Source organism: Carcharodon carcharias, chromosome 7 (assembly GCF_017639515.1).
Source record: "Carcharodon carcharias isolate sCarCar2 chromosome 7, sCarCar2.pri, whole genome shotgun sequence".
Taxonomy (NCBI): Eukaryota; Metazoa; Chordata; class Chondrichthyes; order Lamniformes; family Lamnidae; genus Carcharodon; species Carcharodon carcharias.
Window position 1 is genome coordinate 10,015,631 of NC_054473.1, and position 144,179 is coordinate 10,159,809.

General features: G+C 44.2%; 3 protein-coding genes across 7 annotated transcripts in view; 1 reads left to right on the forward strand and 2 right to left on the reverse strand.

The window, feature by feature from the left end:
- Positions 1-884: 884 nt before the first annotated feature.
- On the reverse strand, positions 885-61,828 carry podxl2 (podocalyxin-like 2). Of its 5 annotated transcripts, none has more exons than XM_041192141.1 (9): positions 61,571-61,828; positions 61,195-61,445; positions 33,599-33,871; positions 22,568-23,187; positions 16,062-16,136; positions 11,298-11,454; positions 7,643-7,704; positions 7,108-7,287; positions 885-1,583 (listed from the first exon to the last, which is right to left on the reverse strand). In XM_041192141.1, the coding sequence occupies exons 1-9, from the start codon at positions 61,588-61,590 to the stop codon at positions 1,377-1,379; spliced, it is 1,845 nt and encodes a 614-aa protein (XP_041048075.1). In that variant the 5' UTR covers positions 61,591-61,828; the 3' UTR covers positions 885-1,376. The 5 variants fall into 5 exon arrangements, with proteins under 5 accessions (XP_041048075.1, XP_041048074.1, XP_041048079.1 ...); XM_041192140.1 differs by having other exon boundaries at positions 16,062-16,139; XM_041192142.1 differs by having other exon boundaries at positions 1,424-1,583; positions 7,083-7,287; positions 16,062-16,139.
- A 20,880-nt stretch (positions 61,829-82,708) lies between these two features.
- On the reverse strand, positions 82,709-114,930 carry mcm2 (minichromosome maintenance complex component 2). The gene is made up of 17 exons (XM_041192523.1): positions 114,765-114,930; positions 111,367-111,554; positions 110,339-110,511; positions 108,939-109,027; positions 108,231-108,405; positions 107,527-107,746; positions 104,054-104,261; positions 101,644-101,778; positions 100,668-100,859; positions 99,158-99,251; positions 98,111-98,361; positions 96,299-96,425; positions 93,434-93,546; positions 90,990-91,232; positions 87,191-87,373; positions 84,603-84,758; positions 82,709-83,318 (listed from the first exon to the last, which is right to left on the reverse strand). The coding sequence occupies exons 1-17, from the start codon at positions 114,768-114,770 to the stop codon at positions 83,208-83,210; spliced, it is 2,664 nt and encodes an 887-aa protein (XP_041048457.1). The 5' UTR covers positions 114,771-114,930; the 3' UTR covers positions 82,709-83,207.
- Positions 114,931-125,156: 10,226 nt separating this feature from the next.
- Positions 125,157-144,179, forward strand: part of tpra1 (transmembrane protein, adipocyte asscociated 1) — a 56,112-nt gene continuing 37,089 nt past the window's right edge. Inside the window, exons 1-2 of the mRNA XM_041191865.1 lie at positions 125,157-125,355; positions 139,229-139,449. Of these exons, the coding sequence (XP_041047799.1) occupies positions 139,241-139,449 (209 nt within the window). The 5' untranslated portion in view covers positions 125,157-125,355; positions 139,229-139,240. The remainder of the gene's footprint in view (positions 125,356-139,228; positions 139,450-144,179) is intronic.

Here is a 144,179-nt window from a genome sequence, read left to right on the forward strand (position 1 = left end):
AGCGGTTCAAGAAGGCAGCTCACCGCCACCTTCTCATGGGCAATTAGGGATGGGCAACTTACAACCTGTGAACGAATAAATAAAAAAAAAAGGTTGACTGGAGCAGCTATGTGATGACTCTTCCTCTAACCCACCCTGGGGGAGAATATCTGGCTTCTGCTCTGGAATTTCCCAGAGTGATGTGCTAAGATTGGGAGATGCCCAAAAAGCCATGTCAAACCAGTCTGTTTCACCAGGCAATGCTGCTCCATCCATCCCACCATTTAAGGCTAAGTCAGATTCATATTTCAGACCATATAAGGCAGTTGCTTACACCATAAAAGCTAAACTTTAATGAACTCTGCAAACTACAGTGCGTTGTTATTTTAAGCCCACTAAATGCTGTTTATTGGCTTCCGTATGTATTCTATCCTACTGGTGTTATAAATCTCTCAGTTATACTACCTCTGTTAAAAGGCAAAGAGGAATCCTGAATCCAATTCAATATGTACGTACTTTATAATCATGCATGGCTCCTGAGGAGATTACTACAATGACTTTGCAGTTTCCTTTTTGTTCTTATGTGGTGAGTATTGTGTTTGCTAAGGAGAGAAATGGAGAATGGGATGATTTCCCATTGTAAGAAAGCACTGCCAACTGAAAACTTTCCCATGGTCGGGTACCACTCAAGGAAGCAGACTGGACCTCTTTGAATACTGCCTGACAATGACTTAAGCCTATCAATTTGTCATGTCACCAATAAACCATTCACCTTGACGGGTTACAATGGGAAAACCCAGGCCAATGTGTCTTAACCTCAACTTCAGTAAAAGTAGTCCCACCTTCCCCACCCCCCACTCCCCCCACCCTCCCCCCCACCACCCCCTCCACCCCCTACCCCCAAACTGATGCTTCATGAATTCTGGCAGTTCCAGCCATCGTTGTAGCCTTTGTATAGACCAGTGATTCACAGCCAGCAATTCTGCACTGTGCATTAGGAAAGAACTGCTCATGATGTTATGCCTAGGAGCCTTACATCTCATTAATGGTCTGGACTCAAACTTGGGCCACAGAAATAAAGGAATCATGTCTTTGATTGACTGTGCCAGCTCATTCTCATATCGAAAGTGAGCAGTTACTAGGTGAACCAGCAACCTTTATTTTCAGATGGTTCTACTCAAGGTATGCACCAAACAATTCCACTGGCCCACTTTTAGTGCACATTTGGTGTTTTTTTTTTGTTTTGTTGAACCACAGACTGATGGTGCCACAAAGCAAAGGGGTATTGTAGCTTTAGAACGCAGCATTAGATCATTCAGCAATGATGCCTCTGTGCAAAGTACAGGGGTCCATCAAAAAATATATCTTCTATACTAAATCGGAAGTGGTGGAGGCGCTTAAAGGTGGGTGTCTTCTTCAAAACTGTCAGGTTCGTCTTTTGATCCTTTGGTGATGAGTGCGTTCCAGCCTCCAGAACATTCCACTGCATCGCCGTTCACACTAGGCTTCTTCTCCTGCATCTCCGACGTGCTGTCTATGGTTATGTCCAAGGTCGGGTTGTCGTGGCATCCATTCTCAACAAAGTGGAGTTCCTCGCCATGGGACTGGTGGGAAGAAAATTAAATAATCAACATAGTAAGAATAAAACTTGAAGCATTCAAAATTAATAGTAAAAATTTCTAAAATATATTTTATATCTTTTTATTCTCTTCTCTCCTAATCCTGTCAGCCTCTCCACTCCTGAAGGTTCTGGCTGCACTGAGGCTAAGTTTTATCTGCACAGACTACCTGCTGGTACCTCAACCCAAGTGACCACTCTTCACCAGCGAGCCAAGAAAGTGAATGTCAGCAGGCCATTTGCTATTCTATGTTAAAGATGCTACATAAATATAAGAAATTGTTGTTGCTTATGTACGTTCAGACTTTGCCGCGCCTTTTTGTCATGATTTAGTAACACTTCTGTGATATGGGGAGGACCACTGTCTTAAAATTAATTTTAACTGCAATTCCTGCTATTCGGTCTTCCCACCACTAGTGGCAGTGTGGGGTCAGTCACTAATCATTTTATTCTACCTCAATGAGCTCAGCTAAAAGAAATAAATAGCTTTTCTTCCGATTAAACAAGAGCAAAGCCATGGGAAAGTTCCTGGTTTATGGAAGTTACCATTACTTCAACAATTTGGAAAGCTAGGGGAAGGGGACTGGCCCAACTTGTAGGGCACAACCAAAGCTAAAAAAGCAACTGAATTAAGGCCAAGTTAAACTGATTAACAGTAATGAAGTGAAAGAAAAACCTTGAGCTGAATTTTACAGGGCAGCGTTTTGATCGCCAGCCCCGGGAGGAAAGTCAGTCTTTTAAAAAGGCCACCGTGCAATACGCTGGGGGGCAGCGTAAACAAACTGAGGGTCACACATTCACCCCCTCAGTGAGAGGAAACCCGCCCTCAGGAGTTACCGGCCAATTTAATTGGCCGGCAGCTCGAGCGGTACCAGCAGCGCCAGAACTCAGTAGTGGACACCGCCAGGACTGCAAGCAGCACCCCTGCACCCCACGCCCACCCCCTTCCCCCATAACCCACCCACGCACCCAACCACCCCTCGGAGAACTTCAATGGATCGCAGAGCCAGGTAGGTCCTGAGCTTTTAGAGTTGGCAGGGATCGGCACCCTAGGAAGAGGGGCAAGGGGGGGTGGGAGGGGGGGGGGGTGGGCGTGGGGGCTGGTTTTGGAGGCCGGAAGTGGGGAGGGGCAGGGGGGGTTGCACTCAATGTGCACAAGCAGGCCCCACCATCCTCCCAAAAGGGGTACCTCCTTTCTTCCTGCAATGTAAATACAAATTATGAGTAGGCCATTCACGCTTCAAGCCTACTCCAACACCTAAGAGGCGGCATTAGCATAGGGGTATTGTCATTGAACTAGTAATACAGAGACCCAGGGTAATGTCCTGGGGACCTAGGTTCAAATCCCACCACGGCAGATGGCGAAATTTGAATTCAATAAATGCCTGGAATTAAAAGTTGAATAACAGCCATGAAACCATTGTTGGAAGTACTATCCCATTCACTAATATCCTTTAGGGAAAGAAATCTGCTGCCATTACTTAGTCTGGCCTATATGTGACTCCAGACCCACAGCAATGTGGTCGACTCTGAAATGGCCCAGCAAGTCAGTCAGTTTTATTAAGTCCTTAAAAGGAATGAAGCCAAACGGACCACCCAGCATTGTCCTAGGCCACCGAAAATGACAACAGCAAACTCAGCCCTGTCAACCCTGCAAAGTCCTCCTTACTAACATCTGGGGGCTGGTGCCAAAATTGGGAGAGCTGTCTCACAGACTAGTCAAGTAACAGCCTGACACAGTCATTCACACGGAATCATACCTTACAGATAATATCCCAGTCATCACCATCCCTGGGTGTGTCCTGTCCCAATGGCAGGCCAGACCCAGCAGAGGTGGCAGCACAGTGGTGTACAGTCCGGAATGTGTCCTCAACATCGACTCCCGACCCCATGAAGTCTCATGCAATCAGGTCAAACGTGGGCAAGGAAACCTCCTGCTGATTACCATATACTGCCACAACCACCCCCCTCAGCTGATGAATCAGTGCTCTTCCATGTTGAACACTTTGGAGGAAGCACTGAGGGTGGAAATGGTGCAGAATGTACTCTGCGTGGGGGATTTCAATGTCCTTCAGCAAAAGTGACTCGGTAGCATCACCACAGACCGAGCTGGCCAAGTCCTAAAGGACGTAGCTGCTAGATTGGGTGTGTGGCAGGTGGTGAGGGAAAAACATACTTGACCTCACCCTCACCAACCTGCCTGCCACAGATGCATCTGTCCGTGACAGTATTGGTAGGAGTGACCACCACACAGTCCTTGTGGAGACGAAGTCCCATCTTCACACTGAGGATACCCTCCACCGTATTGTGTGGCATTACCACCGTGCTAAATGGGATAGATTTTGAAAGTATCTAGAAACTCAAGACTGGACAACCATGAGGCGCTATGGGCCATTAGTAGATTGTACTCGAACACAATCTGTAACCTCATGGCCCGGTATATCCCCCACTCTACCATTACCATCAAGCCTGGGGATCAACCCTGGTTCAATGAAGAGTGCAAGAAGGTATGCCAGGAGCAGCACCAGGCATACCTAAAAATGAAATAACGACCTGGTGAAGCTATAACACAGGACTACTTGCATGTCAAACAGCATAACCATCAAGTGATAAGACAGAGCTCAGCGATTCCACACCAATGAATCAAATCTATGCTCTGCAGTCACCCTACATCCAGTCATGAATGGTGGTGGACAATTAAACAACTCACTGGAGGAGGAGGCTGCACAAATATCCCCATCCTCAATGATGGAGGAGCCCAGCACATCAGTGCAAAGGATAAGGCTGAAGCATTTGCTACAATCTTCAGCCAGAAGTGCCAAGCCGGAGGTCCCCAGCATCATTCAATCAATTTGATTCACTCCACGTGATACTAAGAAGTGGCTGAAGGCACTGGATACTGCAAAGGCTATGGGCCCTGACAATATTCCAGCAATAGTACTGAAGACATGTGCTCCAGAACTTGCTGCGCCCCTAGCCAAACTGTTCCAGTACAACCAGCATCAACTCGGTGTTGTGGAAAATTGCCCCAGGTATGTCCTGTACATAAAAAACAGGACAAATCCAATCCAGCCAATTACCGCCCCATCAGTCTATCATCAGTAAAGTGATTGAAGGGTCATCAACAGTGCTATCAAGCGGCACTTGCTTAGTGATAACCTGCTCAGTGACGCCCAGTTTGGGTTCCGCCAGGGCCACTCAGTTCCTGACCTCATTACAGCCTTGGTTCAAACATGAACAAAAGAGCTGAACTCATGAGTTGAGGTGAGAGTGACTGCCCTTGACCAAGTGCGTTGGTGTTGAGGAGCCCTAGCAAAATTGGAGTGATTCGGAATTAGGGGGAAAGCTTGCCATTGGTTGGAGTCATATCTAGCACAAAGGAAGATGGTTGTGGTTGTTGGGAGGTCAATCATCTCAGTTCCAGGGCATCACTGCAGGACTTCCTCAGGGTATTGTCCTCAGCCCAACCATCAAAAGTGGGGATGCTCACTGAGGATTGCACAGTGTTCTGCACCATTTGCAACTCCTCAGATACTGAAACAGATGCAGCAAGACCCGGACAATATCCAGGTTTGGGCTGACAAGTGGCAAGTAACATTCACGCCACACAAGAGCCAGGGAATGACCATCTCCAACAAGAGAGAATCTAACCATCGCCCTTCGAAATTCAGCAGCATTACCTTCACTGAATCCCCCACTATCAACATCCTGGGGGTTACCATTGACCAGAAACTGCACTGGACCAGCCATATAAATACTGTGGCTACAAGAGCTGGTCAGAGGCTAGGAATCGTGCGACGAGTAACTCACCTCCAGACTCTTAAAGCCTGTCCATCATCTACAAGGCACAGGTCAGCAGTGTGATGGAATACGCTCCACGTGCCTGGACAACTGCAGCTCCAACAACACCCAAGAAGCTTGACACTGTCCAGGACAAAGCAGCCCGCTTGATTGGCACCCTAGCTACAAACATTCACTCCCTCCACCACCAACGCACAGTAGCAGCAGTGTGTGCCATCTACAAGATGCACTGCAGTAACTCACCAAGCCTCCTTAGACAGCACCTGCAAACCCATGACCGCTACCATTTAGAACGACACAGGCAGCAGACACATGGGAACACCACCACCTGGAAATTTCCCTTCAAGTCACTCACCATCCTGACTTGGAAATATATCGCAGTTCCTTCACTGTCACTGAATCAAAATCCTGGAACTCCCTCCCTAACAGCACTGTGGGTGTACCTACACCACTGGACTGCAGCGGTTCAAGAAGGCAGCTCACCATCACCTTCTCAAGGGCAAATAGGGGTGGGCAATAAATGCTGGCCCAGCCAACGAAGCCCACATCTCATAAATGAATAAAAATGAACAAGTTGGTTGAGAAGAGGCCTTCCCACTGTTGCCCACCTTCCCAGTGTATTGTGGCAGTGGAAGGGGATTGAGGACCTTGATTGGGTAATAACTGGGCACTTATGGGTCTCAATAAGCCTAAGGCCAGGCGGGAACTTTACCCACCTCCTATATTATGGGGACTGGGTCAAGGGTGGTGTGGGGGGAGGTTGGTGAGCTAGCCACCTGATATATTTTACGTGCTAATCCCCACTGCCCCGAAAACACGCTCAGCGAGGGGGTGGGGAGGTGGGGGGGCTGTAAAATCCAGCCCCTAGTCTTTATATGGTGCCTTTCACCATGTCACGATGTCCCAGGGTGCTTTACACCCAAGTAAGTACTTTGAAGTGTGGTCACTGTTGTAATGTAAGAACCATGGCAGCCAAATTCTGCACAGCAAGCTCCCACAAACAGCAATGTAATAAATGGCCAGATTCTCTGTGTTTTGGCATTATTTGAAGGATAAACACTGGCCAAGACACCAAGAGAATGGCCTAGCTCTTTAAATAGTACCACAGGACCTTCTGCGTCCACCTGGAGGCATCACCCTAAGTTACATGCTCAAGTCTCTGGAGTGGCGCTTGAACCCACAACCCTCTTTTATTGATACACTAAAAGTGAATATCACTGGCAAGGCTATCATTTGCTGCCCCAGGACATCTCAGGGGGCAGTTAAGAGTCAACCACATTGCTAAGGGTCTGGAGTCACATGTAGGCCAGACAGGGTGTGGACAACAGATTTCCTTCCCTGAAGGACATTCGTGAACCAAAATCCAATAGTTTCATGGCCACTGTTACTGAAGCCAGCTTTTTATTCCAGATTCAAGTAATTAGCTATATTTATATTTCCCAGTTACAACTGTGGGATTTGAACTCATGTCCCTGGATCATTAGTCTCTCCCTCTAGGTTACTAGCCCAGTAACATTACCAATATGCTACGTTCTGAGCATCATCAAGTTTAGGATTTCAAAGCCTGAAGAAGTCTTTTTGAGCTGGTCACCTCAAAGCCTCTTCCCCAAACAAGAGAGAACTTGACTTTCCCCTCAACCTTTCCTCATAGCTTGGATTCGTAGCATCTGCTACCATTTACTACCATGAGGTTTTGGCACAGCGCTGACCATGTTCTTCAACTTTGGAAGCCGTCGCTGCCAGCAGATATAGACAAGGCCCGAGACGATGATCACGGCACAGATTGAACCAATGATAACGAGCACGATGAAGAGCTTCCCGTAATCTCCACGGGGTTGGCTGGGTCTCCCTTGGCAACCTGTGGCAGATGTGACGTTGTGGATACCAATCTGCAAAGAGACCATCATTAGGAACATAGGAACACAATAAATAGGCCAATCAACCCCTCGAGCCTATTCTGCCAGCATATAGAATTACATTGAATGTACAGCACAGTAACAGGCCATTTGGCCCAACTGGTCTATACTGGTGTTTATGTTGTACATGAACCTCCTCCCATCCTTTCTCATCTAACCCTAGGAACATAATCTACTCATTTCTCCTTTTCCGTTCATCTAGTTTTCTCTGAAAAAAGTCTATGTAATTTGCCTCAGCTACTTCCTGCAGTAGCAAGTCCCACAGTCTTGAATTAAGAAATGTCTCTTTATTTCCCTATTGGAGGCAGTTGAGTATGTGAAGCCTTACCTCTTTCAAGTTTTCTTTCACATCTCCTAGCATCGCAAGGACCTCCTTTGCTGGTATTGTACCTGGATTAACAAAATAAGGATGTATTATTTAGAACAAGAATATTATATAGAAGAATCACCTAGATTTTACAGCACAGAAACAGGCCATTCAGCCCAACTGGTCGATGTTGGTGATTATGCTCCACTTGAGCTCTTGAGCTTCTTCCTATCTCTCTTCTGCTTAGACCACCAATATATCTTTTATTCCTTTCTCTTCCCCTGAAATGCAACTATATACAGTTCACCTCCATGTGATAGCAAGTTCCACATTCTCATCACTCTGGTCAGGAAGTTTCTCCTGACTACCTTATCAGATTTATCTTGGCCATTTTATATTTGTGGCCCCTGGTTTTGGACTCTCCGACAAGTGAAGACATTTTCTCTATGTTTGCCCTATCAAACCCCCTTATAATTTTAAAGACCTCCATCAGGTTCCCCACCCCACCCCAACCCCTCAGTCTTAAAGAGTTCCAGCCTGCTCAGCCTTTGCTGATCATTACAACCTTCAGTTCCGATATCAGCCTTATAAATCTTTGCGGCACTTACTCGAGTGCCTCTGCAGCTTTTCTTGTGAGGTAGAGACCATAATGGTGCACAGTACGCCAAGTGGAGACAAGGTTGACAGAGCATTTTGAATTTTCTCCCCGTGTGCCTCCCCTGAGAGTGATGAGGGAGTTGATTTTAAACGATCAGGGGAGAGGGGGAGGTTAGGCTGTGCACAGCATTATTGGATCATGGAATGTTATGCGACAGGGAGTGGTTAAGGGAAAATTTGATACATATTTGAAGTAGTGAAAAACACAGAGAGACAGGGATAAAGTGCAGCAACGGAATTCATTTTGCATTCTCCGGCAAAGAACTGCCAGAGATACGACGGAGCCAATGGCCTCTTCCTGTGCTGTAACTATATATAACCCTTCTCCTGTGAAGCAAACAGGCTCCCAGTCCCTCATTGTTAACTTTGGCGACGTCTGCTGTGATGACTGTCACTCACTTTAAGATCAGTTCAATGGAGTAGGGGTCACGTGATTTGTTCAACCAATGTGTGGCTAGCACGGGGTGGGGGAGAGGGGGGGAATAAATTCTTGGGAGGGGGTTTCCTAGGAAAAAATTGGCTGTCTGGATACAAGCAGCCATGGGAGCTCACGTGTAAATAAAGTTTGTTTTGTTTGACTAAGAAGCTCTCCCAGAGCGTGTTTCTACACCTGCAACCTGACTTTAGCAAGTCTATCTTATTCTTAAATGGTCACTCGAGAGAATTGCTTTAAGCTTCCAATCTCTAGCAGTCAGTCACAAGCCACCCCACAGCCAGTGGGAACGAGTACGATGGTGTAATGGTTAATGCACTGGACCAGCAATCCATTGGTTGGGAGTTCAAATCAAGCTACATCTTGGGAAGTGGGTGTTCCTGGCAAGGCTGGCATTTATTGCCCATCCCTGGTTGTCCTGAGTGATTTTCTAGATCACTTCAGATCCAACCAGGTGTAGATTTGAAGTCACGTATAGACCAGACCTTATTATGACAGCCAGTCTCTATTCTTTGTTATGAACCGGTTAGGGACCATTTACATTTAAGGAGAAATCCGAATACCTCGTTTTACCCCAATAGAACTATGCCACAGGATTCTACTCTCTTTTAACCAAGCACAAACTTTATTGTATGTAGAACAAATTAAACAAAGCAAATGCTAATAAATTAACACTATAGCTTATAACTAGGAATGTTATGTACTCAGGTTTACTTCTGACTTCCCCCAAGCATTCTCTTATATGACACTTCGATCTTAATTACTTACTTCTGTTGGGACCATCCATAAGTGCCACAGTCCTCTGGAGAATTCTCCTCTGCTCCAGCTATTCTCTGAGGTAAAACTTTCATTTCCCATTCCTTGACTGTGGCTGCCTCAGTCCCTTGTTCTGGTTAATTTTCAATACTTCCAAGCTAATCTGCTTGTTGCTTTCTTTGGCACAAGACTCTGTGGAGACCACTGTAGATGCTTCCACTAGCTTCAAACTAGGCAATCTTCCAGCTTCTGTTCCCTCAAAAGATTCAAACTGAGATTAAGCCTCATCCGCTTTCCACACGGTGAATGATGAAGTTAGTTTTTTTATACTCTGCTTACAGTGCAAGTCTATCTAAGTGTCATTCTCTCAGTGAGCTGCATGCTACACACACCCGAACCAAGCTGCAACTAACTTTTCCAGCAAACACCCTGATAAATTGAAACCTGAGAACCTTCCTAAGCTCCACCCACATCCATGACAATGTAGCCTACTCTGGGCTGCCCTCAAACTGATCTTTAGATTAATTATACCTCATTTACAATTTCTTCTTTGATCTGGTGAAGTAAATGGGTTTTACAATTGTTTAGGGTTTACTGAATGCTTTCAAACTAATTAAGCTCTACCTTGCAAAACAAAAACATCTTTCTGAACAGCTCTTCTTGCAAGTTTTGCAGACATCAAGTCTCCAGCTCTTTAGCTAAGTAAGCCCACCTGCTGCATACAGCTTTATCTCTTCTACTCTGTTTTTATTAAACAAACATGGGTCACCTTTTGAACTGCCATTTCTTGAGTTGTTTTGGCAATCTCTAAAGCCCAGCGCTTTAACTAACTTACCTTTAGTCTTCCTAGAACTAAAAATGACATCTACAATATTAACATGAACCATTAACCAGATATTCACAACACCTTGAAGAACCAGTTGAGTTTTTACGATAATTCACTAGCTTTATGATCACTTTTACTCCTGTCAGATTTTAACAATGTTAACAGATCCTTCAAAAAAGAATTCTAGGATCCGCCAAAGGTTAATCGGTTCTTCCTTGGGCCATACTCAATCTGTGTACCAAGTTTCATTGAGATCTATCCACTGGTTTTTGAGATATGTTGTTCACAGACAAACAGAGTAACGGGATGAAAATATTAACTCCACCCAACTTCACTGGTGAAGGTAATAAGCGGAAATGTCAAAGAAATTATTTAAAAAACACACAATTTTTTTTTTTTTATAAATGTCCCGATCATTTTTCTCCCAGGGTTTTGCTCACAACTGTACACCCTCGACATCAATCTTCAACTCCAGGAGACTCCAAGGCAACCCTGAAGGGTTGGCAATCTTGGGGGAAGCTGGTGGTTCCAGGGTGAGGGATTGCAGATACACTGCAGGATGAACTGGGGAAGCTGGAGCTGTCCTCCTTACAACAGAGGAGATTTGACAGGGAATGTTCAAAATCGTGAATATTTTACGTAAAGTAAATAAACAAAGAGTTTCCAATGGCTGAAGGGTCAGTGGCCAGAGGACACAGATTTAAGGTGCTTGGCAAAAGAAGCAGCAGTGACATGAGGGAAATCTATTTTGTAAAATGAGCGGTTAGGATTTGGAACGCGCTGCCTGATAGGCTGGAGGATACGATTCAATCGTAGCTTTCAAAAGGGAATTGGCCAAATATTTGAAGATGGAAAGAGCTAAGCAGGGAGGGGGACAGGATTGCTGAACCTCAAAAGGGTTGACACAGGCTCGATGGGCTGAACGGCCTTCTCCTGGGTTGTACCCTCCTATGATTCTCCTGCGCCAGCAATCAATGGGGTTGGGAACGTCACTGGACAATCACCTCGATCACTTGCCAGCATCATCAGGAGGTGTTTATCGTCCTCGCTGGGTTTGCTTAGAGCCATCAGCCATGAATCAGTGGGAGTGCTCAGTTTCCTGGAGAAAGACTCTGCCACCAGTTTCAGCAGTTTTAATCCTTTGAGAGAGCGAAACACTTCCTGAAATACACATTTAAAAAAAAAACAGAGGAAAATCAGTTTCGATCTGCAGTCTCCTTGGGCAAAGTTGCATTGATATAGCACCTTTAACATAGAAAAACATCCAAAGGGGACATCACAAAGCCAAGGGAGAATGGACGCCAATGTTTAAAAAGAAAGAAAAATCAAGGAAGACTTGCATTTATGTAGCATTTATATTTTCACCACCACTGCACATCTCAAAGAAATACCTCATCCAAAAGATAGCACCTTTGACACCCTCAATGCTGCACCAGCCTTGACTTTGGTACTCAAGTTCTGGAGAGGGGCTTGGGTCCAGAACTTGGTGACTCAGAGCCAAGAACAGCTGATACAGGCAAGGAAGAGCGACAAGGACTAGAGAGCAGATTCTCAGTCAAAGAGGTGAGTTCTAAACGAGGAATGGAAGCTGGAGAGATGGAGGGGTTTAGGGAATTTAAGAGTTGGGGTGTAGACGCTTGAAGGAAGATTCGCCAATGGAGGGTGGTGAGGAGGATGTGCAAGAGGCTGCAGTCAGAGGCACAGAGAGCTTTTTTTTTAAATTCATTCAAAGGATGTGGGCTTTGCAGGCTAGGCCAGCATTTATTGCCCTTGAGAAGGCGGTGGTGAGCTGCCTTCTTGAACCAAATGGTGTAGTTTGTGGGAGTTATGGGTGTAGTTACAAGAAGTGAAGTGAGAAGAGAGATTTAAATGCAAGGAAAAGAATTTGAAATGGGAGGTGTTCAAGAATGAGGAGGCAATGCAGGGTAATAAGAACAGGCAGGATGAATGATAGTGTGAGTATTAACATGGAAGTGGAAACCACAAAAAGTGCCTTATGTGGGTCAGTGTCTAATTTTGATAAATAACATCCCTGTGAAATGCTTTGGGATTATTTAGTACGTTAAAGGCATTATATAGCTATATGCTGTTGTTGTTATTCTTGTGTATCCAGGTTGCAGTACTGCTGAAGACCTGCTGGTGGCGCTGCGCATCAGCATGGCTGCTAATGCCAAAGACACCCCCCGTGGGTGATTAATGGGACTGCAGCTCTTAACAACAACAACAACAACTTATATTTATAGCGCCCACAGCATAACAAATCATCTAAGACACTTCACGAGACCTTCATAAAATAAAGCAAGACACTGAGCCACATTGGGAGACATTAGATCTTATGACCAAAAGCTTGATCAAAGGGTAGATTTTAAGGCGAGTCTTCTCAGGTAGAGGTGAAGAGGTGTAGCCAGGGCCTGTGAAGGAGTGTTAGGTGTCCCAGGTGAACTTTCAGCCTTGCACCACTCTCCCCCCACCACCCAAAAAATTAACTTTTGAAAATGAATGTTGTGCATTGTATGAATACAAACTCTGCATTTATAATTTTACAGATGTATCTGATGTGAAAAAGGAGACTATTATGATACTGATTGTACATTCTCATCGTTCAACACTTTTCACGGGATACACGTCCTAGAAGGAATGCACGTTATAATGTGTGATATGGCTCACATGATGTAATGCTGTGCATTCCCGCAACCATTACCAGATGATTTTATGCACAATTTACACAATCAACAATCATTACAGAGTTGACTAGATTAAACTACATTCTTTGAGATTATTTGCCGATTTGCAGTTTTGGAATAATCATGTAAATGTACAAATCTGTAAAACTGTCACATGAAAAGGAAGAGAAATATACTATGAAATTGTGGGAAAGACCACAATGTAAATACATGGAAATCGATATATATGTCAGTATGTGTGGAGGTATAATCAGTAGATTTTGACTTTTCATTCCCATTGTTGAAGCCTGTTTGTTTACTTATGTCGTTTCATGAATTAGTTCACTCGGTTTTTCACTGCGTCGCCCCAAATTTTCCACTCTCGGCCACTGCCTCGTTTGCCTCGTGATTGCACCAGGCCTGGGTGGAGGGAAGGAATTCCAAAACTTGGGGCCCAGGCACCTGAAGGTGGGGGTCACCAATGGTGGAGAAATTAAAATTGGGGGGATGCACAAGGGGCCAGAATTAGAGGAGTGCAGAATATCCCACAGAGCTGTGTGGGGCTGGACGAGATTATGGAGGTAGGAGGGGTGAGGCCGCGGAGGATGAGAATTTTAAAATTGAGGCTTAACCGGGACCCAATATAGATCAGTGAACAAAGGGGTGATAGGTGAATGGGGTTTAAGACATGGGCAGAAGAGCTTTGGATGACCTCAAGTTTATGGAGGGTAGAATGTGCGCCACCAACCAGGAGTGCATTGGAATAGTCAAGTCTGGAGGTAACAAAGGCATGAATGAGGATTTCTGCAGCAGACGAACGGAGACAGGGGTAAATTAAGTGATATCATGGAGATGGAGAGAGGCACTCTTAGCGATGGTGGGAATATGTGGTCCAATGCTCATCTTGGGGTCAATGGGATAATGGAGTTGAAGCCCAAGATCAGCCACGATCGTACTGAATGGCAGAGCAGGCTCAATGGGCCGTGGGGTCTGCTCCTGCTCCTATTTCTTGTGTTCGGCGGAGTCGGTAGCTGGGGAACAGAATTTGGATCTGCGGTCAAAAAAATGAATTCAGTCTTCCCAAAATTGAACTGGAGAAAATTTCTGCTCCATTCTGGTACTGGATTTTGCTTCAGCAGTCTGATAATTTTACCAACAGTGGAGGAGACGAGAGAGGTAGAGCTGGGTGTCATCTGCGTGCATTGGAAAACTAACGCTGTGCTTTCAAGAGGCAGCGTGGAGATGAGAAATAGGTGGACCGGGGGGGTTGACACAATGAACCTGATAATGACAGTAAAATTGGTAAAAGAATTCAGAGAATGTGAATTCAAACATCAGCGGTGTGTACGCTAACAATGAAGAGTAAATGTTGCTTCAGGGTGCTGCAAGAATAGGGCCTGAGAACGTTCCCTTGGTATGGCCACTAGTTACCACAACAACCATGGCAACCGTTGAGTAAGTCAGGCAGCTGAATTCAACATCTGGTGACATTCAATCGCCGACTTTCAAAATCCTTCCCAAATCCTTTTCTTTGACAGTGTCTTTCACCAGCAACCATATCCACTTCTCCTCATTCAATATTTATCCCTCAAATAATATCACTGAAATATGCGATATAGCATTTTTCACAACCTCAGGACATCCCAATGTGCTTCACAGCCAATGAAGCACTTTTTGGAAACAAAAATAAAAATACCTGGAAAAACTCAGCAGGTCTGGCAGCATCTGCGGAGCGGAACACAGTTAACGTTTCGATTCGGTATGACTCTTCATCAGAACCAAGTAAAAATAGAAAAGAGGTGAAATATAAGCTGGTTTAAGGCGGGGTGGGACAGGTAGAGCTGGATAGAGGGTCAGTGATAGGTGGAGATAGCCAAAAGATGTCATAAACAAAAGGACAAAGAGGTGTTGAAGGTGGTGATATTATCTAAAGAATGTGCTAATTAAGGGTAGAAAGCAGGACAAGCAAGGTACAGATAGCCCTAGTGGGGGTGGGGTGGGGGGAAGGGATCGAAATAGTTTAGAAGGTAGAGATGAAACAATGGATGGAAATACATTTAAAAATAATGGAAATAGGTGGGAAAAGAAAAATTTATATAAATTATTGGAAAAAAGGGGGGATCGGAAAGGGGGTGGAGATGGAGGAGAGAGTTCATGATCTAAAATTGTTGAACTCAATATTACGTCCGGAAGACTGTAAAGTGCCTAGTCGGAAGATGAGGTGCTGTTCCTCCAGTTTGCGTTGAGCTTCACTGGAACAATGCAGCAGGCCAAGGACAGACATATGGGCATTACAGCAGGGTGTCCTCTTTGTCCTTTTGTCTATGACATCTTTTGGTTATCTCCACCTATCACTAGCCCTCTATCCAGCTCTACCACCGCCTCCCACCCCCCTTAAACCAGCTTATATTTCATCTCTTTTCTATTTTTACTTAGTTCTGTTGAAGAGTCATACAGACTTGAAACGTTAACTATGTTCCTCTCCGCAGATGCTGTCAGACCTGCTGAGTTTTTCCAGGTATTTTTATTTTTGTTTTGGATTTCCAGCATCCGCAGTTTTTTGCTTTTATCTGAGTACTTTTTGGATTGTAGTCTGTTTTAACGTGGGTAACATGGCAGCTCATTTGCATAGATCAAACTCCCACTAGTGCCAATGAGACGATGACCAGTGAGCCACTTTAGTGTTGTGCACTGAGGGGTGAACATTGGCCAGGGTTCCAGGGAGAATCCCCTGATTTTCTTCAAAATAGTGGCCTTGGGACCCATTATATGCACCCGAGAGAGCAGACAGGCATCTCATCTGAAAGATGGCACTTCTGACACTTCAGTGCTCCCTCGGTTCTGCACCTGGAGTGTCAAGCTTAGATCTTGCGCTAAGTTTCTGGAGTGGGGCTTGAACCCTTAAAGCCTTCTGACTCAGAGGGGAATACGCTACCTATCGAGCCATGGCTGACCCATTACTCTCAGTAATGCCACACGAGATCCCCTAGTATATTATAGGAAGCCGCTAATTACAGGGAGCTGAGCAGCAATAGGAAAGAAAGGCGCTGGAGTGTTAAATCGATTACATAGAGCAAGAGGTTGTGTTAGATGTTTCATACTCACACATTCAGTGTTTTCAGTCATGTTCAGGATGACGTAACTCTTTCCGGCTAATTTGCTCCAATCTCTGCAGATAACCTGCTGAGGGCAAGCACAAGAACCTTATCAGTTGTAACTGAGTGGGAGAGTGCGCGAGAGCTCTGTATTCACTAGAGGGGCACAGCTTTGAAAAAAAATTGTACAACAGGTCAGAATGTCACTTGACTCATTCCTAGGATGAATGTGAAGCAAGGTTGAGCAGGTTGGGCCTATACCATTGGAATCTAGATGAATGAGAGGTGATCTTATTGAAACATATAAGATCCTGAGGGGGACTTGAAAGGGTGGATACTGGGAGGATGTTTTCACTTACGGGGGAGTCTAGAACTGCAGGACACAGTTTAAAAATAAGAGGTCTTCCTTTTTAAGACAGGGATGAGGGGAAATCTTTTCTCTCAGAGGGTCGTTAGTCTGTGGAATTCTTTTTCCAGGAAGCAGTGGAGGCTGGGTCACTGAATTTATTCAAGGCTGAAACAAAAACAGAATTACCTGGAAAAACTCAGCAGGTCTGGCAGCATCGGCGGAGAAGAAAAGAGTTGACGTTTCGAGTCCTCATGACCCTTCGACAGAACTAGTTCTGTCGAAGGGTCATGAGGACTCGAAACGTCAACTCTTTTCTTCTCCGCCGATGCTGCCAGACCTGCTGAGTTTTTCCAGGTAATTCTGTTTTTGTTTTGGATTTCCAGCATCCGCAGTTTTTTTGTTTTTATCTCTTTATTCAAGGCTGAGTTAGACAGATTTTTGATAGACCGGGGAGTCAAGGGTTACAGGGGTGGCAGACAGGAGAGTGGAACTGAGATCAGCCGTGATCTTATCGAATAACAGAGCAGGCTCGAAGGATCAAAAGGCCTGCTCCTGCTCCTATATCCTTTGTCCCTATGACCAAGGCAAAGTGACACAGCTTCAAGAAACCTTTCAAAAAAAATTAAGGCCATATCAGGATTGACTCGCACCCGGAGGTGGAAAGGGGAGGGAAACAGTTTGTGAGGTGAAAACAGAAAATGCTAGAAGCACTCGTCAGCACCAGCAGCATCTGACAGGGGGAAACAGAGTTAATGTTTCAGGTTGGTGACTTTTCACCAGAACTGGAAGATGTTAGAGGTGCAAAGGTTTGAGCAAGAATGGAAGCAGAGAAAAGGGGAAAAGGGGAAAGGATGTAAAGGAAAGGTCTGGGATGAGCAGGAGGACAGGAGCAATTAAATTACAAAAGGGATGACAGTGCAAGCAAAGCAGCATAAGAGATAGGAGCAGGAGTGGGCTGGTTGCCCCTCCCCACCATCCAAACCCCAACCCCCTCCCTCCACCCACATCCCAACCATCCCCTCCACCCACACCCAGCCACACCCCTCCACCCACACCCCAAACCCCCAGCCACTCACACCCCAACCACCCCCTCCACCCACACCCCTACCCCCTCCCGCCACCCACATCCCTACCCCTCCCCTCCACCCACACCCCAACCCCCCCCACCATTCACACCCCAACCACCCCCTCCACCCACACCCAGCCACACCCCTCCACCCACACCCCAACCCTGCCCACCCACACCCCAACCCCCCACCACCCAAGCCCCAACCCCCTCCCGCCACCCACATCCCAACCACCCCTTCCACCCACACCCCAACCCCCCCCACCATCCACATCCCTACCCCTCCCCTCCACCCACACCCCAACCCCCCCCACCATCCACATCCCTACCCCTCCCCTCCACCCACACCCCAACCCTGCCCACCATCCACACCCCTACCCCTCCCCTCCACCCACACCCAGCCACACCCCTCCACCCACACCCCAACCCCCCCCACCATCCACACCCCTACCCCTCCCCTCCACCCACACCCAGCCACACCCCAACGCCCTCCCTCCACCCACACCCCAAACCCCCCTCCACCCACACCCCAACCCCCTCCCTCCATCCACACCCCAAACCTCCCTCCACCCACACCCCAACCCCCCACCATCCACACCCCAAACCCCCCTCCACCCACACCCCAACCCCCCACCATCCACACCCCAAACCCCCCTCCACCCACACCCCAACCACCCCCTCCACCCACACCCCAACCACCCCTCCACCCACACCCCAACCACCCCCTCCACCCATACCCCAACCACCCCCTCCACCCATACCCCATCCACCCATACCCCAACCACCCCCTCCACCCATACCCCAACCACCCCCTCCACCCATACCCCAACCACCCCCTCCACCCACACCCCAACCGCCCCCTCCACCCATACCCCAACCACCCCCTCCACCCATACCCCAACCGCCCCCTCCACCCATACCCCAACCACCCCCTCCACCCATACCCCAACCACCCCCTCCACCCATACCCCAACCACCCCCTCCACCCATACCCCAACCACCCCCTCCACCCATACCCCAACCACCCCCTCCACCCATACCCCATCCACCCATACCCCAACCACCCCCTCCACCCATACCCCAACCACCCCCTCCACCCATACCCCAACCACCCCCTCCACCCATACCCCAACCACCCCCTCCAACCATACCCCAACCACCCCCTCCAACCATACCCCAACCACCCCCTCCACCCACACCCCAACTGCCCCCTCCACCCACACCCCAACCACCCCCTCCACCCACACCCCAACCACCCCCTCCACCCACATCCCTACCCCCCGCCTCCCACATCCCAACCATCCCCACCCACACCCCAACCCCCCCCCGCCTCCCACACCCCAACCACCCCCTCCGCCCACACCCAAACCCCCCTCCACCTACACCCCAATCCTCCCTCCGCCCACACCCCAATCCCCACCCACCCACACCCCAACCCCCTACCATCACGCACATCCCAACCCCACCCACCCACATCCAACTCCCCCCCTCCACCCACACCCCAACCCCCCCTCCACCCACTCTCCAACCCCCCCTCCACCCATACGCCAACCCCACCCACCCACACCCAACCCCCCTCCCACCCACACCCCAACCAACCCTCCACCCACTCCCAAACCCCCCCGCCACCCATACCCCAACCCCACCCATCCACACCCAACCCTCCCCTCCACCCACTCCCCAACCCCCCCACCATCCATACCCCAACCCCACCCACCCACACCCAACCCCTCCTCCACCCACACCCCAACCAACCCTCCACCCACTCCCCAAACCCCCGCCATCCATACCCCAACCCCACCCACCCACACCCAACCCCTCTTCCACCCACACCCCAACCAACCCTCCACCCACTCCCCAACCTCCCACCACCCATACCCAAACCCCACCCACCCACACCCCAACCCCCACCTGCCACCCACACCCCAAACCCCCTCCTGCCACCCACCACCTAACCCGAGTCCCCAGAGAAGTAGCTTTCGTCTCTTGGTTACTAGCCCAGTGACATTTTTGGTAGCCATCACCCCCTCGCAAAACTGGGGCTGTTCTCCTTGGAGCAGAAAAGATTGAGAGGACCTTAGACAGAGGTGTTCAAAACTGCGAATTGTTATGAGAGAATAAATAACAAGAAACTGTTCCCAGTGGCCAGGGGATCGATAGGCAAAGGGCACGGGTTTAAGGTGATTGGTAAAGGAACCAGAGGTGACATGAGGAAACATTTTTTATACAGACAGTTGTTGCGATCTGGAACGTACCACCTGAAAGGGTGATGGAAGCAGATTCAAGAACTTTCAAAAGAGAACTGGATAAAAGCGCGAGAGGAAAAAGAATGCAGGACTGTGTGGAAAGAGAAGGAAGTGAATCTAATTGGATAGCTCTTCCAAAGAGCCAGCACAGACATGATGGGCCAAATGGCCCACCTCTGTGTTGCATGTATGATTGTATAACAGTGAGTTTCCCACGGAGAGAGAGGAGAAAAGAATAAATTCCCTGCTCAAAACAGAAGTGGTATTAAAATGATAAGCGGGTTTGGAGGATGTGACTAAATTGAGAGCTCTTTCAGAGGGGGCAATAATTTGAACGGCCTCCTCCAATACAGCACAACGCTGTGGGGGAAACTTTAAAGCAAAGTTGGGCAGGAGCAGAGGGGTAACTCTTTCGAGTACAAACACATTTCCATCTGTTCCTATTCAGATGAAATTACATTGTTTCATAGTTTGCCATTGTGAGATTTGAACTCTTGATCTTGGGGTTATAAGCCCAGTACCATAACCACTTGGCTATCGTACCAGAACAAGGAGCAGAGGGGGTAGATGCACTGCCGACCAAGATGGGACAATGAGGTTGGTGGGCAGGAGCAAGGTTTCAGGTGAGTTTCAGGACTCGATTGAACAGGAGCCTGGGACAACGCAAGACACTTGAGGGGAACTTCTGCCTCTTCTGCAGAGCACCTTTTGCCCTGGTTTCTGTTCCCGGCAAGTTTGACCTCCTACGAAAGCCACAAGGATTTCCCCGACACAGGCCCGGGGATTTTAATCCCAGTTGGCAGAATCTAGGGTAGCAACAATTAAGTCTCACACTTGGTTTTAACTTCGCTTGCCCACCCCTGGAGAGTTTCTGCCAAGTTTGTGGGTTGCAACCCCATCCCTACCACATGTCTGAAAAGGAGGAATTTCCAGGGCTACGGGAAAAGTGTGTGTTGGGGGGGGGGGTGCGGCTGGTACCTGGGAGAGTGGGGTTTGCAGAGGTGGGACTAGTTGGAGGTGGGACAGCGAAGGTTGAGAGGGGACCTGATAGAGGTGTATAAGATTATGAGGGGCATAGATACAGTGGATAGGAAGACACTTTTTCCATTAGTGGAGGGGTCAATAACTGGGGGGGGGGGGGGCATAGATTTAAGGTAAGAGGTAGGAGGCTAAGAGGGAAGTTGAGGAGAAATGTTTTCACCCAGAGGGTGGAACTCACTGCCTGAAAGGGTGGTTGAGTCAGAAACTCTCGTAACATTTAAGAAGTATTTAGATATTCACTTGCGTTGCCATAGCCTCCAGGGCTGTGTGGACAAGGGCTGGAAAATGGGATGAGTGCAGTCAGATCTTTTGTTGACCGGCACAGGCGGGATGGGCCGAATGGCCTCGTCCCTGTGTTGTAACCGTCTGTGGGTCTAACTGGATGACCCTTTTAAAGAGCTGGGACTGGCGCCATGGGCTGAACGGCCTCCTCTTGTTCGGCACAGTTCTATCATTCAATCCGGTGGACAGGCAGCTTCGAGCGCATCGCTAGCCAACCTGAAGAGGTGGTCGGGCTGAAAAGCCAGCACAAGATTAACCTCCCCGTCAACATAGCAGAACGGATGGTAGTAACCATGGCAACAGCCTCAGCCTCCACTGCCCTGGAGCAAGTACCGCAGCAGGTGGTAGTGGGTGGGGATCTTAAATGAAGTAGGATTTTGAAAAAAAAAAAGGTAAGTAATTAAATCGCGGTCCCGCAACCCGTAAGCAGGACCTCATCGTGACAGAAGCAAATCAAAACGATGCCATCACGTCTCCGATAAGAGGGGGGGAGGTCAACTCAGAAAATTGGCCACCTCCGAAAGGCATCAAGTCCCAGCCGTGTTCAGACGATACAGCGGCCGGCTTTGATTATTGTTGTGAGAGCCTGCAACACACAGAGAGAGAGAGAGAGAGAGAGAGAGAGAAAAAAAAACCCACAAAGACAAACGCTGACGGCTCAGGAGGACATTCACTGTATCTGTGGTCCAGTCATAAATAGATCTTTCAGGAAACGAAGGCCCTGTTCATTAACATGAGTCAGGCAGAGATGTGGCCTGGCATTGCCAACCCTCCAAGATTGCCCTTGAATGGCCAGGAATTGAAGATTAATTTCCAGGGCACTTTCACGATGCTAAAACCTTTGGGAGGGGAAGGGGCGCTTTAAAAAAAGATAGCGATTCTTTTTTTTCCACTTTCTTTGAACTTTTGTTAATTATAAAAGAAATAATTGGAGATTAGGGATAAGAGGACGGTCAAAATTTTGACAGTGAGGCTGACAGTCAAAAATCATCCTTAGAGCAGAGAAGTTTTAGGGAGATTCACTAAGAAAGGGTCCAGAGATGCAGCACTTCAGTTTTGCAAGAGAGAACTGGGGTTATTTTCAGTGGAGCAGAAGTTAAGGGGAGGTTTGGTAGAGGTGTTCAGAATCATGAATAATTTCGGTACAGTCAATAAGGGGAAACTGTTTCCAGTGACAGGAGGCACTGATTTTACCAGAGGCGTAGATTTAAGACGACTGGCAAGAGAATCAGAGTGGGGGGGACTTGAGCAGGAACTTTGTGACGGAGCGACTTGTGATCTGGAACGCGCTGCCTGAAAGGGCAGGGGAAGCAGGTTCAATGGCAACCTTCAAAACGGGAATTGGATAAACACTCCATTGGATAAAAGCAAAGAAGTTGCAGGTCTATGGGGAAAGACCAGGGAGCAGCGGGACTAAATGGATAGCTCTCTCAATGAGCCGGCACAGGTACAATGGGCTGAATGGCCTCCTTCTGTGCTGTAGGATTCTACGATTCAATGAAGTGTGACGGTTCAGCGTTAAAATTCATTACCTGTGTGGTCTCCTGAGGCTCCTCTCTGGCCGCGGTGGGTTTCGTACCACTGGAGTCTTGGGGAATGAACCCGGGCTCCACCATCTTTGATGTCGCTTCCAGTGAATACACGTGGTCCGGATCTGTCATGGTGAAACCCATCCCCTTCCTGCCAGTGATTGGCAGACCTTGAGAGGTGACAGCGTTGCTGCCTGTGCTGGCCGTAGCAACAGCTCCGGTGAGCACCGTGTTCTCCGGGAGGAGCTGAGGCGGCTGTGGCGATGAGTAGGAGGTTGTGGGAAAATCAGAGGCATCGGATTCACCCGCCGAGCTTGTTCCAGGCGGCAAAGCATCCAGTCCATCCCGTCGATCGCCAGAGTCAGATCCCGTTGTCGTGGCGATGTCATCCAAAACCCCAAGGGTCTCCCCACGTGGGCTGACTGTAGCCAAAGTGGTTCTCGTGAACGTGGCACTTGTCGGTGACGTGGCTGGCACTGCCTGCTCTTCCCCCCGGCTTAATGGCCTGGACTCGGTGCCTGGGGAATCCCATGCCTGTGGCAAGGAGGCGAATGCACCTGATTCACTGGTTACAGTAACGGACCACGGAGCTGACGGCACCAAAGGAGCAGGAGAATTGGCGTCTGCAACGAGAGGTTAGACAACACTTACATTGATTCTCGTAGAGGAGAAGGGGGCCTTGCAGCCTGTCAAGCTAATGCCAGCTCTTTGAAAGAGCTATCCAATTAGTCCCAGCTTCCTGGATTTTCCCCATTACCCCGCAAATAAGTCCTCTTCAAGTACTTATCCTTTTGGAACTTCCTATGGAATCTGATTCCATCACCCTGTCCATTGTGTTCCAGATCATAATAACTCTGTGTGAAATAATTTCTCCTCAACTCACATTGAGATACACATTTATATACATAATATTTATATGTATATATAGAAAGATGAGCATTTATTTCTAAAGCACCTTCCATGAACTCCAGGTGTTCCGAAGTGCTTTACAGCCAATGAAATGCTTTTGAAGTTCATTCACCGCTGTAATGCCAGGAACACGGCAATCAATTTGTGAACAGCAAGCTCCCACAAACAGCAGTGTGCTAATGACCAGGCCATTTCTCTATTTAGTGGCGTTCATTGAGCGAGAAATGCTGACCAGAACAAAACTCAATTCTTCTTTTCAATAGTTCCATGGACAGTGCAGCACTCTTTCACGACTGCATTAACATAGAATCACAGAACATTTAATGCACAGAGGAGACTGTATATCTGCGCTAGCCAAAAAAAGCCTAATCCCACCTTGTTACCCTTGGTCCAAAGCTCTGTACGTTATGGCACTTCAAATGCATATCCAAATGTTTCTTAAATGTGATGAAGATTTCTGCCCTTCCCATCCTTTCAGTTCATGAGCTCCAGACCCCCACAATCCTCTGGATGAAAAAAATTTGTCAACTCCCCTGTCATCCTTCTGTCAATTATTTTAAACCAATGCCATCTGGTTATTGTCCCCTGTTATGGGAAATTGGCCCTTCATATTCACTCTATTTAGGTCCCTCATGATTTTATACCCCTCAATTTAAACTCCCCTCAGCCTCCTCTGTTATAAAGAAAACAACCTCAACCTGTCCAATCTTTCCTTGGCTAAAATTTTCCATTCCAGGCAACATCCTCATAACTCCCTGTACCCTCTCTCGTGTAATCGCATCCTTCCTGTAATGTGGTGATCAGAACCCAATGGTGGTGTGGTCTAACAAGCGTTTTATTCAGTTCTAGCATAACCTCCCTGCTCTTGTATTCTATGCCTTGGCTAATAAGGAAAGGTACCCCATATGGCTTCAAAACCACTTATCTACCTGAAGCTTCCAGCTTCACCTGCTCCACCCACACCCCCCACCCCCCTTTAAACAGTATAAATTTCATCACATTTTTACTTCTCGTTAGCTTTGAAGAAGAGTCATACGGACTCAAAACGTTAACTCTGTCTTTCTCTCCACAGATGCTGTTAGACCTGCTGAGTTTATCCAGCATTTTCTGTTATTGTTGTGATAGCCTCATTCATTCTTTGTATTACCTCATTAAAGAATTCAATCTAGTTTTTTTTAATTCATTCATGGGATGTGGGCTTCGCTGGCTGGGCCAGCATTTATTGCCCATCCCTAATTGCCCTTGAGAAGGTGGTGGTAAGCTGCCTTCTTGAACCGCTGCAGTCCATGTGGTGTAGGTACACCCACAGTGCTTTTAGGAAGGGAGTTCCAGGATTTTGACCCAGTGACAGTGAAGGAACAGTGAAATATTTCCAAATCAGGATGCTGAGTGGCTTGGAGGGGAACTTTCAGGTAGTGATGTTCCCATATGTCTGCTGCCCTTGTCCTTCTAGATGGTAGTGATCATGGGTTTGGAAGGTGCTGTCTTAGGAGCCTCAGTGAATTCCTGCAGTGCATCTTGTAGATGGTACACACTGCTGCCACTGTGAATTGGTGATGGAGGGAGTGAATGTTTGTGGACGTGGTGCCAATCAAGCCAACTGCTTTGTCCTGGACAGTGTTCAGCTTCTTCAGTGTTGTGGGAGCTGCACTCGTCCAGGTAATGGGGAGTATTCCATCACACTCCTGACTTCGCCTTGTAGATGGTGGACAGGCTTTAAAGAGTCAGGAGGTGAGTTACTCATCGCACGATTCTTAGCCTCTGACTTGCTCTTGTAGCCACAATATTTATATGGCTTGTCCAGTTCAGTTTCTGGTCAATGTTAACCTCCCAGGATGTTGATAGAAGGGGATTCAGTAATGGTAATGCCATTGAATGTCATGGGGCGATGGTTGGATTCTCTCTGTTTGGAGATTGTGTGGCATGAATGTTACTTGCCACTTGTCAGCCCAAGCCTGGATATTGTCCAGGTCTTGCTGCATTTGGACATGGACTGCTTCAGTATCTGAGGAGTCACAAATGGTGCTGAACATTATGGAATCATCAGCGAACATCCCCACTTCTGACCTTACGATGGAAGGAAGGTCATTGATGAAGCAGCTGAAGATGGTTGGGCCTAGGACATTACCCTAAGGAACTCCTGCAGTGAGGTCCTGGAGCTGAGATGACTGACCTCCAATATCCACAACCATCTTCCTTTGTGCTAGGTATGACTCCAATCAGCAGAGAGTTTTCCCCCTGATTCCCATTGACTCCCATTTTGCTAGGGCTCCTTGATGCTATACTCTGTCAAATGCTGCCTTGATGTCAAGGGCAGTTACTCTCAGCTCACCTCGGAAGTTCAGCTCTTTTGTCCATGTTTGAACCAAGGCTGTAATGAGGTCAGGAACTGAGTGGCCCTGGCGGAACCCAAACTGGACGTCAGTAAGCAGGTTATCATTAGTTATCATCAAGTGCTACTTGATAGCACTGTTGATGACCCCTTCCATTACTTTACTGATGATTCAGAGTAGACTGATCGGGCGATAATTGGCCGGGTTGGATTTGTCCTACTTTTTGTGTACAGTACATACCTGGGCAATTTTCCATATAGCCGGGTAGATGCCAGTGTTGTAGCTGCACTAGAACAGCTTGGCTAGGGCCCTTCAACACGGCCCTTCCTTAACAAATCCGTGCTGACTGTCCTCAATTAATCGTGCCTTTCTAAATGACGATTTATACTGTCCCTCAGAACTTTATCCAACAATTTGCTCATCACCTGAGGGTAAGCTGAGTGGCCTATATTCGGCCAACCCCTTTCTCCCTTTTTAAACAACGATACAACATAAGCAGTCCTCCGTTCTTCTGACACCACTCCCGTGGCAAATTGGAAAATGATGATCAGAACCTCCTTTATTTCTTCATTTGCTCCTCTAAGCAGACTGAAGTATATTCCATTGAGCCTAGTGATCTATCCATTTTCAAGAATGTTAAGCAGCTCAATATTCCCTGTCTCACTATGTTTATCACATCCAAAATCTCTCACTCCTCCTCCTCAACTAAAATGTCTTATTTTGTCCCTTTCTTTTGTGAAAACAGATGCAAGGCATTCATTAAGAACCAGGCCCATATCTTCCGCCTCCGCACACAAGTTACCTTTCTCATCGCTAATTGGCCTTACTCTTTCCTTAGTTATCCTTTTGCCTCTTTATGCATTTATAAAACATCTTTGGGTTTTCCTCGATTTTACCAGCCAACATTTTCCAATGCCTTTTCTTCGCTTTCCTAATTTCCTTTTTAATTTCACCCCTGAACTTTCCATACCCCTCCAAGTTTACCACAATATTGAGGTTTAGGATAAGCATATTTGTTTTGCCTTATCCTTCCCATTCTCTGTGCTCTCTAATATCAAGGAGGGGTCTAGATTTGGGAGTCCTACCCTTTTCCTTTGTGGGAACATATTTGTTCTGAACCCTCCCTATATCTTACCTGAATGCCTCGCACAGCTCTGACACTCAGTGACCTTCGAGTAGTTGTTTCCAGAACACTTTTGCAAAATCACATCTTAGCTTAGTAAAATTGGCCTTTCCCCAATTTAGAACCTTACCCTATTTCTTATCCCTTACCATAACTACATTAAATGTAACTGAATTTGATCACCACCACCTGAAATGCTCTCCCACTGATACCCTCGCCACCTGCTCAGTCTCATTCCCTAAAACTGTTTTGTTGTGTGGTCAGGGTCTAGCCGGGGGTTTCGGGGTTTGTCTATTCTCCCAGAGTATGGCGCTGAAGCCAAGGGACCCAGGCTATTGCTCTGTAAACATGGGTTCAAATCCCACACTGCAGCTGGTGGAATTTGAATTCAGTTAATAAAATATGGAATATAAAGCTGGTTTCTCAAAACCGTTACTCTTTCTTTACAGCAAGTATTTACACATTTGGACCCCTACATGGGGTTGGAGCTTCTCCTCCTTCCGGGTCTCTCTTACTTTCCAGCCATGTGATCCGACATCATTACTACGTCAGCATCATGTATGCTTTTGATATTAACCCTTTACTTTACAAATTCGAACTCCAGAACTGCTCCTCCCCCTCGTGGGCTTGCCATGTATTGGCTAAAGTAAAGTCCTCAATTTTAAAAATGCTGTGCTCTTTCACACTGACTTTAGCCCAGTTAACACAACAATGGTTGAAATCCCCTATGAAATCCCCTCTATTGCTTCTGCACTTAGTCTTTCTATTTCCCTCTGAATGTTTGGAGGTCTACAGCAGACAACCAGCGGTGTGATCGCTCCTTTTTGTTCCTTGGTACTGTAATGGTAACGTTGTTAGACTAATAATCCAGAGAAGCAAGGTTAATGCTCAGGGTCATGGGTTCAAACCCCAGCATGGCGGTCGGTGCAATTTGGAATTCAGTTAATAAAACCTGGAATATAAAGATAATGGTGACCATGAAACTATATGCATTGCCACAAAAAAAAAGTTCACCAATGCCCCTTAGGGAAGGAAATCTGCCGCCCTTATCCAGTCTGACCTACATGTGACTCCAGACCCACAGCAATGCAGCTGTCTCTTAACTGCCCCTCTGAAACGGCCGACCAAGCCACTCAAGTTCAAGGGCAGTTAGGGATGGGCAACAAATGCTGGCCTTGCCAACAATGCCCACGTTGCATGAAAGAATAAATTTAAGATCCACATGGCCTTATTCGATGATGTTTCTGATATATCATTTCTCCTCACGGCTGTGATTGTTTCTACACCAGCATTGTGACTCCTTTTTTTTTAAATCTCTCCCTCGATCCCATCAGAAAATGCTTTTACCAGGAAGGCTGCGTTTATTGAGGCCATGATACTAGGGGGGAGTACTTTCCAAACGTGTGCGGATGCGATCAGCGACATCATCGTCAACAACAGCTGTCTGCATGAAAAATGGCCTCCACCTTCACCGAGACCTGCCAGGCCAGCACACAGGAGCTGGGAGGACTCAGCGGATGGCTCTTGATGCACCCTCTTCAACAGATGGAGGCTGCCTCCCACTCGCTGCCCTTTGTAGCCACCTCCTTACTGCCTTGCTCGATGAGAGGGGCGCCAGAGGGGTCAGGAGGGAGGTCAACAGACAATGGGCGCACAATGACACCAGTAGTGGGAACAGACAGAGCGGGTGCCAAGTTCTTGTGCGGCTGGATTTCACAGCCCCATCAACGGGTGTGTTTTTGGGGTGTGGTGGGGGGGAGGGGGGAGGGCAGGTAAAACATAAGGGGTGCTTTTATCCCACCACCTTCCCATCCACCCCCAATCCGGTCCCAATAAAACGGTGGATGAGAAAATGGCAGAGTGCCGACCTCAGCAGCCCACCTACCATTTTTAAAGAAATAATTAACGGGCAACTGATCTTGTTACCAAGCCAATTGACCTGTATTTCATGCTGCCCATGCCATAAAACAATTGGCCTGGGTGGGGGTGAGGAGCCTGATTTTGAAGAAAAATCTTTGTAAAGGTGGGAAGGAAGGAGGCAGAGCATTCTGGGAGTGCATCAGGAGCAACCCCCCATCATTTCATTGCCCCTTTGTTCTTCCCCACTTGGCCAACAAACCCCACACACCCCCTCCCCCTCCCTCTCCCCCTCCCTGGACTCTCTGATCCACCCTGCCCAGAAAAACCCAACTTGCCTGGCTCTGGCATCCATCTTCTCTCCTTCACGGAGATGAACCCACTACTAAGTTCTGGCGCTGATGGAAGAGCTACTGGCCAATCAGGTGGGTTTGCAGCTCCCAATAGAGGGTCTTAAGGTCAGTTCTTCCTCCCACTGAAGGGCAGAAGTCCCACTCTCGGATTCTTTAGCCTGCCTGCCGCACATTATATATGCAACCCCCCCGTGAAATTCAGCCTGTGGTATCAAGAGTTACAGTGAACCAGGAATATTGGAGTCAGACTTGAACCCACAAGCTTCTGATCCAGAGCCAAGAGTGCTACCCACAGAGCCATAACTGATATATGGCATTAATATAGTGAAATATTTCATGTAGTTCATACAATGAGTTACTTTGAAATGATTGTTGCAGGCCTTGGAAATTTAACTGGACGAGCCATATAAACACTGTGGCTATAAGAGCAGATCAGAGGCTAAGAATTCTGCTGAGGGTAACTTGCCCTCTGACTCACCAAAACCTGTCCATCATCTACAAGGCACAAATCAGGAGTGTGATGGAATACTCTCCACTTGCCTGGATGAATGCAGCTCTGATCACACTCAAGAAGCTCGACACCATCCAGGACAAAGCCACCCGCTTGATTTGCACCCCTACATCACAATAAATATTTACTCCCTTCACCACCGACGTACAGTAGCAGCAGTGTGTACCATCTACAAGATGCACTGCGGCAATTCACCAAGGCTCCTCTGACAGCACCTTCCAAATCCACGACCTCTACCATCTAGAAGGACAAGGGCAGCAGATGCATGGGAACACCACCAAGCCACACACCATCCTGACTTGGAATGATATCACCATTCCGTCACTGGGTCAAAATTCTGACACTCCCTCCCTAACAGCACTGTTAGGTACTCACTGTTGAGTGTACCTTAACCACTTGGACTGCAGTGGTTCAAGGAGGCAGCTCATCACCATTTTCTCATGGTCAATTAGGGACAGTTAATAATTGCTGGCCTAGCCAGTGATGCTCACATCTCAAGAACAAATAAAAAAAAATCTACAAAAAATATTTAATTATGGAGCAGTCTCTGAGGATCATGAAAACCAAATTCTTAAGCTTCCAATTGGTTGCACAGAGGTTCCAGTATATAAATGTAGGCCAGTTGTTATTAGTCGTGACTGGGCAGTTCAATGCTTTTCTTTGATCACAGCATCTAGTTGTTGTGCTAAACACAGGGGCTCAGGTAAAGATTAGATGCTAGCTGGGATTTTTTTTTAAAGTAGCTTATCTGAGCTACAGAAACTGGAAGCCAGAGTAATGCTAAATTGCTGTCCACGATTGGTAGAGAGAGAAGTTCCCAGGAATAATCCGATAAGCCAAGGAATCTTCAGCCTCAAAGAGAGACATTTCAGCCCAAAGAAAGAAAACCTGAAACAATACTTTGACATACACTAAGGCAGATGCTAGGTACAGGATCCTGAAGGCCAAGTCCAGGGCTAAGGAATACTGCTTTGCACAGGAGGTGGGGCACTACATAAAGGCCTGTCCGCCATCTACAAGGCACAAGTCGGGAGAGTGATGGGATACTCTCCACTTGCCTGGATGAGTGTGGCTCCAACAACACTCAAGGAGCTCACCACCATCCAGTTCAAAGCAGCCCACTTGACTGACATCCCATCCACCACCTTCAACATTCACTCCCTCCTCTTACATGTTCTGCATTCGCATTTGCCATGAGAATGGGTCAGTGTTGAAAGACTATCATTTTTATGATCTGCACTTGGAACGTGGGCATCGCTGGACACTGGGCCCATTTAAAAAAACAAAGCCTGCATTGCCAACACTTCCCAACAAAACATCCTCACCCTCCCAGTCCCTCGAGGTCGGAGCAGGGTTGCCAGCTCTGGTTGGACATATTCCTAGAGGTTTCATGACTTGACCTCTCACCACTAATTGCCCCGCCTCCCCCCAACACTCTTGCCATCACTGTCCAACATGTCAGTCCTCATGGACTTCCGAGTTCATTCCCTTCCTGTGGGACATGAGCAGCAGCAGAATTATACACTACCATAATCTGTAATCTCATGGCATATCCCCCACTCTACTACAAGCTACTCAGCAGATTCAATGAGCAGTGTCAGAGGGCATGCTACAAGCAGCATCAGGCAAAGCTAAAAATAATATACCAAACTGGTGAAGCTACAACACTGGATTATAGTGGGAGCAGCAAGCTTTGGACAGAGCTAAGCGGTTCCACAACCAACGGATTAGATCTAAGCTCTGCACTCCTGCCACGTACACTCATGGATGGTGATGGACAATTAAACAACTCACTGGAGGAGGAGGCTCCCCAAATAGCCCTATCCTCAAAGATAGGGGAGCCCAGCACATCAGTGCACAAGGCAAGGCTGAAGCATTTGCAACCATTTTAGTTGATCCATCTCAGCCTTTTCCTGATGTCCCCTGTATCACAGATTCGCAACTCAAATCACTCCATGTGATAGCAGGAAATGGCAGAGTGCATTGTCGACAGCAACAGCAATGGCCCCAGCAACTTCCTGAATGTAGTACTGAAGACTTGTACTCCAGAACTTGCACTCCAAAATTTGCTTCTAGCCAAGCTATTCCAGTCCAGCTGCAACACTAATATCTATCTGATAACATGGAATATTACACACAGACAGAAAATGCTGAAAAAACTCAGCAGGTCTGACAGCATCAGTGGAGAGAAAGACAGAGTTAACTTTTCGAGTCCATTTGACTCTTGTTCAGAGCTAAAGAGAAGTAAAAATGTGATTACATTTATACTGTTTAAGGGGGGGCGGTGTTGTGTGGAGCAAGAGCAGGGTGGAACTTCCAGCATCACCTTAAACAGTATAAATTTCATCACATTTTTACTTCTCTTTAGCTCTGAACAAGAGTAATATGGACTTGAAAAGTTAATTCTGTCTTTCCCTCCACAGATGCTGTCAGACCTGCTGAGTTTTTCCAGCATTTTCTGTTTTTGTTTCAGATTTCCAGCATCCGCAGTATTTTGCTTTTAACATGGAATATTACCCAGTTATGTCCTGTTAATTCAATCAATTACTGCCCCATCAGTCTACTATCAATCATCAGCACAGTGGTGGAAGGTGTTGTTGATAGTGCTGTCAAACGGCATTTACTCAGCCACAAACAGCTCTGTCTGTGTCACTCGGATCGAGACCTGATTACAGCCTTGCTCCAAACATGGACCAAGAGCTGAATTCCAGTGGTGAGGTGAGAGTGACTGCCCTCGGCGTCAAGGGCAGCATTTGACAGAGTGTGGCATCAAGGAGCCCTAGCAAAATTGAAGTCAATGAGAATCGGGGAAAAACTCTCTGCTGTCTGGAGTCATACCTGGCACAAAGTAAGATGGCTGCAACTGTAAGAAGCCAATCATCTCAGTTCCAGGACATCATTGCAGGAGTTCCTTAGGACAGTGTCCTACACCCATCCATCATCAATGACCTTCCCTCCGTCATAAGGTTAGAAGTGGAGATGTGCGCTGATGTTTGCACAGTGTTTAGTTCCATTCGCAACATCTTTGATAGCAAAGGGCAACAAAGCAAGACTTGGACAACATTCAGGCTTGGGCTGAGAACTGGCCATTAAAGTTTGCATCACACAAGTGCGAAGCAATGAACGTCTCCAACAGAGAGAATCTAACCACTTCTCATTGACACTCAATACCATTACCATTGCTGAATAGCTGATTTTCAACATCCTGGGAGTCACTAATGACCAGAAACTTAACTGGCTACAAGAACAGGTCAGAGATTGGGAATTCTGCAATGAGTGATTCATCTTCTCCTCCCCCAAACCTGTTCACCATCTACAAGGCACAAGTCAGGAGTGTGATGGAATACTCTCCACTTGCCTGGAAGAGTGCAGCTCCAGCAACACTCAGGAAGCTCGACACCATCCAGGACAAAGCAGCTTGCTTGACTGGCACCACATCCACCACTTTAAATATTCACTCCACCACCAACACACAGTAGCACCAGTGCGCACTGCTTACAAGATGCACTGCAGGAACTCACCAAGGATCTTTAGGCAGCACCTTCCAAACCCGCGACCTCTACCACCTGGAAAGACAAGGGCAGATAGGTAGGAACACCACCACCTGGAAGTTCCCCTCCAAGCCACACACCCTCCTGACTTGGAAATGTATCGCCGTTCCTTCACTGTCGCTGGGTCAAAATCCTGGAACTCCCTCCCTAACAGCACTGTGGGTGTACCTACACCACATGGACTGCAGTGGTTCAACTGCAGGTGGCTCACCACCACCTTCTCAAGGGCAATTAGGATTGGGCAACAAATGCTGGCCTAGCCAGCAATCCCCACACCCCCGGAACAAATAATAACATTTATAGTCTTTCAGCCGCCTTGCTATTCTCGTGGTGCAAATGAATACAGAACATGTAAAAGCCTCACTCTCTGTAATACTGATGCCACTGGCAGACAAACCTGAGGACAGCCCTCGGTCTTCATGAACTCCTGAATTCCAGGATGGTGAGCTGTTAAATTCTTCCTGAATACTTTCCGCCGTCAGTGACATTTCAACCACTGATCTGTCTGCCATTTCTTCCTCTGCCCATAACGTATCTGTTTCCACTTCTGCTGATGGGAGGTCCAAGTTAGACACTGTGGTGAGATCCCTCTGTGGAGCAGCCACGAAAATGCCGGTGACTGACTCTCCAGCCATTGCAAGAGAAAAGCACAATGAACCTAAACAAAGAACTGGGATAAAATTCAATAAAATTATCAGCAGTTTATGAAAACAACCAACCGTATGCAACCTATGATCTCCTTCTACAGGCCAAAGTACAATCTACCTTTCAATGGACTCTACCTAAGCCAATGAGCCTCATGTGGAAAGAATCTGCATAGATTTTACCTGAATACCATCTCCCAGAGAAATCGTAAGAAACTGGAGCAGGGGTCGACAATTTGGCCCCTCGTACCTGCTCCACCCTTCAATAAGATCGCGGCTAAACTTAGACCATAAGACCGTAAGACATAGGAGCAGAAATTAGACCATTCGGCCCATCGAGTCTGCTCCGCCATTCAATCATGGCTGATAAGTTTCTCAACCCCATTCTCCAGCCTTCTCCCCGTAACCTTTGATCCCCTTACCAATCAAGAACCTATCTATCCCCGTCTTAAATACACTCAATGACCTGGCCTCCACAGCTCTCCGTGGCAATGAATTCCATAGATTCACCACTCTCTGGCTAAAGAAGTTTCTCCTCATCTCTGTTCTAAAAGGTCTTCCCTTTACTCTGAGGCTGTGCCCTCGGGTCCTAGTCTCTCCTACTAATGGAAACATCTTCCCCACGTCCACTCTATCCAGGCCTTTCAGTATTCTGTAAGTTTCAATCAGATCCCCCCTTATCCTTCTAAACTCCATTGAGTATAGACCCAGAGTCCTCAAATGTTCCTCATATGTTAAGCCTTTCATTCCTGGGATCTTTCTCGTGAACCTACTCTGGACCCTCTCCAGGGCCAGCACATCCTTCCTGAGATACGGGGCCCAAAATTGCTCACAATATTCTAAATGTGGTCTGATCAGAGCCTTATAAAGCCTCAGCAGTACATCCCTGCTTTTATATTCTAGTCCTCTCGAAATAAATGCCAACATTGCATTTGCCTTCCTAACTACCGACTCAACCTGCAAGTTAACTTTAAGAGCATCCTGGACTAGGACTCCCAAGTCCCTTTGCACTCCAGATTTCTGAATTCTCTCCCCATTTAGAAAACAGTCTATGCCTCTATTCTTCCTAGCAAAGTGCATGACCTCACACATCCCCACGTTGTATTCCATCTGCCACTTCTTTGCCCATTCTCCTAACCTGTCCAAATCCTTCTGCAGCCTCCCTGCTTCCTCAATACTATTTGTCCCTCCACCTAACTTCTACATCAACTCCACTTTCCTACCTGCTCCCCACATCCTGTGATTCCTTGAGGGATCAAGAACGAACCAATCCCAGCCTTGAATATAATCAACAGTGGAGCATCCACATCCCTCTGGGAGGAGAGAATTCCAAATATTCAGAGTCTGCTGAGGTAAAAAAAACTTCTCTAGCCTCAGCCATAAAAGATCGGCCCCTTATCCTGAGACCATGCCCCTGTGTTCTAGATTCCCCAGACAGCGGAAACAATCTCTCAGCGTCCCCCAGTGTCTATCCCGTCAAGCCTCTTCAGAATCTTGTATGTTTCAAGGCGGTCAACTCTCAGGCCGGGATTTTCCACAGGCAGGAACAGTCGCTGGGCCGGAGGCGGTGGGGGGTGGGGGTGGGGGTGGAGGGGGTGGAGGTTGTGGGGGGAGAGTGTTGGGGGTGGGGGATTAAAAAATCTGGCGAGGCAGGATTGGAAAATTCCAGACTTATTCCTCCAAACCTCAGAAAGTAAAGGTCAAATTTACTCATCCTCATTACCGAGGGATCTGGGTGTTCTTGTGCATGAAACACAAAAAGTTAGCATGCTCATGCAGCAAGTAATTAAGAAGGCAAATGGAATTTTGGCCTGTATTGCTAGGGGGTTGGAGCTTAAAAATAGGGAAGTCTTGTTACAACTGTACAGGGTGTTGGTGAGGCCGCAACTGCAGTACTGTTTACAGTTTTGGTCCCCGTATTTAAGAAAGGATATATTGGCACTGGAGGCAGTTCGAAAGAGGATTCACTAGGCTGGGATTCATCCTGGGATGAAGGGGTTGACTTATCAAGAACAGCTAAAAGGTTAGGCCTTTATTCATTAGAGTTTCAATGAATGAGGGGTGATCTTATTGAAACATACAAGATTCTGAGGGGGCTTGACGGGGTAGATATTGAGAAGATGTTTCCACTAGTGGGGGAATCTCGAACTAGTTGCAGAATAAGGGGACACTCATTTAAAACTGAGATGTGAAGGAATTTCTTCTCTCAGAAGGTAGTGAATGTCCAGAATTCTCTATCCCAGAGAGTTGTGGAGGCCAGGTCACTGAAAGTATTTAAAGAGGAGGTAGATAGGTTTTTGAAATATCGGGGAGTCGAGGGTTATGAGGAGCTGGCGCAAACGAGGAGTTGAGCCCTGGGGCAGCTCAGCCATGATCTAATTGAATGGTGGGGCAGACTTGAGGGGCCGAATGGTACCCTGCTCCTATTTAAGTTATGTTCTTATGTTATGTTATGTAATTGGACAGCTCTCTCATCTCTCTTCAATCCTTCTCAAACAGTAAAATTGACAGAATGACCCTATATTATGTCCTGTACCACTTCCCTTCCTGGGCATAACACTTGCATGAGCTCATTTACTCAGAGAATATCATATTTTAATCAACACTCAAAAAACAAATTGTCAAAGGGCTTCAGGAGATAAAATGAACCTGTGTGTGATCAAAGTAGGACTGAAAGCTGGGCAGAGGTGACGTTATATTACTAACTGGAAAGCATTCCATTGTACCCATTCAATTCAAAGCAGAATATTTTTTAAAAGGTGAGAAACTTGTAAGTGCTCATGCTCAGAGAATTGGTTGTGCTTCTACATGGAATGCAGAGAGTTACCAGTAGGAAGTCAAATGGCATGTTGTCCTTTATTGCAAGGGGATTGGAGTACAAGAATAAAGAAGTCTTGAGACAGTTGTACAGGATTTTGATGAGACTACATCTCGAATACTGTGTACAGTTTTGGTCTCCACATTTAAGGAAGGATATACTTGCATTGGAGGCAGTACAGCGAATGTTCGCTAAATTGGTCCGTGGGATGAGGGGGTTGTCCTATGATGAGGGGCTTAGTAAATTGGGCTTATATTCTCTGGAGTTTAGACGAATGGCAGGAGATCTTACTGAAACCTACAAAATTCTGAAGGGGCTTGATAAGGTAGATGCAGAGAGATTGTTTCCACTGGTCAGGGAACCTAAAACATGGGGGCACAGTCTCAGGATAAGGGCCAATCATTTAGGACTGAGATGAGGAGAATTTTTTTCACTGTGAATCAACCTCAGAGGGCTGTAGATGCTCCATCGTTGAATACACTTAAGGCTGGGATAGACAGATTTCTCAGAAAATTAAGGGATATGGGGAGTGGGAGGGAAAATGAAGATCAGCCATGATTGTATTGAATGGCAGAGCAGGCTCGATGGGCCATGTGGTCTCCTCCTCCTCCCATTTCTTATGTTCTAACCCTTTGGCAAAGCATTTTAACATAGTTAAGCCTCAAATCTCCAACCCTATCAGATTTCTTCAAATATTAAACAAGCTCAATGCAGCAGGTTTCTCTTTACAACTTAAATGTTCTCCCGAAGTAAATATAGAGTCCAAATGGGTTAGTTTGTTCCTAGTTAAAGGTTGACTCTTTAGTTGGAAGGTGTTCCTAACAGACACACATCTGTAAAGTGTACAGAGGGCTGCTATAGCCAGTACTTACAATGGCGATGTTGGATCCACCTTACGGAGACTTACATAAAAGTTATGCAAAAACAAGCCGTTTGACCCAACTGGTGTTTATGAGCCTCCTCCCATCCTACTTCACCTCACCACAGCAGCACATCCTTCTACCCCTTTCTCCCTTATGTGCTTCACTAGCTTCCCCTTAAATGCATTGATGTTATTCACCTCAACCACCTCCTGTGGTATCGATTCCCTGTTCGGGGTAGAGAAGTCTCTCCTGATTTCATAATAGGATTTATTAGCGACTATCATAATTATGGATATGATTTTTTTAACCCGCCCCTCACCCACGTTACAACAGGTGGATACATCTGCTCTGCCTCAACATAAATATATAAGTATATAATATTTAAGCATAAATAAAAATTTTAACACCTATTTTACACTCTTCCGTGTCCAAGGTGAGGCATTACATGCTACAGGTGAGAAGGTTCTAATTCTGATTTATTGTGAAGTAAATGGCTTCGGCTGTCATGGCAGGGGTTACAATTAGCCTCAGAGCTCTGGGCCAGGCAAGGGAGGGGGTGGTGGGGGAGTTGGGGCACAGGGTTAATGGAGATAAAATAACTAAATAGTGTACCAGCCCCTAATCAGATCCTGCTGGAAAGCATGCGTGAGTGGTAATCAGGTGAGGACACAATTGGACTCGGCTGTGATGGAATTGGATGGGAAGTCCACTGGCAATGTGCTCATTATTTCCCGAGATGGACTCCAAAGGGAAATGTCATCTGGCCTCAAACACCAAAGAGCAAGGTACAATATGGCTGCTGTAGCCTTGGAGACAAACATCAAGGGCAGAATTTTGCCGTCGGCGAGCAGGGGGTGGGGCCGGCTCGCTGATGCGTAAACCGACGCGGAATGTCGCTGGGCGGAACCCCCGACCTCATCCCGCCCCATTTAAATTTTCAGGAAGGCGGGGACACAGCAAAATCAGCTGCCCGCCCTGCCGACCTGTCGATGGCCAACTGAGGCCATTGACAGGATCATTGAAACAATTAAAGGACCTGCCCGTCCAACCTTAAGGTTGGTGGGAAGGCCGGGACCCCCAGCGGGCAATAGCAAAAACATGAAACCTCATCCAGCAGCAGGATGAAGTTTCATGCAGGGTTTTAAAAAGTTTAATTAAGTTATAATGTAAATTATGAACATGCCCCATCTCATGTGACATTGTCACATGAAGGGGACATGTTAGGTAATTTTTTTTTTCTATTTTTAATCTTTTTCAAAGTGGAAGCGATCTCCCTGAGGCTGCAGTTAGCCTCAGGGAGATGTGCGCTCTTTTGTGCTCCGGGGGTAGCACTCTCGCCTCTGAGTCAGTTGGTTGTGGGTTCACGTCCCACTCCAAAGACTTGAGCAAAAAAATCTTGTCAGACACTCCCTGCGGAGTAGTGAGGGAGTGCTGCCCTGTCAGGGGTATTGCCTTTTGGATGAAATGCCCTCAAGGACCTGTTTGTCCTCCCAGGTAAGATGTAAAAGATCGTAGGGTACCTTTTGAAGAAGAGCGAAAGAGCGCACTCTTGCATTTGGAGAATCCCCCCACCTGCACAGAGATCGCACAGCGCTTCCCACCAGACATCACACTGGCCCACCCACATAAAATGGCAGCAGGGCCCGCTTCTCAGGCGGGGATCGGCTCCACACCCGCCGGATATTGGGTCGGGCCCGTCCGCCCGACAGACAGGAAATTCTACGCCAAGAGAACCTTCAGCGGAGATGGGGAGAAAGGAAGAACTTGCATTTATACAGCCCCTTTCACAACCACAGGACAGTTGCATCCAAAGTAGAACTTTTGAAGCGTAGTCACTGTTGTGATATAGGAAATGCAGCGACCACTTGAGCACCGCAAGCTCCCACAAACAGCAATAGAATAACGACCAGATGCTTTGTTTTAGTGATGTTGGTTGAAGGATAAACATTTGAGGAACTACCCCCCCAATGCTCTTCTTCAAACGGTACCCTACGATCTTTTACATCTCACCTGGGAGGACAAACGGGTCCTTGAGGGCATCTCATCCAAAAGGCAATACCCGTGACAGGGCAGCACTCCCTCAAGAGTATTTTGCTCAAGTCTTTGGAGTGAGACGTGAACCCACACCCAACTGATTCAAGGGGCGAGATTGCTACCCCCGGAGCTGATATCAAACTGTCGATGGAAAATCTAAAAAAAATTATCTTTTTGAAGATGCATTGATAGGGTTGTAGAGCTGCAGTGTGTGGGTAGAATCCTATAATGTGGGCATGCTGGAAGGTCAACTCAATGTGACTGCCTGTTTTGTTTGCCTGCACATGAGTAACACTGTGGGTGTTTGAGAATCACACAGACAGGGCCCAACATGCATCTCCTCTGTAAAGCGGCGGCTGGGAGGAGCCGCCACTGTTTGCTTCCTCAAATCAATCCTCAAACGGCCAACATTAATCATCAAAAAAACAGAGCTTGAATAAAAATGTGACAAACTGGAAGATTCAACTTGTAAAACAGAAAGGCTGTAAAAGTGTTTTCTCGGCCGCATCTTGATTTGCCTTCCTTCTTGGGGTAACTAATGGGGAACTGCAAAACCTCTCAGCAATAATTAAAGGGACAGTGCCACACTTCTTAGGGGTAATTAAAGGGACAGTGTCACACTTCTCAGGGTTAATTAAAGGGACAGTGTCACACTTCTCAGGGTTAATTAAAGGGACAGTGTCACACTTCTCAGGGGTAATAAAAAGGACAGTGCCACACTTCTCAGGGGTAATTAAAGGGGCAGTGCCACACTTGGCGTGGCTCCTTGGGCTCAATCCTAGGATCTGCCAGACTCCGAGTTGGTCCATCCAAATTATCCACCCGGACAGGCATTGAGCAACAGTTTGAGCTATCAGATCAAGAAACCTCTGCTGTGTTTCAAAGCATCAGCGTTCTTACATTGAAAATAAATATTTTAATATATATTATATATCAAGGTTAGTTAAAGGGGCAGTGCTATTTTCTTAGGTTAAATTATTATCTCCACAGCCACAGGACACAGATTTAGGATAATTGGCTGTCGAACCAGATGGGAGGGAGACAAGGCAATTTCTTTTATGTTGAGTTGTTATAATTTGCATAAAATTTATAGAACGGTGGACATGGTGGATTTTGGGAGGTTGTTTCGCCTGGCTGGAGAGTCTAAAATTAGGGGACATAGTCTCAGGATAAGAGGTCAATCATTTGGGACTGAGATGAGGAGAAATTTGAATCTTTGGAACTCTCTGCCCCCGGGGCTGTGGATGGTCAGTTGTTGGGCACATTCAAGTCCGAGTTTGTAAATTTTTAGATGTTGCAGGAATTGAAGGATACGGGGATGTTCCTGCTCCTATTTCTTAGTTTCTTTTGAGCAGAGCAGTAAGATTTTCCCTTATTCTTTCATGGGATGTGGCCATCGCTGGCAAGGCCAGCATTTGTTTCCCAACCCTAATCACCCTTGACAACTGAGTGCCTTGCTAGGCCATTTCAGAGGGCAGTTAAGAGTCAACCACATTGCTGTGTGTCTGGAGCTACACGTAGGCCAGACTGGGTAAGGGAGGCAGATTTCCTTCCCTAAAGGACATTAGTAAACCAGATAGGTTTTTCCAACAATAAATGATAGCTTCATGATCACCATTACTGAGACTAGCTTTATATTCCAGACTTATTAATTAATTGAATTTAAATTCCACCAGCTGCCATAGTGGGATTTGAACCCGTGTCTCCCAAGCATTAGCCTGGGCCTCTGGTTTATGAGACCTGTGACATTACCATGACATCACCGTCTCCCCTAATTGGATAGCCCCTGCGAAGAGCCAGAAGAGTCACGTTGGGCTAAATTACCTCCTTCTGTGGCAGGATGCCTCTGTGATGTTAAAGTTGAGAGACACTTTACCATGGCAACAACATCCCTTTTCAATATTCAGTGCAGAAAATAAAAGCTGACCGATTGACAACCTCTTCCTGGAAATCACTGAATGTTTCAGGAATCTATTTACTTGTGTGTCAAATATCTTTTCTTTGCATGTGTGGATTGTTCACATTCCCATTTTATCTTATATCCTTCACCTCCATTTGTGTCCAAGTCTTGAGTGTATCCATCACACCGCTGGTGTCAGAGTCTACATGTTACAATTTGTACCAAACATCAACTAGGCCAACAAGTACAAAAGTGTACAAAAAGGGAAAGAAATCCAATTATTTCCTCTAGTTCTTCTGAAATTCAGATAACCTGGAGGAGCCGCACAGCTGCCAATTTAGAGAAATTTACAATAATTAACCTCTAACTGACCCCGTGGGGAATAGCCAAGTAGCGCTCTTAATGGGACAGGTCATGCTTGCAGTTAAGTGATGTCGGTGAGCTCAGGCCAAGGACTAATTGCCAACAAACAAACAGGAAGTCAGTTCATGTCTTCCAATCTCATGGATAAATAGGGCAGAATGTAATTAAGAACATAAGAAGTAGGAGCTGGGGTAGGAGAATTGGCCCTTTGAGCCTGCTCCTTCATTCAACAAGGTCACGGCTAATCTTCTATCTCAACTTTACCTTCCCACACCATCCCCATATCCCTTTTGGAACCCAAAAGTCTATTGACTTCAGTCTTAAATATACTCCAACCACTGAGTATCCACAGTTCTATGATAGTGAACATTTTGAGTGAAGACATTTCTATTTTTTTAAAAGATGAAATTAACTCTGTGGAGTTGAGCATAACAAGGTTACACTTCCAAGAGAATTAAATCAAGCAGTGTATTTTTCATGTGTAACCCTAATCTGAGATGGAATATTCCATTGTGACTAGGCATATCCAGGAGAACATTGACTTTGGGTGATAAATGGTTGACATTCATTCGGCTGCCCATTATACATCTCTCCCGGTTTCACCTTCATTGACTTCAAAATGCACATTTCCATTGTCAATTTCCATTCCATTCAAAGTCAGGATTACTTTCACTGCGTCTTGATTCTAATGCATTGAGAATACAGGGAGCAGGAAGAAGAACATGGAGGATAGCATCATGTAATTATACCTCCTGGCTAGTCTCATCTACCCTCATGCTCTTTTCATCTTCAGTGGTGTTTTCAAACTGTTGTTCTTCACCAAGATTTCCCAAGTCTCACAAGCGTATGTGTTGGGGCCCCAATTATTCACCAGTGCTTCCCAACAAATTGGATGATGGGACAGAAAGCCACATATCCAAATTTGCTGATGACACAAAGATAGGCAGCATTGTAAGCAGTTTAGGTAAGAACATCAACTTTCGAAGGTACTAATAGGTTAAGTGAATGGGCAAAACTGCAGCAAATGGATTTCACTGTTGGCAATGTGAGGTCATCCACCTTGGACCTCAAAAGGATAAAACAGGGGACTTTCAAAATAGGGAAAATCTAGAAACAGTGGGGGTCCAAAGAGGCTTTGGTGGGGGTGGGGTGACGGGGAGGGCATGCAGGTACACAAAATGTCATGAAAATAATCAAAAAGGCTAATGGAATGCTGGTCTTTATATCTCAACGAATAAATACAAGGGTGTAGAAGTCATGCTTCAGCTAAACAGAGACAAGTTAGGCTGCACATGGAGTTACTTGTGAGTGGTTCCAGGCATCACACCTTAGGAAGGATATAATATGACATTGGAGGGAGTTTAGTGTAGATTTACCATGGTGAATCCTGAACTCCAAGGGTTAAATTACGAAGAGAGATTACAGAGAGATTACAGGGTTGTCTGCTCTGAAATTTAGAGGGTGAAGCGATGATTCGATCAAAGTTTTCAAGATATTAAAGGGGACAGGTAGGGCAGACAGAGAGAAACTATTTCTGCTGGTTGGGGAGTCAAGGACTAGAGAAGATCATCTAAGAATAAGAACCAGACCTGTCAGGAGTGAAATGAGGAAATATTTCTACACACAAACGGCAATTGAAGTGAGATCAATTGTAAAATTTCAAACTGAGACCGATAGATTTTTGTTAACCAAAAGAATTAAGGAATACGGGGCAAAGGCTGGTATACAGAGTTAGGTTGCAGTTCAGTCATGATCTCATTGAATGGTGGAATAGGCTCGAGGCTGAAAGGTCCACCTTGTTTCTTATGTTCCCATAACTCAGATGAAAGGTTACTGGAGTTCACTGGTGAGGGGCTGTCAACAATTTACCTCAGCATCAATAGCGGCCTCTGGATTAAGTCTACTTAGACCAGGCTAAGAGTCTCATCATAATCCCTGGCATCACGGTTCTCTGGATCTGGCAGCACTGAGGTGCCTGTTGTATTGGGTCGAACAAAGAAAGACTGGCCTCTTTGTGGCTGGTACAGACATTTTTTCTCCTCCGCGCCCCCAAGTCACTTAGCATTTGAGAAGGATTGAAAGAAAAGCAGAATCACATCATCCTCAACATTTTCCTTTCGTGAATTAGCTGAAATTACCCAATTGTCTCTCTCTAAATTTCCTGCCATCCCCCCTCAGTATTGCAGGGTTAACTCATTAACAGCAGCATTTATATAGCGCCTGCAGTTAAATATCTCAAAACCGCTTCACAGGAGCAATTTATCAAACACAGTTCGAAACCAGCCTCATCAGGAGATATTAGGGGAGGTTATCGAAAGCTTGGTCAAAGTGGTAGGTTTTAAGGAACATCTTAAAGGATCTTAAAGCCTTAAGGCGGAGAAGGTTATGGAGGAAATTTTAGAGCTTAGGGACCAGGCAATCAGGCCAGAGTTGGAGGAGCACAGAAATCCTGGAGGATTGTAGGCTGGAGGTTGCAGAGGTAGTGAGGGGGCGAGGCCACGGAGTGATTCGAAGACAAGGATGAGAATTTTTAAGATGAGCGTTGGCTGGAGCCAAGCGTAGCCAAAATTTTCAAGCTTTGTTCCATCATGCTGGTCTTAGGAGTGCAAGCAGGCCAAGCACGGACTTCACACAGGCACGCGAGTGAGCGCTACATAATCTCCCTGATGCATGGAGCTGCCACAGGGAAAAGAGATATTTTTTAAAAATAAGGGAAATAAAAATGTGATAAAACGCATCCCCTCATGCAACTCTGCTTTTATTTCATTTTTATTTGATCTCGGAAACCTCATCTTCGTTTCCAAAAAAATGCAAAGGCCACTTGGCCTTTTCGCCTGCCTGCCAACCGTTAAATTTTATGCTACATTAGAACCTACGTTAATTGATTACTTAATGGCCTTAAGAGGCTTTTTAATTGTCGGCGGGCACTCTGCCAGCTCCGGCATGCACCCTCTGACCGAACTATCGCACGACTGCACGTTGACATCGGCACACCCGGCTGACATCAACGCGCATCATTTCACGCTCAAGCGGGTCAGGCACGCACCAGCCCGCCTGTTGCGTGAAAATTTCCACCTTTAATTGTAGATGCCAGCAATTTCAGGCCAACTGGTCCATAATCCACCTTTCTGAAATAGCAGACTGACATGCGTAATTTTCACCCGTTCATCCACTCGCCCATTCACTAGCCCACCACCAAAGACTGGACCTTTAAACTCATCAGACAAAATATGACAGCTGTCGCGGTAAAATTGGGCCATGTCCCTGTCTTCCCCCAACTCTACCATGCTCCGAGAGAGTTCCCCAGGGAACGCTGCGATGCGCATCTCCGTGACAGCAGGGATCAGAAGATCCCGGAAGAAATGTGCAGCAGCATAGGGTCGGGATAACCTTGGCGTGCAGCGGCAATGCGCTCAGCATTCTTTGGTTTCCCCCTTTTTCACCTTTCCTAAATAGCAGACTGACGTGTAATTTTCACCCATTCATCCACTCATCCATTCATTAGCCCACAATCTAAAGGGATGGTACCCAAATTCCAACTTGTATTTTCCTCTCTCTTTCTCTTTCTTTCTCTCCCCACCCCCTCTCCTTTCTCAGTTTCACTCCTCTCTACAATTTGACCCAAGTCATGTGGACTCGACACTCAGTCTCTCTCACCACAGATGCTGCCAGACCTGCTGAGTTTTTCCAGCATTTTCTGTTTTCATTACGGTAAAGAAAGTGCTCGGATACTGAACAACGCTGGAGTCTCCTGATGGTGGAACCTTAAGCCGAAATCTTTCTGCTGACACAATGAAGAAAGGTTGAGCTACCAATGGCTGTGAGCAAAAAAGTAGGAACAAAAATCATAAAGGCATTAAAAAAATTTGTGCTTTTTCTTCATTTTCTTTTAACAGGGTAGTTTACTAGTCATAAAAAAATACAATATTATAGGTGGCATAGAAAGGCTGTTTGTCCAGGTGGGGAGGTTTGAGGTGGGAGGGCGGGTGATGAAACCTTCAGAAGTATATCCAATCAGAGTTGGCAACTGCTACGAAGAGAGGGGAGAGGAAGGGGAAGGGGGAGGGAAAGGGGGAGGGGGGGTGGAAGAAATCATTTGCTCTTCCAGGGCAGAGTTGGACAAAACTCAGATGAATGTGGAACAAAAACAGAATTATCTGGAAAAACTCAGTAGGTCTGGCAGCATCGGCGGAGAAGAAAAGAGTTGACGTTTCGAATCCGCCGATGCTGCCAGACCTACTGAGTTTTTCCAGGTAACTCTGTTTTTGTTTTGGATTTCCAGCATCCACGGTTTTTTTGTTTTTATCAGATGAATGTGGAGCTGTCTGAATTATTGCATTATAGTAGAGGGGACATAGGTCAGATCCCATCATCTGGCCTAGACTCCCCAACCAGGGGGAAACATCTTACCTGCATCTACCCTGTCTATTTCTTAAAATGTTTTGTAGGTTTCAATGAGGTCACCTCTCATTCTTCAAAACTCTGGAGAATACAGGCCCAATTTCCCCAATCCCTCTTCATAAGACAGTCCCACCATCCCCGGAACAAGTCTGGTGAACCTCCGTCACACACCCATGTCAATAAAAACCTTCCTAAGATAAGGAAACCAAAACTGCACACAGTATTCCAGGTGCAGCCTAACCAATGTTCTGTGCAATTGACGCAAGTGTTCACTACTCCTGTACTCAAATCCTCTTGTGATAAAGGCTAACATTCCATTAGCCTTCCTAACTGCCTGCTACACCTACATGTTAGCTTTCAGTGACTTATTGACAAGCACACCCAGATCTCTTTTTACACCTACACTTTCTAATCTCACCATTTAAGAGATAGTCTGCGCATCTGTTCCTCCTACCAAAGTGGATAACTTCACTTGTTTTCCACATTGGATTCCATCTGTCATGTTCTTGCCCATTCACTAAGTCTGTGCCTGTAGCCACTTTGCATCTTCCCCACAACACACTTTCCTGCCTAGCTTTGCATCATCCACGAACTTGGAAATATTACATTTGGTCCCCACATCCGAATCATTGATATATATTGTGAACAGCTGGGCCCAAGTGCTGATCCTTGCCGTACCCCACTACTCTCTGTTTACTGCCTGTTAGCTAATCCTTAATCCATGCCAGTAAATTGACTCCTATCCCATGTGCTCTTATTTTGCTAATCAACCTCCTGTGGGGGACTTATCAAGAGCCTTCTGAAAATCCAAGTACACTACGTCCACCAACTCCCCTTTATCAAGTCCGTTAGTATAAATCCTCAGACAAACTCCATCAGGTTCGTCAAACATGATTTCCTATTCATAAATCCATGTTGACTATGCCCAATCAGATCATGATTATCCAAGTGTTAGTTTATCACCTCCTTTAGAATGGATTCTAACACTTTCCATACTGATGTCTGTAGTTTTCTATTTTCTCTCTCCCTCCCTTCTATATAGTGGGGTGACATTTGCTACCTTCCAGTCTGCAGGAACCCTTCCAGAATCTATAGAATTTTGGAAGATGAACACCAATGCATCCACTATCTCCATAGCAACCTCTTTCAACATTCTGGGGTGTGGAATATCAGGACCTGGGGACTTAACAACCTTCAGTCCCATTCATTTCTCTAATACAACCTCCTTACTAATACTGATTTCCTTCAATTCCTCATTCTCCCTAGTCACTTGGATCTCTAATTCTGGGAGATTTCTTGTATCTTCCTCTGAAGACAGACACAAAGTAATCATTGAGCTTCTCTGCCTTTTCTCTAATCCCCGTTGTGAATTCTCCTGACTCTGCCTGTAATGGACCCACAATTGTTTTAACCAAACATTTCCTTTTTACATACCTATTGAAACTTTTACAGTCTGTTTTTGTTTTTTGTGAGTTTACATTCATAATCTATACTCCCTTTCTTTATCAGATTCTTGGCCCTCCTTTGCTGCATTCTAAAATGCTCCTAGTCCTTGGGGATACTACTATTTCTGGCAACTTTATAAGCCTTTTCTTTTAATCTTATACAATCCTTAACTTCCTTTGTCAGTCATGGATGACTGACTTTTCTTTTTGGATTTTTGTGCCTTAAAGGAATGTATAATTGCTGTAAACGATGTAATAATTTTTAAAGACTATCTATTGCACTGTGCACTGTCATACCTTTTAATGTATTTTCCCAGCCCACCTCAGCCAGTTTGACCCTCACACCTTCATAATTTCCTTTGTTCAAATTTAACACCCTGGCTTCAGATTGAACTACCTCACTTTCAAACATCAAGTAAAATTCTATCATATTATGGTCACTCATCCCTAAAGGTTCTTTTACAAAATTAATTAGCCCTTTTTTGTTACATAATTCTCGATCTAAAATAATCTGTTCTCTAGTCAGTTCCACAACACACTGCTCTAGAAAACCACTCCTAACACACTCCAGAAACTCACCCTCCACAGCATTAGTGCTCATTAAGTTTACCCAGTCAATAAACAAAGTGAAGTCACCCATGATTACTTTATCACCCATGTTACGTGCTTCATTAATCTCCCGATTAATACCATCCCCCACATTACCACTACAGTTTGGTTTCTTGTAACCAACTCCTACAAATGTTTGCTGCCCCTTGCTGTTTCTTAGCTCCACCTAAACAGATTCCACACATTGTTCTTCCAATCTGAGATCCTCCCTTACTAATGCACTGATTCCATCCTTTATTATCAGCGCAACACCACCTTCTTTTCCTTTTTAAACAGAATTACCTGGAAAAACTCAGCAGTCTGGCAGCATCGGCAGAGAAGAAAAGAGTTTACGTTTCGAGTCCTCATGACCCTTCAACAGAACTGAATTCTGTTCAACTCAGTTCTGTGGAAGAGTCATGAGGACTCAAAACGTCAACTCTTTTCTTCTCCGCCGATGCTGCCAGACCTGCTGAGTTTTTCCAGGTAATTCTGTTTTTGTTTTGGATTTCCAGCATCCGCAGTTTTTTGTTTTTATCCTTTTCCTTTTTGGCTGTCCTTCCTAAATGTCGGATATCCTTGAATATTCAGTTCTCAGTCTTGGTCACGCTGCAGCCATGTTTCCATAATGGCAATTAGATCATACCCATTTACCTCTGTTTGTGCCTTTTTGGGCCCAATGGCTTGTTTCTGTGCTGTAGGTTCTCTGTAAAAAAGGGACTTGCATATTTAAAGCACTTTTCATGGCCTCAGGACACTCCAAAGCACTTTGCAGCCAATAAATTATTTTTTGAAGTCACTGTTGTTAGTCATGCCTCAACCATGCCTTTGTTAGCACTAGGCTTGACTACTCCAAGCTACTCTTTGGCCAGCCTCCCACAATCTATTCTTTGTAAACTTGAGGTCCCCGTACCAAGTTCTATTCACCTATCACCCCTGTGCTTGCTAACCTGCATTGGCTCCCAGTCAAGCAACACTTCGATTTTAAAATTCTCATCTTTGATTCCAAACTCCTCCAAGGCCTTATCCCTCCCAATCTCTGTAATCTATTCCACAACCTCGAAATCTCCACGCTCTTTCATTGAGATTTTAATCAGTCACCATTGGTGGCTGTGCCTTCAGCTACCTAGCCCCTAAGCTCTGAAATTCCCTCCGCAAACATCTTACCTTTCTGCCTCTCCTCTCTTTTAAGATGTTCCTTAAAACCTACCTCTTTGACCGAGTTTTTGGTAATCTGTCCTAATATCGCTTTATAAGGTTCGGCATCTAATTTTGCCTTGCAACGCCCTATTTAGACGCCTTGGGCACTTTCATTATGTTAAAGACCTTATGTAAATGTAAACTGTTGTTGTAACATGGAGCAGAATTTTACCCTAGGTTAGCAGGTGGACCCCACTGGCTTGGCAGCAGACGGGCAGCTGAACTCCGCCTCCGAAACAGGCCCTGCCGCCATTTTAAGTGGGCGGGCCAATGAAGGCCCACCCAGCGGCCTGCCCGACGGGAAGCGCTATGCACTTCCTGTGTGGGGGGGGGGTGTGGATTCTTTCGCACAGGCGCATGAAATAGCGCCCATCTCCCTGAGATTAAGTGCTGTCTCAGGGAGATCAGTGAAAGTTTTACAGACTTAAAAAATAGAAAAATAAATAAATCATTAACATGTCCCCCTCCTGTGACAATGTCACACCGCATGGGACATGTTAATAAACATCACATAAAATTTATTAAACATTTTTAAAGCGGACATGAAACGTCACCCCGCCGGTGGATGAGGTTTTATGTTTTTTCTATTGCTCCTGGCCTGCAACACCAACCTTAAGGTTGGACGGGCAGGGCCCTTAACTACCTTAGTTATCCTGCCGATGGCCTTAATTGGCCATTGACTGGTCGGCGGGCAGACAGCTGATTTCGCTGTCCACCCGCCTTCCTAAAAAATTAAATGGACCGGGATACCGTCAGGGGCTCCTCCAGACATCGTCCCATGTCATTTTCCTGTCGGCGTGTGGGCCCCGCCCCCAAATCGCCGACAGGAAAATCCAGGCCATGGGAAAATCTGGCAGCCAATTAGTGCACAGCATGATCCCACAAAGAGCAAAGTGATAATAATAATCAGAGAGTCTGTTCTGGTCGGGATAAGTATTGGCCTGGGCACCGGAGAAAACTTCCCTGCTTCATATTAGTGCTAAGGGATCTTTCGCAGCCACCAGAAAGCGCAGGGAGGCCCTCAGTTTAACATCTCAACCAAAAGATGGCACCTCTGATCGTGCAGCATTCTCCTAGTACTGCACAGGAAGTGTCAGCATCAATTTTTATATTCATGTTTCTGGAGTGGGGCTTGAATCCATAACCTTCTGGCCTCAGAGGAGAGAGTGTTACCCGCTGAGCCATGGCTCACGCCTATAATTGCTATATCTGCTGTGCAACAAAGGCAACTTGCGGAAAGAGAAGCAAGCTGACCAGGGGTGTACAAGCCCTGGGCTACACAACAGCAGAAATGACAGCGTATTCCAGACTGTTTTGGAAACATCGCATCCATGCCAGCATTGGAGAGCAACTCTTTTACCACATCTCAGCCTCCCCACAACTCCAACTCTGAATGGAAACCATTGATGTGATAAGACTGTGTATTGTTCACCAGCAGAATAGGCCTTCCACTTTCTCCATTCTATCGAGGGGGGAACACAATCCATTGCTTCTTCCCTGTTACTTGGTTACATTGAGAAGCGAGATAATGCCACAAATGGGTTGAGTTGCAAACAGCCACTGAACTCTCTGACACGGAGCAGAGAAGTACAGAAATCTTCTCACGCACCGCCACATTCTTCTGCTCTGTGACATGCTCTTGGTGCAGCCTATAGTTCTTCTCACTGTCTCCCTATCCTGTCAGGGAAATGGTCTCAAAATCACCACAAGCTCAAAGTTGCAAAGCATTCCTTGTACACCACGTTTAACAGCAGAAGTCAAGTTTTAATCAGCTTTATTGGAAACTGTGTTTCAACCTGTAGGTCACTTATTCTGGTTTTAAAATAAAAAAGCTAGCACATTCTCCAGAATGCTCAACTAGAAATTACATCAAACAGGGCAGAATTCAGGCACACGGACCAGCAACATCCCAGGTTCGCTGTTTGGTCTGTGGAGAGTTTGCAGAGCTTACCAGTGGCCTCCTTCAGGTAGCTTCAATCCCCATGGCCAGTGTCCTTGTGGACCCTAACCCCCAGCTAGAATCAATGACTTTTGGAGAGACAGAGAGAGAGAAAGGAGTAAGTAGAAAGTAGAGAGAGAAAAGAGAGCAGAAGGAAAAGAGAGATAGGAAGGGAATAAAGGGAGAGAAAGAGAGACAGAAAAAAAGAGAGCAAGAGAGAAAGGGAGAGTGAGAGAAGGAAAGCAAGCAGGAGGGAAAGAGAAAGGAAAAGAGGAAAAAGAAAAGGTGACAGTGTGAGAAAGAGAAGGAGAAAGAACGAGAGAGAGAAAAAAAAACTTGCATTTGTACAGCACTTTTCACATCCTCTGCGTGTGTTTCAATGTGCTTTACAGCCAATGAAGTACTGCTTAACATGAGGAAAGAGGAGAAGAACTTGGGGTGAGGAGGGGGTAAAAGTTGCTACACGAGTTTCGACTTATTCTTCCGCACAGACCGCTGTAGGTCTGGGTCAGAGTGACTATATTACACCTCCCTGGTAAAATACATTGCTCCTCTCAGCGAACCAGTCAATAAGGGGCCAGTCACTTCAGCTCCCAATAATGCACTCCAACTCCGACCGGATCTGTCACACGTTTTCACAACAACCAGCAGCAGCCAAGGGCATGATCGACATCAATGACTCTGCAGCATTTGAGGATCACAGCCTGTGGATAATGGATTCATCAAAACCCACAGCCCTCTGCTCTTCTGGAAGGTTCTTGGTGAAAGCGGCAGGACTCTACACCGCAAAGTGGGCATCCATTAAGTGACCCAAATCAGAAATAAATTATCTGCTATTTTAGTTATTTTTATGGGGAGGGCGAGGGTAATATTTTGCTCCCCCCCTTCCCTCCCCCCCAATGACTGAATGGGGAAATGCACCATTAATTCGGACTAAAAAGATTTGCATTTCAATAGCACCTTTCGCAACCTGAGAATATCTAAAAACGCTTTATAGCCAAGTTTTTGAACTTTAGGCGTTTGCATACAGCAAGATCCCATAAACAGCAAGAGATAACGGTCAGATAATATTACGTCCTAATTCGATGCCTAGGGCCCAGCCAAGTGACCCATCCAGTAATTATCTTATTATTCTTTGCGGTGATTTTCACACAACGGAGTGGGGCTTGACAGACCAATTCAGAGATCTGTTAAGAGTCGATGACTTCGGTGTATCGCTGGAGTCACATTTGGCCAAGGGCGGGTAGGGAGGATAGGGCACCAGTTGGGGTTTTTTTTTACAATTAATTCTTTAATTTAAAAAAAAATTAACGACAGTCATAATGTGCAACCATACCAAAAAAAGAAAGCTTTCAGTACAGCAATAATTCAATACACTTCCCTTTGGGAGAGAAAAAGAGAGAAAGGAAAAGAGAAATAGGAGCAAGAGGAAGAAAAAGGAAAGAGATGGAAAAAAAAACCTCTCCCCAATGCCCCCAAAAGATAAATAATAAGAAAATCAACAACAATCATAGGTCAGATATAGTTTCACCTGATATAACAGATACAACCTAATTAGGGTCAGTTATATGAAAGTAGAGATCGGTAGTTCCTCAAAGTAATCTAAGAAAGGTTGCCAAGTTACATAAAATCCATCTTATCGTGTACTTTATTTTCTGAAGTTTGAGATTCTGCGTAAGATCACGTATCCGATTAGTAAAAGAAAGCAGGGCAGACTGCTCCCAGTTTAATAGAATAATACGCCCAGCTAATAATGTTGAAAAAGCAAGTGCATCAGTCTGAATTTTTGTTCCACTCCAAATAAGTAATAGGACTAGGTTCAATGCTGCTACTGAAAATAGGTGAGGTGATCTAAACGTTTTGTCCAAAATAAAGCCAATTTAGGACACAACCAGTACACACGAGCAGTTGGGTCTTGAGTGACAATCTGACAGCTTCATGGATAAATTTAGAGATACATCTATCTACATCATTCACCTTTGGTCAGCTGATTTAAAAAAAAATCAAACTATCAAAAAATCCATTTCCCTGGATAATGCAGCTTTAAATTCATCAGCGATCCCGCTTCAGAGGGACCAGCTGCATCACAAGACTTTCCAAATTAGCCTTGACCCTGACATCAACGGCAGCCGCTGGATCAATAGCCATCAGAGCCCTGGTCATTTTACTGAAGCAGGTACAACAAAACCCAGCCTCTTTGGTTAATACACTGCTGAAGCTGTAGTCAGCCCCGTTTCCATGTACTTCCCCAGACAGGGTTAGATTGGAGAAGATGGGGCTGCTTTTTCTCCTCGGTTTGGGGGGGGGGTGGGGGGTGGTGCGCGGTGTATAAGACTATGACAGGTTCAGATAAGGTAATCAAAGAAAAGCTATTTCCATTACCCGATGGCACAAGGATTAGCAGGGCACAGATTTAAAGTTTTGAGTGGGAGATTCAGGGCAGGAGGTGAGAAAGAGCAGGTGGCAAAGACCTTGAAACTCGCTGTCTATGAGGATGGTGGGAAAATTGGATGGAAACTTGAGGAAAATAAACCTGCAAAGCCACGAGGATAGAGCGGTGGATTGGGATTGATTAGATTGTTCTACAGAAAGTCGATATCGATTTGATGGGCTGAATGGCCTCCTTCTGCGCCATAACAGTGCTATGACTGAACGACAACCCTCTGTTAACTATGTTTCAATTTGTGTTTAAAATCATGAAGGGTTTAGACAGGATAAATAAAGAGAAACAATTTCCAATGGCCGATGATTTGATAGCCAGAGGCACAGGTTTAAGGTGAGGCCTTTTTTTTACGCAACAAGTGGTTAGGATTTAGAATGCACTGCCTGACAGGGTGGCGGATATAGATTTAATAGTAGCTGCCTAAAGGGAATTGGATAACTACTTGAAGGGGAAAAAATTCTGGGATTTGGGTAAAGAGCCAGGGAGTGGGACTAACTGAGTTGGTTTTTTGAAAGATCTTAAGAACATAAGGTCATTTGGCCCATCAAGCCTGCTCCACCATTCAATAATATCATGGCTGACCCGATTGTGACCTTAACTCCACTTTCCTGTCTGTCCCCCATAACCCTCGGCTCCCTTGTTAATCAAAAATCTACCTAACTCAAGCTATAGTACATCTAATGACGCGGACTCCATGGCATGCTGGGAAAGAGAATTCCAAAGACTAACAACCCTCCAAGAAACAAAATTCCTTCTCTTCTCGGTCTTAAATAGGAAACCCCTTATTTTAAAACAGTGCCCCCTAATTCTAGATTCCCTCCCCCTGTCAAGCCCCCTCAGAATCTTACATGTTTCACTAAGATCACCTCTCATCCTTTTAAAATCCAGTAGGTATAGGCCCAACCTGCTCAACCTTTCCTCATAAGACAAACCCCTTCATCCCAGGAATCAGCCTAGTGAACCTTCCCTGAACTTCTTCCAATGCAAGTATATCACTTCTTAAGCCAAGAGATCAAAAGTATATACAGTACCGTAGGTGTGGTCTCAGTGACCTGTAAGTTGTAACAAGACTTTTATAGTCTATCCCCCTTGCAATAAAGGCCTATCACTTGCCTAAAACCTGATGCACTTCTAACTTTATCATAGACCTGGAAAGTTAACTCTGTTTCTCCCTTCACAGATGCTGCCTGACCTGCTGAGAATTTCCATAATTTTCTGTTTATATTCCAGTTCTACCACAAGGTTTGTTATAGTTCATGCTTAATTACACTGCCTGGCTAGTTGTACCAAACTGCTCGTTATACTGAATGGTAAGTTTATTGCACAGGTTGTTATACTGCGCAGTTAACTAGATCCCCACGATTGGTTACGTTGCAATTACAATACACTGCACTGAACTGCATTACAGTGAAATCACAATGAGTCAAACTCGGATGACATGAAATTCCGGTTATGTCAAGGTCATCAACCATTCCCGCCGAGAGAAAAGCAAACCCCACAGAGTGATGTCTGTAATAAGCCGAAATTCCGCACTGGTAACTGCTGACTAGCTTAACTTGTCTAAGCTTGTCATATGACCATGTCGACCAATCAGAGCGGAATTGGACCATACAAGAGTGTGGAATCATGGAGCGCTGGGCAAGCCATCGTTTGACATCAAGATCTCCTGTGAAAGGACAAGCAAAACCTGTGACAGTGGCTAAACCTGTGAGAAAGTTAAAAGTGTTGTCAAATGGAGGTGGAATTGAAATAGCAAGTGGAAAACCGAAGCAGAAAGTGGACATCGCAAAGGAGCAGAAGATTCCACCATTGAATTTGTCCACCACTATGAAACACGGGACAAGCATCTTGAACAGTCCGACAAGCAGGCATCCTCTCCTGCGAGGAAGAGGGTGAGAACGGCCACCTATCCCGATGATGAAGAAGCTCTGTTAACGTGGGTCAATGCAGCCCGAGCAGAGAACGTTCCCATCTCCGGTCCAATCCTGCAGGAAAGGGGAGTCACCCTGGCAAAGGAGCTGTGACACGGAGTTCACCTGAAGTGACAGATGGCTGGACTGATTCAAGACGAGTCATGAATTTATTCAACAAGGCTGAAAGCTCTGGGAAGCTACTCACTAGTGTGACTGAGTCACTGCTGGCATCACAACAGGATGCAGTAACAGTCCCCAGACCATCAAACTGACTTCTCCTCTAGACAATGACAATGTAGATTCAGTTGAAATCCAATTCACCTTCTCAGGAACTCACCAGGGGTCCTGAGGCTGCACCTTCCAAACCCACGACCTCTACCATCTAGAAGGACAAGGGCAGCAGATAGATAGGAGCACCACCACCTGGAAATTCCCCTCCAAGACACTCACCATCCTGACTTGGAAATATATCGCCGTTCCTTCACTGTCGCTGGGTCAAAATCCTGGAACTCCCTCCCTAACAGCACTGTGGGTGTACATACGCCACAGGGACTGCAGCAGTTCAAGAAGGCAGCTCACCACCACCTTCTCAAGAGCAATTAGGGATGGGCAATAAATGCTGGCCTAGCCAGCGATGCTCACATCCCGTGAATGAAAAAAAAGCCCCATAATGGTTTCCAAACATCATACAAACCCTAGAACACCATTTCAACCTTATATCCCACTTGCCTTCCCTCACATAACATTTGCCAGGAGTTTACCAAGCATCATGTTCCACAACAGTACTTAAACGCCTCTATGTGCAGTGAGAGGGTGGGCTGGTTAGCTTAGATGACTAGCCTGTGGTTCAGAATAATGCCAACTCCATGGGTTCAATCCCTGTTGAGGTAAATTTGGGATCTGCCTCCTTTCCCTGTCCCTGACAGTAAAAGACAATTGCAAACCATCACTTACAAAATCTGCCAAGCACAATGGCTCAGGCTAAAGCATCAACAGAGATTGGGCCAAGGAGCTACCTTCAGGCAGAGTCCCAGAGACTGGAATTTCTACGTATCCTCAAGTTCATAGGGAAAGAAGGGACTTGTATTCATGTAGCCCCTTTCACAATCTCACAATGTCTCCAAGCCTCTTACAGCCAATGAAGTGTTAGAAGTGAGTTCACTATGGTAATAGACATGGAAAGGGGAGACAGTCGTGGAGTGGTGATGTCACAGGATTAGTAAATCAGAGGCTCACGGTTAACCCTCTGCGGACATGGGTTCAAATCCCACCATGCAGTTGGTTGGATTTAAATTCAAGTTCTTAACTTTTAAAAAAATCTGGAATTGAAAGCTGGGCTCAGCATTGAAACTGACTGTTGTAAAAAACCATCTGCTTCACTAATGTCCTTTAGGGAAGGAAATCTGCCATCCTTACCTGGTCTGGCCTATATGTGATTCCAGACCCACAGCAATGTGGTTGACTCTTAACTGCCCCTCTGCAATGACCCAGCAAGCTACTCAGTTCAAGGGCAATTAGGGATGGGCTAAAATTCTGGCCTTGCTAGTGACACCCACATCCCATGAAAGAATAAATTAATAAGTAAGAAATGCAGCACCACACAAGTTCCCACACATATTGAGGTAAATGATCAGCTAAGCTTTTTCTAGTGATACTGGTTAGGATCATAGAATGGAACAGCACAGAAGGCCATTCAGCCCATTGTGTCTCTGCTGGCTCTTCAATTATTCCCTCTTCCCTGCTGTTTGTCCAGAGCCCTGAAAATTTTTTTCCCCTTCAAGTATTTATCCAACTTACATTTGGAAATTACTATTAAATCTGCTTCCACTGCCCTTTCAGGCAATAATGGACTGAAGCAGTGCGTGTCCAAGGCAGCAAAGCCTGGATAATATGCAGGATTGGGCTGACAAGTGGCAAGTAACATTTGCATCACAATGTCATTGTCTGGCACATCTTCAACAATAGATGACATTCAATGGTGTTACCATTGCTGAATCCCGCACTATCATTGACCGGAAACTGACAGGACTAGCCGTATAAATACTGCGGCTACAAGAGCAGGTCAGAGGCTAGAATCCTGCAGCAGGTAACTCACCACCTGATTCCCCAAAGCCTGTCACAAGGCACAAGTCAGGAGTGTGATGGAATACTCTCCATGTGCCTGGATGAGTGCAGCTTCTACAACACTCAAGAGACCTGACACCATCCAAGGCAAAGCAGCCTGCTTGATTGACACCCCATCCACAAACATTCACATCCTCTACCACCAATGCACAGTAGCAGCAGTGTGTACTATTTACAAGATGCACTGCAAGAATTCACCAAGCTTCCTTAGACAGCACCTTCCAAACCCATGACTGCTACCATCTGGAAGGACAAGGGCAGCAGACGCATGGGAACACCACTACCTGAAAGTTCCCTTCCAAGCCACTCACCATCCTGACTTGGAAATATATTACCGTTCCTTCACTGTCACTGGGTCAAAATCCTGGGACTCCCTCCCTAACAGCACTGTGGGTGCACCTACACCACAGGGACTACAGTGGTTCAAGATGACAACTCAGTACCACCTTCACAAGGGCAATTAGGGATGGGCAATAAATGCTGTCCTAGCCAGCAATGCCGATATCCTATGAATGAATAAGAAAAGATACCCATGCAACTCACTGTGTAAAAACATAGTCTCTCATGTCACCTCTGGCTCTTTTGCCAATCACATTAAATCTGTGTCCTTAGGTTATTGACCCTTTGGCCACTGGAGACAATTTTATTTACTCTATCAAAATCATTCACAATGTCAAACACCTCTATCAAATCTTCTCTTAACCTTCTCTGGTCTAAGGTGAACAAATGCCAATTCTCCAGTCTCCTCATGTAACTGAAGCCTCTCATCACTGGTATAATCCTAGAAAATCCCTTCTCCAAGGCTTTGACACCCTTCCTAAAGTGTGGTGCCCAGAATTGGACACAATACTCCAGCTGAGGCCTAACCCAGTGTTTTAAAAAGATTTAAGCAAAATTTCCTTGTTTTTGTACTCTATTCTTTTATTAGTAAACGCAAGAATCCTATATGTCTTGTTAACAGCCTTCTCAATTTCTTCAGCTTCTTCAAATGTTTATGTATATACACTCCAAGGTCTCTCTGTTCCTGCGCCTCCTTTAAAATGGTATTGTTTAGTTCACCTTGCCTCCTGCTCATTCTTCCTACGAAAATGTAGCACTTCACATTTCTCTGCATTCAATTCCACCTGGCAAGGTTAAGCTATAAATATCCCACATTTTTCTTCAAGTAAATCTTTTGCGCCCACTTGACTCAGAGTTCAATGTCTCATCTGCAAGACAGTACCAGATACTGCAGCACTCCCTCAGTGCTAAACTGGGAACACTAGGCTGAATCATATATTCAAGTCCAGGGGATGGGGCTTAAACCCACAACTTTCTGAGAGCGTTAACTGGTACCAAACAATAATGCTGACAAACCCGGTATGTATATGGTATAAAAAAAAACAGAAAATGTTGGAAATGTTGACCTCAGCAGGTCAGGTAGCATCTGTGGAGAAAGCAGAGTTAACATTTCAGGGTGATGACCTTTCACCAGAGCTGGACATGTTCAACAAGGCTCTTGACAGGCTGACTGCACCATGCACCTCCAGCCTTTCCTTCAAGCTTTCCAGGAGCGTCAGCCAAGGCTCAGTGGGCGGCACACTTGCTACTAAGTTGGAAAATTCTAGGTTCAAGTCCAGCTCCTCGGGCTTGAGTATAAAAGTCAAGCCTGATATTTGAGTGCCCTACTGAGGGACTGTTACATTGTAGAAGGTGCTGTCTTTTGGATGAGGCCTTGCTTGCCCTCTCAGGTGGATATAAAAAAAAATTGCGTGACACCATTTTGAAAAAAAGAGTAGGGGAGTTATCCCTCGTGCCTTAGCCAATATTTATCCCTCAATCGACATCACAAAATCAGATTATCTGCACATTGTCACATCGCTGTTTGTGGGCTCTTGCTGTGCGCCAATTGGCTGCCGCGTTTCCTACATTCCGACTGTGCCCACGCGACAAAAGTACATCATTGACTGTAAAGCACTTTGATTCGCCCAGTGGTCGCAAACGGTGCTATAAAAATGCAAATCTTCCTCCACCCCCCCCCCCCCCCACCCCCCCACCCCCCACAAGTTTGGCATGGTTACAAGCTTTGCATACTGAATGCTATTCCGTCTCGCTGTGCTCTGCAGTAACATCTCTCTCGCCATTTCCAATGACAGTGGCAGCTCCCTACCTGACTGTAAGACGCACAGGTTTAGAAACACCTTACGGCTTATTTTTAACCCCTAGCAGGGTCCCTGCGGGTGGCGCACAGCAGCGCGACTGATCTGGGCACTTCCCCATCTCGGAAATCGGGGTGGGGGGAACAAGGCTTCAAACAACACCACACACCCCCCCCCCCCCCCCCCCCTCCACCCCCACCACACCACACCACACCACACACCTAAGTGACAAGGCTTAGCAAGTCAAACTTCCCCACACTGAACATGCCCCCCACTCCCCCCCCAACTATTAGCTGGTGGCTCAATAAGTTAACCGTGCACCATAGGCAAATGGAAACAACTTTAAAAAGCCTTTCAAATGTCTTACTGATTTACCTTCCAGCGTGACTTTACCCAACCCCACAGTTCAAACTTCCCTGTAAAAAATGCAGCCATCGGCTGTGACTCGTGCGTCTGAGTCAGATGGGTTTGTGGGCTGAAGTCGAGTATCATGACTGCAGCTTCTCTGCTGATGCTGTAGCGCAGGCACCGGGGGGGGGGGGGGGGGGGGAGGACGATGCTGTCTCGTTGAGAGAAGACATTTAAACTGATCTGCTGGATCCCTGTTAAGGAGAAGAGTTGGGGGGTGGGGGGGAAGGAGGGGATCGGGGGTGGGGTGTCCTCCCTGCTCCCGAGCCCAACATCTCCCCCCCTCACCCTCAACCGACACCCCTTAAACAATATAGGCTCAGGTATCACATGGCGGTGTGTGGGATCTTGCTGCGCGCAAATCAGCTGCCCCGCAACAAGCGGGCTACCCTTCAAAAATAAAAAGAGTACTTCGTTGGCTTGCAAAGCGCTTTTGGGAGGGGTGGGGGGGCGGGGGGGGGGGACGTTGGGTGGAGTGGTAAAAGGCGCCATGTCAACGCAAGCCCTTTCATTCATAAATCAGCGAATTCGCTCCAGGCAGCACCTCCCGAGGCTTTAACCCCGGAGCAGCTCAATGACCTTTCGACAGATAACCCTCAGCAATATTTTGACAGTCACCTGAACAATGCTTCTTTCCCCCCACAAAACCTGAGAACTTCCCCTCCTCCCACCCACCCCCCTCAGTCTCATAACAAAGCCCCCATCTCCCTCCCCTCCACAAGGGAAGAGAGAAAGAGAGAGAGAGAGAGAAAAATCAAATACTTTCACTTACCCAATGGACAAAGGAGATACTGTGTGAGGCTCATGGTGGAGAGAGAGAGAGAGAGAGAGAGAGAGAATAAAAGAGAGGGTGATTTTTCTTTGCCCTCTCGCTGCTTTTCCCTTCCTGTGACTGAATGTGTGTGTCTCCCTCTCTCTCTCTCTCTCTTTCTATGGGAGGCTTCTCGATAAGGTTCCTCAATGCAATGGGTTAAACAGCAGCCACCGAACGTCTGGTACCCTTCGCCCTTCTGCCGTCCTTGCCTGGGAGAACAATCGCATATAAAAAAAAAATAATAATTGCATGGATACATATTTCAATCAATCCCAGGCGCGCAGCCGCTCAGACAGCTCCCGGGGCAATTGCAGAGCAGATGAATGAAACTTACGTGCCATTAATTTCGCACATGCATCTCTCCCTCTCCCTCCCACAGCACCTCTTCGCCTTGTCTCTCTTTCTCTCTCTTTCTCTCTCTCCTCCCTCTGTTGGCTGCTGAATAAGTTATCCTCTTCTGCACCCCCTCCACCTCCACAGCGAGTTTGCGGGCTTCTGCAGAATTGCTGATCTCCGGGATCCTGGACACAGAAAAGCAGAGAGAGAGAGAGAGATATCCACCGATGATTGCGCAGTGTCTGTTCTCCCGGTCAAGTTCTTTTCTCTTCTGGGTCCTAAGTCCCGTCTGCGGCTGGCAAAATTTGGGGTGGCGACCGGCTTCCGGGCAGGCAATAACTTTCCAAAGTTGTCGCATCGGTGCCTCATTCCTCCTCCCCTCCTCCACACCACCCACCACCCACCACCCCCACCCCCTAAAAAAAAAGACAAGGCTTCATTGGGACATAGGGGAACTCTTACATCATCATCATCATCACCCTGGCATTTTCTGGTTTCCAAAGAAAATCCCAAAAGTCAAAAATCCTTCCCATGCATTTCAAACAGCGTTTGACTCAATTCAAGACATGTAGCCTTGGCTGCAAGTCCCACAATTCAAACGTGCACAGAAGGAGGCCATTCGACCCCTCGTGACTGTGCTGGTCCTTAGAAGGAGCTATCCAATTAGACCCACTCCTCTGCCCTTTCCCCATCGCCCTGCAGATTTTTCCCTTTCAGATACATATCCAATTCTCTTTTGAAAGTTATTATTGAATCTGCTTCCACCATCCTTTCAGGCAGCACATTTCAGATTACAACAACTGGCAGCATAAAAGATACTTTCATCATCTCCCCTCCCTCTGGCTTCTTTTCACAGTTTAGATCTGTGTGCTCTGGTTACTCCCCCCCCCCCCCCCCCCCCCCCTCTGGTTACTCCCCCCCACCCCAACTACCATTGGATACAGTATCTCCTGTTTACTCTCTTAAAACCCCTCAAAATTTTAGGCATCACTGTTAAATCTTACTTTAACCTTAATGGTCATTGACGGAGAAAGATCCAAGTGCTTTCACCTCTTCTCAGCATGGCCCTGAAGCATTAAGTCCAGACTGTAGTTGTCTATCAGCTACTGATAAGAATAAGAACATAAGAATTAGGATCAGCAGTCGAAGCCATTTTGCCCTTCGAGCCTGCTCATCTGTTCATGGCCTCAACTCCTCCTGCCTGCTCCCCATAATCCTCAATTCTCTTGTAGATCAAAAACCTGTCTAAGTCAACCTTGAATATATTCAATGGCCCAGCCTCCATTGTTCTCTTTGGTAGAGAATTCCAAAGATTAATAACCCTCTGAGAGAAGAAATTCCTCCTCATCTTAGTCTTAAATAAAGGACTCAACCATTGGGACTGATGTCTTGGGTATCTTTCAGAATCAGCGGGCTCAGTGGGCAGGACTCCTGCCTCGGAGTCAGAAGGTTGTAGGTTCATAGTCCCACTCCGGAGACCTGAGCACATTGTCTTGGCTCACACGCCAGTGCAGCACCAAGAAGTGCTGTACTATCAGTGGTGTCATCTTTCAGGTGAGACCTTAAACCGAGACCCTCTCTGCCCTCTTAGCTGGATGTAAAAGAAGATCCCACAGTATTATTTTAAAGAAGAGCAGAGGAGATCTTCCTGGTAACCTAGCCAACATTTAGCCCTTGACTAAATCAGATCATCTGCTCATTGACTCGTTGCTGTGTGTGGAATCTTGCTGTGCACAAATTGGCTGCTATGTTTGCTACATTACAGCAATGATTATACTTCAAAAAGCCGTGAAGGGTATTGGGACATCCTGAGGTTATGAATGGCACATTTTAGATGCAAGTTCTTTTATTTTTGAAGATGCTGTATGCTAAACATGGAACTTACTGCTGAATTGGCTCCAGTTCCTTTTCTCTCACAACCCTTTCTCACCTCTCCGTGCTTTGCTCCTGTTCATGCTCTTGTTCCTCCTGAACTATTAACACATCCTACACATTTCCCTCATCTCTTACTGCACTGACTCATCACACCACCTCCTGTTCTAACTTGCACTTTCTCAGGGCTCATAAAAACCCTGATCCTCCTTAAATACCTCAGTCAACCCTCTCTTAAAACCCGAGCTTGGTATCAGCTAACTGCTACAACCTGAATATTCCACTGAATGATCTCAACATTGCACTGCTTTACTCAGGGGCTGGCACTCCACTGCAGTACTGAGGGAGTGCCACATTGTCAGAGATGTTGTCTTTCAAATGAGGCATTAAATGAGATCCCATTTACCCCAACAGATGAAACTAAAAGATCACATGGCACCAATTTGAAGAGGAGCAGTGTAGTTCTCCCCAGAGTCCTGACCAATATTTAACCCTCAATGAACCCTCTTTCATTCACTCTTTCCCACAGCCCAAGCTTGATCTCACCTGTCTGCTACCGACTCACTGTCAGTTTTGTTGTTCAAATGAAAAGATTACAACAACTAAAGCACCAACAGGACAGAAACAGGAGGAGGCCATTCAGCCCCTTGAGCCTGTTCTGCTGCTCAATTAGATCATGACTGATATGTATCTCAACTCCATCTACATACCTTGGCTCCATAAGCCTATATATTCTTAGCTAAAAGAATACCCTTCAAGTAAACTGGTGTAGAGCTAGTGTCCCGAGACCTTGTGGGATCCCAAGTCATCTGCATTCAGCATTTACTGACATTATCTCCCCTATTATCCCTGAGCTCGCTGATCTACATTGGCAGTTGGTCAAGCAACATCTTGATTTGAAATTTTTCACCATTGTTTTCAAATCCTTTCATAGTCTCACCTCTCCCTATCCCTGTAATATCCTCTAACCTCACAATCCTCATCCATATATGCACTCTTCTAATTCTGGCTTTTTGGCCATCCCCAATTTTAATTGCTCTACCATTGCAGCCCCAAGCTCTGGAATTCGCTCCCTGCACCTCTCCACCTTGCTTTCCTTCTTTAAGACATTCCTCAAAACCTACCTCTAAGTCCAAGCCTTGGGTCATCTGACTTAATATCTTCTTAAAATAAAAGCAAAAAACTGCGGATGCTGGAAATCCAAAACAAAAACAAAAATACCTGGAAAAACTCAGCAAGTCTGGCAGCATCTGCGGAGAGGAACACAGTTAACATCTTTATCCAGGTCTACTTGTCCACCCCCCCTTAAACCAGCTTATATTTTACCTCTTTTCTATTTTTACTTAGTTCTATTGAAGGGTCATTCGGACTCGAAACGTTAACTGTGCTCCTCTCCGCAGTTGCTGTCAGACCTGCTGAGTTTTTCCAGGTATTTTTGTTTTTGTTTGATATCTTCTTACGTGGGTGGTGTCATTCTTTGTCTTATAATGTTCCTGCGAAGCACTTTGGGGACGTTTCATTATGTTAAAGGTGCTATATAAATTGATGTTGTTATTGGCATAGTATTTCTGTTGCCTTTGCTCGCACTGTTTCCATCAAAATAGCTGCCACTTTCTAGCCAAAGTTGGAGCAGGACCTCCTTGTGAGATTCGCCAGCTCCTGGAGTCCGTCGATGATTGTCGCAGAATAGAAGAGGATGCTAAGCTAGAGAGATTTCTCAATTTGGCCAGGGGGAGGGCGCAGAGGATGTGGGGTGGTTGCCCCGAGGATTAATACCACAAGGGAGGAGGTGGGGTGTGGCGGGGCAGTCCCTGGGGGATCATAACATGAACAGCGGGCCTTAAAAATGTGTCAGTATAAGACCATAAGACATAGGAGCAGAAATTAGGCCATTCAGCCCATCGTGTCTGCTCCGCCATTCAATCATGGCTGATAAGTTTCTCAACCCCATTCTCCCGCCTTCTCCCCGTAACCTTTGATCCCCTTACCAATCAGGAACCTATCTATCTCGGTCTTAAATACACTCAAAGACCTGGTCTCCACAGCCTTCTGTGGCAATGAATTCCATAGATTCACCACTCTCTGGCTAAAGAAGTTTTTCCTCATCTCTGTTCTAAAAGGTCTTCCCTTTACTCTGAGGCTGTGCCCTCGGGTCCTAGTCTCTCCTACTAATAGAAACATCTTCCCCACGTCCACTCTATCCAGGCCTTTCAGTATTCTGTAAGTTTCAATCAGATTCCCCCTCATCCTTCTAAACTCCATCGAGTATAGACCCAGAGTCCTCAAACATTCCTCATACGTTAAGCCTTTCATTCCTGGGATCATTCTCGTGAACCTCCTCTGGACCCTCTCCAGGGCCAGAACATCCTTCCTGAGATACGGGGCCCAAAATTGCTCACAATATTCTAAAGGTGGTCTAACCAGACCTTATAAAGCCTCAGCAGCACACCCCTGCTTTTATTTTCTAGTCCTCTCGAAATAAATGCCAACATTGCATTTGCCTTCCTAACTATCGACAACCTGCAAGTTAACCTTAAGAGAATCCTGGACTAGGACTCCCAAGTCGCTTTGCACTCCAGACTTCTGAATTCTCTCCCCATTTAGAAAATAGTCTATGCCTCTATTCTTCCTACCAAAGTGCATGACCTCACACTTGCCCACATTGTATTCCATCTGCCACTTCTTTATCCATTCCCCTAACCTGTCCACATCCTTCTGCAGCCTTCCCGCCTCCTCAATACTACCTGTCCCTCCACCTATCTTTGTATCATCTGCAAACATAGCCAGGATGCCCTCAGTTCCTTCATCTAGATCATTAATGTATAAAGTGAAAAGTTGTGGTCCCAACACTGACCCCTGCGGAACTCCACTAGTCACCGGCCGCCATCCTGAGAAGGACCCCCTTATCCCCACTCTCTGCCTCCTGCCAGACAGCCAATCTTCTATCCATGCTAGTACCTTGTCTCTAACACCATGGGCTCTTATCTTACTGGGCAGCCTCCTGTGCGGCACCTTGTCAAAGGCCTTCTGGAAGTCCAAGTAGATAACATCCATTGGCTCTCCTTTGTCTAACTTACTCGTTACCTCCTCAAAGAATTCTAACAGATTTGTCAGGCATGACCTCCCCTTGATGAAACCATGCTGACTTTGCCCTATTTTACCATGCACTTCCAAGTATTCTGAAATCTCATCCTTAATAATGGACTCTAAAATCTTACCAATGACCGAGGTCAGGCTAATCAGCCTGTAATTTCCCGTCTTTTGCCTCACTCCCTTCTTAAACAGGGGGGTTACATTAGCGATTTTCCAGTCCTCTGGCACCCTCCCTGACTACAGTGATTCCTGAAAGATCACCACTAATGCCTCCACTATCTCTTCAGCTATCTCCTTCAGAACTCTGGGGTATAATCCATCTGGTCCAGGTGATTTATCCACCTTCAGACCTTTCAGTTTTCCTAGCACCTTCTCCTTGGTAATGGCCACCATACTCACCTATGCCCCCCCGACTCTCTTGAACTTTGGGGATGTCACTCATGTCTTCCACCGTGAAGACTGACGCAAAGTACCTATTCAGTTCCTCCGCCATTTCTTTGTTCCCCACTACTACTTCTCCAGCGTCATTTTCCAGCAGCCCAATGTCCACTTTTGCCTCTCTCTTACCCTTTATATATCTAAAAAAACTCTTGCAATCTTCTTTTATATTACTGGCTAGTTTACCCTCATATTTAATCTTCTCCCTCCTTACTTCTTTTTTAGTTGTCCTCTGTTGGTCTTTGTAGGCTTCCCAATCCCCTGGTTTCCCACTGCTCTTCGCCGTATTGTATGCTTTCTCTTTAGCTTTTATGCTGTCCCTGACTTCCCTTGTCAGCCATGGTGGCCTTGTCCTCCCTTTAGTATGCGTCTTCTTCCTAGGGATGAATTTTTGCTGTGTCTCCCAAATTAGTCCCAGAAACTCCTGCCATTGCTGTTCCACTGTCTTTCCTGCTAGGCTCATCTCCCAGTCAATTCTGGCCAGTTCCTCCCTCATGCCTCTGTAGTTGCCTTTATTCAACTGTGATATCATTACATCTGATTCCAGCTTTTTCCTCTCAAATTGCAGGGTAAATTCTATCATATTATGGTCACTTCCTCCTAAGGGTTCCTTCACCTTAAGCCCCCTTATCAAATCTGCCTCATTACACATCACTAAATCTAGAATTGCCTGTTCCCTAGTGGGCTCCACCACAAGCTGCTCCAAAAAGCCATCTCGTAGACATTCCACAAATTCCTTTTCTTGTGATCCACTACCAACCTGATTTTCCCAGTCTACCTGCATATTGAAATCCCCCATGATCACTGTAACCTTGCCTTTCTTATACGCCTTTTCTATCTCCTGGTGTATCTTGCGCCCCACATCCTGACTACTGTTCGGAGGCCTGTACATAACTCCCATTATGGTTTTTTTACCTTTGTAGTTCCTCAAATCTACTCACACAGATTCTACATCATCTGACCCTACATCGTTTCTTGCTATCAATTTAATTTAATTTCTTACAAACAAAGCAACCCCACCCGATAGGTTGTATATCCTTGGATATTTAGCTCCCAGTCCTGATTCCCTTGCAGTCATGTCTCCGTGACGCCCACCTGCCAATTTCAATCTGCGCCACAAGCTCATTTATCTTATTTCGTATACTGCGTGCATTCAGATACAACACCTTCAGCCCTGTATTTCCTATCCCCTTTCTCATTGTCGTCCCTTTATCTGATGTGCTTGAAGTTAGATTCCTAGCCCTTTCCAAACACTCTGTCCTATTTTGTGTTCTTGGGACTTTAATAAGCTCTCCTGGGCTCTCTTTTCTTTTCAGTTTTTTCATAATTTTCCATGAAGTTGAATCCACCTCCCCCCCACCACCAACACGCTAACCTGCTGCTTTGTTTCCCATTAGTCATACTTCTTGGAGTTTTATCCTCCCCCCCCACCCCCCCACTTTCTAGTTTAAAGTCCTGTTGACCACCCTATTTACCCTTTTCGCTAGAACATTGGTCCCAGATCAGTTCAGGTGGAGACCATCCCAACGGTACAGATCCCTCCTGTTCCAATACTGATGCCAGTGCCCCACGAAATGGAACCCCTCTTTCCCACACCACTCCTTTAGCCACGTGTTTACTTCCTTTATTCTCGCGGTCCCTGTGCCAATTTGCACGTGGCTTGGGTAGTAATTCGGAGATTATAACCCTTGCTGGAGATCCGATGTGGAGGAAAACGTGAAAATCTCTGATACAAAAAAAATGTTCATAAAAGGTTTGGATAATTCTGCCCCCTGGTGTCTATTATTATGATTGTGCCTCCTGTTCATGGAATGTAAAGAAGGTACAGTCATCTAATAGTACTTTTTGCCAGCAAAAACACCCTGAGAACAGTGCTCACTAGCCAGATAACCTGTGTTTAGCTGAATTGGTTGAAGGATAAATATCAGCTGGGACACAAGGGAGAATTCGCCTGTTCTTTGAAAAATTGTGGGATCTATCATACCTCACCCAAAACTGACAGTACAGCTCTCCCTCATCCGTGCCTTTGGGAGTTGTAGCCTCGATTTTATGCATCAGTCCCTGGAGTGGGACTGTAAATCCATGGCCTTCTGACTCAGTGTCAAAGTGCAACCCACTGCATTACAGCTGATGTGCAAACTTGGGGGTAACAAATCCACATGGGAATGGGTCTGAATTGCTTGGGTGGGGTTGTTAGGGTTTGGGAGGGCAACCATTTGGCCTGCAAACTCAGTGGCGAATAAGTCCTGCACTTTGACAGACTCCTGCAGGCCATTGGACCTCTTGGGAGAGCTTTAATCAGTCAGCAGGCTCAGGCTGGTTCAAGGGCTTGGCAGAGGCTTTGAGTTCCAACAAAGGGTCCCATTGATGGACCCCATTACTGGCTAACAGCCTGGAAGCAGAAATTCTCTCCACTGACGTGTACACACACACATTTGTATGGTTCAACTGAGTTGCCAGCAGACACAGAGCCATCGTTGTTTCAGGCCAGTCTTGAAATAATTGGTGAACCTCTTGAGAGCCTCAACAATATTGCTCCTTGCAGATCGCACTTTATGTTCTCAAGCTTCACTTTGCAAAGCACAATTTTCCCACATGTCAATCAGAATTAACATCAACAGCCTATTCACTGGTTACACCCTACACCCAGACCTCCCAAAAAATGGTTCTTGTTGTTTTATAAAGTGCAAATAGATCAAAAATTTAACACACTGCCAGGATGGTTACACCATAAGGGGAATCAAGAGGAGTATCTATGGGCTTTTAAAGTGAGATTCACATCTTAAACATGTAGGCCTGTTGAGAGGTAATTTGTTCCTCTGATTTTTCTCAGGTTGGATGAAGAGGAGGAAAAGAGAAGTCTTTCTGGAAAGTCACTCCCTGGTACCTCAGCCAAACAGCTATTCATTAGTTATCAGCCACAGCTCAGTGGCAAGGATTCTTGCCTCTGAGTTAGAAGATTATGGGGTTCAGATCACATTCCAGGAACTTGAGTACGAAAATTGACACCAACCCGCGCTCTCAGTGTCAGTACCAAAGGAGTGCTGCATGGTAGGAGGTGCTGTTTGTTATTAAACATTAAGACATTAAACTGAAACTTGCCTCCTCTCTCAGATAGGCATAAACGATCCCATGACAGTATTTGAAGAAGGACATGGGTGTTCTCCCCAGTGTCCTGGCCAACATTTATCCCTCAACTAATGCCACTAAAGCAGAATCATTATTCATTATCACATTGCTTTTTGTGAGAGCTTGCTGTGCGTAAATTGTAGGTTGCCAACCCTCCAGGATTGGCCTGAAGACTCCTGGAATTGAATATCAATCTCCAGGACACTGCTGTGTGCAACCCTGGAGAAAAATCACCCGGGGCATTAAAAACAACATTTTTAAAATTTTCTTTAAACATTTCTCTTTACCTGATATAAAATGGGGTGGGAGGTTGGGGGAAGGCTGTTTGGTTGACAGTCAAGCATTATCCAATTGGGTAATGAGTCTTTTTGCTTTCCAACTGGTGTAGAAAGGCAGTGCATCACAAGGATGGATGTGTTGGCCAATTAATGGCAAGAAGTTGGATCAAGTCATGTGATGAAACTTCCAAGAATACTTTTAGTTGCATTTGGCAACCCTAGCAAATTTCCTACATTATGGCAGCTACTATTCAAAAACAACATGGTTTAATGTAATCCAAGGGCCTTTAATGTAATAAAACATCCCAAGGCTCTTCACAGAAGCATTATAAAATAAAATATGACACCAAGACACATAAGGAGGTAGTAGGATAGTTAGTCAAAAGCTTGGTCAAAGAGATAGATCTTAGCGAGTGTTTTAAAGGAGGAAAGAGAGATAGGTGAAACAAATTAGGAGGTAACTCCAGAACTAAGGGCTTAGGCATCTGAAGGCATGGCCACAAATGGTGAAGGAATTAAAATTGTGGACGCTCACAAAGCTAGAATTAGATGAGATCAGATATTACAGAGAGTTGCGGAGCTGGAGGAGGGTTACAGAGATAGGGAGGGGTGAGACCACGGTAGTGGTAGGTGTCCAAGAGGTGATGGACTGCAGCCAGAGTGTATGTCACTTTTGGATTGAACATCATCTGTTGTGGTTGTAGAGGCCGATTCATGAGTGGCAGTCCTTTCCACAGCTGGCACAGATGAATAGTGTTGGTCCGAGGTCAACTGATGATTTTTCCTTCCACTGGGATCTCTTTTCCACCATCTGGTCATTTATTTTGTCCTCTGCCTTTTCCGTGTCCTTCCTGACTGCTTATCTCCAGAATTAGCCACAATTAGCCGAGTTTGTGTATCTCAGAAAGTTGTGGGGCTGGTGGAGGTCACAAAGATAGGGAAGGGTGAGACCATGGAGAGATTTGAGAACAAGGATGGGAATTTTAAAATCGAGATGTTCTTAACTGGAAACCAAAGTAGGTCAGCCAGCACAGGGGTAAAGGGTGAATGAAACTTGGCACAAGTTAGGACGTGAGTAGCAGAGTTTTGGATGACCTCAGATTTATGCAGGGTAGAATGTGATAAACCTGCCAGGAATGCCTTGGAACAGTCAGGCCGAGAGGTAACAAAGGCATGAATGAAGGTCTCGGCAATACATGAGCTGAGGCAATGGATGAATTGAGCAAGTTTACAGAGGTGGAAGTAGGCAGCCAAGTGATGGCGTCACTATATAGTCAGAAAATCAAATATGGCACTAAACTTGTAAACAGCTTGGTTCAGCCTCAGACTGTTGCCAGGAAAAATGAATGGAGTCGATAACTAGAAGTCACTCTCTCAGTACTGCACTGGAGTGTAGCCTATAATTTTTGTGCTCAAGCCCCTGCGCTCTCCCTCTTCCAGCACCATGCCCTAAGAAGGCGTCGGGGACCATAGACCATGTTAATTTAGCTCTGGAGGCATGGATCATCTTTGTTGGTACATTCATCTATTGATTCTTTGTTTAACTCAATCTCTTTTACCATCGATCTTTCAAATCAGCATAATAATTACTAAATCGTGGTTACTTGTTATGTTTATGCCTTGGGGCATAAAACAGCAGGGATGCAGATCCACAGCCACCCTCTTATCCCAACTAACAAATCTTTACTTGAGCAGAGGAGGATATTTAACCAACCTGATGGTGTTGTGATATTATTCACACAAACACATGCACACTAGAGTTCTTGAGTGACCACTTCACTGAAGTCAGGGCTAGAAACAGCAGCAGCTTTTCCCATGTGCATCCAAGCCCAAGAGCTTCAACCGGCTGTGGTTTCTTTCACCAGTTCTGCCAACTTTCACCCACACAACTTGCGTGAATTTGACATGATACCATGAGACTTCATGGGGTTCGGAGTCGATGTTGAGGACTCCCAGGGCAACTCCCTGCCACTGTGCCACCACCTCTGCTGGGTCTGTCCTGCCTGTGGGACAGGGCATTCCCAGGGATAGTGATGGTGGCGTCTGGGGCATTATCTGTAAGATATGATTGCGTGAGGTTGATGATGTCAGGCTGTTGCTTGACGACTTTGTGAGACAGCTCTCCCAATTTTGGCACTAGCCCCCAGAAGTTAATAAGGAGGGCTTTGCATGGCTGGGGGAAGTCATGGATATGACTTCCCCCCAGACCTCCCCCTTCCTTCATAAGATCAGAAATGAAGATATTCACTAATGATGACAGAGTGTTCCATTTCATTCTCAATTCCTCACATAATGAAGCAATCCATGCCTGCTTGCAACTCCTGGTCAACTTTCAGGCTTGGGAGATATGCAGCGAGTAACATTCATACCACACAAGTGCCAGGCAATGAGCATCTCCAATGGGAGAGCATCTAACCAATCACATTCTGACATTACCATTGCTGAATTCCACACCATCAATATTTTGGGGGTCGCTATTGACTAAAAACTTAACCAGCCACATAAATAATTTGGGGTCATTGGCTGGATATTCTGTAGCAATCAACTCACCTCCTGGCTCCCCCTCCACCACACAATACAAATCAGGAGTCAGATCACACAGAATCACAGGATCACAGAATCACAGTGCAGAAGAGGCCCTTCGGCCCATCGAGTCTGCATCAACACATGAGAAGCACCTGACCTACCTACTTAATCCCATTTACCAGCACTTGGCCCATAGCCTTGAATGTTATGATGTGCCAAGTGCTCATCCAGGTACTTTTTAAAGGATGTGAGGCAACCCGCCTCCACCACCCTCCTAGGCAGTGCATTCCAGACCGTCACCACCCTCTGGGCAAAAAAAGTTTTTCCTCACATCCCCCCCTAAACCTCCTGCCCCTCACCTTGAATTTATGACCCCTTGTGACTGACCCTTCAACTAAGGGGAACAGCTGCTCCCTATCCACCCTGTCCATGCTCCTCATAATCCTGTACACCTCGATCAGGTCACCCCTCAGTCTTCTCTGCTCCAACAAAACAAACCAAGTCTTAAAATGTTTCATCCCAGGCAACATCCTGGTGAATCTCCTCTGCACCCCCTCCAGTGCAGTCACATTCTTCCTTTAATGTGGCGACAAGAACTGCACACAGTACTCCAGCTGTGGCCTCACCAAGGTTCTATACAACTCCAAAATGACCTCCCTACTTTTGTAATCTATGCCTTGATTGATAAAGGCAAGTGTCCCATATGCTTTTTCACCACCCCACTAACATGCCCCTCTGCCTTCAGAGATCTATGGACACGCATGCCAAGGTCCCTTTGTTCCTCAGAACTTCCTAGTGCCATGCCGTTCATTGAATACTTCCTTGTCAAATTACTCCTTCCAAAGTGTATCACCTCACACTTTTCAGGGTTAAATTCCATCTGCCACTTATCTGCTCATTTGATTAACCCGTCTATATCTTCCTGTAGCCCAAGACACTCAACCTCACTATTAACCACCCGGCCAATCTTTGTGTCATCCGCAAACTTACTAATCCTACCCCACACATACTCATCTCGGTCGTTTATATAAATGACAGATAATAGGGGGCCGAGCACAGATCCCTGTGGTACGCCATTGGACACTGGCTTCCAGAAACTAAAGCATCCTTCTGTCATCACCCTCTGTCTCCTACAACTAAGGATCCACCTTATCAAATTACCCTGTATTCCATGTGCCTTTGCCTTTTTTATAAGTCTCCCATGTGGGGCCTTGTCAAAGGCTTTGCTGAAATCCATATAAACTACATCAACCACACTACCCTCATCTACACACCTGGTCACCTCCTCAAAACATTCAATCACATTCGTTAGGCATGACCTCCCTCTGACAAAGCCATGCTGAGTATCCCTGATCAAACCTTGCCTCTCCAAATGGGGATAGATACTCTCCTTTAGAACTTTCTCCAATAGTTTCCCTACCACTGACATGAGACTCACTGGCCTGTGGTTCCCTGGCTTATCTCTACAACCCTTCTTAAATAGCGGAACCACATTAGCTGTTCTCCAGTCCCCCGGCACTTCCCCCATGGCCAGAGAGGAATTAAAAATTTGGGTCAGAGCCCCTGCGATCTCCCCCCTTGCCTCCCTCAGCAGTCTGGGACACAAATCATCTGGACCTGGAGATTTGCGCACTTTTAAACCTGCCAACACCTCCAATACCTTGTCACTCCCTGTATCAATTTGCTTAAGAACCTCGCAGTCTCTCTCCCCAAGTTCGATACCTTCATCCTCATTCTCTTGGGTGAAGACGGACGTGAAATATTCATTCAACACTCTAGCGATGTCCTCTGGCTCCACCCATAGATTGCCCCCTTGGTCCCTTATGGGCCCTACTCTTTCCTTGGTTATCCTCGTCCCATTGATATAGAATATCTTGGGATTTTCCCTACTTTTACTAGCCAGAGCTTTCTCATATCCCCTCTTTGCTCTCCTAATTGCTTTTTTAAGCTCCACCTTGCACTTTCTGTACTCCACTAATGCCTCTGCTGATTTTCTTCCCTTGTACCTGCTAAAAGCCTCTCTTTTCCTTCTCATTGTCACTTGAATATCTCTGGTCATCCATGGTTCTCTGGGCTTGTTACTCCTTCCTATCACTCTAGAGGGAACATGTTGAAGCCTGTACCCTCCCCATTTCCTTTTTGAACATCCCCCCACTGTTCCTCTGTAGATTTCCCCAAAAGTAACTGTTCCCAGTCTACCTTGGCCAGATCCTGCTTTATTTTACTAAAATCCACTCTCCCCCAATCCAAATTTGTCTGCATATGCCTGGATGAATGGAGATCCAACAACACTGGGGAAACTCACCACCATCCGGACAAAGCAGTCTGCTTGATTGGCACCCCAATCACCACCTTAAACAGTGAATCCCTCAACCTTCAATGCACAGTAGAAAAAGGCACAACAATCAATGGGAGAAGAATTAAATCAGGAACATGCAAACAGTCCAGAATTTTTTTAATTCATTCATGGGATGTGGGTGCTGCTGGCTAGGCCAGCATTTATTGCCCATTCCTAATTGCCCTTCAGAGGACACAATGGTTAGATTCTCTCTTGTTGGAAATGGTCATTGCCTGCCACTTGTGTGGTGCGAATGTTAATTGCCACTTGTCAGCCTAAGCCTGGATATCGTCCAGGTCTTGCTGCATTTGGACATGGACTTCTTAAGTATCTGAGGAGTTGCAAACAGTGCTGAAGGCAGAAATTTTAGAGTGTTTGTAGGCTGGAGGAGGTAACAGAGATTAAGCATGGTGTTAACTGTGACAGAAAATCCACTAACTCACAGTGAGAACACATTCCAAGCGTCACTAAAGAAGCCTTAGTTGCATCTGCTTTATGTACAAGGGAGGAAAAATCTGACATCTTATGTTTCTGGACTTGCAATTTAGCAAGAGTTCAAACTTCACCACAGCAGTTGTCCATACATTGGTGCAAGACTAGAATTGCTCAATTGCATCAGAAAGTAAGGAGCACAGTTATAAACAGACTTGCATTTAGAGAGCGCTTTTCATAACCAGACATCTCGAAGTGCTCTATAGCCAATGAAATAATTTTGAAGCGTAGTCGATGTTGTAATGTAGAAACGTGGCAGCTAACTTGTGCACAGCAAGCTCCCACAAACAGCAATTAGATAATGATCAGATAACCTGTCTTTAGGACATTGATTGAGGGATAAAAATAGCGGCCAGGACACCAGGGATAACTCCCCCTGCTCTTCTTTGAAATAGTGCTATGGGGTCTTTTTACATCCACCCGAGCAGGGACATGGGGCCTTGTTTTAACGTCTCATCTGAAAGACGGCACAGCTCAGAGCATGACTCTCCCTCTCTACTGCACTGGAATGTCAGCTTTGGGTTTTGTGCTCAAACCCTGGCGTGGGGCTTGAATGAAGAACATCTTGATCCAAAGGTGAGTGTGCTAACAATTGATACACATCTGATTCCTCGTTTTAATTGCAGCTTAATTAATTGCTACGCCTTAAGCTGCTTGGGACCTAAGCTCCAGAATTACCTCTTAACACCCCCTCTGCCTCTCTTCTCCTTAAGGAGAGATTGGCAGAGTTTTAAAAAGAGCGGGAACTGAGATTCAGAGCAAAGATTTAAAAGGAGCGGGAGCCAAGAGTCAGGGCAGAGTTTTAAAAAGAGCGGTAGCCAAGAGTCAGAGCGGAGATTTAAAAAGAGCAGTAGCCAAGAGTCAGAGCGGAGATTTAAAAAGAGCGGGAGCCAAGAGTCAGAGCGGAGATTTAAAAAGAGCGGTAGCCAAGAGTCAGAGCGGAGATTTAAAAAGAGCGGTAGCCAAGAGTCAGAGCGGAGATTTAAAAAGAGCGGTAGCCAAGAGTCAGAGCGGAGATTTAAAAAGAGCGGTAGCCAAGAGTCAGAGCGGAGATTTAAAAAGAGCGGTAGCCAAGAGTCAGAGCGGAGATTTAAAAAGAGCGGGAGCCAAGAGTCAGAGCGGAGATTTAAAAAGAGCGGGAGCCAAGAGTCAGAGCGGAGATTTAAAAAGAGCGGGAGCCAAGAGTCAGAGCGGAGATTTAAAAAGAGCGGGAGCCAAGAGTCAGAGCGGAGATTTAAAAAGAGCGGGAGCCAAGAGTCAGAGCGGAGATTTAAAAAGAGCGGGAGCCAAGAGTCAGAGCGGAGATTTAAAAAGAGCGGGAGCCAAGAGTCAGAGCGGAGATTTAAAAAGAGCGGGAGCCAAGAGTCAGAGCGGAGATTTAAAAAGAGCGGGAGCCAAGAGTCAGAGCGGAGATTTAAAAAGAGCGGGAGCCAAGAGTCAGAGCGGAGATTTAAAAAGAGCGGGAGCCAAGAGTCAGAGCGGAGATTTAAAAAGAGCGGGAGCCAAGAGTCAGAGCGGAGATTTAAAAAGAGCGGGAGCCAAGAGTCAGAGCGGAGATTTAAAAAGAGCGGGAGCCAAGAGTCAGAGCGGAGATTTAAAAAGAGCGGGAGCCAAGAGTCAGAGCGGAGATTTAAAAAGAGCGGGAGCCAAGAGTCAGAGCGGAGATTTAAAAAGAGCAGGCACTGGACTCGGGGCTGAAAGCAGCACCAGGGCATCATGATTCAAAAAGTGGCGATGCAGAAGAGGCAGCTGATTGCTGAGTAGGGTCAGGTGAGTACTTTTTTTTATATATAATTAAACTGTTTATTAGCTTAAACAAAATAAGGAGACGACTTTGGACAGTAGTGGCAGTGTCTGGAATGGAATAAGGCTCCTAGCGTGATTAGTATTCTTTAAAGGGAGTAACCAATGAGCTTAATCTTAAGGGAAATCATGGCAGCAGAGCTCACACCCGTGACATGCTCCTCCTGCACTGTGTGGCAAGTCATGGACAATTCCAGTGTCCCTGGCAACCATATGTGCAGGAAGTGTGTCCAGCTGCAGCTAATGGCCAACTGCATCTTGGAGCTGGAGCTATGGGTGGATTCACTGCGGAGCATCCACGATGCTGAGATTATTGTGGACAGCACGTTCAGTGAGGTGGTCAAGCTGCAGGTAAAAATTGAATAGGCAGAAAGGGGATGGGTGACCACCAGGCAGAATATAGGAAGTCAGGTCATACTGGAATCCCCTGTGACCATCCCCGTCTCTAACAAGAGGGGAGGAAGAAGAGTGGCAGGGCTATAGTGGCAGGGGATCAATAGTAAGGGGAACAGACAGACATTTCTGCAGCCGCAAAAGAGAATCCAGGATGGTACGTTGCCTCCCTGGTGTCTCAGAGGCTGCAGGGCATTCTGAGGGGGGAGGGTGAATAGCCAGTGGTCATGGTACATATTGGTACCAACAACATAGGTAATAAAAGTAGGACCTCAAAAGGTAGTCATCTCAGGATTACTACCAGTGCCACATGCTAGCGAGAGTAGAAATAACAGGATATATCAGATTAATACATGGCTGAAGAAATGGCTTAGGGGAGAGGGATTCCGATTCGGGGACATTGGGACTGGTTCTGGGGAAGGTGGGACTAGTACAAACAGGACGAGTTACATCTAGGCAGGACCTCAGGCAGATGTTTGCTAGCGCGGTTGGCAAGGGTTTAAACTAGAATGGCAGGGAGATGGGAACCTGAGCAGGGAGACAAAGGAGGGGGAAACAAGGATAGAAATGAAAGACAGAAAAGTAAGAAGCAAAAGTGGAAGGCAGAAAAAAATGGGTGAAAAGCAAATGGGGTCATAGTGCAAAATAAAGCTAAGATTTATAACAAGGTTAACAAAGACAAGCCTAAAGGCATTGTATCTTAACACGTGGAGCATTTGCAATATGGTAGATGAATTATCAGCACAAATAGATATAAGTGGTTATGATATAGTTGCAATTACGGAGACATGGCTGCAGAGTGACCAAGGATGTGAACTGAACATCCAGGGGTATTTAATATTTAGGAAGGACAGACAAATAGGGAAAGGAGGTGGGATAGCATTGTTAGAAAAGGAGGAAATCAACACAATAGCAAGGAAGGATATTGGCTCGGAAAATCACGATGTGGAGTTAAAAAATGTTGGTGGGGTTTGTATATAGGTCCCCAAACAATAATGGAGATGTAAGGGAAGGCATTAAGCAGGAATTTAGAGACACATGCAATAAAGGTACAACTATAATCATGGGTGATTTTAATCTACATATAGATTGGACAAACCTAACTAGCAATAATACTGTGGAGGATGATTTCCTAGAGTGTGTGCATGATGGTTTTTTAGACCAATGTGCTGAGGAACCAACTAGGGAGCAGGCTATCCTAGATTGGGTATTGTGCAATGAGAAAGGACTAATTAACAGTCTCGTTGTGCGGGGTCCCTTGGGGAAGAGCGATCATAAAATTATAGGATTGATCATTAGGATGGAGAGTGAAGGAGTTGAACCCAAAACTAGGGTCCTGAATCTAAATAAAGGAACTACAAAGATATGATGTGCGAGTTGGCAATGATGGATTGGGGAACGTTGCTAAAAGGATTGACAGTGGATAGGCAATGGCTAATATTTAAGGAACGTATGCATGAATTACAACAATTATTCATTTCTGCCTGGTGCAAAAATAAAACAGGAAATGTGGCTCAACCATGGCTTACAGAAGAGATTAGGAATGGTATTAGTTCCAAAGAGGAGATATAAAGTTGCCAGAAAAAGCAGAAAACCTGAGGATTGGGAGCAGTTCAGAATTCAGCAAAAGTGGGTAGAAAGATTGATCAAGAAGGGGAAAATGGAGTTTGGAGTAAACTTGCAAGGAACATAAAAACTACCTGTAAAAGATTCTATAAATATGTGAAGAGAAAAAGATTAGCAAAGATAAACAAAGGTCCTTTAACTGTCAGAAACAGGGGAAATTATAATGGGGAACCAAGAAATGGCAGAAGAATTGAACACATTTTAATTGTCTTCACAAAAGAGGACATAAATAATTTTCCAGAAATGTTAGGGAATCAAGGGTCTAGTGAGTGTGAGGAATTGAAGAAAATCAGTATTAGTAAATAAATCGTGCTATAGAAATTAATGGGGTTAAAGGCTCAAAAAAATCCCCAGGGCCTGATAATCTACATCCCAGAGTACTAAAGGAAGTGCCCTGGAAATATTGGATGCATTGGTGGTCATCTTCCAAAGTTCCATAGACTCTGGAGCAGTTCCTACAGATTAGAGGGGCAAATGTAACCCCACTATTTAAAAAATGAGGGAGAGAAAAAAAAGAGAATTACAGACCAGTTAGCCTAACATCAGTAGTGGGGAAAATGTTAGTCTATTATAAAAGAAATGGTAACAGGACACTTGGAAAGCAATAACGGGATTAGACAAAGTCAGCTTGGATTTATGAAAGGGAAATCATGCTTAACTAATCAACTGGAGTTTTTTGTGGATGTAACTAGAAGAATAGATAAAGGGAGAATCAGTGAATGTGGTGTATTTGGATTTCAAGGCTTTTGATAAGGATGCACATAAAAGGCTAGTGGGTAAAATTAAAGCACATGGGATTGGGGCATGCATTGAGAATTGATTGACAGACTGGAAATAAATGGGTCTTTTTCTGGTTGGCTGGCGGTGACCAGTGGCTTACCACAGGGATCAGTGTTTGGGCCCCAGCTATTTATGATATATATATATATTAATATAAATGACTTGTATGAGGGAACCAAATGCAGTATTTCCAAGTTTGCTGATGACACAAAACTGAGCGGGGTTGAGAGTTGCGAGGAGGACGCAAGGAGGCTTCAGGGCGATCTAGATAAGTTGTTTGTGGGCACATGGCAGATGCAGTATCACGTTGATGACTGAATTTATATGCTTTGGTGTGCAGAACAGAAAAGGCAGAATATTATTTAAATGGTGATATATTGGGAAATGTGGATGTACAAAGGGATCTGGATGTCCTTGAAAGTAAACAGGGTGTAGCAAGCTATTAGGAAGGCAAATGGTATGTTGGCCTTCATTGCAAAAGGATTTGAGTTCAGAAGATGTCTTACTGCAGTTATATAGGGCTTTGGTTATACCACACCTGGGAGTAGTGTGAACAGTTTTGGTGTCCTTACCCAATAAAGGATATACTTGCCATAGAGGGAGTGCAGCTAAGGTTCACTCGGCTGATTCCAGGGATGGCAGGACTGTCGCATGAAAGATTGGTTCAAGTGGGCCTGTAAACGTTAGAGTTTAGAAGAATGAGAGGGGGTGTGATTGAAACGTATAAAATTCTGGCAGGGCTAGACAGACTGGATGCAGGGAGGATGTTTCCCCTGGCTCAGGAGTCTAGAACCAGGGGCCACAGTCTCAGGATATGCGGCAGGTCATTTATGACTGATGTAAGGAAAAATTTCTTCACTCAAGAGGGTGGTCAACCTGTGGAATTCTCTACCACAGAAGGTTGTGGAGGCTGGGTCAGAGTATATTCAAGAAAAAAATTGATAAATTTTTGGATAATTAGGGGCATCAAGAGCATGGGGAGAAAGCAGGAATATGGCGTTGAGACAGAGGATCAGCCATGATCATATTGAATGGCGGAGAAGGCTCTAAGGGCCAAATGGCCTACTCCTGCTCCTAGTTTCTATGTTTCCTCCGTAACACCTAACTCTGACCGTATAGTACCTTTCATAATTTAGGGCATCCCGAAGCACTTGCAGCCTCTTTTAGAAATGTAGTCACTGTTTAAAGTAGGAAATGTGGCAATCAGTGCACAGTAAGCACCCACAAACAGCAATATGATAACAAAGTAATCCATTTGCGATGCTAGTTGAAGGGTAAATTTTGGCCAGAACACCAGTGATGGTCAGTAAAATGCGGAGAATGAAAAACATACAAATTTCAATGCCTTGAACACTAACATCCCTTATTTGTAAAATTGATCAACAAACCTTTACCATAAATCAGCATAGGTTGCTCCAAGCTGCTGAGTAAATTTAAAAGGTCATTAACCATCAGGCAGAGCAAATGCAGACGGTACAACATCAAATGCAGTTCCCATCAGATATTGAAAAAAAGCTAGTCTGGGTTGTTTTTCCCTATAGCGACACTGAAGAGCACAAAATAGGCATCCGCACGTAATAGAGGACAGCGGGCAGCATTCTTAACCTCAACGCCCTAAATGTGGAAACCATGATAAACAAACAAAAATTATTCTTATGGCTCTGCTAGCTTTGTGTTATGGAAGTTAACCAATTGTTTTTCTGAATGGGGGGGGTTATGCACTAGATTACACTTTGGGCATAGCACAATGCTAACAGCACAATTGCTTTACCTATCTGGCGCACACACAATTAGCAGAAAAATCAATACCTGTAAGAGGCCAACACGAACCCACAGCTTTAACTTAAGGTTAAGTGCAGCTGCACTGACAATATTTTTATCCTGCTGATCTTTTCACTATGAAGAATCTTGAAAAATTATTGAAGGCGCTGCAATCACTCAATCACCACTGACCACCAACCAACGTGCACTTATTCAACACCTTTTACATAGTAAAGCATTCCATGGGTACTTCACAGGAGTGTAATCAGACAAAAATTGACACTGAGCCAATTGAGGAAACATTAGGACAGGTGACCAAAAGCGTGGTCAGGGGTAGGAGCATCTTAAGAGGAGAGAAAAGCACAGGGACTGAGTGATTTAGGAAGGGAATCCCGGAGTTCAGGAAGCTGAAGGCTCAGCTATCAATGACAACACACTTAAAAAAAAAATAATCAAGGATGTAGGAAGAGGTCTGAATTGAAGGAAAGCAGAGCTCCTGGAGGCAGCAGGGCTAGGAGGAGGTTACAGGGGGGCAATGAAGTCATAAACATGCTTGAAGTGTCCAGCTTGACAACTTTTGGAATGGTTTAAAACAAGATGCAAAAACTTGGAAAAACATCTTTATTAATAGTTACTACAACACAACTTAGAGAATGTACACCTAGTTTTACTGATACACAGAGAAACAAGCACAACTGGGGGGGAGGAGTAATTATGCAAATAGGATAGCTTCAGTTTAAAAAAAGTGACAGGCTTTCAGTTTCAATGAAGTAGTAGCTTTTTTTGTAAAAAGTGAAGTCTTTGCGCAAGTTCTTTTTTCAAAAAAAAATCTGTTGAAAATATAGACATTAGTTGGTAAAGTTGGCAGGCAAGATGGGGAAACAAAATCCAAAGGGGGCATTCAAAATGCAACTGAATGAGTGTTCAAGGTACTTCAAGGAATGAGCTTTTGATGTGTCAAATAGCCCTTTTCTTAACCCATCCTGCAGAAAGTACGCACTTCATCGTTATCACTCAAAAATGCTCAGCTATGCCAGGGGCACGCTTTCAGCTTTTGCATTATGCCAACCTCCACAGAGCTTTACTCTTCTCTCCTTGTTTAAAAATTAGAACTGCTGTACGATCAACTTCCTTCGCACATCGTGAGCGAACTTGTTAATTTTGAAGAGGTCACTTTCATAGAATGAGGTCATGTTGTGAATATTGATCTGACGAGCCTAGAAGAAAAAAAGGGCAAAGCTTTAAAACAACCAAACCAGGAATATCAGCGTAAAACAAGAGGCTCTCAATAGCTTCTTTTAAATTGAATACTGACAAAACAATTGGATTCGATAACCTTCAATATTACGGGTAAACAGGCACACAACAAAATGTACACTTCATGTCAACCAGAACACAAAATGATAATTATATCATGAACACAAACGTAGTTCAGGCCCCATTTTGAAATCTTAAATACAATGTCCCTATAACTACAAAAAGTTGTTTCATTGCTTTGCCCACATTTATATCAAGAAACTTCTTGCACTGTATTTAAAGCCTCCAGCCAGCTGGCTTTCACAGGAAAAGGAATAGAATAGTTACTGGAATTCCCTAAACACCACACGAAAATTTTGGAATTCCACGCAATGAAACAGGGCTGGACTTGGTTACTGAATTAACATGGCCAATTATCATCCAGAGATCCCTAAATTTATAATTCTTTAAAGAAAAAATGCATGTGCAGCAGTGTTTTGCTTGGGCAGGGGTGGGGGTGGTGGTGGGACAGAAGTCGAGGGGAATATACAAATTTCCCTCTACCCCACCTCCCCATACTAACTGGCATGGGTTTTTAACCTGGCTTCTCACCTCACCCAGGAGATTATATGTTCCACACTACAGCACAGGACCCAAGTACCAGAAACGGTCCCACAACATCAATCTTATCCCTTGCTGTATACGACTCAGAGCCCAGGCACAGAGTACTGGAGGACACAGACATAGCTGCAAACTAAGCAATCCCAACCCTTCAGATGACAAGCTAACTCATGCAAGGATATAGATCCACAGGCATAGACAAGACTTATACTACACCGTACCTGCTCCCAGGTCTGCATGCCTCAGTATTAGCAAATAACTTTGCCACGGGGAATATACCAAATTGCGTCCCAGCGGTCTATCCAGTTCCACTAGACAGTGATCAACACAGAACAGTAGTTGATGATTTCGCGCCCCCCCCCCCACCCCACCCCCGCCACTCCTTCTTAGCTCAAGGCCAGTGAATCCTTATTGCTACCTTTGCCCAAATTACCAAGCAAGACCCTCTCGACAAGGATTGAAACTGGGAGCTTTCTGGTCTTTAACACGTCAGGTACAATACTTAAATCAAGTTGGTGCATTTCATTTTCAGTTAATATAATTAGATCTTAAAACTTTTATTGAAATGTATAATTTCAACAAAGTTGGCAGGAGTCCACAAATTTCAGCATAAACTGCAACACCACAGCCATGCTTTCTTTCACCTTTTCCACCAAATCTTTTTCTGGTATTTCAATGGTGTCCTGTTGTGCCCCATATCTATTGCGTTGGTAAGTGGCCTGTTCCGCCACTAGCTGCTTCAGAACGAAGAGCAGGAGCTCATTATTGTCTCGCTTGAATGTCAAGTACCTTGAAAATGTCTGAGGGGGAAGAAGGAGTGAGAAAACATAATCGCAGTGGTTAGGAATAAACTTTGATTAACACATCTCCCACGAGTTCAGTTTAAAAAAAAAGGAATGAAACTTAATGCAGGAGGCCTTTTGCTTCCAGCATCCATTTTAGTCCTGCCCAGCATGACTGAATTCTCTCCCTGATCCCCACGTGTAATGAATTTGGATAGTTCCAATCCAGCTGCAGGGCGCGAACCCAACAATGCAATCAAATATCCCCAGTGCGATACCATTAATTACCAGATCAGTGAATCTCAGTAGCACAAACACTATTACTTAGATTCCCCTAGGCAGGTGGGCCAAGCAGAAAATAGGAGGTTTGCAAATTTAATTTTGTTTCAATAAAAAAGAAATCTGTCATTACAGTCACAACTTTAGACAAAACTGGTGCACTTAATTTAATGTTGCTGGGTGATTTAATTATGCAACTTTTCAAGAAAGGAGGAAGAGAAAACAGTGAGCTACAGACCAGTTAGACTAACATCAGTTGTTGGGAAAATGTTGGAATCTATTATTAAGGAAGTCTTAACAATGCACTTAGAAGAGCATAGCATGATTAGAACACGTCAACATGGTTTTACTAAAGGGAAATAGTGTCTGACAAATTTATAGTTTTTTTGAGGGTGTAACTGCTCGGGTAGATAAAGGGGAACCAGTAGATGGATTTCCAAAAGGCTTCCAGAAGGTGCCATACAAAAAATTAATAGGCAAGATAAGGCTCTTGGAGTTGGGGGCAATACTTTAGCATGGATAGAGGATTGGTTAATGGATAGAAAGCAGAGAGGGGGCATAAATGGGGTTTTTTCAAGTTGGCCAGCAGTGAACAGTGGAGTACCCCAAAGATCAGTGGTGGGACCACAGCTATTTAGAATCTATACTAATGACTTGGAAGAAAAGACAGAGTAAGGTATTAAACTTTGCTAAAAAAAATACCAAGCTGTGCAGAGGACATGGGCTTCAAAAAAAAACAGGTTAAGTGAATGAGCAACAAGATGGCAAATTGAGTGTAATGTAGGAAGTGTGAAGTTATTCACTTTGGTTGTATGAATAAAAAAGTAGGATTTTTTTTTGAAAAAGGTGTGAAACGTAAGTGCTGATGTTCAGAGACTTGGATGTGCTTGTACAAGGAACAGAGTTAGCATGCAGGTGCAGCAAGCAATTAGGAGGGTAAATGTCACGTTGGCCTTTATTGCAAAGTGATTGGAGTACAAGAATGAAGAAGTCTTGCTGCAGGTGTACACGGTTTTGGAGACCGCATCAGGAGCAGCGTGCAGGGTTTTGGTCTCCACATTTAAGTTAGGATATACTTACACTGGAGGCAGTACAGCAGAGGTTCACTAAATTGATCCCTGAGATGAGGGATTGTCCTATGATGAAGGGTTAAGTAAATTGGGCTTATATTCTCTGGAGTTTAGAAGAATGAGGTGATTCACTGAAACCTACAAAATTTTGAAGGGCCTTGATATGGTGGACACAGAGATTGTTTCCATTGGTCAGGGAATTGGGGGCACAGTTTCAGGATAAAGGGCTAACCATTTAGGACTGAGACTTGGAGAAATTATTCCACTCAGGGTTGTGAATCTTTGGAATTCTCAACCCCAGAGGGCTGTGGACATGTCTCCATTAAATGAATTTAAGGCTGGGGCCGACAGATTTATGGTCTCTCAGGGAACTAAGGGATATAGGGAGTGGGCAGGAAGATGGAGTTGAAGCCCAGCCATGATTGTACTGAATGGCAGAGCAGGGTCAATGGGCCATTTAGTCTACTCCTGCTCCTATTTCCTGTGTTCTTGGAACAGATGCCACGTTGCCATAGATTTAAACATAGGCCTTTGAAATCAGGTACTTGAGGGGATTCCAGAGAATTCACAAGGTCTGGATTATCAGCATCTGAAATCAGCCATCAAGAATTGTGCTTTATACATTTTTTTCCTCCCTGGTATAGGCCTACCAGCCACATTTCTTTTTCTGAAGTATACTAACAACATTTTCTGTCACAATATTCTTTTGGATAGCTGACATGATCCACAATCGCCCAGGGGTAGTCATTTGGAGGGGTTTCTTGTCAGAGGACTGAAAACCACTGGGTTAAACTCTACAAATTTCCAGTCAGCCTTACAGAATGCTCTTTGCCAATCCAGTATCATTCAGACTCAGGGGTCGAACAAAGATTGAGGCAAGATCAACACAATAAGGCCAAGAATCTCAAAAGGGGAAAGAAAGCAATTCATACCCATGTATTTTCTCTGTAAGGAAACCCAATATCTAGTAAAAAAGATATAAATTTCACATTTGTCAGTCACAAAAAACTGAAGCCATCTTCCACCACTCCTCATGAGCAATCACTCAACTGTAGCAAGAGCAACAACAAAAACCACTAAAACAACCTCCCTTTCACTCACCTTCCTCATACTTCTCATGACGCTAAACTTCTGCGTGTCAATAAAGCTCTCCAGCATGACCCGAATGGCCATGTTGACATCATCCTCCATCACATAGTCTCTCAGGTGGATGCGAGCATGTGCCTCGGCCATGCGAATCATGGATTCGATGTGTCGCACTGTGATGGGAATACTGCCTGTGGCCTGTGAGGGAGAAAAATATATGTATAAAACAAGTGACATTTGAGAATGCCTAACAGGAAGTACAGGTTAACCCCCCTCCCCTAACCTCCACCCCAAGGCAAGGTTAAGCCTCCAGCTTTATGTGCATTTATTTTGCGGTGTTTAAAAAGCTGTTGTTTATAGTTTGTTTGGCACTCTGTTAAATCTACCTACTGCACGACTTCCAACTCAGTTCCCCATATGGAACAACCTTCCCGAGTGGGATCTACCAGCAAGCATCCTTTGGATCAAGAAATAGGAAGCACAAGTTTCTTGTAACAAACCCCATCTGTCGAATGGCAGGCTTTGAACTACTACAGCGAGTGTAGTCTTTGCTAAACAGGTTCAGGACAAGCCAAGGCTTCAGTGCAGCCAACCTCCAACGTTCTGCCTCAGTACAAACCCCTTATTTGCTTGGAGAGACACAAACAATGCTGCACATTAACCATGAGCGTCCCATATAGGGACTAAGCAGTGGACCAATCACAAACTCAGCAAATGCAGAGGCTATCGCTTAGCTTTGGGGAATTGCATCCACTAAATAAAATAAATCAAAACCATCATCTTATAAGGAGGTTGAAGAGTCCTAAGGCTGAAACGCTACTATGTGCTAGGTTGCTCTGAAACAACATAGGTCACGAGTCCTTTCTTTTGCTCTCCCTGCCAGAAAGAGAAGCCGCTAGTACCCCCACCCCCAATAAGTATAGCCAGCTGCACGATTCTAAGTAGTAGAGTTGTTCTATTGCCTTAGCCTCACAATGGGAGTGCGTGTGTGTACCTGGAGAAGATGGGTATAAAAGCTCTTTCTGTAAAGTTTTTACACAGGATATCTGCTTACGAATAAAAGCATGGGCTTTTCATTATTTTGTATAGCTTCAATGGCGTGTATTTCAACGAAAATATAAATTTACTGTTTTATTTATAGCGGTGAATAGCAATACACTTAAGGGGAAAGCAAGATAAATATGAGTGAGAAGGGGATAGGAAGATGCACTGATATGATAAACAGAGGGTGGAGGGAGCAGGCTCGTGTGGAGCACAAACATCAGCAAAGACCAGCTGGGCTGAATGGCCCTTTTTTTAAAATATTCATTCATGGGACGTGGGCATTGCTGGCTAGGCCAGCATTTACTGCCGTCCCAATTGCCCTCAAGGTGGTGTGCAGCCTTCTCGAACTGCTGCAGTCCATGTGGTGTAGGTACAGCCAGAGTGCTGCTAGAAAGGGAGTCAGGATTTTGACCTGATGACACTGAAGGAACAGTGACATAGTTCCAAGTCACGATGGTGTGTGGCTTGGAAGGGAACTTGCAGGTGGTGGTTTTCCCATGCATTGCTGCTCTCGTCCTTCTAGGTGGCAGAAGTTGCACGTTTGGAAGATGCCGAGGGAGCCTTGGTGAGTTGCTGTAGTGCATCTTCTAGGTAGTACACACTGTTCCACTGTGGTGGATGGAGTGAGTGAATGTTTATTGCAGTGGACTGGGTACCAATCAAGCGGGCTGCTTCACCCTGGATGGTGTCAAGCTTATTGAGTGTTGTTGGAGCTGCACTTATCCAGGCAAGTGGAGAGTATTCCATCGCACTCTTGACTTGTGCCTTGTAGATGGACAGTCATGCAATTAGTTGCTGTCCGCAGAATTCCCAGCCTCTGATCTGCTCTTGTAGCTAAAGTATATATATATATAGCTAGTCCAGTTCAGTTTCTGGTCAATGGTAACCCTCAGGATGTTGATAGCGGGGGAGTCAGTGATTGTAATGCTGATGAATGTCAATTTTGGACAATGCAATTCTGTGCAATGTCTGTGAGACAGTCAGTTAACTGGGAGATGCCACCTCCTTCCTTCTGTAGCAAGCCTGTGTATTCTTATCTATACTTGGAACAAATTGCATTAGAGAAGCTGATATATTAGAGTGGTGGTTGTTTAGATCTTATAATTGAAAAAAAATTCAACATCTGCCAAGTGCTATTTGCTCTTAAATTCGTTGAATGATGCTACTCCTTAATAAGCCTCCCCATACATTTTCACAAAATGAAGAACAGGATAACAGGCAGAAGGTAGCACGAAGAAATACACTTGGATCAATTACATGCAGATTTAAGACAGTTCAGCTCATGTTTGGAACAGAAGGGGAGGGTTCAAACCCAGAATCTGAGCTATCGAGAGGACGCTAAACCACTGGAGGTGCTAGTCTTTGGATTAGGGGATTAAGCCACGGCCCTGTGACACTATTTCAAAAAAAGGCAGGGGAGTTATCCACGTTGTCCTGGCCAATTATTTGTCTCTCAATCAACATAAAAGGTTACTTGGTCATTGCTGTTTGCAGGAGCTTGCTGTACACAAACTAGCTGCGTGTTTCCTACATTGCAATAGTGACTACACTTCAAAAGTACTTAATTGGTGGTAAAGCACTTGCGACATCCAGTGGTCGTGAGAGGTGCTATAGAAATGCAAGTCTTTCTTTACTAAAGAGACTAAAGGTGAGATAAAAGCTGTTCTAACAAATTTAAAATAGAAAAGCTATTTAATCTAAAAGGAGCAAAAAGTAAGACACCAGGTTGGACACAGAAACAAGAATAGAGGACTCAGAAATTACATTGGAGCTCTGAGTGCAGATGTGCGTTGAATAATTGGAGAGTGATCAATGCAACAACCATTTTCACAAAAGGGAGATGGACCTTACTTGAGTATTTCAAACTCATAGAAAAATCTCCTCTGCACCCTCTCTAATGCAATCGCTCTTTTCCTATAGTACAATGACCAGAACTGTATGCAGTACTCTATCCATGGCCTAACTGCTGTTTATTCAGTTTCAGCATAAAAGGGGGTGGAGCAGGTAAAGCAGGACAGAAGGTCAGCGACAGGTGGGGGTTAAGGAGAGACTGACAAAGATGTCACAGACACAAGACAAAGAGTGTTAATGGTAAGTGCTGAAGAAGGTAATGTGAAGAAGGTAAGACACCTGGTTGGGCACAGAAACAAGAGAAGAATAGAGGACTTAAAAATTACATTGGAGTTCTACTGAGTGTGAATGTGCGTTGAATAATTGGACAGCGACCAATGGAACACACATTTTCACAAAAGGGAGATGGACCTTACCTGAGTACTTCAAAATCGTTGCAGCATTGAGGATCTGGTAAATGGGTACAATTGTTACAGAAATCGGGCTGTGTCAATGGGTGTATTAGTAGTGCTTTGATAAATGGATCTAATAATTGGCTGTGGTATTGAACAAGGGACATGAAGAGGCATGAAGGTAAGAAAGCAGAATGTGTGAATAACAGAACAAGGGTCAGCACTCTGAAAAAACAACATGGAACAAGTAACAGGTGGCCCTTTTGGGGGTGGGTTGGGGAAAATGGATAGTAAATCAGTGAATAAAAATAAAAGTGAATAGCCCATGATTTTGATGTCTCTAAGGCTGCAAAAGTCAATGATTTGGACAGAGGGTTAGAGAAAAAAAAAAGTTGTGCCTAAATTTGTAGATGATACAGAGGCAGGAGAGCAAAGCAAGAAAGCAGGAAGAGGAGTTTGCAGAAAGTCATTAAAAAACCCAGGGAGAATGAAGGAGCAAAAACACAATAATCAAAGTCTTTTCTTACCATTGACTCCTTTCGGAGATCACTGTACATCTTGGCCACTTTGTCCTGGTCCATCTGATTCAGCTTGGGATGGACTTTCTCTTTGCCATAGATGATGTATTTCTTCAGCAGCTCCTGTGGGAGGGGATCCACCCCGTACGTGTTTGGCAAATAAGCTTCTCCCGTTTCTCCATTCATACAATCTTTGTTGCTTGGGTGGTGTTTGATGTGACTGGCCACGACAAAACGAGCCAGCAATTCATCCTATGCAAGATAAGTGATGAATATTTACAGCGGCCATTGAATGACATAATTAAAAACTAACTAATAGAAGATAAGGAAGGAAAGCACAGTATCCTGGTAGTCCAAGCACTAGATTAGGGGAGAAGAGACATGGAAAATTTACGACATGGAAGCCCATTCTGCCTGTGTCAGTGTCAAGCATTATCCAGCCTAATCCCACTTTTAGCTCTTGGTCTGCAGACCTGTGGATTGCAGCACTTCAACTGCGTGATTTTGTTTTAAAAAAAAGAACGTGATGAGCATTTCTGCCTCTATTACACTCTCAGGTAGAGTGTTCCAGGCCCCAACGGCCCTCTGCGTGAAAAAATTCTCAACTCCCCTCTAATCTTTCTGCCAATTACCTTAATTCTATACCACCTGGTTATTGATCTCACTAACAGAAACAGGTCTTTCCTGTTCACTATCCAATCCCACCAACCCCAGATTTTCTATACAACAACTCAACCTCCCCTGTTTCAAATAAAATAACCCCAGCTTATCCAATGTTTCATAGCTAGAACTCTCCATTCCTGGCAACATCCTTACCAGTCTCCACTGTATCCTCTCTAGTGATCACATCCTTCCTGTAATGTGATGACCAGAACTGTATGCAGTACTCTAGCTACAGCCTGAGTATTTTACACAGTTCAAGCATAACCTCTTTTTTCTATGCCTTGCTAATAAAAGTACGTCTTACACTTTTTTAGCCACCTTATCCACTTGTCCTGCTACCTTCAGGGATCAGTGAACACTTCAAAGTCTCTGTCCCTCTACACATCTCAGCATCCTACCACATACTGTGTATTCCTTTGCCATTTTTGCCCTCCTCAGGTACATTACCTCCGACTTCTCTGGATCGAATTCCCTTTGCCACTTTTCTGTCCATCTGATTAGTCCATTGGTACCTCCCTGCAGCCTACAGCTTTTTCCCCTCATTATCGCACAGCCAATTTTTGTATTAACTGCAAACTTTTTACTCCCGAGAACAACATTTTAAAAAAATACTAGAGCTATACCTTGAGTGCCCTGCCATCCATTCTTAATTAGCACATTTGTTTAGATAATATCACCAACTTTAACACCTGTGTTCTTTTGTTCTATTGTTGTTGACATCTTTTGATGATCTGCTTCTATCACTACTTGTTTGTCCCTACAACCACACCAACCCCCTCCACTTCTCTCTCTCTTTCTCTCTCCACCCGCCCCCCTCCCCCACCCCCCCCCACACACACACACACCTTAAACCAGCTTATATTTCAACTCTTTCTTGGACTCGAACTCAAGTTCTGTCGAAGGGTCATGAGGACTCGAAACGTCAACTCTTTTCTTCTCCGCCGATGCTGCCAGACCTGCTGAGTTTTTCCAGGTAATTCTGTTTTTTTTATTATTATTTTAAAAAAATATACTTATTCATGCCGACTCCTAGCTCACACCAAATCCCGTTCTCTTCATTGGTTCCCAATCCATCATAGCCTAGAATTTGAACTCCTTATACTTGTGTTCAAATTCCTCTGTGGCTTCAGCCCTCCCTAACCAACCACCTTCAGTCCTACAACTCTCAGATCGATGCTTTACTCTAATTCTGGCCTCTTGCACAACAGATTTCCTTCACTTCACTACTGGTGGCCATGCCTTTAGCTACATGGACCCTAAGCTCTGGAATTCCCTTCCTAAAACTCTCTGCCCTGTTATTCTCAAGACAGTAAAATTTACCTCCGATCACATGCTCTAATATTCCACATTACTTGCTGTCAAATCTTGTCTTGACCCCTGTTCTGATCCAGAAAGTCAATTGGTGAAATATAGAACTGGAGCCAATCTCTACATTCTTTCACACTTATTTACAGAGTTACAACATTACAAGCATACACCTCCTAACCTAACAACCACAGTTTCAAATCGATCCATTTATAGGGGCTTAACTGAATCCCCAGTTCATGCCCATCACTTGTGTTCAATTAAATACAATTAATATGCAAATCACGTATCCTAGCACAAAAAAAACCCAAAAACCACTCAGTCAAATTGTTCCACTTATATCATTGCAGTAGCCTGGGATAATTTTAAATCACAGCATTAACTCAGGGGCAGGTATAGCCTTCCTTTTTTTAAGCAGGAAGTTAAATAGGACATTTACATCAAAAAATACTGCATCAATAATGAGAACAGAATTTAATCCATACCTGAACAGGGTCAATAGTGTCTCTAACAACACAAAGGACGTCAAATCTGGACACAATAGGCTCCGACAGATCCACGTTCTCCGCAAAGGTCAAAGAAGGGTCATACCGACCACCTGAACAGAACACAAGGTACGTAAATAAATCTCACATCATCCCTGGAACATTCTTTCACTATTTGTTAAACTTAATGTATTACACACTAAATGTCAGCATGGATCAGCTGGGACATCTCCATCCCACTCCAGCACAGGCTCAAGGCTAAAGCAGCAATGACTGCAAAGTGTGACATTGTCAGAGGTCCCAGCACTGTCTGAAAAGATGTTGGAATTAGGCCCAGTAGGCCTGTTCCAAGGATTCAAACAGATTATAAAAATCCCCAACAGTATTCATGGGAGGACATGAGTTCTCTTTCCCACATGAATACTGGCCAGTAGTTCTCCCCACACACCACCCTCCCCACTCCTGGGTCTTTAATGGTGCAGGATTTTGCTCTGCAGAGTTTAGGATCTACATAAAATTCACAACAACTTTGCTCCAAAGTTTGAGATTTGATAAAGGTGCTAAATTCCAAGTATTTCTCAGAGAAAGGAAATAGAATAAAACTTGTGCTGTAAAAAAAGTCTTTTGTGGATTCAAAACAGGTCAAATCTCAGACGGAAGGGAGTGAAATACACTCTAAAACCACAATTTGGAATATTCAAAAATTAAAAATTTGAACCAATTTTTACAGATACAATGGATCAGCTATATATTTCCAGCATCTACTATTTTAATTCCAGAATTTGCAGTGTTCTTTTAACTTTGGATGCAATAAAAAGCTAAACAATTCCATAATTTTTCAAAACCTAAATCAGTGCCAAGCATGCCATTTGTTGGTCTGCAGTGCCAGTAGTTTAAAAGTCAGTGCCCAAGAGTGGCAACTCACTTTAACTAAGACTTGCACAAATTATTCTGTAAATAGCAATTGTATGCTCAGGAACATCCCACAAGCCTAATGACATCAATGACCAAAATTGGCAGTATTCAGTTGAGGGGAAAATGGTGGCCAGGACACCAGGTAAACTCCCTATTCTACCCGGAACGCTACCAAGAAATCCAACAACCCACCCAAACATAGCCTTGTCCTTCATTTTAAGATGTTGAACCAAGGCCTGTTAGCTCCTCAGTACTGCCCTGGAATGCTTTGTATAAGGCTTGAGCCACAACCTTCTAACTCAAAAGCAAAAAATTACATTTCTAAAGAACCTCAGAGCATCTGAAAGTACTTTATAGCCAATTAAGCACCTTCGCTGTATAGTCACTGTTTTAATGGAGAAAGCACCGCCAACCTGCACTTAGCAAGCTCCCACAAACGGCAATGAGACAAATGGCTGGATAATTTTTTAAAAATATAAACAAAGCGATTTTGCTTGTGGGATACATACTGTCCTAGGCAGTAAGAACTCTCCCAAAGTAGTGCTTTGGAACGTTTTTCCCCTATTAACCTAAGAAAGCTGATTATGCCACAGTTTGATGTCTCATATCAAAGACAGCATGGCACCCTCTCTGCACTGGGTGCGTCAGCCTAGATTGTGCACTCAAGTCTGACGAGTGAGGTAAACTCTCAGCCTTCTCACTTAGGACTACCCACTGAGCGATCATCATCAGCACTTGTTTTAAAAAAGAGCTTGCCATTGTGCATAATGGTTATGTTTTCTCTCTCTGCTTTACCTCTTTTTTCCTTATTGATACAGGCTAGGCTGAAAACATTGAGGGAGGGGAAAAGAATTGTTTTGAATTGTATAATACTATAAAGAGGAAGTATTGATAGAATTAAAATTATTAACACAGGTGTATATACATTTCAACTGCAAAGGTAGATTCAGCTTCTCTATTTCTGGAGTGTGTGCCCTTCAAGCCAGTTCTCCAGGTGAGGGCAGAAGCACAAGTAACTGATTTTTTTCTTCTTTATTCTTTCAAAAGGATGTGGGCATCACAAAGCCAGCATTTGTTGCCCATCCCTAATTGCCCTGGGCAGTTAAGAGTCAACCACATGTAGGCCAGGCTGGGTAAGGACACCAGATTTCCCTCCTTAAAGGACATTGGCGAACCAGATGGGTCTTTACGACAATCAACGATAGTTTCATGGTCACCATTACTGATACCAGCTTTCAATTCCAGATTTATTAATTGAATTTGAATTCCACCAGCAGCTGTGGTGGGATATGAACACATGCCCCCAGAGCATTAACCTGGATCTCTGGATTACTAGTCCAGTGAAATTATCACTTTGCCACCATCTGTTGTATATGTTTAAATTAGTGAATTCAAACAGGGGATCATACTGTACATACTGCACTTATCATACAGCGAGGGATCCAAATCCTGCTTCCAAAAGTAGGAACATAGAAATGCTTGCTAGATCAAAAAAGATCCTTCTGGTTCCCCTGACACCATCCTAGTGGTTGTTCATTAAACTAACGGAGCTGTCAACTGATCGCAACCATCAACTCCTCAATTATTTGCAACAGACCCAGACAACGAAAATCCCAGTGTTGGCGATCCTTTGAAGCCATAGGGCCACGTAAGCATTTGACGTTTAACTACCCTCTAATGTGGCAGAACAAGCCATTCGGTATATCAAACGATGTTCAAATACTACATTGATTGTAAAGTGCTTTGGGACATGCTGTATCTAAGAAAGGCACTATATAAATGCAAGTCTTTTTTCAGTACGCATTTGAAACTTACTACAAGCACCACCTATATTTTCTCCCAATTACTGCTGACAAGCATTACATTCTGGTCACATTCCAACCGGCAGCAAATTTGGATTCTGCACCCCCGAATGCATTGCACAGGAAGTATTGTCTGATTTATTCCCACCTATGGGATTGGCAGCAGCAATTATTGTGCATCTGGCCTGAAGAGAAGTCACGATACCAGCCTTTGAGATGGAGATGCTCTGCTGCTCCATCGCCTCGTGAATACTGGTCCTGTCCTGTTCATTCATCTGAAAGTATAAAAGCAGCATTACCACACGCATTGCTCTTTCAAATGAGACGTTAAACTGATGTTCTGTCGAAGGGCCATGAGGACTCGAGACGTCAACTCTTTTCTTCTCCGCCGATGCTGCCGGGCCCGCTGAGTTTTTCCAGGTCATTCTGCTTTTATGTTAAACTAATGCTTTGTCAAAAATCTCAGTTGGATGTAAAAGATCCCACGGCACTTTCAACAGCAGGAGGTTATCACCAGTCTCCTGGCTAATACCCATCCCTCAAACCAGTATCACAAAAAACAGATAATCCGGTCATTATCACCTTGCTGTTTGTGGGAACTTCCTGCAAGTAAACTGGCTGCTTTGTTTCCTCCATTACAACAGTGATTATACTTCAAAATTACTTCATTGTCTGTAAATTGCATTGGGACATTCTATGGTTGTGAAAAGCACTATAAATATCAGTCTTTCTTCCAGTAAATTTTTGAAACTTTCTACAGGAACCAGGTTTGATTCCCCACCTTTTTTTAAAAAATTCATTTACGGGATATAAGCGTCGCTGGTTAGGCCAACATTTATTGCCCATCCCTAATTGCCCTTGAGGTGATGGTGGTGAGCTGTCTTCTTGAACCGCTGCAGTCCATGTGGTGTAGGTACACTCACAGTGCTGTTAGGGAGGGAGTTCCAGGATTTTGACTCAGCGACAGTGAAGGAACGCCGATATATTTCCAAGTCAGGATGATGAGTGCCTTGGAGGGGAACTTCCAGGTGGTGGTGTTCCCATGTGTCTGCTTCACTTGTCCTTCTAGATGGTAGTGGTCGTGGGTGTGGAAGGTGCTAACTGAGGAGTTTTGGTGAGTTTCTGCAGTGCACCTTGTAGATGGTACACACTGCTGCCACTGCACATCTATGGTAGAGTGAGTGAATGTTCGTGGAAGGTGTGCCAATCAAGTGGGCGGCTTTGTGGAGCCTGCATGGAGTTAAGCTGTTTTTAGAGCGAAGCTACTGGCCATAGCAACCCATTCATTTGCTGATGCTCTCTGGGAAAGAACAACCACAGTGTCAAGTCCATATTTCTTTTGCATGACAACTGGTAGAAGGTGCATGCTGTTTTTCTCCCCCCTCTTTATTCTCAGGATAGGCATTTATTGTCAATCCATAGTCACCTTTAAGTGGTCATATCCTGTCTTCTAGAGTGGGTTGTGTTGCAACCAAGTGGCTTGCTACACCATTTTTCTGAAGCCGTCGAGTCAACTACATTGGTGTCGGATGGGAGTTACAGGCCGTTTGGGTAAGAGCAGCACATTTTCTTTCCCAGTGGGGCACGGGGTGAACCAGTGAGCTTTGTGCAACAAGCTGGTAGCTTTGCTTATTCATTCCAGGTTTCCTTTTAAGCCGAATTCAAATTCTCAAACTGTCATGGCGGGATCATTAGTCCAGCAACAGTCACTACACTACCAAACCCACACAAGTAAGAGGAAAGGATTGGATATGGCTCAGGGGTGAACAACCCCTTCCAAAATATATTTAAAAACTTGCAAAGAATAGCAACTGGGAAAGTTCCAAACCGCAACTGGCAGCCAAGGAACTAGCTGAGCACAACTCAGCCTTTACAAGTAGTGAGGAGGGGGGAGAGCATGGGGTGGTTTGCAGGCTAAGAAAAGAGAAACTAAAATATTTCTAAGTGCGGGTTTTCTTACCTTGTCAAACTCATCTATGAGACAGACTCCTCTATCTGCTAACACCAAAGCACCAGCCTCCAAAGTCCATTCCCTGCTCACTGGGTTCCTCTGCACGTAAGCAGTTAGACCAACAGCAGAAGCACCTTGACCAGTGGTAAAGACCGCTCGACTGGAGACCTTCTCAGCATACTTCAGGAACTGTGATTTGGCCGTGCCTGGGTCACCACATAGCAGGACGTTGATGTCCCCACGGACCTTGTGCTTCCCACCTGAAGCCCCAGGCAACCAGAAAGAGAAATTTGCTTAAAATCCTCAGAAGTAGCATCAAGGAAAATCTAGTCTTCATGAAGCTAATACATTAGTTTCCACTTGTGAGAAATTCAATACAAGGGATTACAAATATAAGACACTCACTAATAAATTCAGTAGAGAGTTCAAGGGAAGCTTCTATACCCACAGTGATTAGAATGTGGAATTCGTACCATAAAGTTGAGTCAAACAGCATTGGTGAATTTAAGGGGAAGCTACATGATGGCGAAAGGAATATAAGGATTTGCTGACTGGGTTAGATGAATGATATATAGGATATATAAGAACAAATAAAAAGCAATGCTCAGGACTTAAAGGGCAAAAATAGAATGAAAAATCATTTTTGTCAGCAATGCTATCTCTTGGGAGAAAAGGGTTAAAAGGTGCAGATTAACAGATGATGCAATAGATCAAGCAGTGGTAATTAGGCGATACCACAGTTACGTCTTAGAAGATTTTGAAATGATGTGAACCTTTAAAATGAACCTTTAAAATAAACAGTGAATTCAAAAAGATTACACACTTAAGAATTTTTTAAAAATTCAATTTATAGAGCACCTTTAAATTTACAAAAACATTCAAAGGTGCAATAAATAAAAACTGGTAGAGCCAAATGAGATATAATGAGGAGTGAGCAAAAGCTTGGTCCAAGGGATGGTTCTTAAGGAGGGTCTTGAAGGGAGGGAAAAAAAAAGGAACATGGCGAAGCCGCCAATGTTAATAAGGAAGCTTAATTTCCTAATAGATAAAACCTACCTGGGTTTTTGGCTTCACCTCCAAACAGTGCCAGCGCAAGGCCCCTTTTTATGTCCTCATGACCATATATAGAAGGTGCAATGCTAGCAAAGATCTAGAAGAGAGGAACAACAGACGTTATAATCAATAGGTATAGTTATAAAATCAGTTGTAGCAGAATGTTTAGACAGTTCAATCGTTACACAGTAACACTAGAACCTCTCTGGCTAGTACACAGTGGTGTAAAATGTGCCATCTACAATGTCCCAGTGTACAACAGGAATCCACTTTACACATCACACAAACATGAAGTAAAACTTAAAAATTTCACGATCTCACACAAAATTAATTTCAAAAAGATGCAGACTTCATGAATACCACTGTTGGTACACAGACAGAACAGCCTCACGATTATGTAGATCTGAGCCACAATCAGTCTATGCATAATTTACAATACGCTGCTACAGCCCAAATTGATCCCATGTTTTAAAACAAAAGATGAAGTTTGATTGCCAGAAAGATTTTCAAATTTATGCGCAGCCCAAAATTTTCACATTTTTCAGGTGAACGACTGCTGATGTTGGGGAGGGGAGGGGAGGATGGAGATTGAATTATTTTCCCATTTCTGCTATCTGGAACAAACATTACGAATAACAGGTCTGGTTTATTAAAGACCAGGTGCAGAATATAACTTGAGTATCTTCTGATAACATGGTAACTTTAAACTCTCCACATGGTGCATGGAGCTCCTCCCCCAATGTTGGGTGGATGCTGAGTAAAGCCCAATCATGTACATTACCATGAAAAGACTACAACTTCTGGATGCAACAAATTATGCACTCCATTTTGCACACCAAGTTCTCAATGCCTTCTGGACATGGGTCCAAAGAGCATCTGGGGATGACCTGTTTGTTTGGCTTAGTGCTGAAACACACAAAACCAGAAGATTTGCTAAGTGATCATAGTGGGAGATATTGGACCATGCTTTATTATCAGGTGAAAAAATATGCATGGGGCAGGGAGAAAGAAGAGGAAAAAAATGAAAGAATATTTCGGAAGCAGGGTCCTGCACTTAATGTTCTCTGGAAGTGTGCCTACCAGCTGCCAACTTAACAGCCAGCAATATCCAAGAGTCCTGAGGGCCCACTTGAAACAGATGCTCTGCTCTTTGAATATGCTAACCAGCTGATAGATCCTGTCTTTAAGACTCTCTGGCCAAATGTGGCATAAACAGAGCTCAGTTTTTCCTGGGTCCCAGAAAGGCCTAACCGGCACCCCTTAAAAAGATGAGACCACCAAGAAAAATTGATTTGCATTCATGAGCGGACTTCTGCTCAAATATGCCTCCAGAAAATAAACATATAAATTGCACATGTATTTGTGTATACATATGCACACACAAGCACACATACACAACCCACCCACACAAGGAGATTTATTTTGTGCTGTTCTATTTTCTGCCTAAGAACATTAGTCAACTTTGACAGCTTACTTTGCTTCTTGAGGTCTCACCATCACAACACACACTCACCCTCTCTCCAATGCGTTCATCTTTTGAAAGACCCACTATGGCCTTGATGTCTTCATCTGTAAGTTCACCAACAGCCACTTTATTGTCCTTCTTTGTGATGTGATTTGCCATGATCACTGTAGCAAAGACTGGGAACCCATTAGCAGTATTGAGGGAACCATCATAGTTATTATGATATATGCCGGTGAGCTCCTGTAAGAACAGACAGAACAAGCATACATATCAATAATCCATCAGAATAACAGCAAATTAAAACATTTAAATCATATTACTATAAAATGCAAATGATTAAGATTCATTCAGCCCATGGGTGACTGGGGTGGGCAGGGGAAAAAAAAGCTTGGTTGAGGCTATCAGTTCCAATCTTGTTGAATAGCAGATAGGCTCGAGGGGACTAGTCCTATTTGCTTATCTGGCTCAATCTTCATTTAAAAAAAAGACCTACTTTCTTCACCCCACCATTCCCCACCCCAACCCACCCACTATCCCTGTTATTTTATTCTTTCCCCATTAACAAGTGGGACTTTACTCTCTGCTACAAACACAGCCTAGAATTCTGAAGGAACATTTCAAGGTTAATACACCAATTCAGCTTCTTGATGCTTCACTAACTTTCAACACTATGCAGACAACTATTCCGTATAGTTCTATCTTTTGCTTTGTGTATATTAGTTTGAGATCAATAATGCAAGAGTAACACGTGACTGAGGTCAGTTATACTGCTGGTCTGACAGGTTTATGTGGCACTGATCGCAGCAATACTGGGTTCTCAAATTATCAGGTCCGGAGTTGGGAAATTTTTGAGAAAGTATTAAGACTATGAAGTTGACAAAGCTGAAACTACTTCATAGTCACAAATTGCACAATGCAACGGGCATATAAAGTGGCCTTCTTTTTAAAACTTGTCTGGAAAAGAAACGTGCTTTTCTTCCCTGTATGATTCCCCACGTGGACACAAAAAGGATTGAAAACTTACAATTTCGTCACCCGGTTTGCAGGTGTCCACCAGGTCTGCAAGAAGAATCGCATCCTTTGAGCGTGGTAGCCTCCCGGCTGCAACCTTGCCTGGACTTTCCTGAATGGTGATCCTTTGGTAATTCTGATACACAGTCTGAAGGGAAACAAGAGACTGATCTGTAAACAGGACATTGGTACAAAATTCAGTTCACAGCAAGCATTCATGTTCAACTGGAAGCGTGTGTCTAGGTTAGAACTGAGTGGAGCTAAACATCACCAATTTTAAAAGCACCTTTAAATGGAGAAAGATAAAACATTTAAATGCTACCCAGTCAGAAGCAAATAGGGTTTTTTTGGTTTTCCGCCATAATTTCACCATAATTAGTGATTTGATTTCTATTCATTAATTTTTCTTTTAAAAAAAAGAGATGGAGGGAACAAATACATTATGCCAGAAATGATCATCACTGTCTTCATAAGCCTCATACTGTAGGTGTGAAACTTGTAAGTTTAGGGGCCCAACAAAAATAAACAGTCATTAACTGGCATGAAGCTCAAGCGACTGTTACCCGTGTTGATTTAGAATTTATCCACCAAAGACAAAATCCACAAGGTAAACCTTTTCCAAACAACCAGGCTCGAAAATTCAAAGCAGCATACCAACAAATGAGAAACTTGAATCAATGCTATTTGGAGTTTTGAAGGACAGATGGCTGGAGGACCAAGGACACCTTGGTCGAGGGCAGTGTGATGGTCCCTTGGCTGCTAGAGCCCTGGAAATGCCATGCTGAGGAAAAGAGCTGGTGAACATTGATTCATGTAAATTGTAACCTTTGGTAATGCCCTGAAATCTGATTCAATTGTCCTCTGTAAACTGCATTTAAAGAAGTGAAAATTCAGATCAGAGATGAGGCAAAACTTCAGTCCATTAAAGCAACCAATTTATTCCACACTACTCCCATCCCTTTCATTCTTCCACTCCTGAAGATACTGAATAAACCCTTCTGGATAACAAGGATTATCCTGTTTAGTAATCCATATCTGGATTAACAAACGTGATAACATCTAGAAAACAGAAGGCTAATGGGTGACCTGATAGACATCTTTCAAATTATGAAGAGGTTTGATAAAGTGGGTGTAGAGATGTCTGTACTTGTGGGGAAGACCAAAACTAGACATCATTAACCTAAGCACCAGGGAAGATGGTGACCACATGCTTCACAAGTGCACTATGCAGAACAACTCAAATCGTGACTGTGACCATACAAGTCAGACTATTGTCTGTATACTAAACTTCTGCCTTGAGAGATCCATTCCTGGTGGCATCACAACCAGACTGCGTCAGCTGAAGCCGTTGAATGGACTGTCAACCATGACAAACAATAACTGCTTCGCCAGCTATATAAATTTTAAAAATTCAACACAAATATAGCCACTAATAAAACCAATAATGAATTCAGGAATAATTTCCTTAAATAATTACAGCACAGAAACCAGCCACCTGGCCCAACATGCCCACCCACGAGCTACCTGGCATCTCTCTTCATCTACTCCCAAAGTATCTTCTACTTATTCCTTTAACCCATCTCCCATCCAGTGTTTATCTAGCTTCCTCTTAAATGCATCTACGCTAGTTGCCTCAACTACTCCACGTGGTAGTTAAGTTCCACATTCTCACCGGCAATTTAAAAAAAAGACAAATAAAAACGGAAAATACTGGGAATAGTCGGTCAGGCACATCTTTGGAGACAGCAGCAGTTAACATTTCAGGCCAATAATCTTTTGCTTAAAAGGGTTGTTTGACGGTAAACACAAAAGGAGAAAACAGCAGCAGGTTATGCAGATAGCACTGGATGAAGTATGGTGGCAGGAGATCCATACAGATCCTGGAATTGACAGAAACAAGTACCTGCTGCCCTCCAGCAATGACAAAACATAAGGCAGTCATCCACACAAACTTCAAAGAACATTTGTTTTCAAGACAATGTGTATCAATAACCTTTCTTCCAAAGGACAATCCCAGAATGGAAACAAGCTACCAAAGGAAATAGACACAGCCCCATCACTGGAAATCTTCAAGACCCATCTATAGGTTATTTACATTTTAAAAAGTTTTCATTATCAGGACTACCATCTCAAGAGCTTATGTCTGGTTTAGCTAGCGTTACCCATATAAATATTGGCAGAACACAGGTAATAGTAAGTTGACACAACTGAAGGAGAAGAAACATTGACAGATTAGTTGGGTCAAATTACCTGTTTCTGTGTAAATTCTACCACATAATTCTAATTACTTTTTGAAAATGAGTAGTGGTTATGACCAGCTTGTCACACCACCTCTTGCTTAGCTGCCCAGCAGAATAAAATCAACCAAAGAGATGTTGCATGCAATACCAGATTGAATCTCCCAAAGGACTGAGGCAACATACCTCCTCCATGTTGATTTCAAATGGCCCCGAAGACTGACACTCAGGACAAGAACCTGGCTTCACTTCCTGGTTCTGGGACTGGAAGAATGGTCCCAAGATGAAGTTACACTTGTTACAATTGTACTTGACCATGCTGAGCTGCGGCAGGACCCCTGTAGAACTGGTGACCACTCCACTTGTCCGGATCAGCTGATTCAAGTGAAGTTGCCTGCAATAAAAAAATAAGTGAGGCTTTGAAGATAGCAGGACAATTTGATGAGGCTATTAAAACATATTGGACCCTGGGATACAGAGTAGAAAAGCAAGGACATTATTCTAAAAACTTGCATAAGTTATTGGTTAGCCCTCATCTTTCCCAGAGGCCACCAAATCTAGGGCTCTTCTCCTTGGAGCAGAGAAGCTTAAGGAGGAGTAAAGGAGTAATAGATAGTCAAAATAATGAAGGATTTTAATAATTTGGGAGAAACTGGCAGAAGAGTCACAGATTTAAAGATAATTGGCAAAAGAATCAGAAGAGCAATGGTGTGACATTTTTAATGCAATGAGTTATGATGTGGAATGTGCTGCTTGAAAGAGAGAAGATGATTCAACAGTAAGTTTTAAAAGGAAATTGGATATATAATTAGCTCTATATTGAATTCTGGGAATGAGGGGGTTGTCCAATGAGGAAGGATGGAGTAAAATTCTATGGAGTTTAGAAGAACGAGACATGATCTCACTGAAACCCCAAAATTGTGAGGATGCATGGCAGGGTAGATGCTGAAACAGGGTGTTTTCCCATCTGGGAGTTCTAGAATCAGGGGGCATAGGCTCAGGCTAAAGACCATTTTGGATTGAGATAAGGAATTTCTTCTTCATGGTTGTAAATCTTTTGAATTCTCTAATCCATTGATATGGAAATTCAGAGGAAAGCGGAGTCCAGGGATAGCTTATACTGATGATTAAATGGTGGAACAGGTTTGATGGAACAAATAGCCTATTCCTACTTCTGTTTCATATGTTAAAAGAAAAATTGGAAGAGTTTCGGGGAAGGAGCAATGTAGTGGGATTAACTGGATAGCTCGTTCATAGAACTGACATGGGCACAATGGACCAAATAGCCTCTTCTGTGCTGCATCATTCTAAAGACTTGTCACGAAACTAAAATTTTTCATAAAATTACTGTAGGCTTACGGGTGCGAGTGTGGATGATTTAATTGAATTAAGAGTCAGATAGACTGCAAGGTTGAAATTATCAGAAGAGTCAGATGTAAAAATGGTATTAGAAATGCTAATGAGTGAGCAAGAGTATAAAAGTCAGTAGATAAGGTGTGAATGAAATTGCATTTTAAGATAAGCGGGAGTTGTTTGATTTTCAAAGGGATGGGTAGGATGTTTAAAACTAAGATAAATAGGACAAAGTTATAACATTGCTTTTTCCCAAAAGTACTGGCCATATTGACATGAAAGATTTCTATATTATGGGAAAAATAATTTCTAAAGACATGTAGAACAATGAAATTTTACACATTAAAGAAAGAGAAACATATATAAAGGAGGATGGCAGGCTATGCAGGGGGTGGCCATATAAAATCTTGAAAGGTACGCCATGTAAAGCAGCCTTGGGGAAAAGCCTCTAGCCACTTTACAGAAATCTGCTGTGTCCAGTAACTAAAGATGCATTAAAAAGACTTTGGAATTCCACCGTTGAGTGAGTGTGTGGGGTAACCTGGCTGGATTGCCTATTTCAATTTAAAATAGTTGGGAGTCAGGTTAATTAGGAATTTTGGGATTTGTTATAATATCAACTGTAATCTTATGCGTGTGTTTGAATTCTTTTCTTTTGTTAATAAATGTTTTAATTTAACTTTTAAAATCACTAAAGGTGTTAGTGGACTCACTACTTCTGAATGCAATGCACAAATTTTCTCGTAATAAATACAAATTGCAAAACCATTGTGATAGCGTGGCCAAGTTTCCCTCGTGAATTTGGTCCACCTAGCACGTATTACCTGCCAAATCGTAACAGACTGATGACGACTCTGGGTTTAACACATCACGTGAAAGTCAAATTTTTGTCACTTGCAGGAAGTCCAGAGCACTCGAGTTCAAAGTTACTTAAACTTGACAACCGGTGTCAAGGTGACTGAGATACAAATATTTAATGTTAAAGTTTGTATCAAGTGAGGCAGCAGAAGGAGCTATGACTGGCCCCAGGACTCATCAGTTGGATTAAAGGGAAAAATAGAACAGGCATGATTCCAAAACACCAGACTCAGCAGCGGTGCATGCAGGTGATGAAATCACAGGCCTTAAATGTAACTCCTCCAATGGAAAAGTTCATTGAACCTGCTGGGCTCAGCTGTCAGAATAACTGCGAGCGTGGAGAACGAGCATTGTTCTCAGAGTCAGTTAAAATCATGAGAGAGGTAAAAGTGGTGCATGTAGATTCACTCTAGCACAAGGAGTGAACAATCACTGTCAGTGAGACCATCTCAGCCTGTGAAAATCACAAAGAAGAGTGGGCTATGCAGTGAATTAGCACAGCATTCCTGCAACTCTAGAACTTGGATGTGACTCCAGCCCAGACTGATGGGACCAAGCGTGTTCCTCTGCTAGTTATGAGGGGGCTGTGAGAACCAACCTAACCTATTAACCTAAGTAACTGTTGGACATAAGCCAAGCATGAGGTGCAGTGGAGCCGTAGCGACTGTTCTGAGAAAAGATTATTGTCATACTAATGAATTATGATGACGCATTTAACTAAAAATGAGGCAAAAAGTCATCTAAAATTAATGCTTTTTTCTCAATTTAATATGAGACCTAATGTACTTAATGAAGTACACAACTGAAGCTAGCAATCAAGAGACACAAAAATAAGCATCCCCGACTAAAGTGATGGCAAATAGCCCAAAAACCTTGTAAAAGAACTCAAATTGAAGCTGACTCTTTACTGAGCATTTTTTGTGGTCTTGGAAGGCGAGAAGTGAAATAATTGACATTTTTTAAACAAAGCTTTGAATAAAGTCAGTCAGAATGATTTTTAAAAATGCACAAAAAAAACTACAGCTCTTCTTCTCCTTGCCCCCCCAAAAAACTTGAAAAGTGAATACCAAATATTATTCAAACTAGAAGCCAAGAGACCACCCCAACCCCCTCAAAAAAACACAAGATTTCAACCATGGAGCATAATAGGTTGCTCTAATGAGGTGGGGTTAACTTTGACATGTGCTAATGTCATATTTGACCTAGGGAAGCTTGCTGTTGACATTTTCGTTTTTGGAATCATATCGCACAGGGAAGGCCAGTTGACCTATCATGCCTGTGACAGCTCTATGAAAGAGCTCTCCAATTAGATACTTAGTACCACATCACCATGGTATTTGTGGACAGCATATAATTAAAAATATACGTTCGAGACAGGGCTAATTAAACAAACAAGTCGCTTAAAGGCACGATATACACCTTTACTGAAAACCATCAGGCTACCGTACCTGAGTGATCGGAGTTCCTCGACCAGAGGCAGGCTGGAAATCCTGACGTGAATCTCCTTGGCAATCCGGTCATACTTCGGGTACATGGAGAGGACCACCTCTTTGGCCGCTTCGTCAAATATCTTCAACATTTCTGCCGGAGCCTCAGGCAAAAAGTAAGCCAACACGTGCTCCCTTGCAGCCAAGTCCTCATAATTAACCACAAGGCTCTCTCTGTTTTCTGCAAGCACAACAGCCACTCCATGACTACAGGCAGTATCAGCTGAAAGACTGCGTCATGCATTGGGATTGTCATTTTAGAGATTATTAAAAAGGGTATCTATATATCAATCAGCTGGGAGGATGGCAAGACAATTAAAAGATCGATTTAACAGCAAACAAAATCTATTTAACCAGAATCTCTGCAAACTACATAAAGCAGAACTCAGACTGAAACGACAGCAAAGTTCGTGATAAAAGCCTTATTATTTCTCCAGCAAAATGCGGTGAGTGGAGGACAGTTACATAACACAAATTGTGCGTGTAAGACCAATTTGTTCCTCCCTCTCTAGATAAATTGATAACATTTTTGCCTAACTTGTTTTTCATGAGCAGAGGGAAGCTGCTTCTGGGTCTTGCCACTCTCTCTCCAAACTGACCATCAACATTTGTGCCAGGGCTGATGCCAGATATTTCCCTGACACCGGTGCCTCTACTAGACTAACCTTTGCACATGTCACTAATCTTTTCCTTGAAAACATTGTGCCCATGCTCATCGACATGAGTCCTCAGGAAATTCTTGAAACGGTGGTAGATTTCCAGTCTGGGGGCTGTCATGGAGACCCACTCCCTGACTGAGTGACCCTTCATGTCCTCCAGGTTCTCAATACTCTCAATCATCTGCACAAGGGGGAAGAGGAGAGAAAAAAAACCTAGTTAGAAACTGCTATAGGCCCCATTTCAACTGTTTTACTGGTAGATCCAAAGGACAGTCAATTTTCCTTCTTACAGCTTACACCATACACGATATAACTGGGCATGAGGATAGCTCAGAGACTGGACGAAGGTAGCAATAAGCCTAGCATAAGATTTCTAGATTGGCCTTCATCCTGCTGTTGCTGCTAATTTGCGTTCTGTTATGGATCTCTGAATGAGTCAGTGACCCAATACACTGTCAGTGGATTGTTGTACAATGTATTTTCACTCAATCCATCCTACCTGCTTTAGCAGGATTCACAGGATCAATATAATTAATTCAAATTGAGTTGGTTGGACAATTAAATCTGTTTTTTGCCTGTCCTAGGAGATTAAAGGGCGGATGGGGGAGTGTATTTAATATCATGCACAGGACATCTCAGCTGAATGAGTCAGGCTGCATGGATGAGTAATTCTTTGCCTATCATTTTCCTTTGTTAGAACAGGGTCATGCTCACCTCCTCATCATCATCGACTGCCCCATCTGCTGCTCGCTCTGCCAGCCGGCGCTTTCTTGCTGGCCGCTCTTCATCCTCATCATCACTTTCTGAAACAAGAGACATCTCTTTGATGCTTTCCCTGCCTAATATCCCTCTTTCACACCCCCTCATCCCTTACACACTTTTTAATCAAGTTTCAGTGTTTAAAAAATGATTGGATTGCTCTGGAGAGCTGGCATGGACTCAATGGGCAAAATGGCCCTCCCAGACCTTCCCTAATGACACTGGTTGTAGGTTCAAAGCCCACCAAAGACTTGAACAAATAACCTAGGCTGACATTCCAGTTCAATATCGAGTGAGTGCTGCACTGTTAGAGGTGAGGTCTTTCAAATGAGCTGTTAATCCAAGACCTCACCTGCCTTCTCAGGTGGACAAAAAAGATCCCATGAAGAGCAAGGGAGCTCTCCTGCTCACCTTGTGGTCATTATCACATTGCTGTTTGTGGGAGCTTGCAGTGCGCAAATTGGCTTCATAAATATTTCATTGGTTATGAAGTTCTGAAAGGTATTATGTAAATACAAATTCTTGCTTTCATGACCTATTGCCCTTATTCATGGCACCAGGCTTAAACCAGAGCCCTTTCAAACTAATAGTTCCTATGCTCCAACTGCTCAAGAGCATGTAGATCAAGAGTTGGCCTCTTCAGTCACCAGCTACCACAGAGACAGGCCTTCCAATGACCTTCATCCGTGAAGAATCTGCCATCACTGTTCTTTTTATTTCATAGGTTCTAAACTTTGCTCACAAGCCTGTCATGTGATACTTTGTTAAATACCTTTTGGAAGGCCACATACCCCACATCAACAGCATTACCTTCATCAACCCTCTGTTACCTCATGACAAAACTCAAGCAAGTTATTTAAACACAATTTGCCCTTAACAAATGAGTTCTGGCATCCCTTACTTAATCCACATTTGTCCAAGTTTTATCCCACATTGTCATTTCTAAAATCTGCCCCACCACCAAGGTTAAGATTACAGGCTTGTTGCTGGGCTTACCCTTATACCCTTTTTTTTTAAAAACAAAAGGGTTTGACATTTGTAATTCTCCAGCCCTTTGGCACCACCCTTGTCTATAAGGAGGATTTGCAGATTATGGTCAGCGCTTCCGCAATTCCCACCCTTACTTCCCTCCGTATTCCGCTATTCCCTGCCAAAAGACTTAGACCGCAAACTAGCTTTTATACACATTCTTGCGTCAAGATAAGACTAGTACTGTCAAAATACATTCCCAATCCACAAGATCAAGAGGAAAAAAAAAAGAGAATGATAATAAATGGATAACTTAAAGAATTAACTTGCTGGGGCCAATCTTCCTACAAGGTACTTTGGGCACAGCACAAAGGACAGGCAATTACCGTACAGCAGATCTATCCTCATTCGGCCCTGGCGCAAACCCTCTGCATGGTCTCTCCTTCGCATTTCTCTTTCAGCTTCTGCTCGTTGGCTAGCAGTCATCTCCTCCAGGTCCTCATCATCATCTAGGCCTTCCCGCTCGTAGACATCCAGTTCCGGAATGGCAAGGTAGTCGCTGAAGGTGGGAACATGCAACACATTGTTTTACAATTAATGTGGGGAAACAAAGGCAATTATAAAGGTAGGCTATTCTTGAGGGACCCTTGGGGGCAGCAGTAGAGAAGAGAAAGAGACCATTTTTAGATGTGGACTTTTCACTTCTGGAACCCTGGTTCAAAGACAGAAATTTGCTTCAATATTGACGGCTGCATATGGCATGGGGATGGACAACATTAGCAAGATTAGATGTAATGCAATATCCTAGTGCAGAACTGACTCTGCTGGATAACACCAGGACAGCAATGTGGGAAATGGAGAATTCCACACTGGTGCAGTAATTGGTGATCCCCAGTTTTGACACCCAGTGTCTTGTCATAACCCCACATTTTGTGCAAAGTTTCCAATCCTCTTAACACCTTTAAAAAAGCTTGTGTAATTCCTATTTGATTATGTCTAATGTCCTTTAAAAGGATTGAAAAAAAAACAACCTTCATTATGTGCTACAATGAGGCAAAAATCTCAGCTGCCACCAGCATATGGAGCTCTTGATCACTGCTGTAGATGCACAAGGAGACAATAAATAACAATGTTCCACAATTATTATACTGAGCTACTGAAGCACAAGATTAATTTGTCCCCTTTTCATCAGCAGAGCAGCTGCCAGCCATGGCTAAAGAAAGCAGCTTCACATTTTCAAAATTAACAATTAGACAAGGCTGCAAGTGACGTCAATTAGAAGCTGGAAATTACGGTTCAAGTCCCAAAACGTAATCAGGTAGATACACATTTGTTCACAATCTCACAGGTTTCCATAAAGAGAGCAAACACCAGGTAAAATTACACTATTTGTCATGCTGCTATCATTACTGACCGTTCCAGATCATCTCCCATCAGATCCTCTCCATCCTCTTCCTCCTCCGCCAGCACATCAGTTCCCAGCAATCCTTCCGATTCATCTTCAAATGGGGGGAGATCTCTTCCCGGGCTAGAAGTTAAGGCGTCACCACGCCGAGGAGTTCGGTTGGGGCTGGTAGCCATTGTGAATGACTCGGAAGAATCCTAAATGGGGTGAGGGCAGGCAAAACATGAGAATCACATAAGGTGCCTCAAGTTAGAACTAATTAAGTCTACTAGCCCGTGCAAAATATCTTAAGTCAACAGGACAGATTGTTCACATTTGGTGCATCATAAATCATAAACTATTAGTTGCGAATGGGTTTACACATTTTCTACAAGCTAACACTCAGCCAAAGGCATCTGTGCAATTTTCACCAAATATTTGGCTTATGTAATAGGGTGCACATTTAACAGTGTAGCAAATCAACTGAGTCTGAGTTTGCAAGGCTCATGAAAAAGTGACCCTCAGATGCAATCAGAACTGTACAGGTTGAACCCTTTAATGTTACACGTTCCAATGACTGCAAGTAAGTAATTAGCCATAGTCGACAACGGGCCACTGGCTTCTCTCTCCATTAGAGAAATTCAGGGAGAGGTGGTCGCAGCCTAGTGGTATTGTCACTGACTAGTATTCCAGAGGCCCAAAGTAAAACTCTGGGGACCCGGGTTCGAATCCCACCATGGTAATTGAAATTGAATTCAATAAAATAAAACAAATGAAAATAAAATCATAAAAACCCATCTGGTTCACTAATGTCCTTTAGGGAAGGAAATCCACCATCCTTACCTGGTCTGGCCGACATGTGACCCACAGCAATGTGGTTCACTCTTAATTGCCCTTTAAACAAGGGATGGACAATAAATGCTGGCCTAGTCAGCGATGCCCATATCCCATGAATGAATAATGTGTTTGTTGACCTGGCTTGGTAAAGCTTCGATTTTAAAATTCTCAGCACCCAGTCCCCTCAGATCTCTGGGCTTCTCCAATTCTGGCCTTTTATCTATCCCTCACTCCTTTGCCCTCCTATTGATGGCTGTGCCTTCCTCTCTCTGACCCTGAGCCACAAACCTGAGGGGCACCACTCCACAATTGTGGGGCAAAGTGATGCGGCAGGCCTCAACGACTGTAGCATCTTGTCTGAATCAGAAGACTTAAGACTCAAATTCAAAATCTAGACCAACATTCCCAGTGTGATACTGAGGGAGCGCTATCAGAGGTGCAATCTTTTGGATGAGATGTCAAACCAAGGCCCTGTCTGCTCTTTCTCAGATGAATGTATTGGCATAGATTCCATCACAAAATTTTAAAGAACAGGGGAGTGCACCTTGGTGTCACTTAACCAACATTTACTAAAAACAGGTAATTAATACAAAGCTGTTTGCAGGAGCTTGCTGTGTGAAAATTGGCTGCCTCATTACCTTTTAGTACTGTTGTAATGTAAGTACTTCGAAAAACTCAGCAGGTCTGACAGCATCTGCGGAGAGGAATACAGTTAACATTCAGTCCGTATGAAGAGTCATATGGACTCAAAACGTTAACTGTATTCCTCTCCACAGATGCTGTCAGACCTGAGTTTTTCCAGGTATTTTTGTTTCGAATTTCCAGCATCCTCAGTTTCTTGCTTTTAACTAAAAGTATTTCATTGGCTGTAAAATGCTTTGGGATATCTTGAAGGTTGAATGGTGCAATAGAAATGAGAGTTCACATTTGAAGCTGTCTTCAACTTCAACAGCTTGCATAAATAAGCTTACAACCATTTTTAAAAGTTCCTTGTAAACTCCAAATTCCAATACCAATAATGGAAATAGGGCAAAAGCATTGAATGGGGATAGATGTGGGATAACACTCAAGGGGTAGAAGAAAATCTAAACACAGTCATGGTTGATCTTTGTCGCTGGGGAGAATCTGGTCAAGGCTGTCGATTTTCAAAATAAAAAGGAACACAATCCCCAAACAGAGGGGAAAAATTCCTTTGTACCAACCGATTTGGCCAAACATTAAAAATGCTTCACACAGATTCACCCAAGCAGCAGTGGAAATAACACTTAACCACAGAGCTACTCAAAATATTTAACTGTAACTGTGGGGCCTACCAACAATTTTTATTTCTATAGCATGTAGCAAAATATCTGAGCAAACCACACAAGTATTGCATATTAAGAGAAAGGAATGGGCAAAGGAAATATTAGGGGAGGTGACCAGAAACTTGATCAAAAAGGTAGATTTTGAGCAGCGTATGAAAGGAGTTGGCTTATGGAGGAAATTTCAAAGCTCAGGGTCAGACCATTCTATTAATTGTTCTCGACACCGCTTCTCTGTGAGCTAGCTCAGTGGGGTATTGCCTTAGCTCCACGTTAATCAATTGTAGCCTGACCAACGTCCATAAGACGTAGGAGCAGAAGCAGGCCATTCGGTCCATCGCGTCTGCTCCGCCATTCAATGAGATCATGAAAGCACAACCAGGGAGGGTGGGGGGGGGGGGGGGGGGGGGGGGGCGCGCGCAAAAGAGTGAGGGATAAACAAAAGGCCAGAATTGGAGGAGCCCAGAGATCTGAGGGAGGGAGGGAGGGAGGGAGGGCTAGAAGAGGGAGCGAAGCAGTGAACGCAAGAATGAGAACTTTAAAAAAAAAAAATCGAGGCTTCGCCATGCCAGGTGCCAATGCAGGTCGACAAACACAAGGGTGAAGGGCGGATGGGATTTAGTGCCAGTTAGGATACCAGGGCAAAATTTCGCTCGAGATCAATGAGTTATTCATTAGCACGGTTCCTGTCACACACACACACACACACCTTCACAATGAGCAACGCCACGGGAGCACAGCCAGCATGTTAGAGAGGGGGAGGGGGGGAGGGGAGGAGGGGGAAACAAATCAGGGGCACATCATTGCCTTTCCTCTGGAACCCAAAACATTTTTTTTTTTAAATCGTCTAAATATCCTTCTGCACCATAACAATTCAGTGATTCTATATTACGCCCGATTTAGTTTTAGTTTGGGTATTTCGACCAGGGGAAGGGGGGGTGGGGAACGATGACACGACCATGGACAGGTGATTCCCCACCGCCGACCGCCGACCGCCGACCCCCCACCGCCGACCCCCGACCCCCGGCTTCAAATCACCAATTTTTGTCAGGGTTCAGGCCCGGCTCCGTTCGGGTAGCCCGGTGTGTTGATGCAAGGCGGCGGCGGCGGCGGCGGCGGCGGCGGGGAGGGGGGGGGGGTTCATCGCCAGGCCGGCTCCTAACATCACCAGCCGGCGAGGGAGGTTGGAACCGCCGGGACACCGCAAACCCAACCACTTTTCCCTCAGATTATATTCGCCGACGCTCCCTCCCCTCACTCACTCACTCACTCACTCACTCACTCACTCACCGCCATTGTCGGTTTTTCTCTCTCTCTCTCTCTCTCCTCAGGAAGAAGTGGACGAAACTTTTCGCGCCAAACCGCCCACCTGACCCGAAAGTCGCGCCAAAAACCCGGACGTGCGCGTCACGTCATCGCGCCCTCCTGCATATTAATTAGCGGGGAATGGGACCAATTAAAAGTGGCTGAATATGAATATTAATCGGCGAGAGCGCCTGACGTCACAAACGTGCCCCGCACATTAAATTTGCTCGACGTCATCAGCGCTGCGCGAACGTTACTCAGTATGGAGCTTTGGAAGATGGGGCGTATGTATTGTAATAAAAAGAGCTGTTTGTGGCCTAGAATATGCATCAAACTATATATATTAATTATTTTTAACAAGGTATCAGTAATTCAATAACGAATAGAAAGATTAAATCAATGAATGGAACGAACAGGAACAATGACAGCTCAGATCCCACCCCCCCAGAAGCTGTGATTGGCTCTTGGCAGCGGCATTGTGGCCCTACCTCGCCGGCTGATTGGCTAGCTGACCTGTCAATTAACCTGCTATTAAGGGACGATGTCCAAATTTCAAATGAGGTTAAAAAAGAACTTACATTTATATCCATCCTTGATTTTTTTGGTACAGCCTTTGGACTCGGTGGACCATTCTATTAATTGTTCTCGACACCGCTTCTCTGTGAGCTAGCTCAGTGGGTTATTGCCTTAGCTCCACGTTAATCAATTGTAGCCTGACCAACGTCCATAAGACGTAGGATCAGAAGTAGGCCATTCGGTCCATCGCGTCTGCACCACCATTCAATGAGATCATGGCTGATCTGATAATCCTCAATTCCACTTTCCTGCCTTTTCCCCATAACCCTTGATTCCCTTTACTGATTAAAAGTATGAATCCCAGCCTTGAATATACTTAACGACCCAGCCTCTACAGCCCTCTGCAGTAAAGAATTCCACAGATTCACTACCCTCTGAGAGAAGAAATTCCTCCTCATATCTGTCTTAAATGGGTGACCCCTTACTCTGAGATTATGCCCTCTGGTCCTAGACCCTCCCACAAGGGAAAACAACCTCTCAGCATCTACCCTGTCAAGCCCCCTAAGAATCTTATATGTTCCAATAAGGTCGTTGCTCATTCTTCTAAATTCCAATGAGTACAGGCCCAAACTACTCAACCTCTCCTCATAAGAAAATCCCTCCATACCCAGGATCAAACTAATGAACCTTCTCTGGACTGCCTCCGATGCCAGCGCAACTTTCCTTAAGATAAACAGACCAAAACTGTTCACAGTATTCTAGGTGTGGTCTAACTAATGTCTTGCATAATTTCAGCAAGACTTCCCTATTTTTATTCTCCATTCCCTTTGAAATAAAGGCCAACATTCCATTGGCCTTCCCTATTACCTGCTGAACTTGTATGTTAGCTTTTTGGGATTCATCCATGAAAACCCCCATATCCCTCTGTGCTGCAGCTTTCTGCAGTCTTTCTCAATTTAAATAATATTCAGCTCCTCTTTCTTCCTGCCAAAGTGCATAACCTCACATTTTCCCACATTATATTCCATCTGCCAAGTTTTTGTCCTAGTCACCTGTCTATATCCTCTGTAGACTCTTTGTGTCATCCTCACCACTTGCCTTCCCACCTATTTTTGTGTCATCTGCAAACTTGGCAATAGTGCATTCATTTACCTCATCCAAGTCAATTATATATGTAGTGTAAATAATTGTGGCCCCAGCACTGATCCCTGTGGCACTCCACTAGTTACAAGTTGCCATCCTGAAAATGGACCCCCTGTCTTCTATTTGTTAGCCAGTCCTCTGTCCATGTTAATATACTACCCCCAACACCATGGGCTCTTAACTAATTAAGTAGCCTTATGTGTGGTACCTTATCGAACTCCTTTTGGAAATCCAAATATATTACTTCAACTGATTCCCCTTTATCTATCCTGCTTGTTACCTCCTCAAAGAATTCTAATAAATTTGTCAGGCACAATTTCCCCTTCATGAAACCATGCTGACTCTGCTTGAATAGATTATGTATTTCTAAATGCTCTGCTATTACATCCTTTATAATAGACTCCAACATTTTCCCAATGACAGATGTTAAGCTCAATTGGCCTATAGTTACCTGTTTTTTGTCTCCCTCCCTTTTTGAATAAGTTTTCCAATCCTCTGGGACTTTTCCAGAATCTAAAGATTCTTGGAAGATTACTACCAGTGCATCCACTATCTCTGTAGCTACTTCCTTTAATATCCTAGGATGCAACCCATCAGGTCCAGGGAACTTATCGACCTTTAGCCCCATCAGTTTCCCTAGTACTTTTTCTCTAGTGATAGCTATTGTTTTTATTTCCTCCCCCTTTGCACCTTGATTATTTTGTATTTTTGGAATGCTCTTAGTGTCTTGTACTGTGAAGACTGATGCAAAGTATTTATTCAATTCCTCTGCCATTTCCTGGTTCCCCATTATTATTTCCCCAGCCTCATTCTCTAAGGGGCCTATGTTCACTTTGGCCTCTCTCTTCCTTTTTATATATTTAAAGAAACTTTTACTGTCTGTCGGAGGGTAAAATAGCAAGTAATATAAAGTTTATTTTCTCCTTTTTTTTGGTCATCTTTTGTTGGTTTTTAAAAATTTTTCTCTCCTCTGGCTTACCACTAATCTTTGCCACATTGTATGTTTTTTCTTTCAATTTGATATCTATAACTTCTTGGTTAAACATGGTTAGTTTATCCTCTTCCTAGAATCCTTCTTCCTCACTCTTTGTTGTGAGTCATGAACTATTTTCTTAAGTGTCCGCCATTGCTCATCAACTGTCTTTGCTGCTAAACTGCTTTCCCAGTCCACTCCAGCCTATTCTGCCCTCATTCTTTGTAATTACCCTTATTCAAGTTGTTTCAGACTCAAGTTTCTCACTCTCAAACTGAATGCCAAATTCTACCATGTCATGGTCACTGTTTCCTAAGGGATCTTGAGATCATATATTAAACTTGCCTTGTTACACATTACCAGATCCAAAACAGCCTAATGCCTGGTTGGATCCGCAATGTTTTGTCCATGGCAATGGCTCCTCTTGCACCCAATATGTATGGAGCCTCCCAAGGATCCATCCTCAGGCCCCTCCTCACCCACATCAATATGTTGCCTCTGAAATATCATCCACAGACATGGGTCAGCATCTAAATATTCGCTGATGACACTGAGCACTATTCATCACCTTTCTGGACCCTCTGCGCTAGTTTTATGTTAGCAAACCACTTGTCCAATATCCAGTCTTGGAGGAGCTACAATTGCTTCTAACTAAACATTGAAGAATAAGGCCACTACATTCCAGCCCTCTGCCATAAGCTCTGCATCCTCGTCACCTATTCCATCCCTGTCACTGGCCATTGTGCTTGGCCGAACTAGACTGTCTGCCAGTTTGTGTCCCTGAGCTGGATTTCTGATTCAATGTACTATCCATCATAATGACTGATTACTTCCACTGTTTTTATATCACTTGCCCTTACTCCTGCCTCCGCCCATAAGCTGCAAACCTAATGAATGCCCTTGTGACTTCCAGATTCAAATGTCTCACATCCTCCACATTCTGTAAACTTGTATCAAAACATGGCTGCCTGTACCCTATCCTGCATCCACTTACCTATCACTGCAGTTCTTGCTGACCTACATTGGCTTTCAGTGTCACACCTTATATTTAAAATTCTCTTCCTTGTATTTATTCTCTTCCTTCCATTCATTATGTCCCTGTCTCTGTGTCCTCCTCCAACCCTAAAACCTCCCACCCTCCTCTGAACTCTTCATTACTCTAAACTCGTTGCCCACACACCCCTCCTCTCACCATGCTCTTGGTGGCCATACCTTCTGCCACCTAGGCCCTGAGCTCTGGATTCTACCCCCACTCTCCCCAAATTCCTCTGCCCGGTCTCCTTTAAGACCCTCCTTGATCAAACTTATGGTCACCACTTCTAATATTGCCTTTGTCAAAGTGTTGCTTTTTTATCAGATTACGCCTTTGTGAAGCATATTGAAATTTTTGACTATGATTAAGGCACCATATAAATGTAAATCCTCAAGGTGTTACAAAACACTTTAGAGACAACAGATTCATTTTGAAATGTAGGTAGTGTAAGCATAGCTAGTTTTTACTTGGAAGATCCCTCAATCAGCAATTAATAACTAACCCATTAATTTTAAGATGATTGGCAGAAGAGCCAAAAGCAACTTTCACGCAGCGAATGGGTGGGCTCTGGACAGCATTGCCTGAGAGGGTGGTGGTGGCAGAATCAAAATGCTTTTCAAAAGAGAATTGGATAAACACCTGAAGACAGAAAAAAATTGAAGGGCTATGGGTAAAGGGTGCGGGAGTGAGACTAACTCTTATAGTGAGCCAGCCCAGACGTGATGGGCTGAATGGCATCATTCAGTACAGCAACCATTCTATGATTCTATGACTCAGGCGACAGTACTACCAACTGAGCCAAACTGACACATGATCACTGACTGATGTTTTCTTAAGTTTAGTGGATGAGGAACTATGACCAAGAAGGAAGCTGGAGCTTTGCTTATGCACTCTGTTCATTTTATGGGTTGCACTTTCACTTCTGAGTCAGAAAGTTGTGAGTTCAAGTCCCACTTCAGAGACTTGAGCACATAACTCCCAGTGCAATATTGAGGGAATGCTGCACTGGTGGAGGTACCATCGTTTGGGTGAGATTTTAAACTTGAGACCCCTTCTGCCCTCTCAAGTAGGGGTAAAAGATCCCATGGCACAGTTCCAAAGAAGAGTTCTCCTTAGTGACCTGACTAATATTTATCCCGTAACCAACATCTCTAAAATGTATTATTTGATTATCATCATATGTTGTTTGCAGGCTCTTGCTGTGAGCGTCAAACTTAAAGGGACCTCGCAGTGCAACAAGCTGGCCGCACTCAGCCAACGGAGGTTAAGGGAGTCTCGGGGTAAACCTCTTTTAATCACGTCGCTTCTTCAGAGGAACAGTTGGGGGGTGGGGGGTTGTTGGGGAGGGGTGGGTGGGGACGGTGGGATGGAATTAGAAGGCTGGTTAGTCCTGGGGAGAATCAATTACCTGTCCATAGTTTTGGTCTCCTTATCTGAGGAAAGATATACTTGCCTTCAAGGAGGCGCAGCAAAGTTTCACAAGATTGATTCCTGGGCTGATGGGGCTGTCCTATCAGGAGAGAGTGACTAGAACAGGCCTACGTTGTCTGGAGTTTAGAAAAATGGGAGGTGATCTCATTGAAGTATCGAAAAATTCTTAGCTTGACAGTGCAGCTTGACAGGAAAGATGCTGAGAGACTGTTTTTCCTGGTTGGAGAGTTTAGAATTTGAGGTCATAGTCTCAGAATAAAAGGTTGGCCATTTAGGATTGAGATGCGAAATTTCTTCACTCAGTGGTTCTGAATCTTTGGAATTCTCGATACTAAAAGTCTGTGGATGTCAGCTGTTGAGTATATTGAAGATCGAGGATGACAGATGTTTTTGGCATAAATAGTATGAGGTTATATAGGATAGAGTGGGAAAATGGAGTTGATGTAGAAAATCAGCCATCATCTTAATGAATGGTGAACGGTCTCAGGGATGCTTATTTCATATGTTTTTATTGTACCTTCTTGAGTGACTGCTTGGTAAGTTTCATCAATAGACGATTAGGAGCTGACTACAGAAAAAACGTGACAGAGGATCACTGGAAGAGGAGAGAAAGAAAGAAATTAACATAGTGCAAAGGGAAAATTTGAATAAATCTTCCATAGGACCAGATTCAATTTCTTCATATCATAACCTTTGGACTATATACAAAATATATGTACCATGTAACTTTTTTAAAAATGATGCGTAGTTTTCTGAGCCAGTTTATTGGTTAATAGCAGTGAAGTGATGTATGTGTTGCTGTTTGGCAATGTTGTTGGTTATATAGGAATTTTAGTGTGTTCCTTCTGAGCTTCCATTAAAATTGGAAACCAAGTTGCAGACTTTAGTACCTGCTTGATATAGGGATGATTAGCAAAATTCTTTTTAAAATGTCCTGGAATATACCCTATGTTTATGCTTTAATATAAGATGCTGCATGTAACTTGCTTTTGAGTGGTTCTACATTAAGACAACCTACATAACAAGAATTCAAAGACTATTTTGTCCAGCTGCATGAGGGATATAGAACCCCAGCAGGGAAGTGATCATGACCTGATTGAATGGCAGAACAGACTCAAGGGGCTGAATGGCCTCCTCTTGTCCCTGTATAAAGTGCAATGTTGGTTGGAACCCACTGAATGTGCCACTTATGATCAATAAATGAATGACGATGCAAAATTACGACTGCCACAGTTTTACTTTCCTAGTTCAGCAGTAATTCTTACTCGATTACAAGATCTTGTAGATTTCCTTACAATGGAATATTTGCCTTGTACAGAAGAGGGGAGTGAAAAATGGGAAAGGCTGACATATAAATGAGAAATTGTGAGAACCATACTGAGAGAGAAAGAAAAAGTGAAACAAATAACAAGATAAACAGAATAATAATTAGAGGAGTGAAGAGGAGTGGATCATTTGTATATGGTATTATAACAGTGAAAATGCCTAACTGTTCCCATTCTTTGTGCCCATACTGTGATGGAGGTGGGGGAGGAAAATGTCACAATGTGGTTTTCATTTGATAAGAGAACTAGGAAAGAAAGACTTGCACTTCTGAAGCCCCATTCATGACCTCAGGACATCCCAAAGTACTAATTTACAGCCAATCAAGTACTTTTGAAGTGTAGTCTGTGTTTTTTGTAAAGTAGGAAATGCCACAGCCAATTTTCGGATACCGAGTTCCCACAAACAACAACGTGATAATGACCAGATAATCTTTTTCAGTGATGTTGCTTCAGGGATAAATATTGGCCCGGACATCAGGGATAGCACCCTACTCTTTTTCAAAATGGCACCATGTGACCTTTCACCTGAGCGATCAAGTCAGACAAGCCAAATGAAAGACAAATTGGTAAGGGAAGTTTCTATTCCAAGTTAATGAGCACAGAACTGCCTAACAAACAAAGGTTAACCAGCGTGTGGATTGGAGGTGAGGTGGGATTAACGGAAGGACTCATGGGGAGGTTGGTTACCTATGAATGCTGTGCATAAAATCAATCCCAGTCATTTACAGCAGTGTAGTCTCTAAGAGTGACTGATGGGAGCATTACCCAATCACCTCCATCGGTACTAATATGTCACTGTATGCTGTAAAATGGACTGTTTGCTATGGGTATTGTCACAAGTCTGCCCTGCCTCCAATTCATTGGCTGACACAGTGGTGTCAATGAATACTGAAGATTTAACAGATCTCACAAACCCAACTAATCCTTTGATGAGGATGAATTCTGATACCAGCTCTCTTTATTGATCAAAGCATGTGGCTTATGTCCTCTTCCCCACACCCCTCCCCCCTCCCTCCCACCAGCATAATAATATTCATTATAACAATCTCATCTTCCTATAACCTAAACAGAATCAATTGAGAAGTAACCCTATGTAATACCACCATTTATAATTTGCAGTTGGATGGAGCATGGCTTCAATCACGGAGAGTTTTTCACTCTTAAAGACTTTCCTATGGCAGCCAGTGCTTCAAGCATGTGTTGCGAACCTTTGGGATCCTCTAATCCAGAGGGCTGTGGACACTCAGTCGTTGAATATATTCAGGCCTGAGGTTGATAGATTTTTGTACACTTAAGGATCCAAAGGCTTTAGAGAGGGTGCAGAAATGATTTACAAGAATGGTTCCAAAGATGAGGGACTTCAGTTCAGATTGCAGAAGCTAGCATTGTTCTCCTTGGAGACGAAAAGTTTGAGAGTAGCTTTAATAGAGGTGTTGAAAATCACGAGGGACCTAGACGCAGTAGATCGAGAGAATCTGTTCCCATTGGCGGAATGGTCGAGACCTAGAGGATACTGATTTAAGGCGAGTGACAAAAAACAATCAAAGGTGACATGAGGAAAAAAATATACGTAGTGAGTGGTTAGGATCTGGAATGCAAAATTTAAGAGTGTGGTGGAGACAGATTCACTCATGGCTTTCAAAAGGGAATTGGATAAGCACCCAAAGAAAAAAAAAATATAGGGTCATGGGATAAGGTTGGGGGTGAAAAATAGCTAAATTTCTCTTGCAGAGAGCTGATATGGGCTCAAAGGGCCAAGTGGCCTCCTTCTGTGCTGTAACCATTCTCTGATTCTTTGGGATATGTGGATGGGGCAGAAAAGTGGAGATGAGGTAGAAAATCTTAAAAAATGGCAGAGCAGGTTAGAGGTGCTGTAGGGCTTACTCCAGCTTGTATATTTAATGGTTTTTTTTTACATTGAAGGCATGAGTCACCAAATGTATTATATCTCCAGTCTGAGAGACATTAGTGAGTTAACATCTCGTGTTAACATTAGTGGAAGATAGAACACAATGCTTTCCCTCTTAATACTTTGCACACAATTGTAACTGTGAACACTAGGGACGTTGGTGAACAAAGATGGAGAAGGCAAAAAAACAAACTACATTTTTTTAATTCCCCAAATTCAAATGGGGGAATCTTAAAAGCTAATTATGTTGGCGGGTGAGGCTCCTCACAGTTAAAAATTAAATGGTGTTTTTTTCCCAGAAGAAACATTGGGTGTAAGCAATATAGATGGAGACAAGGCCACAAGTGAATATTAATTTTGGTGATTTGCACTTCTGAATATTAAAACAATGCATCCAATGCCAGCACGTGACCTCATTGTTGTATCTGCTTCACTTCTCTTTCCAAGCTGCTATTTTTAAAATGTATTTCTATTTACACTGCTCATGAGTCACACAAGTTTAGTCAAACCATTAATGTATTCTGATTTTCACAGTATTGACTAAACCTTAAATTGCTGACTTGAAATGTTAACTGTGTTCCTCTCCGCAGATGCTGTCAGACCTGCTGACTTTTTCCAGCTGTTTTTGTTTTTGTTTCAGATTTCCAGCATCCGCAGTAGTTTTGCTTTTATCTTAGATTGCTGACATTGTTATACAAACATTTATGTATAGAAACAGGCCATTCGGCCCAGTTAGTCTGTGCTGGGGTTTATGCTCCACATGAGCGTCCTCCCACTGCCCTTCATCCTGCCTAGCATTGCCAACCCTCCAGGATTAGCCTGGAGTCTCCAGGAATTGAAGATCAATCTCCAGCACACTGCTGTGTGCAACTCTGGAGAAAAATCATCAGGACATTAATAATACATGTTTATTTTTGTCACCTTTGAGCATTTCTCTTTACCAGATATAAAAATGAAAATGTTGGAACGAAATGCTGTTTGGCTGACAGTCAAGCATCATCCAATTGGGTAATGAGTCTTTTTGCTTTCCAATTGGTAGAAGGCGGCAGTGTGTCACAAGAATGGACGTGTTGGCCGACTAATGGCTGGGGCGTAAGGGCAAGTCATGTGACGAAACCTCCAGGAATACATTTAATCACAGTTGGCAAGCCTAATCCTGTCCTATCTTTCTGTTAATTTTGCCCCCATTTAACTTCCCCTTAAATGCATCTATGTGATTTGATTCATCTACTCCCTGGAGTAGCAACTTCCACATTCTCACCACCCATTGGGTCTTTTGGATGAGGTATTAAATTGAAAGTATTGGAGAAGCTTGGCAGGTCTGGCAGCATCTGTGGAGAGAGAAACAGAGTTAATGACCCTTCTTCGGAACTCAAGTTCAGAAGAAAAGTCATATTAGACTTGAAACTTTAACTCTATTTCTTTCTCCACAGAAGCTACCAGACCGACTTAGTTTTTCCAGCACTTTGTTTTTATTTCAGATCTCCAGCATCCACAGTAATTTGTCCTTGTTTTAGTGTTAAACCGAGGTCCTGCCTGCTTTGTCAAGTGGGCGGGAGAGACATGATGCTACTTTGAAGGAGAACAGGGGAGTCCTCCCTGGTATCCTGGGCCAACATTGATCTCTCAACCAACTCACCAAGACATCATTTATCCAGTCATAATAACGGTTATGGGATCTTGCTGTGTGCAAATTGGCTGCGGTGTACCCTGCCTTTGTACAATGACTATACTCCAAAAAGGGTTTAATTTGCTGTCAAGCGCCTTGAGGTATCCTCAAGGCGTTATGTAAATGTACGATTTTTTTGTACATCTTGAAAAGGAACATTTTTAAGGCTATGCGTTAATGGCAGGAGGAAGCGCCGGACTAATTGAATTGCTCTTCCAACGAGCTGGTATATGCACGATGGACCGAATGGATTCCCTGTGTGCTGCATGATTCAACCAGTCATTCCACCTCCCCCCGCGACCCCTTGTCCGTTTCGTCAGGGATGTCGCTGTGCAGTTTGGAGACAGTGCCAAAAGTTTGGCCCGGGGGCGGGGGTAAGAGGGAAGTGCCCGTCCAGCAGGAAACTGCTCCTGTGCCGAGTCTATGTGGAAGGAGGCTGCAGTCAGGTGATTTGCTGACCCTGTGCAAGTCCATAAAGCAGCCCGAGATAGGGAGAAACGCAGAGATGTGTTCGATCTCGAGGTGTGGAAGAGAGCTTCGAATCCCATTCTAATCCCCCTGGAAGACATTGCAATCTGTAAGTAGCGATCAGGTTTATGCGGATTGTAGCACATTGAAATTGACACATTGTTCAGTTGCTACAGTGTGTGTCTGTTACATTGTATCCATTCTGATTGGGATCCCCTTTTACACGGAGCTATCAGATTAAGTGGATCTTCTTATTTTGACCGAGATAGTTATTTTTTTCTTAATTGCACTGTCTCCCTTTCAGTCCTGGGGTTTTTTTTAAAAGAAAAGGAAGTATCGACCTTTAGGTTGAGAAAGGGGATTTTGGCCTAGACGCTAAATTGAAAGCAAAACAGAAACCGACGCATCAAATTGAATGGCTGTCGGAGGAAGATAAATGTTAGATAACAACACAGGGGGAGAGATGCACTTGTATCGTCGTTTTTGCGTTTAACCTCGGTTAAAATGAAGGTGGATCAACCGAGGTGGGTAATGTGAGAGTGTGTAACCCAGTGATACTGATACTTTATGTGATCGTTAAAGATTGATGTCTATGCAGGGTCAGAGTATATTGTAAGACAGTACTGTATTGGTATGTTCAGCTAGGTTCAAAATCACAAGTATATTTTTAGCGATCAGAATACTGCTTTGTGCTTTAAGTAACACTCAATTGTAACTAAGGTTTTCAGCTTAGTGGAAGCTCTAACATTGATGTGTGTGTGTGTGTGTTTGCAATATACCTGCTTATCTATAGCTACACATTCAGACACAATTTGCATATATATAAATATATATATATATATAGTGCTCATTACATAGAAAAATATCGTAGGCTACTTCCCTCTCTCTCTCTCTTCAGGTACCCTGCCCTGAATGGGTGTTGGCGACCATGGACTTCTGTGTTGGTCTATGGTTATGCTTGGCAAGGTGCTGCAGTGGTTGCTGTTGCCTTCTGCAGTATAGATGACCAGGAGACTCTTCCGCTCTTACCGCCTGCCATAGGCGTACTGGAAGGACTTACAGGTTGATAATCAATCTGTTTGGCCACATTGTGGGCGCACCTTCTGTGGCCCTCAAGATCTGGGGTGGGACTTGACCCCAGAACTTCTGGCTCAGTGACAGGGATGCTACCCAATGCGCCACAAGAACTTCCTCCTAAGCTACTTCACAGAAGCATAAATTAAATACTGAACTCAGAGCTCTAGGAGGAGAAATTAGGAGGGGTGACCAAAAACGTGGCCTACAAGGGGGTTTTAAGGAGTGTCTTAAAGGAGCAGAGGGAGGTGGAGGGTTTTAGGAGGGAATTTCAGAATGGGGGGGCCTACATGGTTGAAGGCAAGGCTACATATGGTAAGACGGGTGGGTGGGATGGGAGCTTGCACAGGCATCCAGAGTCAGACAAACAGAGTTTGGGGAGAGCTTGGGCAGGTGGGTTGGAGGCTGTGGAGGGATTGAGAATTTTAGATTTAGACGTTGAGGATCTGGGAGCCAATTAAAATCAGCAAGAACAGCAATGGTGGATGAGTGAGAATTAGTCTGGGATTGGATAGAGGCATCATGGCTTTGACTGAGTTGAAATTTGTGGAGGAAGGAGAATTGAAATCGTGAAGCCTGGAGATGATCCAGGATGGTTGGGGTAGTAGAGGCAAGTGGACTAAAGGCACCTAGTGTATTAGAAGTGGAAACAGCCAGCCTTTGTCAAGGAGAAGGCATGGGGTCAGAAGCTCAGTTCAGGGTTCATGAGGATTTCACGGTTGCAATGTATGGCTCAATCTGAGCGCGTGTGGAATTTGTAGCAAGGGTATAGAGATGGTTAGCCAAAGATGTGGGCTTTGATCTTCCTAGTCTTTGGCTGAAGAAAATTGTGGCTCACTGAGACTGGAAGTCAGACAATCAGTCTGACAGTGTTCAGCAATGGTCGTTCTGGCTGACCCCATGTCTATTAATGTCATAGGCAGATATTTAGATGAGTAAGGAGGAATCTGGAGGTAAGAACTAGGGGGCAAGGAGAAAATCTACTGCCTGCTATGTTGTGGTTCTTGGTCAATCGTGTCAAAGGCTGTAGGGAATGAAAATGTGCCATATTCACAGGAAATGTGACTTGTGACTTTGGTTGGGCTGTTGCAGTGCTTTTGCAGGCATGAAATGCTACTTTGAAAATTTCAAGCACAAGAGTTGCAGGAAAAATGGATATGGATTTGGGAGATGTAATGTTTAAGGATTTTGAGGGGTGGAATGTTTGAGGAGAGAGCTTTGAAAGGGAAGGGGACAATAACTGGGTGCAATCTAGAAGGGAAGTTAGGTGGTTGGCAGGAATTGGGTCGAGGGAGCAGAGGTGCGTCTCATGGGCAGATTAGTTGGGAGAGGACAAGAGGGGAGGTAGACAGGAAATGGGAATTCAGGGCTTGGACATGGTGAGCCTGGAAGGGAGATTTGGTTTGCTGGGAAAGGGAGAAGCAGTAGAGGCAGCTGAACGGACGGTCTTGATCTTAATGGCAAAATAATCAATGAGCTCCTCAAAATTGTGGGAAGGGGAAAGGGGGCTGGCGAGAGTAATTTAAGGAGATAGTTGGTAGTGAAAAATATAAAGAGGGGTTATCTTTGCTCTCCAGGATACTTGTGGACTATTGGGCAGGTTTGGCAGTGGACAGTGAGGTCCATTAGTCCACTAATCAGGGATTCGTCCCCAATCCAACTAGATCATGGTGATGAATAACTAAGCCAGATACGCTGAGGTTTGTACTCCATAGACTTGAGCGAGCAAAGATGGGTGGACATAGAAGGGTGGAAGAACGTTAAGGTTTTTCTGGGGGCAAGGGCATCAAAGGTAGTGGTGAGGGAGTGACTGAGCAAATCAACAGCTATAGAAGCATCGTGGCAAAAGGAAAGCCAAATGCTAGGTGGTTTAGAATTAGAAAGTACAGTTGTAAGTGACTTGGTAAAGTTAGTTTTCTTGAAGTGGACATAGAAGGATGTGAGTGATTAGGGCTGCAAGGAAGTGGTTTAAGATGACCATAAAAATAAGTTGAGAGGCCGCAGAAGATGGCCAGGTCAAAGGAATGACACTGAATATGGCTTTGAGAGATAAAATGAGGATGGGTTCAAGGGAAATATAAGGCAGTGGATTCAGAGGAGAGAGTGCTAGGGGAGCTGAGATGGAGATTGAAATCAGTGAGGATGGCCTGACACTCACTGTGGAGGATGAGGGACGATGCCTTGGAAAGAAGCTGAGGGTGAAGGGGATTAGCAGACATTTGAGATTTTCAAGGAGCGGTGAGAGGGGTTGAACTTTGGTATGTGCTCAGAGGAGGAGAAAATAGCAGGCAGAGAGATCAGGGGGTGTAGTGGTAAAACCATACCGCCACAGGTAATACCATACTGCCACTGTATGGTTCAGGCATAGATGGTGAAATGCCTGTTCAGCTGCAGAAGCTTTTGGTAAGTGGCTCAGTATCACCATGTGAGCCAAATGGCTAATTGGATGGCTCTTTCAAAGGCCAAGCACAGACATGGTGGGCTGAATGGCCTGCTTCCATGCTGTATGTGTCAATGAAGTTTGTGTTTGAGGAAGAATTCTCACTCCTAATGAGAATGTAATGACTCCCCCTGGCATGCGAAAATGTACAAACACTGGATGCAGGGAGAATGGGGCACTGCTGTGATGCCCTCCGCGGGTCTTTGCCTCACCTGCCATAAGTGACCATTTGTGGTGTGATTCTGGGAAATGTCCCCAGAATTGGTGCTTACTGTGCAGGGAAGTGGTCAGCTGGAGACAACAGAACAGAACGTTTGTATGCATGGCGAGTTAACAGTGACCTTTTCATTTCTGTTTATCTTTGGTGGCATGGTAGATGCCTACAACCCTCTAATTAATTAATGGAAAGTCACGTCAGCGCCATAATTTGACAGCAGCAGACATTCAAGTTAATGCCGTGCGACTCTGTTCAATGTTACAGCTTCACTGATTAACTGCTTTCAGTTTATAATTCTTTTGAACATCATCTATTTTAATTGCTCCACCATTGGTGGCTGTGCCTTCAGTTCCCAAGCCCCAAGCTCTGGAAATCCCTCCCTATGTCTCTCCACATCTCTACCTCGCTTTCCCCTTTAAGACACACTTTGACCAAGCTTTTGGTCATCTGACCGAATATCGCCTTATGGCTTGATGTCACATTTTGTTTCATACTGCCCCAGTGAAGCACCTTGGAACGCTTTATCACATAATAGAGTGCTATATAAATATAGGTTGTTGTTATAATGCAACGTTGCTCTCAGTTTTCAGTATCACCATCTCACAGTCAAAGCTGGGTTCTGCTGATTGTGGGGAAGACAAAAACTAGGGACCATAAATATAACATTGTCATTAATAAATCTATTAGGGAATTCAGAAGACACATATTTGCCCAGAGAATAGCTAGAATGTGGAACGTGTTACCGTAGAGTTTGGTTGGGATGATTACTATAAATGCATTTAATTGAAAGCTAGATAAACAAAGGAGAAATGAATGGAAGAATACACTGATAGAGTTAGATGAAGATGCGTGGGTGGGGGAGGGTGGGGGGCCGGGGGGTGGTGGCTTGTGTGGAACATAAACATTAGCATGGATCAGTTGGGCTGAATGGCCTGTTCCTGTTTTGTACTTTCTATGTACAAGGCCAGCATTTATTGTTCATCCTGAGTTGTCCTTGAGAGGGTGGTGGTAGTCCTCCTCCTTCAACTGCTACACTCCATTCTTTGTAGCAGTTTGGTACAAGCAAATTATACTTGAGAAGCCACTTCAAAGGACAATTAGGAGCCAACCAGATCAGAGTGGGCCTGGAATCATATATGCACCAGACCAGGTAAGGGCAGGAGGATTCCTTTTATGAAAACAAAAGACTCTCTCATGCAGGCTTACTTTTCTTTGAATGCAAGTAGTAATAAACAAGTAATCTGCTAGCCCCTATGTAAAATAAATTAACCTGGAAGTTGGCAGTTCTGGAACAATATTGATAGGTACTGTTTGTATTCCAGACCCCTGTGAAAGGAATGGTTCATTAGCTTGTGTGTACAGATATGCCCCCTCCTCACCCCAATTCATGGTAATCCAATCCCTCAAAAGTTTGGGTAAATGAGGTGTGCTTGTCCTCTCGTTTCTTGCTCACTGGTTCGTGTTATTTGAATTTTATGCCCCTGGATGTTAAGAAAGCCGCAAAATCAAAGGTGGCTCACAGTGGATAAATCCGAAAAGAACAAACTTTTGTTTATATAGCACCTTTCACGACCTCAGGACACACCAAAGAAAGTGTTTTACAGCCTATTAAGTATTTTTGAAGTGTAGTCATGGTTGCAATGTTGTGAAATGCAGCAGCCAATCTGTGTACAGCAAGTTCCCAAAAACAACAATGTGATAATGACCAGATAATCTGTTTCTTTGAAGTGAATGTCAGTTGAGGGTTAAATATTGGATAAATCAATGGGGATCACTCCCCTGCTCCTCCTCTTCAGCATAGTGCTATAGGATCTTCTACGTTCATCTTGAGAGATTGGCAGGGCCTCAGTTTAACACCTTATCCAAAAGGATGGATCTGTTCCAACACCAAGATCTGCTTGAATCGGAATCCTGAGATGTATGCCAACATTATCCTTACATTATTTGCAACCATGACTGAACTTCAATAGCATTTCACTGGCCATAAAGAACATTGGGACATTGTGAGATCAAGAAAGGCTGTGTATGAATGCAAGTTCTTTCTTTGAACTTTGGGATTTCTAGTAAGGTAGGGGCCTCATGGAGAGTTATTCACTAATTATATGGGCAGTACAACATTGACTGAAGGCAATGGGATAGTTAACCACGGAACAACATGACGTTGCAAGACAGCAACTAATGTTTGGAGCAGTGTGCTGAGGGAATCTGTTGCTGTTTGCTTAGACAGTTGTGGTTAGCTGTTGAGGCAGCGCTGCAATAACTGTTGTTGCGGGATGACACACCTGACCTATAATTATGCTCCAAATCCCCTTCAAGACTAACAACAATCCTTTGACATTTTCTGTGTCAATGGTGGCTTGGAGTTTCAGGGTTTTCTTTTTAACACAAGCGAAAGATTCATGTGACCTGAGCAGGGACTTTCTCCTGAGGCATTGCTTTGCAAGTTTTAGCTTTGATGCTGGGCTTCAGTATAATGTGACAGCAGGTGTGTGAAGCCTTTTCACTGTGCCTACATCAGCTGCCAGTAAAAGCATCCAACAGTACAAATACAGATTTGTAACCAGATTCAATATCTCAGGTTGCTGCTACCACTGCTCACCGGGATGCGATCACTTGCGTTTCATTGCTCATGCTGCTCAGTTTACCATCTCTAGACACAATCCTAATCTGGAATAGTATTGCTGTCTGGGTTTAACATTCAACTATCGAGGGGTAGCTGAATCATAGGGATTAAATTATGTCTACCTGAGCCAATTATCCTGCCCCGGTTATCCCTTCAGCTGAAGACCACTCTTGATCCTCCCTCAGTGTCATGAGCAATTGACTAGTATATTAGTTAAAAGCCAGGACTTGTTGACCATAGAAGGAGCATACGCGATGCAGTTCAATGGGCAGATAATCAGCCTGGGAATCCTTCACCACCTCCCCACTATTGCCCAAGGGCAAAATATTTTGTGTCAAGTTACGATTAAAAAAAGAGCACGCTGTTCCTTTCTCCATATCTTAACTCCTGTTGTTTTCTGTCAACATTGATCATTGTAATTTGTTATGTCAACATATACCCATTCAATGTTGTTATGGTAGCTGCCACAATTTAGTTCGGAGGCTCTGGTCATTGTTGGCTCCATGGGGCAAATTTCCAAAATTCTGTCTCTTGTCATTTTGTGTATTTAAATAAAATTTTATATCTCAACTGACCATTGATGATGCCATGAACAATGTACTCGTATGAAAATTTTTACACCTTGCATTTACACACTACTGAAAGTTTAATGTATTCTGTGCTGTTATATTAGAAGTATAGGCAACACTCTAATTGGGCTTGTTTGTGGTTGGCTCTGCTGTGTGAATTGATTATTGCAATTTTACTGATGTCATGAACAACTATACATTGGCTGCATAACCTGGACTGACACTCTGGTCTGCTACACTGGCAGAGAATGATTCTTGAAGTTAATATCTCCCTAGCACTTGGTAACCCTTTCCTGGAAAATGTATTTGTCTAACTAGCTCTTTCCCTCCCTTCCATAACATCTAATCCTATCATTCGGGCCGTGCTTTCAGATACTCCCAATCTCTAGCAGTTTCTGCACAGCATCCTGCATTCCCCTGCCCCAAGCACTACTGAGATATTCTTCTATATGAAAGGAACATGTATTATTTATACAAAGCCTCATCCTGTTTCTTAAACACCTCAAAGAGCTTTACTTGCCATGAATTGCAAATGCAGCAAGATCCCATAAGTCGCATTGTTTTGATTTGCTTGTGATATTTTGAGGGAGGCATGTTGACTGGGACCCAAGAATTCTCTGCTCTTCAGATGGAGTCATCCATTCTTCTGTGTCTACCTGCACTGCGGGGACAGGTAGCCATGGGTCAAAAGGTGGTACCTCATCAGTACAGCGCCCCCCCCTAATTTATGTGCTCTAGTCCAGGAGTGGGTCTTGAACCCATTATCCTCTGATTCAGAGATGAGTACATGACCAACTGAGCCAAGTTCCCATAGGGGTGCTTTCATAAATTCAAGTTGATTTTGATTCAACATTGGGAAATGCATTGTTGGGGGGGACAAAAACCCAAGGTCCATTTATTTTACCTCCTACCATCCTGATAGACACATCATACAAAGATAATAAAGTTGTTGACTGACTGGAGCAATCAAACTTTATCAATGAATCGACAACAGACCCAGACATGAGGTGTTGAAAATCCCCAGTGGTGGAAATGTTTGGGAACCATAAATGCAAAGTTGTCCATTTCTCCCAAGCATACTGCACTTCCCATATGTTCATGATTCAACTTATGTACTGTATGTACTCCAAAATACCGGCTGAAGCTACAGTATTCTTTTTAAGCTCTTTGTTGCATTCATGTTGGATGCCACCTTCACTGTTGTTGGCATTTGACTAGGACTAAGATACCAACTCCCTTTCATAATCAGCTGGTGAATGCTTATTACTCTGCTGTTCACATGCTCACAAACTCTGGGAAACCATGTAATATGTAGGACACCTGGAATGCTCCTCAGCTTAAATACTTGTTAAGGGCATTGCCTCTAGCTGGAAAAGGTTTCCCTGGACCCACCAGATTTATGACTCCTCTTCTCCCTGCACCCCCATCCCAACCCACATCACCCTAGACCGGGACTAAGTGTACGATTGATTGCTGCTCTAGATTTGGTAACTAATTGCATACTACATATTGTAAAACACAATCTTCTGATATGCGTGATTCACAAATTCCACTAAATACCTTAACCCAAAAGGCCAGACGTTTGAGTAGGAGGGCCAAGGTGTTTGAGTGATGTGTGTGTGTTCCCATTTTTGTTTTCACAGGAATCCTTGAACTGTGTCTGTCTGAGAGATTATGGAATTTTGTTTTGTTTTGAAGCTGAAAACATACTGAAGGGAACTGTACAACAGTATTCACTGTCAATTGCCAACCACTTACTGTTTATCTTGTTGTTTACCTATGTAAGCTATTGGAGGTCATGCCAATGTGATTCATTTACATCAGTGATTACAGCACAAGATAGAACAAGGACAATGACAGAAGGAACACTTGGGAGCCTGGGAATAAAATTTTATCAATATTTAATGAAAAAGGGAAAAGGACTTGTGTTTATACAGGGCTCCTAAACACTTTACTCTTATCCTTTAAGATATGGGTGTGGCTGACAAGGCCATCATTTATTTTCACCCTGAGAAGATGGTGGTGTGCCACCTTCTTGAACTTCTACAGTCTGCATGGTGAAGGCGCTCCCATAATTCACAACCAAAAAATTATTTTCAGTGTGTTGTTAATCTTGTGTCAGCAAATTTGACAATTGCAACAGTAAGATCCACAAACAACAAATGAATCTGTTTTGGTGGTGTTGGTTATAGGTTGAATGTTGGTTCAGACAGTGGGAGAACTTTGAATTGTATCTTGGAATCTTTTTGCATCCATCTGAACAAATAGACAGCCTTGTTTTAAGGTGATTCTTCTGACAGAGCAACACTCCCTCAGTGCTGTCTTAGCCTAGATTAGATGCTCAAGTCTCATGAGCAAGGTTTAAATCCATTTCATGCAGTTAGAATTGAATCTGAGAGAAAAAAAAAAGCTTACTGCATTTTGTATTGAGACAATTTACAAATGCTATTTTTATACTCTGATAACCATGTGCTGGAAGGAATCCTAATTTGCTTCTCACTTGCTCACTTGGAGCGGGGTATAGATATTTTTTTAAACGTAGCATGTACAGCACAGGAACAGACCACATGTTCCAGTTGGTCTACGCCGGTGTGTTTATGCTCAACGTTAACTTCCTGCATTTCAGCCTTTTAGCATGTTCTTCTATTCCTTTCTCCCTCATTTGCTTCGAATGCACTGTGCTATTCACCTCAACCACTCCATATGCTAGAGAATTCCACATTGCAACCACTTTCTGGGTAAATAAGTTTCTCCTGGATCTGATATTAGATTTATAAATGACTATCTTATATTTTTGCCCCCCTGGTTCTGGTCTCTTCCTAAGTGGAAACAACGTCCCTACGTCAACCCCATCAAACCCTTCGATGACCTTGATCAGGTAACTCTATCTAAGAAAAAACAAAAATGACTAAAATTTTTAATATTTCATATCTGCAGTATAATTCAGTATGTTTTCTTCCCATCCCTGCCATTTTAAAGAGGCTTTTTGTGGGGAGGAATGAAAGAAAGAGAATAAATTTAAAGCCATCTTTGGCCATCCTCTCAGTTCCTCTATTCCTGCCTAAAATAAATTTGGTTTCCTGGTCCATCTCTTCCTGGAGCTGTCACATGTGTCTGAATGCCTTGGCTAACCAGAGTCTTTTGTCTGTCAGGGAGTGGTTCTTGTGTTTACAAGGATTGGCTTCCTCCTTCATGGATGCCAGCCATTGTGAATTCGGCCTTTGACGCATGCTGAGTGTTATTTTCTCCTTTTTCAATGAATTGAGATGGGACCATGGGAAAGCATGAAAAAGCTCATGTCGGCAATGTCTACACAGAAAGAAAGGCAAAACCTTGTCCCTAAACAATATTGTCTTGTTTCTCAGCAACATCTGAAAAGTGCTATGCTTTAACAAGATCAGTGACTATTGTGCAGGCAAACACAGCAACCATTCTGTCCGCTGCAAAAGCACACAAATAATGGTGAGATAAATGACCAGTTAGCGTGTTTTTGGTGCCATTGATTTGGGGAAGAATGTTGGCCAAAGTACCATGGGATCTTTAACGTTCCCTTGCATCTTTTGGAGAGATGGTGGCCTAGTGGTAATGTCACTGGACAAGTAGGCAGGCTGTCTTATGAGCAAAGGTTGGACAGGCTGGGCTTGTATCTGCTGGAGTTTAGAAGAGTAAGAGGCGACTTGATTGAAATATATAAGATCCTGAGCTTTCTTGACAGGGTCGACGTAGAAAGGATGTTTCCCCTTGTGGGAGAATCTAGAACCAGGGGTCACTATTTAAAAATGAGCAGTTGTCCATTTAAGACAGGGATATGGAGACATTTTTTCTGAGGGTCATGAGTCTTTGGAACTCTTCCTCAAAAGACAGTTGAAGCAGAGTCTTTAAATATTTTGGAGGCAGAAGTAGATACATTCTTGAGAAGAAAGGCGGTGAAAGGTTATTGGGGGTATGCAGGAATGAGGAGCTGAGGTTACAATCCGATCAGCCATGATCTCATTGAATGGTGGAGCAGGCTCAAGGGGCCGAGTGGCCTAGTCTTGCTCTTAGTTCATATGTGATCCACAGGCCCAGGCTCATGCTTTGGAGATACGGGTTCAAATCCCATCGCTGCAGCTGGTTGAATTCAAATTCAATTCATAAAATCTGGAATTGAAAGCTATTCTCAGTAATGGTGACCATGAAACTATTATCAATTGTTGCTTTAAAAAAAAAATCTGGGTCACTAACGTCCTTTTTAGGGAAGGAAATCTGCCTTACCCAAGTCTGGCCTACATGTGACTCCAGACCCCCAGACTCTTAACTGGCCTCTAAAATGGCCTAGCAAGCCACTCAGTTCAAGGGCATTTAGGGATGGGGCAACAAATGCTGGCCTTGCCACCAGCACCCACATCCCGTGAAAGGATAAATAAAAAAAAAACAGGCAAACCAAGCTTGCACACCTCATCTGCGGTATGGCACCTCCTGTAGCGCCAGCCCAGATTATATACCCAAATCCTGGGATGTGATTTTAACCCACAGTCTTCTGATTCGGAGGTGACCGTGCAGCCACTAAGACAAACTGGCACCCACTGAATTGTCAACTTGGAGTAGATTATGCATACATTATCTGCAAATATGAACTGCTCAGTGTTTCAATTTCCAAATTACCCCTTTGAACCTTAGCTGCTGCTTCCAGGTGTATTGTAAACTATGTAAAACCATAGTCAATGATACAGGGCTTTAAAGGATTTAATTATGGGTGCTTACATAAACTTGGCTTGTATTCCCTTGAGTATAGAAAATTGAAGGGTGATTTTCGTTGAGGTGTTTAAAATGTTAAACAGATTCGATAGGGCACATATTGTGAAATTATTTCCTCTGGTAGGAAATCAAGAACAAAGGAACATAATTTAAAATCTGACTCTTAGGCCATTTAAGAGTGGAAATCGGGAAACACTTTCATGCAACTGGGAGCGGAAATCTGAATCTCTGCTCCTCAAAAGACTGGGTGCTGGGAAGTCAACTGAAATTTTCAAGACTGAGCTAGATAGTGTTTGCTGGTATGAACCATCAAATGCGACTAAATAAAATTTAAATATGTGATCTCGTTGGTATAGGTTCGCCTGCTGCTTTTCCTATCTGTGAAATGCTTTTTCAATTTTCTGCATTTAATACGTCGAGTCTTGTAACGCTAAATGGTTAAAAGGCCATAAGTTATGTTATTTTATATCTGTTAGCTGAGTGATCAGCAAACCTGTCAACTCCAAAGGATTTCTGTTCACTTTGTGCTGAATTTGTTCTGTTTGATAAGTCAGCATTCTGCTGCCAGCGCGTTTCAGCAATCTGGCCTGTCACTTAAACAGCTGATGGCCAATGGTGACCTGGAGATGGTTCAAGCACGTCATGGCGTAATTAATTGAGTTTTTGGCAGTTGGCCCAGTTTCTGCTGGGTGGAAAGTTTAATCTGGGAAGAGAGAGAGAGATAGGTAGCTATGCTGTGTGCCTACTCTGTAAGGATTGAAACCAGATCATGGCTCAGTATGGACATGAAGAGGTTTTAGAGTTAGAACCGTTTTGTCAGTGCCTCAAGTTTTTTTGGTTTTTGCTTTGTAATATTATACTTTGTTCTCTCTCTTTCTGCATTTTTTCTGTCATGAAGCTGCTAACTCCGAACTAGGAAACAATTCCAAAGGAACTGGGATATGGGGATTTTTTTCACCCGGAGGGTGGTTGTAATCTGAAACACACTGCCTGAGGGAGTGGTAGAGGCAGGAACCCTCACAACATTTAAGAAGTATTTAGACGAGCACTTGAAACACCATAGCATAGAGGGCTATGGGCCAAGTGCTGGAAAATGGGATTAGAATAGATAGGTGCTTAATGGCCAGCATGGACATGATGGGCCAAAGGGCCTGTTTCTGTGCTGTATGACTCTTTGATAATCTGATCCTGGTCTCCCTCTTAGACATGCACATCTCCAGAGGAAAATCTTTGGATGTATCAGCAATGGGATGCCTGCTTCTTTTCTCTTTGTACTCCCCAGATGGGTGCTGAAAACACTTGTAGTTGTCTCAGCCCTCAGCCAACTCGGCACAGGGACTAAATGCAAGACTGTCCTGAGCTTCATTGCTAAGTGCTCTGCTACTCAGACTGATAGGATAATATAGCACAAAATGAGGCCATTTGGCCCATCAGACTTGCATCAGCTCTTTCAAAGCGCAACAGTTAGCCCACTCACCTGCTTTTTGTCCCTCATATCCCTGCAATACTTTCCCCTTATCTATCCATTTCCACTTTGAAAGCTATTAGTGAGCCAGTGTCCACCACATTAGACAGTGCCTTCCAAGTTTTAACCAGTCATTGTGTAAAAATGTTTTTTAGCCGTTGGAAACAGTTTCTCTTTATTTACTCTATGTAAACGCATGATTTTTAAGCACTTCTATCAAACTCCCCTGACCCTTCTCTGATTTAAAGTGAGCAACCCCAGTTTCTCCAGTCTTTCCATGTAACTGTATTTCCACATCCCTGGAACTATTCTAACAAATCTCCTCTGTACTCTCTCTAAAGCCTGCGGACCCTTCCAAAAGTGTAGCTCCCAGAATTGGACATAATACCCTGGCACGGGGCGGATTAGTGTTTAATATAGGTTCAATATAATTTCCTAGCTTTTGTACTCTATGCTTCTATTTATAAAGCTGAGGACCCCATATGTTTTATTAACTGCTTTGCTAACCTGTCTGGCCACCTTTACAGATTTATGCACCAAAACCCCCAGTTCGATGTTTAGGCACCCTTTTTAAAATTGTACCATTTAGTTTATATCATCTCTCCCTATTCTTCCCAACAAAATCACCTTGCACTCATCTGCATTGGATTTCAGTCTGCCATGTATCTGCTCATTCCACCAGCCTGTCACTGCCTTCTTGATAATCTGTTGCCATCTTCCTCACTATTTACAACACTTCCTAGTTCTGTGCCATTCTCTGCACTTTGTAAAGGATTATTTTCACCAGAGACTTTGGCTAGGGTGACTTGTTAATTGTTGACCTTTTTAAAACCTGTTTCCTTTTTTGTTTTGGACAGGATCGAGTCAAGATGACGAGGGTTGTTTCATCTGTGTTACGATTTGCGGATTACAGTAATTCGAGCACAACTATGCATGAGAAATCAACCATGCCCGTGAGCACCAGCCCTGCAGCCCCAGTTCCATGGTGGACCTCCACAACAGCTGCTGGCACAGCAACCAACATTACCCAACCACACCAATGCCTGTTAGTGCTATATGAAGACATCGGTCAATCACGGTAAAGTGTTTATTCTTTTGTTGCCAGTCTTCCCATTTCATACAGACTGGACAATAGCTCAGGATGGGGAGATGGTGACATATAGGTAATGCCACTGGACTTGAAACCCAGCGGCCCAGGCTAATGTTCTGGGGACAAGGGTTCAAATTCCACCAGAGTGGCTGGTGGAATTTAAATTCAATTAATAATCTGGAATTGAAAATCTGGTCTCAGTAATGGTGACCATCAAACTATCATTGATTGTTGTAAAAACCCATCTGGCTCATTAATGTCCTTTAGGGAAGGAAATCTGCTGTCCTTACCTGGTCTGGCCTGCATGCAACTCCAGACCCTCAGCAATGTGGCTGACTTGTAACTTCCCTCTGAAGTGGCCTAGCAGGCCACTCAGTTGAAGAGCAAGTAGGGTTGGACAACAAATGCCAGCCTTGCCAGTGACACCCCCATCCCATAGGAGCACAGAAGCAGTAGTAGGCCATTCAGCTCGTCAAGCTTGCTCTGCCATTCAAAATGATCATGGCTGATCATCCAGTTCAATGCTTTTTTCCCCACACCATCTGTCAATCTCTGCCTTTAACATACTTGATGACTGAGCTTCCATATTCCTCTAGGGTAGATAATTCCAAAGATTCACAGACCCCTGAGTAAAAAAAATTCTCGTCATTTTGGTCCTAAGTGGCTTCCCCCTTATTTTGAAATTGTATCCCCTGGTTCTAGACTCCCCAACTGGGGGAAACATCTTACCTGCAACGACCTTGCCTACCTCTTTAAGTATTTTGTAGGTTTCAATGAAATCACCTCTCATTCTTCAAAACTCCAGAAAATACAGGCCAATTTCCCCAATCTCTCTTCATAGGAGAGTCCTGCCATCTTAGGAACAAGTCTGGTAAACATTAGTTGCACTCCCTCTGTAGCAATAATATCCTTCCTAAGGTAAGGGGACCAAAACTGCACACAGTGCTCCAAGTGTGGTCTAACCAAGGTTCTATACCACTGAAGCAAGACTTTGCTGCTCTTGTCGTCCAATACTCTTGCAATAAAAGCCAACATACCATTAGCTTTCCTAATTGCTTTCTGCACCTGTAAGTTAGCTTTCAGTGACTTATTGATGGGGACACCTGATGGGGGACACCATTTGTACATCTACACCATTTAATAAATACTCTGCACATCTGTTCCTCCTACCAAAGTGGGCAAACTCACGTTTTTCCTCATTATATTCCATCTGCCATGTTCTTGTCCACCACCAACTCTGTCCAAATCCTCTTGAAGCTGCTTTACATGATCCTCACAACACATTCCCATCTTGCTTTGTGTCATCCACGAACTTAGAAATATTATATTTGGTCCTCACATTCAAATCATCGATATATATTGTGAACAGTCAGGGCCCAAGAACTGATCCCTGCAGTGTCCTACTAGTCACAGCCTGCCAACATGAGAATGACCTGTTTGTTCCTGCTCTCTGTTTTCTGCCTGTTAATCAATCCTTAATCCATGCCAGTATATTACCTCCTATCCCACGTGCTTTAACTTTGCTAACCAACTCACTGTGGGGGATTTCATCAAAAGCCTTCTGAAAATCCAAGTACACTATGTCCACCTTTATCAAGTCTGTTAATAACATCCTCAAAAAATTCCAACAGGTTCATCAAACATGATTTCCTATTCATAAATCCATGTTGACTATATCCAATCAGATCGTTATTATCCAAGTATCCATTTATCAAATTGTTTATAATAGATTCTAGCATTTTCTCTACTACTGATGCAAGGCTGACAGGTCTGTAGTTCCCTATATTCTCTTTCCCTTCTTTCTTAAATAGTGGGGTGATATGTGCTACTTTACAACCTGCAGGAACCGTTGCAGAATATATAGAAATTTTGAAAATGACCACCAATGCATCCACTATCTCCATAGCAACCTCTTTTAATACTCTGGGATGTAGAAAATCAGGTCTCAAGGACTTATCAACCTTCAGTCCCATTAATTTCTCCAATACAACCTTCTTACTAATACTAATTTCCTTCAATTCCTCATTCTCTCTAGACCCTTGGATCTCTAATTCTGGGATATTTCTTGTATCTTCCTCAGTGAAGACAGACACAAAGTAATCATTTAGCTTCTCTGCCATTTCTCATATAAATTTTCCTGACTGCCTATAACGGATCCACGTTTGTCTTAGCCAAATGTTTCCATTTTACGCACCTAAAGCAGCTTTTGGTTAATTTTTATGCCTTTTGCTAGTTTAGATTCACATTCTATTCTTTTCTCTTTCAGTTCCTTGGCCCTCCTTTGCTGAATTCTAAAATCCTCCCATGAGACAAATTTTTAAAAAATGGTAAAAGGCTATGTGGAAATGTCAGGAGTGTGGGGCTGGAATGGGACTTATTGGAAAGCTCTGGACTTCTGCGCTGAATTAAGGGGTATGAGGATAGGGTGGGAACGTCAAAGATTTTATTGAATGGGAGAGCAGGCTTGAAGGGCCCACATGCCTATTCCTGCTCCTATTCCTTACGTTCTTGTTGATGTTGGGCTGGCAAGTTAAGACAGTGGGGAAATTAGCCAGGGTTCCTGCTAAGGAATGCTATGCGGCAACCCTTGGAGAGCACACTTATGTGAACATCAACCAATTACAGGATTGGGCTCAGCTGTGTAAGGATAGGTACGTTTAGACTATTAAGTAAAATAAGCTAGTTCTTTTTTTTAAATAAATTTTCATTTAACATAGCACCTCTTTTGAAACGTAGTCACTGTTGTGATTCAGGAAATACGACAGCCAATTTGTGCAAAGCAAGCCCTGTAGAGACTAGGTCATCATCTGTTCCTTAGTGCTGTTGGTTAATGAATAAACATTGGCTGGGACACAGAGGAGAGCCCCTCCACTCTCCTTCGAAATACTGCCATAGATTCTGAGAGGCAGATGGGGCCTTCAAAAGGTGACACCTGTGACATTGCAGCACTCCCTCACTGCTGTCTTGGAGCAGCAGTCTGGTTTATATATAATTTTATAAGTAGATGAGTTAGAGTGCTGTTAGATTAAATTAGGTCAAAACATACGTCACACAAGTGGACTATCCAGACTCTTCAGCACAGCAGTGGCAAGTGTGAGAGGTTTTTTTAAAATATTCATCTGTGAGACATGAGCATCGCTAGCAAGATCAGCATTAATCATAGAATGGTTACAGCACAGAAGGAGGCCATTTGGCACATCATGTCTGTGCTGGCCCTCTGAAGGAGGAAATTTACCTAATACTGGTTCCTTGTCTTTTGCCCATAGCCGTGCAATTTTTTCCATTTCAGATAATGATCCAATTCCTTTAAAGTCTTAATTGACACTACCTCTGCCACACTCTCAGGCAGTAAATTCCAGATCCTAAACACTCACCTTGTGAAAAAAAGTTTTCCTCATGTTGCCATTGCTTTTTTTGCCAATTATCTATGTCCTCTGGTTTTATTCCATGACCTCCAACTGCGCTCACATATCTGTTATGTGGCACTTAATCAACTGCCTTTTGGAAGTCCATGTCAACAGCATTACCTTCATCAACTCTCTGTTAAACCTCACTTAAAAACCCCCTGGCTTTCCTGCATTTTCCTAAGTGACTTATTAATTTTGTCCTGAATTATCATTCCTAAATATTTTCCCATCTCTGAGGTTAAACTTGGAGTTGCTGGGCCTATTTTTACCCCCTTTTTTAAACAAAGGTGTAACATTTGCAATTTTCCAGTCTCCTGAGTCAAAGGGTTTTCATATTATCTTAGTTCCCACACCCCTGCCAGGTTAGTATTTTTTACTGAAAAGAAAAATCAGCCTGAATTGTGTTGGTTCGCATTAGTTACATGAGTTGAAGAAAGGGCAAAGACTTGATTTTTTTTGTTGTTAAATTAGGAGTGGGAGGAAAAGTGAAATTGTTAAGTGTGATTTCACTCAACCTTGAACCATTGACTTTAAAGAAATGTGTCTGCTGGGCTTTTCTGAAAACCATCGCATCAAATTTGAATTGAGTTTTCTTTCCTTTTTGAAAGTCTTGCTGTTCATCTTTACTTGAGGTTCTGACCCTGTGCATTAGGTAGTGTGAGGGGATGGAGGGGATGTTGGTGGTGGGTCAAAACCTAAAGTGCAACCTGATGAGATTGCTAACCCATCAGACAACTCCACGGAACTGAGAGGACTCCAGACCCACAGCAATGTGGTTGATTCTTAAATACCCTTTGAAATGGCCAGGCAAGCCACTCACTTCTCAAGGGCAGTTAGGGATGGGCAATAAATGCTGGCCCAGCCAGCAATGCCCACATTCCATGAGCAAATTAAAAAGAAAAAGGGGCAAGGTACTGATGCACAATGTCCTTTGGACTTATTTTGTAATCTGCTATTTGAAACGTTGTGCTTTCCACCAGCTATCTGTGCCATTCCATAAATCAGAGAGACTTGTGCAGCAATATAGTGCAGCAAGGGCCTCAGAAAATCTATTCACGGTGGATATTGTCACCTTGAATATGTTTTTCTGGGAGAGTGTGAAGATTGGTTTTCAGTCACATCCAGTTCAGCATGGTGCATATCATCCAATCAATTCATGGAAATTAGCTTCCTCACCTCCTGCTAAACATGTTTGGGCAGCACTTCCAAAGTCAAGCAAGATTTGTTTCCTCCTGTGTAATATGATTTTAGTTGCATGGTGTCCTGAGCTGGACCTTTTGTTCATTATATAGGTGGAATAGCGTAATTGTT

Bases quoted from the DNA above. Each gene is read 5' to 3' on its own strand.
- podxl2 (XM_041192140.1), bottom strand. From the start codon at position 61,590: ATGTGCGAAATTAATGGCAC. The intron at 23,188-33,598 runs GTTTGTCTGCCA...CTCTCGTTGCAG, and splicing joins AGACCGAGGGCTGTCCTCAG to ACGCCAATTCTCCTGCTCCT. The intron at 7,288-7,642 runs GTAAGGCTTCAC...GTCTCTTTGCAG, and splicing joins TGAAAGAAAACTTGAAAGAG to ATTGGTATCCACAACGTCAC.
- mcm2 (XM_041192523.1), bottom strand. The intron at 96,426-98,110 runs GTAAGAAAACCC...TTATACTTTCAG, and splicing joins TCATAGATGAGTTTGACAAG to ATGAATGAACAGGACAGGAC. The intron at 87,374-90,989 runs GTAAGAAAAGAC...TCTCCCTCACAG, and splicing joins ATCTCCGAAAGGAGTCAATG to GCCACAGGCAGTATTCCCAT.